The 121,861-nt window shown below is 41.4% G+C and overlaps 3 protein-coding genes and 1 long non-coding RNA gene across 8 annotated transcripts; 2 read left to right on the top strand and 2 right to left on the bottom strand.

The window, feature by feature from the left end:
• The first annotated feature begins 3,022 nt into the window (after positions 1 to 3,022).
• Positions 3,023 to 11,717, top strand: PSMD12 (proteasome 26S subunit, non-ATPase 12). 2 transcript variants are annotated; one of them, XR_005628227.1, is made up of 11 exons: positions 3,023 to 3,214; positions 5,140 to 5,199; positions 5,387 to 5,515; positions 6,600 to 6,707; positions 7,646 to 7,750; positions 8,189 to 8,338; positions 8,517 to 8,651; positions 9,175 to 9,287; positions 9,644 to 9,818; positions 10,271 to 10,403; positions 11,275 to 11,717. XR_005628227.1 is itself a non-coding variant. In XM_039715918.1 (11 exons), the coding sequence occupies exons 1-11, from the start codon at positions 3,107 to 3,109 to the stop codon at positions 11,482 to 11,484; spliced, it is 1,371 nt and encodes a 456-aa protein (XP_039571852.1). In that variant the 5' UTR covers positions 3,025 to 3,106; the 3' UTR covers positions 11,485 to 11,717. The 2 variants fall into 2 exon arrangements, 1 of the variants encoding a protein (XP_039571852.1); XM_039715918.1 differs by having other exon boundaries at positions 3,025 to 3,214; positions 10,326 to 10,403.
• Positions 11,475 to 17,844, bottom strand: LOC120505434. The gene is made up of 2 exons (XR_005628228.1): positions 17,724 to 17,844; positions 11,475 to 17,560 (listed from the first exon to the last, which is right to left on the bottom strand). It is a non-coding gene; the product is annotated as an uncharacterized LOC120505434 (long non-coding RNA).
• Positions 17,845 to 17,857: 13 nt separating this feature from the next.
• On the top strand, positions 17,858 to 103,119 carry HELZ (helicase with zinc finger). Of its 4 annotated transcripts, none has more exons than XM_039715906.1 (31): positions 17,858 to 18,213; positions 35,007 to 35,234; positions 37,009 to 37,045; positions 40,410 to 40,534; positions 42,651 to 42,707; positions 43,616 to 43,664; positions 44,074 to 44,149; positions 47,196 to 47,394; positions 48,503 to 48,610; positions 48,898 to 49,195; positions 52,373 to 52,640; positions 57,120 to 57,453; positions 61,196 to 61,326; positions 63,621 to 63,800; positions 64,310 to 64,414; positions 70,274 to 70,452; positions 72,014 to 72,132; positions 73,521 to 73,666; positions 76,105 to 76,252; positions 78,568 to 78,751; positions 79,715 to 79,943; positions 83,026 to 83,230; positions 87,188 to 87,239; positions 88,041 to 88,234; positions 90,592 to 90,799; positions 91,267 to 91,343; positions 91,548 to 92,124; positions 92,501 to 92,741; positions 93,897 to 94,410; positions 97,228 to 97,480; positions 100,518 to 103,119. In XM_039715906.1, the coding sequence occupies exons 2-31, from the start codon at positions 35,025 to 35,027 to the stop codon at positions 100,847 to 100,849; spliced, it is 5,835 nt and encodes a 1,944-aa protein (XP_039571840.1). In that variant the 5' UTR covers positions 17,858 to 18,213; positions 35,007 to 35,024; the 3' UTR covers positions 100,850 to 103,119. The 4 variants fall into 4 exon arrangements, with proteins under 4 accessions (XP_039571840.1, XP_039571842.1, XP_039571843.1 ...); XM_039715908.1 differs by having other exon boundaries at positions 64,313 to 64,414; positions 100,518 to 100,849; XM_039715907.1 differs by lacking the exon at positions 17,858 to 18,213 and adding an exon at positions 18,433 to 18,707 and having other exon boundaries at positions 100,518 to 100,849.
• Positions 103,120 to 109,359: 6,240 nt separating this feature from the next.
• CACNG1 (calcium voltage-gated channel auxiliary subunit gamma 1) lies at positions 109,360 to 118,707 on the bottom strand. The gene is made up of 4 exons (XM_039715928.1): positions 118,328 to 118,707; positions 113,257 to 113,331; positions 111,070 to 111,207; positions 109,360 to 110,344 (listed from the first exon to the last, which is right to left on the bottom strand). The coding sequence occupies exons 1-4, from the start codon at positions 118,566 to 118,568 to the stop codon at positions 110,118 to 110,120; spliced, it is 681 nt and encodes a 226-aa protein (XP_039571862.1). The 5' UTR covers positions 118,569 to 118,707; the 3' UTR covers positions 109,360 to 110,117.
• Positions 118,708 to 121,861: the final 3,154 nt, after the last annotated feature.

A 121,861-nucleotide genomic window follows, 5' to 3' on the forward strand; every position in this document is an offset into this window, starting at 1 on the left:
CCCCAGGGATATCCCTTACAACGCCCCGCTGGCAGTGCCCAGGCTCTTTCCAAAGCACACTCCCCAAATGCTTCCCAGGGGACATGCTGAGACAGAAAACTTCCAGCTCCCACGAGCCAGGCAGTGCCTGCCAAGCATTCCTGCCTCAGTTTTGGGTTTTGATTCCCATGAATTGGCAGAAATTTTTAGTCTTACCTCTGCAACATGCTCTCGATGCTCTGTTGTGAAAATGAGACATTTTTCACTCATTGTTCATTTCTGACCTGGGGGGAAAAAGCCCATATGTTAAATGATGCTGAGTATGAACTCCAGATGGACTTGTGTCAGCAAAGTGTCGCTTCAGAGTAAGAGACAGAGCCAAGCTGTTTCTTTGGGTGTTTCACTAAGGACTTTTGAATAAGAATTTAGTTTCTTTTTTAGCCACTCAGGGATTCTATACTGGAGGCTACAGCTGCTTCCTCTTTTCCCAGCGTACCCATGCAGGTAAAGGAAAACAGCAATTGCAAAGGGCATTTATTTTCTTCCTCTTTCACTTTCACAGTCTGAACCAAATTACTGTGCATGGGACTACGTTCAATTAGATTAGCATGTGATTTTAACCTCCCTGGAAGCCATCACTCCCAATCCATCACCTGTAAAAATATACTGATATTACCATGAGCTAAAAGAATGAGACTGTAAAAATAAAAGCTCTGGAATAATTTGTAAATGGCCAGAGTTAGGGAAGAACAACTGATACACTCTGTGTGATACATGCATGTATTTTCAGTACCTAAGTCAACTGAAATTAAGTAAAAATGATTAAGAATAATGGATAAATTCTGTTGGCAGACTTTTCAAATCAAGTTTGTGTTCAAACAGAAAGTGATTCAAAGCCCATGATCTGTGCTGTGCTAATTGGAAGGCATGTATCAGCCACAGTTGCAAATGTACAATATTGGAGCTCTGTATTCACTTAATTGAATTACTCTGAATTTACACCAGTGCAGCAGATGTAGGAACTCAGTTTTAATTCTGTCAGCAAAAGATTTAAACCAGTTATCTCAACTACCCCTTTGCCATGTTAACATGTTGGTCTGTGTACAGTATGATCTGAAAGTAACACAGCACAAAATGTAATTTTGTGGTGACTTCTTCTTTCTGTAAATCCTAAATACCATCCAAAGATTCCCATGGCAGGTGGTTGGAACTAGGTGATCCTAAAGTCCCTTCCAACCGAAACCATTCTGTGATTCTGATTCAGGGTGGTTCCTGAGTATTTGAGGTGTTCCCTTGCACACACGAGGGAGTTTTTCTGGATTTCCCCAGAGAATGAAACCTCTGTAGTATATGAAATTGTGTTGGGAGATGATGGCAACCTGCACGCAAGGCACTGCACCAACATCTCACAACTTTTGAAACATATTGATGGTACAACACTGTCTAGGTCAGGATCCTTGTGCCCTTAAAACCCATGGTGTGTCCTACCTTTCCTCCTAAAGCCCATGGTGTGTCCTACCTTTCCTCCTAAAACCCATGGCGTGTCCTACCTTTCCTCCTAAAACCCATGGTGTGTCCTACCTTTCCTCCTAAAGCCCATGGTGTGTCCTACCTTTCCTCCACCTCTCCAGCAAGGCTACATCATTAAAAGCCTCAAGGCTGGAATGACCCAAGGTGAAATCAGCAGCTACAGAACCGAGTGCTCCACTGCAGCCTCACCTGAGGTGTGCCCACACAGCCTGGCTGTCCCCAGGTGTGGGAGAACACAAACCCACCATCCTCCTGCCCCACCACGCCCAGCTCCGGGCAGTACCGCGGCTGAGGGAGCTGTGTCCCCCCGTGGCCCTGCTGAGGGGCACACTGGGGGCCATGGCTGCACTCCGGGAGATGTCACTGGGGGATGTCACTGGGGGATGTCACCGCCACATCTGGCACCAACTCACGGCTGCCCTTCCTGGGTGCCGGGGAGCCCCTGCAGAGGGGGGCTCAGAGGTGCGGATTGAGGGGCAGATCCATTCAGAGGGGAGGATGGCGGTCCGGGTCCCCTGAGAGGAGGATTGAGGGGGAAGCCCTCAGAGGAGCGGGTCCATGGCCCACCCTTCAGAGCAGGTCGCCTCAGAAGGCTGGATCGCGGTGTCCCCTCAGAAGGGCCGTGGGTGAGGTGGGCCCCCTCAGACAGCAGGTTGAGCGGTACATCTCAGAGGGCTGAAGGGCAGATCCCCTCAGAGGAGCGGCTGAGGGGCAGATCCCCTCAGAGGAGCGGGTTGAAGGGCAGATCCCCTCAGAGGAGCGGGTTGAAGGGCAGATCCCCTCAGACGAGCGGGTTGAAGGGCAGATCCCCCCAGAGGAGCGGCTGAGGGGCGATGCCCTCGGAAGCGCACACCGCGGTCCCGCTCCCCTCAGAGGGGCCGTGCACTGCGGGGTCCCCTCAGGGTTGAGGGGCAGATCCCCTCAGAGGAGAGGGCTGAAGGGCAGATCCCCTCAGAGGAGAGGGCTGAAGGGCAGATCCTCTCAGAGGAGAGGGCTGAAGGGCAGATCCTCTCAGAGGAGCGGCTGAGGGGCAAATCCCCCCAGAGGAGCGAGTTGAAGGGCAGATGCCCTCAGAGGAGCGGGTTGAAGGGCAGATCCCCTCAGACGAGCGGGTTGAAGGGCAGATCCCCCCAGAGGAGCGGCTGAGGGGCGATGCCCTCGGAAGCGCACACCGCGGTCCCGCTCCCCTCAGAGGGGCCGTGCACTGCACGGTCCCCTCAGGGTTGAGGGGCAGATCCCCTCAGAGGAGCGGCTGAGGGGCGATGGGCACACCGCGGTCCCGCTCCCCTCGGAGGGGCCGTGCACTGTGGGGTCCCCTCAGAGGAGAGGGCTGAAGGGCAGATCCCCTCAGAGGAGCGGCTGAGGGGCGATGCCCTCGGCAGCGCACACCGCGATCCCGCTCCCCTCAGAGGGGCCGCGCACTGCACGGTCCCCTCACAGGTGGCACCTCCCCCCTGCGGGTCCTGAGGCGGCCGGGGGTGGCCGCGGCAGTGCCTGTTTACCGTGTCGCGGGGCCCTTCGGCGGGCCTGCCCCCGGCGCGCCTGCGCGCGGGCCCGGCCGGTTCCGGTGAGCGCTGAGGCGGCGGAGCGGGCGGACATGGCGGAGGGCGGCGCGGAGCGGGCCGATGGCCGCATCGTCAAAATGGAGGTGGATTACAGCGCGACCGTGGACCAGAGGCTGCCCGAGTGCGAGCGGCTGGCGCAGGTGAGGCGGAGGAGAAGCCTGGCGGGGCGGACGGGCTGAGTCATGGCGCGCTAGGCCGCGCGTGGGGCGGCGCGGAGCGACCCGCGGCCGCATCCTGCCCCTCGATGCGGCTCCGGCCGCGGACTCTCCGTGCTAGAGAGGGGAAGGAGTGAACGGCTCCGGCGTCTCAGGGCGGTGTGGGAGGGCGAGCAGGAGGGAGGTTGGTGGCCGAGCGCTGGAGCTGCTCTCCTGGGCAGTCACGGCCCCAGCGCTGCCAGAGCCCGTGGAATGTTTGGGCAGCACTCTCAGATACTCGGATTCTTAGGGATGTCCTGTGCAGAACCAAGGCGAAGGGATGGACTCGATGATCCTTGCGGGTTCCAGCCCAGCCTGTTCTGTGATTTTGGACGGGAAGAGCTTTCGGGGCGCAGCCTCGCGGGGAGGGAACCAGAGGGCCCGGTCCCGCACAAGGGCTGCGGCTCTTCCCTGCTGGCCTGGGGACCGGGATTGCTGGCTCATCCCGGGCTCTGTGCGCCAGAGCTGCCGTCGTGTAACAGGTCCCGGCTCGGTTGGACCGGCAGCGCTGGGCGTCCCTGGGCTCGGGTACTGCGAGCCCGGGGAGCTGGGATGGAGGGACGGAGCCAGGACGGGCTCCGGGGCTGTCTCTGCCTCCCTCGGCTCAGTAAACAACGGCCGTGACCGCAGGATGTGTTCCACGGGGCTCACAGTGATGTATAAACACACAGTCAGTGTTTTACAAAAAAAGTTCTGTGGCCTGGAGATTCTTGTGCTGCTCAGATCTCAGAAAAGACAGAACCACAGAATGGTTTGGGTTGGAAGAGGCCTTAATCTCATCCTTCCACTAGTCCAGAAGGGCTTGAACCCTTCCAGGATGGGGCAGCCACAGGTTCCCTGGTGTTGCTGTCGTTTGTTGGCCCAGCAGGAGGGCATCTGACACTTCCCAGGCTGCAAATGCTCTGCTTGTCCTCTGTTTCATTGGGAGGGACACACACGTTGTACAGTTCTGAAGGCACTAGCCTTAAGACAAATAAATTACATCTTAGATTATTTGAAGATTATTCTATGGAGAGCAGGCACAGGGATTTTCTGCCACAGGCACAGCTCTGCAAGGGAATGGGCACCATGGTCGTGTTTCATTGTGCAAAACATATAAACTCTGTGGCAGTGAGAGCACATTCTTGACAAACCATTGTATGTAGGCTAAAATATTTCAGCTGGGATATTTTAGAAACAACTTTCATTTTCTTTGGTTTGTTACTAATTTTCTAACCATTTTTTCTTTCTAGTTTCTGACTTATTTGCAGCCCCACCATTGCCATGGGCTGTTACAAACTCACCCATATATATTTTTTTTAAGTAGATATTTGCTAGGATTTGTGAGTTAGGGCTGAAAGTACATTGTAGTATCTTACACTCCTTCAAACAAAGGCAAATACAGTTCTCAAAACCCCTCCAAAACCAGAACTTTTATAATTCCATGCTTAGCCTGTAAAGCTTGTAATTAATGCTTTGTGTAATACACTGTAATTAAGATATGAATATGGATGAAAGTAACAGGAGAAGAATTTTTTTGGCCAAGATATTTAATTGCATATCTGATCTCACTGAAAACTGTTTTGGCCAGAGAAGAAATGAGTTTTCCATGCAGCTTAGTGAACATGAGCTCACCAAACCTGTCTGAAACTTGCCAGGTTTCTCTCCCAAGGCAGACAACTTAGAGCATGTGTTATGTGAAAATGAAACTGGTACCTCTCCAGTTTTCTCTCTGTGTGTTTAAAGTAAGTGCTATGCATACATCTTTTTAAAGAAAAAAGTAGTGTACAGGCTGGTCTGTATTTTTATTTATGTGGAAATTTGAGCTGCTCTCAGTTTGAACTGAATTATGTTCTTAACTCACAGAGATAATTTTTTGTTTGTCTTATTAGGAAGGAAGATTGCAGGAAGTCATTGAAAACCTTCTCTCCCTGGAAAAACAAACACGGACGGTGAGTGCGGGGATGGGCTGCACACCTCACGTTCCACTGGGTTAAAGTCAGGGCACTTGGAGCATCCTTGGACCATCAGTCCTTTTCTTTACAAAGCAGATGAGTGAGGCCAGACACAGTGATTTTCCCCTCTGCTGTTAGGCTGCAGGTTGGTGATCCTGTCTAACACACTCTTGGTTTGTTGCAGGCTTCGGACATGGTCTCCACATCCCGAATCTTAGTTGCCATAGTGAAAATGTGTTACGAAGCTAAAGACTGGGATGCTCTTAATGAAAATATTATTCTTCTATCGAAGAGAAGAAGTCAGTTAAAACAGGTGAATTTAATAGTTTGAAACAAAAAATGGAACTGTATTTTGGAGCTGTATTGTGTCTCTGGTTCCCCCATGTGTGTAGGGACTTTCTGTGTAAAGATGGTGGTTCACTTTTGCACTCTGCTCAGTGTGTATTGCAGACATATTCCTTATTAGTTATTCAGATATTCCATATTCCTTATTCAGATGTATATTAAACAGAGTTACTGCATTTTATTTTGTTCATATGAAATGTGTGCTTTGCATGCTTGCTTTTGAAACTGGCATACTTTGGCATAAAGCACTTTAAGGCAGTGTGAAGTTCATTGCACTCTGTTCATTTTGAACAACAGGTGATTTTAGTGGCATCATTGCTTTAGGAGGGAAGAGGTTACCTATCATTTAGTGTGCAGGATCTTCACTAGTGTGTGTAGAAGTAGGAGTACAGTTTAGTTCTCTGAGCTGCACACACTGTAGCTGAAGGTGTGGATCATTCCAGCTGAATTTTGAGGAACTTCTTGAGGAAGACATTTCTAGAAGTTTACCTCTAGGGGTTTTTTTAGAAATAGGTATTATAATAATAATTTTACCAGATTTACCAGCATTGTTACTGGAAGTGCACATTCTCATACCTGTGCTTCCTACTGAAGGAAGAAATCCTCCCTCTTCCTTCCTTCCTGAGGAATCTACAGCTGTTCTAAGGAGAGGGTAGTGCACACAGTTAAGAGAAGGTCCAGGTCTCTTCAGCCATGCAGGTCTTAGGAAAGCAGAGAAGTTCTACCAGTCCATGTGAGTCCTGTGGATTTGGCAGGAGAGGAGTTGGTTTCAGGATAGAACTGCATGGCATGGATTATTTTCAGTACTGGAAAAACTGAGACTAAAAAAATGACAGAAGAGCATCATGTTTGCCTTGTAGCATCAGTCTGTAGCATTGTTGTACACATCTTCATGAATCAAAGAGGGAGAGGTGTCTTGAGTGCTTTTTGCTAAATGAGTCTCTGCAGTGTCATGTGAAACTATTTATTAATTACCTCTGAGTGTTACAGCTTGACTTCTTCAGGGAAATCTAAAAGCACAGTATGTTTTTCCCCTCTTGTTTTCATACTAGGCAGTTGCTAAAATGGTCCAGCAGTGCTGCACTTACGTTGAAGAAATCACAGACTTGCCAGTCAAACTGCGCTTGATCGACACGTTGCGTATGGTCACAGAAGGAAAGGTAAGGTTTTGTTTAAGACTCCGTGTCTAAAAGGTGGAATAAAAATGTTTGCCTTCTTTAAAAATGTAGTTTTTTAGTATTATTTTTTAATCGTGTACAAGTAAGATTAAAACTAATTTTTAAATTATCCTGAGAAGCCAAGTAGTTTGTTTCCTTCCAAAAGACTGCAGATATTTTCCATATTTAAATCATATGCTGATGCACTGGTTATGTTCCTATGATGTAGGTATCTGGTTGTGTTATTAATTAATATAGTTAGTAATACATTTCTGAATTCTAAAATGCCATTTCCTTTTCACTTTTTAAAATGTTATGTATTTGAATTTGTTAGGGAAAGGGGCAGGTTTAATTTAATTTCTTCTACACGTAGCAAGGAGAAACATATAGTTATGATAATCAGAAATTGATGTCAAGTGAGTTACTTGTATTGTGTTCCTTTTGCTTTAAGAAAAGAAAGAATTCTGATTTAGGCAAATTTGTGTTAATTTTATGACTTCTGTCTGTTAGTCTAAATGGTTAACGATCAAGTCTTGTTGATTAATGGCTGGTTAGGAGTAAGTGAAATAATTCAAAGGGTAGTGCTTACTATGCATTTACCATTAAAATCTTAACTTCCCAGATATTTTGATATATTCCAGCAGACAAAATATGCAATACTTTATTCACAGTGCATATCCCCTGTGTTTGCTGAAAGAATCATAGGTCAGTGTAGACATTATTTTTTAGATTAATTTGGGCCAAAAAATGTTTGTGTCACTTATCCATTGTATTTCATCAGTGTATATTGTGGACAGTGCCAGTGTAGTGGATGGATACACAACAAATAAAGTGGTTCTGTGATGACAGCATCAAGTGTATTTCCCAGGGGGGTTGCAGTCTCAGAGTTTGCTCTCCTCTTTAGAGAATTCCAATGTTTAAACTCTTCCTTCTGCCCTCAGATATACGTGGAGATCGAACGCGCTCGCCTGACAAAGACACTTGCAACAATAAAGGAGCAGAACGGGGAGGTGAAAGAGGCTGCCTCGATTCTGCAGGAGTTGCAGGTAACACCTCAGAACTCAGAATTGCATCAGCAATAGCAGTTAGTTCTGGATTAGTTCTGGCTGTTAGAAACTCAATCAGGTATGCCTGCAGAAATGCCTGGATTGAGATGAACTGTTATTAGTGAAAGTGCAGCTCAGCTTGAACTGCTTTTGTTAATCTCATGGTCGGGTTACATGGAATATCTTCCACTTGGAAAGTAGATTTCACTTCTCTACCTAGTACATTGAGTTTAGTGTTGGGGGATTCTTTGGTGTAAGTGGGGTGATAATCAAAATGGAATAACCTTTATTCCATTTTCACTTGCTCTGTAATAGCTTTTCTTCTGTTGTTTTGTTTTGGTGTGTTCCTCCTCCAGACAGCCTCCCACTCTTCTGGCGCAGTTAAGCCTTCACTTGATTTGGCTTTGACAATATTAAGTAGTTACAATTTCATTTCAGGTGGAAACCTATGGTTCAATGGAAAAGAAAGAACGTGTAGAATTTATCTTGGAGCAGATGAGACTCTGTCTAGCTGTAAAAGACTATATTCGGACTCAAATTATCAGCAAAAAAATTAATACAAAATTTTTTCAAGAAGAAAACACAGAAGTAAGTAATTGGAGGATTTCTCACTCTTTTCTCCCTCCCTCCACCCAAATTTTAACCTGACTTGCCTCTCTTCAGGTCCAAGGGTATTTATTTAAATCCCTCTGTTTGCTGGGGTTCAGCTGAATTTTATTTACCTGTCATGGAGCTGTGTTAATTTGACTTCTTGATACTGTTTCAGAAACTAAAGTTGAAATACTACAACTTAATGATCCAGCTGGATCAACATGAAGGCTCCTACCTCTCCATCTGTAAGCACTACAGAGCCATTTATGACACTCCCTGTATCCAGGCTGAAAGTGAAAAGTGGCAACAGGTAAAAAAACTTTCCCTGCAAATTGACTGTATTTCCATGTGACAAATACCTATTTCTTTCCACATCAGTGTACAGTGGTTGAAATAGCCCATCAGTCTGTTTTTATTTAAATGGCTGTATTAACAAATTGGTTAGTTGAAAACAGATGATAGAGTTGATTTCAAAAGAATGTTTGTAATCAACATCTTCATTTTATTACCTTTGAAACTGACAATGTCTGAACTGTTTCATACAAGTGTAGAGATTACAAACAGCTGTGTACTGTTGTGTGTGCAGTACAGATGTCTTTCATGTCTGAATAGTATTTTTCTTTGTGTATTTATTTGAAATACTAGAATTTTGGTTAACCTGTGTCAATTTAAACGTACCACAGTTCATTTCTGAAAGATAACATCAATTTCACTCTTAATTTCTTAATATACTGAGCTTAAATCTTCTACATTTTAAACTCTAAGCTCTATCAGTTTTGGCAATTCCTCTGTTTAATTATGGGAAAAAAACCACCCTCTTTCCTCTTAAACAGGCACTGAAGAGCGTTGTTCTTTATGTTATTCTTTCACCTTATGACAATGAACAGTCTGACTTGGTGCACAGAATTAGTAGTGACAAAAAGCTAGAAGAAATCCCCAAGTATAAGTAAGTATCCTTTCTAATAACCAATTCTTAGATTAAAAAGTGTCTCTCTCTAACAGTAAATCTCTTTATGCTAAGTCTGCTGTAAGCAACTCTGAATTTAATGCTACATTAAGAATACTGCAAAAATGTCATGGTTGTTCTATGTGAAAATGAATGTAACTAAATGTATGTAAAAAGAAATGTTCTTTCTCTTGTAAAAAAAAAGATCTTTGTTAGAAAAACAGTCTGACTTAAGCTGCCCCCATTATTTATGGTAATAAGACTAAAACATTTAAAATTATGCTTTTGATCTATTTTAAGTATGAACCAGGCCTTATTAATACAGGATTGTAATCCAAATGTACTAAACCATTTAGAGACCTCCTAAAACTATTTACCACCATGGAGCTGATGAGGTGGAGTGCCCTAGTTGAAGAATATGGGAAGGAGTTGAGAGAAGGATCCCTTGACAGTCCTGCAACAGATGTTTTTGGCTGTACAGAGGAAGGTGAAAAGAGATGGAAAGATTTAAAGAACAGAGTTGTGGAACATGTAAGTATCAGTGTCTGTAAACATCAGCTGTTTACTCAGTGCCTCAGCTAAAAATGCTTTCTGCTTGCTGTATTTTAATCACAAAGAAGACAAAAAAGTAGCTAATGAAGCAGCAGGTAATGTCTTTCGTGTTGCATTTCAAGATTTTATTTGCTTGTATATCTTTATTGTATGTTTATATTTGGCATAGTTGCCACCAAAAAGAGCATATTGCACTCAAATGAGATTTAGCACTCCTGTTTCAATAAAGCATAAATCTGAAAGTCTTTCTTTGCATTAAAGTCATAATTGGTTGATTTCTTTTCTTAATAATTTATCATGTAGAGACTTTTATACCTTCCACCAGCAAAAGAGCTGTTTGTTCAGAGCCCCTCACATCCCCCATGCTGGACTGCCATTAGAGCACTACAGTTCCTAATCTCCTTTTAACATGGACTTTTATATTTTTGCAGCCTGCTTCAATTATTTTTTGCACATAACCCTCTACTCTGAACACTTTTATTCCAGAATATTAGAATAATGGCTAAGTATTATACCAGAATTACAATGAAGAGAATGGCACAACTCCTGGATCTGTCTGTTGATGTAAGTCTTGCTTTGTTTATCCTTCTTTCCTAAGGGGGGCTGTGTTTCTGGCAGAGATGTGAGTATTCAGCAGAGTGATGTTCTTGTTTGATTTAATTTTCTGCCTTTATGGGAGTTAGAAAACTGTTCATTAAACCTTAAACTCAGTTTCATGGTGCACATGCCCATAAGGCAAAAGCTGCTCTGAGAAGTTCATTTATGTTCAAGACCTCGTGTAAATGCTGGAGCTTCTTGTCTGGTGTTTCAGTGTTAAAAGTTCTTGTCAGTGGGTGATGAAAACCAGCTGAAGAGAGGGTCCTTCACCTGTAACTGTCCTTGTTCATGGGTGGTGGCACTTTGGAACATGGGCTGGAGGGGTCTGCCTGCCATCCCCCTTTGTGTTTTCAAGAGCTTTCCAAGTAGAATGACACATCCTGGTATTTTGAATGCAAATGAAAAGCTTTACCCTTTTCATGGAATCTGCTTTTGCCACAAACTCAGTAAAAACCCTTTTTGACAGTGGTCAGTAATTCACTGGGGTTTTCCCAAGCCTTGCTTGCCACATGATTTGTTCTGGTATCTGTGTAGCCGAGTACTCCAAAGTGTAAAAGTCTGTTGGGGTTGTATATTAAACATTAATTTTAAGAACGATATTCAGATACAGGTCAACAGAAAACAAAAAGGTTTGGTTGTTTTTTTTTTTTTTTTACCTTGCATTGCCAGCATGTGTAATATTAAAGTATCCTGCATTTTTTAAAGTACAATGTTGTTACAGATGTACTCCTGTATAAAGAAAATCTTGTTCCTGGTGCTTTCATGCTGCTTGGGAGGAATTCTGGTGGTTTGTAGTAAAAATGCTATTTTCTTGACTAAGTGCTGTTTGTCTTTGCAGGAATCGGAGGAGTTCTTGTCTAACCTAGTAGTTAATAAAACCATCTTTGCTAAAGTAGACAGGCTGGCAGGAATTATCAATTTCCAGAGGCCTAAGGACCCAAACAATATACTCAATGACTGGTCTCACAAGCTCAACTCCCTCATGGCCCTAGTTAACAAAACCACACATCTCATTGCCAAAGAAGAGATGATCCATAACCTGCAGTAAGGTGCCTCAATAATCTCAGTGCTTTTAAAGAAGGCATTAAATCTTCATAATAGAGACTATTATTACAAGTGTGTATATGGTTTGTTTTCTCCCTGTCAAGCCTTCCTGGTCTAAAATTTAGAACATAATTCTGAAATTCCTGTTGACAATTAAGTTCCCTTGATTATTCATTCAGTTGTTAAATGTTTTTGCTACAATTGGTGAAAGAACAGAATAAAACTGTATTGCCTGTATAATAATAGTCTTGTGATTTCTTTTTTCCAATGTGAACCCTTTTGTGTCTAACATACAGTTCTGTGGTTATTTCATTACAGGACTATTTTTGAGGCTGTGATTGAGAGGATATGCTGTAAATAATAAAATCCTAGGGTTTTACAAAGAGGTAATAGTGTAAAGTTATGTCAAGATACTCTTTGAACAAAATTATGTTTATGCTTAAGAATAATGCTGTTTCTTATGATTTGGTACTACAGTTAGCATTTATTAATTAATTGTGAACTGCCAGATCAATCAATACATGAGTAAGTACCAAACCTTTGTCTGTTTGCTGCAAGTCACTAATTTTGCCTGTTTTGTTGGTACAGTTTGTAAGGGCTACAATGGCAATAATCAGTTAGCTAAGCTGGTACTTGGAGGCTGTTGCTTCTCATGAGTGTGTTATATTCTGAGCAGATAATGTTCTATTATTTACTTTAACCTCCTTGTAATGGAGGGAAGCTGTGGACTTTCCCCCCTGGTTTGTGTTTTTAAGGAAGTAAAGTAGTAGAACAAATAGTGTAGTAAGAGTCAATTGAACTTTTATTGATTTTGCTCTGGTTTAGAATGATTTTTAATGCTAGCCATAACCATTCAGATCATAATTAATTAAGTAGAGACTGCCATTGTAAATGATGTATTGAGACATACATAAATCCCATCTCTTTACAAGCACACTGAGCTGCATTCAGGCTAATAAATGTCAATACAGAGAAACTGGGAAGCTCCAGACAGGGATTTTGAGAGAGGGAAGTCTGAAGGGACAGGAAACTTGTAAACAGTGATTTGCATTTGAAATGCTGACTTTGGACATAGCTGATGGGAAGTTTGGGAATGTAATTTGGAAGGCTCAGAACTTTCAAAGCCTCTACCAATCCAGCTCACTGCATTTGAACAATAAAAAGGCAGCTGAACTATCAGTAAGGGAAGGAAGAGGAGCAGGTATTCAGAATGCACAGAATGTTTACCATCTAACTTCCTAAATTGTATTATAATCCCAGCTGTACAAGTTGTTTAAAATTTGTCATGACTGTTTCTGAGCATTGGGAGGTTTCAGTAGCATGAACAAAACCTGGCTGCTGTCAGAACAATGGACAAAGTAGCTTGGAAAACAATATATCATCTGGAAACTGAGGCAAGAGCTATCAGAGAGGGGAACAATGGGTCATCAGGGGAAGTGGGAACTTGCCTCTCCCTGTTCTTATCATAAACATTTTCCTTCCAGTTGAAGTCTGGTCTGGAATCTTCAACCCCAAGCATTTAAGCCTCTGATGCATCTACCAGTTATGTTGGACCCATTTTCCCAGCCAGCCCTCTTTTCCTTTTTATCCTCAAGTGGAATGTTTCAGTGGTTCCCTGGCTCTTCTTTCTGGATGTCTTGCAGATTCTTCTCCCTCTCTGTCCAGGCTCTATCTCTCCCTGCTGCCTTTGGCTCATTTACAGCATGAGTTTGTTGGAGAGGGGAAGTGGTTTCTCTCCCCTCACAACCACCTTTACTGTCAGCATTAGAAAGAACATGGAAGAACTCTTATCTTTCAACAGCTCAGGTATCTCCTTAAAAGTCAGTTCAGAAAGATTATGAAGGTTCACTTCCATTGTCTGTATTTGTGCCAAAGATCCACAGTGATCAAGCTCTCTGCCTTTGGATCTGAAAGAGATTTTTGTTTGCAGTTGGAACACCTTAGTCCTGGTTTGGAACACAGTGCCCAAGGCAGACTCCCTCCTGTCCTCAGAGTGAGACTTCTGCTGTGTTCTGAGTACTTGTTGCCAGAAGCAAGAATCCCTCAGGGTATCCCTCTCCAAACATCACAAAGTTAAAATAGAAGTTTTGAAACAAACCTCTAGAATTATTAAGCTATAGGGCAACTCCAAGTGAGTGGAAAAGAATCTGTGAAGCCTGAAGTTTGGGTTTGGGGGGTTTTTTTTTTCTTGTTTTTTTTTTTTTTTTCTTACAGACTACTATTGGTGAAAATGGAAGTGTCTCTCAAGTCTGTCTCAAAAAGGTTGTCATATCCAGGTTGCTAGGAAAAAAGCTCTAAATTTTTGGTGCAAGTTCATCTCAAGAATGCAGATATATGTCAGATTTGAGTCCTTCATGAGCAATTCAAAGGTCAGCATAAAGACATGCCAGCTTCTTAAAAAAATGAACAGAGACTGAAGATCAAAGATCTTGACAGTGTGGGATGAAACCATTGCATTTACTCTGACCTTTGTAGTTTCTGTCTCCTCAGTGTACCCTCAACATCCCCTTGTTGCTGGTTGCTTCTCAGTGCTCTCATCTTGTGCATCAAAGGAGAAATGAATTAGTTTGAATATTACTTGCTCTAGAAATTACATGTGCTTAAGGAGTCCATGTTGAAATGTTACCCATGGATAATTATGAAGTAAGATTAAAGTTGAGATCATCTGTTCATTAGAGGACTCTGGAGGAATTCCAGGGGAATTTTAATGCTGGAAAATCAAAACTTGCTACTCTTCAGCCTAATAACCAGACATTAATGGCTGCTTAGAAAGAGTTTCTTTATTGTTTACCAAGACTAAGAACTACTGTTGCTATCTAATCCCAGGTCTACCACTGCCTTGTTTGTGGCAGAGGCTAAACCACTTAACTTCTGTTACTTTCCCATGATTGCTGCTTCCGAGGGAGTTCAAAAATTTGTAAAGGTCCAGTGTGCTAAGACAATAAAAACATTGCTCCTGTTGCTGCAATCTGTCTGGCACTTCCATTGAGAAAGGCCTCCTGTTGTTTTGTTGCTCAGGGGTGAAGGAACTGTTTGAGAAGCCTGCTGGGATGTTGGGCTGCAGGGTCAGCGAGGCAATTCCCTGCTGAATGTATTCTATTATGTCCTTATTACTCTTACATGTTAATTGTAATGGCTTTTCCTGCATTCTGGTTAGACTTCATGAGTGGAGCTGACTGAAAATGGAGATTTCTGTCTTCATGAAATACCAGTTCCCAGAAAGGGGAGTGAACTTGAGCATAGAATGGAAATTGATTTTCTGAATTTCCTGTGAAAGCAGAAGAGAAAGAAAAAAGTAGCAGTATGTTTCAAATAATTAGAATAGTTTTATTTTGAAAATATAGAAACCAAGCTGCAGTTGTGATTCCAAGTGTGCAGCTCATGGGTGAGTCAAACTCCAGGGCTTTTTGGCTACCCAGTCTCCATTAGGCCTGGAGCAAGTGAGGGTTTGAGAGTTCCCAACTGTGCCAGAATCTGCCACACCTTTCAGAGCTCTGCTCAGATCTCTGCCTCATGGCAGGGAGCCTGGCAGCTCTGAGTGGCCCCAGGTTTTCAAACCCCTGGTTTTTGGCAAGGAGCCTGGATTCTCCAAGGATCAGGGCATGGCTCCTAGCTTCACAGAACAGGGGGAAGCCCTGTGAGCCAGCATCGTTTACAGAATCCTGACTGAAGAGTAGGGAGACTCGATGTGTTAGGGCTCTGTGCAGGGGTTCCTTGCACACATGGTCCCTGGCAGGGTGGGCTTTCTAAACATCCAGTAAGAAATTGCTGTTTTCAGACCTGAAAGATTTCAAAATCCTAAAAAACGTACAGGTGGAATTGAGTTTGATATTGCTGCATACATTGAAGGGTTTTTGAAAATGTTATCATTATCATGAGTCCCTAGAAATATCACTGTTAGGCTTTTGAGGATCTGAATTTGGCTGAAAATTGCAGCTTCCACTGGGGCAATGCACATCAAGGAAAGAGAAAGAGATGTCTCATATAGATAGACACCGAGTTCCTCTCACAGTAGTAGGAATATAATAATCTTACAATAATAAGATATATAATAATTTTATTTTAATTTAATTTTGTTTAATACTGTATTGAACCATGCCAGTGAAAGCTATAAGAAGTCTCTTTCTTCCCAGGTAATCTGTATCCAGTTCCTGGGCCATTCTCTGCCTCCTGGGATGTTACCACAGGAGTGGCTCTAAAGTAAAGTTTAGTTTTTTTTAGGCTGTTTGCATTTGGGATCTCATCCCTTAAGCTAGTTGCTATGATTCTCACCTTGAGCAGAATTTCCAAGGTTCATGAGCTCTTGGAGCCCCATTTGTTTTGGACCAAATTTTGAAAGTCTTCATCTTTCTATCTGGTAACAAGGACCTTGGAAGAGCTTGGAGGGGACAGCACATGGAAACAGGAGAGCTGTTCCAAGCTTGCAGGCTGTGCTTGGCAGCCACCCCCATCCCAGAGCTGCTGGCTCCCTGTGCAGCCTCTGGCCCCTCCACTGAGGGCTTGTGCAATACACTTAACCAGTCCACAAAATAGACTCAAACCTCCTTCATGTTGAGGCTAAAAGGGTTAAAGTACCAAGATCATTAAAAGCAGTGGGTGCAAAGGCATGTCTCCGTGTTGTGTTTTATCCATTGGGATTCCCCTGCTCCTTTCTGGGCTGTTCCTGCAGGGCAGAGTTGCCACCTTTTCACAGCAGCCTGTGCCTCTTGGTACACCCAGTCTGGAACTTGAAATCAGCAGAGACAGAGAGTGATAACAATGGGGTCTGTCACTGAACAGATCCTCCAGTAACTCAGGCACCACACAATTTTTTTCTTCCCACATTATAAAAAAAAATACTGCCAGAAAAAATGGACTCAAAAAAAGCTTATGTGAAAAATAAACCCAACTAAATTTCTGTCTTCTCCAAATTGAACTTCAAAGGATATGTGTTTATATCTAAAAATATGCATACATTGATAATTCTATCTTCCACTGCTCTAATTGTCATTTATTTTGAAGAAAACCTTTACATTTTCTAACAGAAAAAAATGGCCAGTAAGATAAAGCTCACTAGAAACCAAAGACAACCAGCCTCAAAATAAAAGGACTTACTCCATTTCAGCAACCTGGACTGAATGACACAAAGTTAGTTGGGTCCTAAACATGAGTTCAATGTTCTTTGATCCCTGTTCCTTGCACAGTGGCCATGGAAAACACAAGTCACAGCACTAGGGAAGGTGTCAGGCTGGCACAGAGATGGCCTGTGGCAAGTTCCACAGGAGGGTTTTATCCTGAAATGGCATCTCCTGCGTTGGGGCTGGGACCACCCACACTTGTCTCTGTGACAGCACAACTGCACTCCCAGCTAGTTATGAAGCTGAATTAAAAAGTAGACTGGGTGGCAAATGCAAAGGATTTATTTAGATTTATTTCCTCCTGTATTTACATTGTTGCAAGGAGCTCTCTCTCTTTATAAATGCATTACTGATGAATATTGAAAACCTTCTTGGGCACAAGTATTTTCTTGCAGTGGCAGTGCATCAGAGGCTTGGCTGGTGGTTATTCTTCAAAGAGTTACGAGGCATTAGACGTAAATTTAAATATAAATGTAAATAGATTTTACAGCAAGATCCAATACTAAAGTGATCTGGATCTTATTTCAATTCAAGGGGAAGGAAAAGTTTTTTAAAAACACTGGAATCCTGTTTTGGTGGTAAACTTTCCTAAGATCCAGGAGTAAACTGCTTTTCCCCAGTTTCTTGTCCACTTTGCCCTAAAGCACAACAGCCTATGCAGAGCACAGGGCACCCATCCACGGCAGCAAAGCCGGTAACGCCTTGAAAAAGCCAGTTTGCAAAACAGCGCAGGTATTAAGAACTGATTGCCAAAGAGTCCGAAAACACAGCTAACAGGGAAGATTACTGCATGAAAATAAAACTGTTATGCAAAGCAGTTTCTGGGATTCATGAGCAGCCAGCAGCGCGTTAGCAGCAGTCCTTCAGCACGGGCTCTGGAAACAGAGGCAGCCTGAGCTGCTCCCGCACCTGCGGCGGCCCCGGCACCGCAGCGGCCGCCCCGAGCTGCTTCCAGGGAAGGAACTTTGAAAGACACAGGAAAATAATTAAAAAAAAAACACAAAAAACCCCCAACAACAACAACAACAACAAAAAAAACCACAAAAAACAAAAAAACCCCAAAACAAAAAAAACTCCCCAAAAAAACCCCAAAACAAATAGAAAAAAAATAAAAAATCCAACTTACGCCGTAGAAAAACCATGAGAAAAAGTACTTTTCCAGCTTTTTTCAGGGGTGGGCTCTGGCCGGACCCCCGCCTGCCGGCCCCGGCAGCGACCCTCGGGCTCCGCAGCTGCGCTCCGGGCCCAGGGAAGAGAACGGGAGGAAAAAAAAAAAGAGAGAGAGAAAAAAAAAATAAAGAGAGCACGGAAACCCCCCGAAGCTGCCCGTTTCTAGCGCGGGCGGAGCGGAGGTGGCCCCAGACGCTGTTCCGTGATGGGACCCCGGGCTGCGCTTCAGCGGCCGCCGGGCTGAGGGGAGAGCGGATCCCGGTCCTCGTCCTCATGCCCTGTGCCGGACCGCGACCCCGTCCCCACCGCCGTTCCGTCCCGGTCCCGTCCCGTCCCCTCACACCGCCGCCCTCCGCCTTCCGGGCCGCGGGGAGGGCCGGCCTTTCCCACAATGCTTTGTGGGACGTTGACAAGTGGATCCAAGATGGCGTAGAAAGTAATGACAGGTAAGTCGGGACTTCCCCGACCGCCCCCGCGGGCACCGAGCGCGGCCCGCACCGGCCGCCCGCGGCCCCGCCGCGCCCTCGGCGGACCGCCGGGGGGGCTCCGGGGGGGATGCAGGGGGGGTGGGAGGCAGCTTTGTTTTTGTACCGGGCGGGGCGGGAGGGGATGGGAGAGACGGCCGGAAAATAACAATGGTGAAATAGAAGTGGGGAAAAATAAAATGGGGTAGGTAGGGTTGGTGGAGCGATGGAAAAATAAATTGGAAGAATTTAACAGCTGTTGTAAAATTACCCCCTCGGAGCGGTTGCAGGGTGGGCAGATGAGCTTATGTTTTTGTTTTCTGCAGGAGGCTTTGGCAGGGAGAGCCAAGTGAAGTTGGGAGGTTTAAGACAGGTCCTGAGAGCAGCTTTTGTACCCTGGATCAGCTCTGAAACTAAAACCAGGAGAGTTTCCACTGCACGTTGCAACACAGCCCTTCCAGCAGCCACTGCCATGGGTATTTTTGGGGCACGTCCCCAGGCAGGAGAAGGATCTGTGGTGCCCTTCCTGCGGTCCTTCTCTTAATTTCAAGAGCAGTGCAGTTGTTTTGGCTCCAGCGCTTTGTTAGGCAATTGTTGTTCGATTAGGGTAACACGATTAAACATCTCATTGATGGAAATGAAGAAATAACTGCGGGGAAACAGTTGCAGGGCTGCTTCCCAGTTAATGACAAAATGAGTAAGAGTTAACAAGGTAATAGAATTTTTGCATTATCAAAGGTACGGGGAGCTTGAGAGGAAGTTTTAAAATAACACATTTCAATTTTCATTGAAAAAAACAAAAGAATTCAGTTGTGAGACAGAAAAATACCCTGAAAATGGATATCCCCATTGACAGATTGAGTGTGTCACCATGGCTGGTCCTGTTGGGATGGTTTGGACTGTTGACATCGTCTAATGTTGTTGTTCTTAATAATTAGTGTAATTGAAGCAAGGCAAAGGACAAAACACACCACCTGCCATTCTTTATATAAGAAAATACATGTTCCTTTATAAAAAATAAAAAAAAATGCAAGTGATACTTGGCAGGTTTGCATTATTTTCCAAGACTGATAGGTAGATCAGGGAAGCTTTAAAATGATGTGTGTTAAATTGGGTTGTTTCAGTGCTTTTGAACCATAGCAGATTGTGAATGAAAACTCCCCTTTTCTTTTTCTTTTTTTTTCTTTTTTTTTTTTTTAATGGCAAAGCTTTTGTGATGGGGACAGTCTGGGGGTGCTGGGCAGGTCTGTAGGGAGGAGCTGATTTTGAACATTCAGTTCAAATTTAGAGGAGGGGAAAGTGTATGAGGGTCCACCACATTCCCTCCACCTCCTTGGGGTGCAAACCCAGGGAATCAGACTTTGCTAGGCTTGGCTTTTACAGTGCAGAAATTGTAAGTGGCAGAAGCTGAGTTAAGCTTTTTTTTGTTGAACTTTAATTAGCAGAGCAGTTTTTCTTTATTGGTAAGTGAAGGAACATTTTATGTGTTATTACTGATAAATTGAGTTCTCTTTGTAATTTATTCTGAAAGCAGAAATTACTTCTTTATTTTTCCTAGCTGAAATGACATTTCCTTTATCACTCTTCACCTCTATGATTTTTTTGGACTTATGAAATGTACAGTGTGTATTTTCCCTCTTTTAAATCATACAGGCACTATGCCTTTTTAGGTGAGCCAGATGAACTTTTCTGTGGTAGAGTCTTGTTAAAGTCATGGCTTAAAGACTTGAAAGGTTGTAATAGCTTATTTTTTGGGTTTTTTTAGTCTATTTTGGGATTTTTTTTGTTTGCTTGTTTGGGGGCTTGTTTTTACCTCTTCCCATCAGACTAAAACTTAAAGGGAGATGTGGAAGCAGCATCTTATTCCCTAATTTGTCCCAGTTCTGCTTCTTGATGTGCTGTGGAGGATCCTTTTCCTTTGTGAAATCTCACTGGTTTCACAGAAGTTCCTCCTGGGCTTTGGCATCAGTGTGAGTAGATGTGGTTGTAGAAGAAGGGCTGTGGTTTGCAGAGAGCTTCTGCTCAAAGCTGGATTCGAGGAGGAATTCTCATCTCCAAAGATGTAAGTCAGAGTGCCTGGAAAGCTTTAAGAGGGGATATTCCCAGGTGGGTGAGGTACAGGTCTAGTGCTTGAGAGATGTGGAGAGCCTGATGCAAATCACTTCACCTGTTTGTGCTTCCTTTTGGAGGAATTTAAAATAGGGATGGTGAATCTTACTGACTTGTAAGGAGTCCTGACGCCTGTGGATGAAAGAGCCCAGGCAGGAGCTGGGCAATAATATTGCTGATTTTGCAGAGTTTTCCAACTCTGTTAATTTAATAGTCTGATGAAATATTTTCTCCGTTGTTGGCAATTATTTTTTTTAGTAAAATCCCCTTTGCATTTATAGCTGGATATTTTTTCTGAATTTCAGGGTATTGGTTTGTTTCTCTTTTTATTTGTTATTTACTACCATCTTATATTTGCTACTGAACATTATTCTTGGTGTTTTCATTTTAGTAGTGGCAGAAACAATTGCTGGAGCAATTCAGGTTATTAAAGGCCTTGAATCTCTCACCTCAGTGGCATCCCCTCCTGAGGTCAGTGGGACCTCACAGGTCTGGGAGCAGGAGTGAAACCTAAATTAAAAAAGTCTTTGGAATGAATTTAAATGCATCCCCTGTGTACAGCCTGAGTAACTAGGGAAAGTCGTGGGAGGAGGAAGGATGGTGTGCCACTGCTCCAGCTCAGGGAGAGAGTGCTTGGACAGCTGGAATTCCCCTGCCTGGGGGATCAGCAGGCCTGGAATCCCAGCAGCCTCAGTCCTGTCCTGACGTTTCTCCTGGCATTGCTGAAGCTTTCTTCCTGGAAGGAAGCAGATCCCCAGTGTTCCTGTCTGCAACACTGCCAGTGGCTCATCATGGTGGGGAAAATTCCAAATTTTGTAATCCCAGCCCTCCCTCCTGCTCATATTGCAGCTCTTGAATCCTTTCTCACTTCTTTTGCTGAGATGCTGTGGCAAAATCTCATTTTCACTATGTGGTACATGTGTTTTTCCCGCCATAAATGGAAGGATTGTGAGTTAGATTTTCAGGACAAACAAGACCTTCCCTTTTCATTCTTGTTTGTCTTGCTATCTCTTCTGTGGCCTTTGGCAGCAAGGCAGCATTTGTGTTTCTATGTATCAATGACATATATTTAGGGACATGGTACTTTATGTGTTGGATTTCCTCCTCCCCTTAGTGCAGACTTCTGTGGTTGCCATTCTTTTTCAACACGGAAGAGAGAATGTTGTAAAAGAGACTGTTTTTTCAAAAGTTTCCACACAGCATTGATATGGAATTAAAAAGAAACCTGAAGGAATGTTTGATCTTCTTTTGGTCTTCTGGAGATTTGACTGGGAAAATAAACATTTGTTATCCCCAAATGTTTTGGGGTGGGAGAAAATAGCTAAACTTCACAGACAGGGAAATTTGGAGTCTGCAAGGTCAGAGGCTGCTCCACAGGAACAGGCCAGCTTCTGGGGATTTCATGATGGTGACACTGATATGTGACTCAGGTTCCTTATTCCAGAACAGTCGTGCTTACTGAGCTTTTCTCTTCACACGAATGTTTGCAACATGAGGCTTCCAACAGAAGCAATCCCTCGTGTCTGAGAAACACAGAAAAGTGAATATTGCTGTAGGAAAAGAAGGGATTGGGAATTTAAGCAGGGAGATTGTAATTACCCATGGGTGAGAATTTGTTTTCTGTTGCATTTCTATTGCATTGCCAGTTGAAGTTAAAGGATACTTAATGGGGCTATAATGTAATACCCACATATCCCTCCATAATTTTCTATGCAAATTCATTGTTGTAAATTAGAAATGGACTGGTTATTTATCCAGTCTTTTCTCAGAGTCCTCCATAATATCAAGTTACAGCCTTATTACAGGAAAGCCTTACAGATTAGAAATTATAGATTTCAATCTTTTTCTCCTTAAATGTAATTTTACTACACTGAGAGATTCCATTTTGTTCCTACAAAGTTTGAGTGGTGACTGTGGCCCCATCCTCTTTCCAAATACAAACGATCAGATTTTCTGAGTGGCGTGGAGTCTTTGTCAGAGGTTAGAAGGCTTGAATTTTAGCAGGAAGGTAATTTAGAGTTAGTAGCACTGACCTGCACAGGTTTTCCAAGAAGCAGTGGATACAGAGCTGCTGAGCTGGTAGCAAGAAGTTTTGTAGGTCATGTTATGTAGAGATATGTTTTGGACGTGTGACTGGGAGCTGTTTTGCCATTTCTTGCTGTTAGTCCTGGGAAATACCACTTTCATGAAGAATCATGTGTCTGGGGTGAATGTTTTGAATCTTTGGCTTATGTGTGGTTTGGGGAAATAAGTTTCATGCTCTTGTTTGTAAGCAGTAGCAAGGCTGGTGATTCTTGGAGCTGTAATGATGAAATATTGGAAGAAAAAGAACAGTAGGTTTGTGTTTGGTATGAAATTTTGAATGTTGCAGTGGCAGGAAGTGAAGGATAGAAATGTGAGCACTGTGTGGACTCGTCTGAGCTGGTTTTATGGTAGTTAGGGTAAGTGTTACTTAGAAATGATCTTTCAGTCTGTGAATTTCACGGTCTGGGATTTTTTCCCCCCCATAGTTATATATAGAAAAAATACTGTATTCATCAAAACCCTAAAAATTATGGTGCTTAAATATGCTTAAAAGGTCTTTCATAGACCTTCAGACCCCACTGGCAAGAGGGAAATCTGTAACATGAGCTGTTTTCGAGAATCTTGGTTGTTAGTAATGTGGCACGAGTGTTTAGTTTGCTGGAAAATGTTTAGTGGTTCAGCAAACCAAGAAGGTAACAAATCTTTGTGGACATCATAAATGGAGAATGCCACAAATGAAAAGAGTAGTGGTTTTGGCACCACCTAAAATAACACTTCTTGCCTATGTTTCTTTTCACTTAATGTAAGGTAATCTCTGGTTTTTTTAAGTGAAAATTTCATTTTATCCTGGGGTGATTTTGGGAGGACAGGGATGGGCAGTTGGCCTCTGTTCCCAAGTAATGTTCCTTCATGGGTCTCAACTGATTCCCCCTCGGCTGGGATTCCCAAATAATGTTGGGCCAGCCACAATAGCTGCCTTGCATCTGCTCTTCTGCTATCTTGGGAGCCAGAATTTGTTGGATTTCTCTCATTATCTGCACGGGGAGGTCATTAAAGGGGAATGTTTTTTGCATGCTTGGAAATCTGTGCTAAGGCAGATCTGTGGGTCTTTTATTCCAGTGATGTTTTTGATTACAGTTGTTTGTGCAAATGGTTTTGAGGTAACTGTGCTCTGGCCATATCTTGAGACACTCACACATTTGGAATGGTGCAGGACATTTGTTTTGTCGTTTGAACTGACTGATATTACTTGGCTGTAGCTTTGTTTATGTTTGTTTGGCTGGGCTAGACACCGCTCCTCTGCTTCCCAAGTTTTGTCAGGATTATGCCGTTAACCACAGCAGGATCGTTGCTCATTCCTGCTGATGCAGTTCTTTAAGTGGGGTTTCAGATACGTGACTGAATCACTAATGTTCATTTCAGAAGGAATGAGGAGGGCGAGTTCTGTTGGGAAATGTGTTCTGGATACACGTCGTGGTGCTGCTCGTAGGGTTTGCCGTGAGGGGAGAGCTTGGGAATCCATATTCCAGTCTTGAAAGAGTCTAAAGATTGAACCTGTTGGGGCTGCCATGGTCAGGCATTTGAGGAGAGGAAACAGGGATGTTATAAAAGCATTATCCATATGCAGAAAGGTTAATGTAATTAAAATACAGAGTAATAAGACAACTCCCCAAACTAGGCTTAGCTGTGTTATGCCAAACTATTTGAAGCACGGTCATGTAAAAATAAATTTTCAAGGATTGTTTACAACAAAGATAGGAGTTTTTAGAGGTGGAGGGTTAGTTACTGCTTTGAACTTTCAAAACTGCGCACAAAAATACCATGTACAGTTACATAATAGGCATGGTTTGGGGAAAGATGTGCTTGGAGGATCTGTGGGTGGCATGATTGTGTTATTAAATCTGTTACGGTAGGACCCTTTTGTGCTAAGCACTGTGTAAATGCGTAACAAAAAACTCAGTCACAGTATTATTCACTACTATAATAAATTAAAGTTCATTACAATGCTGCAATGAAGGTTGAGGTATATTGAAATAAATTTTTTCCTGTTTTGTGCCACAGTATTCTGGCTGATTCCTGTGCTCAGTTTGTGACCTGTGCAATGTAGCTGATATTCAGCATGAAGATTTTTACAATCTTTTTGCCTTCTGAACAGATTGAAAGAGTAATTCATATTTTGCATCTCAAACAGCAAACAAACTTGGGGCTTTTATTTTTTCCCAATTTTTCCAGCTGTAAAACTGTGATAGATAACTGAAGCATCTGCACTTGCCCTGGGGATGTAAGCTGGATTTTCAGCTAGATTTGCTCCCAGGAGGGTGTTGCCTTGCAGTATCAGGTCATGTCAGGGCTGGAGAAAGTTCTTGTGTGAAAGTGAAAATTTGAGGAAAGACTGTTTCAGCATTGCTACAATATCGTGTTAAGAAGAGAGAATGTGGATTGAGCCATTGAGCTTTGGAGCTACTGAGCTGCTGGGGGTGGGGAGGAGTTTGCATGGGGTTTTTGAAATGGGAATATGCCGTGATAAATAATTTCCTCGTTTAAAAACACTTTTATTTCTGAAATCCAAATACAGCTGTATTAGATCAAGCTGTGAATTGGACATGAGACTGAGAGTTAGGAACTGCTAATTTTGATTCTGTCTCTGATTAAATTGGTGAATTTGGCAAATGAACTATGGTCAAGTGCTCTCTGCAGACGGTGCTGCATGAGTGACAGGTTCAATGAGCACTGGAAAACTGTCATGTGTTTTTGCATTTAAATTTCTGAAATATATTTCTAAAACTAGTGATACGTGTTCTGTGTTCAAGTGATGCTTGGGAATCTTCTATGACTCCCCTTTGCATTCCTTGGGAACACAGTTTGGCACTTGCTTGGCATTTTGAAAATGAGGTGACACATGTTTAGTCACATCGACACAGATGTGACTATATCCTAGAGCAGGCATTTCTCAGAGGGGACTTCTGGCACTACCCTATGACTCACTGGAGAATAATATTAGGAATTGCAGGACTGGGTAAGTCCTTAAGATGTGCAGTGTTCATTTTTTGGTCAAAATTATTACTAAGCACCAATGCAGTGACAGGAACAAGGCTGTGTTCTGTTATTCTATTGCTGAGAAGAGAGGCTCTGACACAAGTAAGGCATAGTTTGGAAAGCTGTGGATTATGATGTTTAAACCAGCTTTGGAATATGGATATTTTTCTGTAAATTTGAGTTTGAGGTTTGAGTCCTGGAGGTTGGTGCTGCTCCATGGAGAGCTGGCTAGTTGTGCAGTGCTGATTCTTCCCTTTGTTTTTCTCTGGCAAATTTCATTAAGAGAAGCAAAGATTAAATTACTTTTCTAATGCATTTTTTTAAAGTAAGTAATTGGTGATGTTGTTATGGGGATAAAATGGTAACCATGGGACAATATTTCAATTAAAATGCCCTCATCTTGGGTAAGTGTGAGAAACTCTATTCTCAAAAAGCAGTATGGACATAGAGGTATATGGAGTACAAATTCCTGATGTTAACCAGTTATTATGAAAGATTGTTTACGTAAAGATTTTCTATGAAGGAGCCAAAAACTTTAGGTGGGGCAGAAGCACCACCTATTATTATGTTACTTGATGCTTACTATGACATATTCCTCATTTCACTTGCTTGTTGTTTGCCAAATTTTAATTATTTGGGTTGAAATTTCCCATGGTAGATGTCTTTCATGGTCTGACTTTTTGGGTGCTGTTGAGGAGAGAAAGGTTCTGCCAACATGATTCCATCTTTTCTAGAAATTCAGCAAAATATTTTCTTGTGTTCATGACCAATTAGAAAAGAAATAATCTAATGACCTATGGTGCTGCTTTGTGCAAAGTTGAGATGTGCTATTGTATAATGTTTCTGCCAAGGATGTACTTGTGATCAACCTTGTGAAAATCTTCTCAGTGCTGGTCAAATCAACATTAAGTGCAAATGTAAAAGATAATCCCTGCAGTGAATATGCTTCAGCCTCAGCTAAACAGGATTTCTCTGTAATTTGAAGGTTTGGGCTCCTGTGTTCCTCCCCGGTGTGATTTTGGATATAATATGAGAGTGCAGAAAATTCTCTTTCTGTTCTCCTGATACCAAGTTCCTCCTTCCTCCCATCTCTACCTTCCTGCAGCACAGAGGAAGCAGTGACTGGATTTAAACAGAAGGTGCAAAATGCAGATTTTTGCAGAATTACGTACAATAAATGTAGAGATGGGGGTGGTTGAATGAGGAGAAGGAGATTGAAAAATATTAATATTCGAAAGAAATAGAAGGCAGGCTGTGCAGTGTGGGTACATATGATTTATAATGATAATACATTTGTTTGTTGGAACACAGTTTTGCTATCTGCATCAATTAGAAAGTGTTTCTGAAATGGAGTAGGAAATAGCAAAAAAGGAGAAGGCAAATCCCAATTAATTAATTAAATCCCCATCCTGGCTACACTTCATTTTCTGTATTTCTAGTGAATTTTCCCACGTTGTGATGTAGAGAAATGCTGGATACTCCTAAGGCACTCTGCAGACACCAGGTGCTCTGCATTGGTCATGTGAAAGGGCTGTACAGTATAGGCAGAGCATAATGGGGAGAAATCACTTCTAGATCTCTTAATGTGAGTGTAAGAAGTTTATAGAAATGTTGGTCTTGTGTGTTCTTATCTTAATTCTCTGTAAAATGGGAATATTGTCAGAATGATAAGGATACTTTCTTAATTCTTGTAAAGTGGTTGGTCGCAATATTGTAGGCATTATTGAAAAGTTAATAAAAACAATCAAATGCTGTCTTTTGAGTAAGATTTGAGTAGCATGCAGTGAATAATGCCTCAAGTCCTGTGCTGAAGTATCTCACTGGATGTCCATTAGACAGCAGCCTCCGTTCTGCCCACTCATTCTGCCAGGTAGCCCTTGGAAAATGTGCTCTGTGACTAACACAGTTAAAGGCACTATCATGACAATGCAGGCACACAGAAGGCCAGCATAAGCTTGTCCAGATGCTTTTGTCCTCACACAACCTCAAAGTATCGAACTTCACAACCCAGTATTTGTTCTGTGGAGTTAATGAATGCAATATGTGTGTGTATATTTGCTTTGTTTGAACAGGAACCTTGTATCTGTTGGCTGTGAATGGCTCTCAGACAGCAGCAGCACATGTCACATAGATGCTGTCCTTTGCCTTGCCAAGTATTTTACTTAGTTTCATCAGGACAGGTGATGTTTTCAGGCAGCTGTGTGAAAAAGGATCTTTTTAAAGGTAGGATGGGAAGGTATTTGGGATGTGGTGAATGGATGGGGTGGTTGCAAGTGGTGAGGCCATGAATTAGTTCCAGATTTTGAGCCAAAGATAGCCAGTGTCCATGTCTGAGTGTTGCTGCTGCTGGCTGCACAGAATGTCCTTTTGCTGCTATTTCCAAAATGAAAATAAAAGAGATTAGTAAAGTGTTAATAATCACTCAGTAGTCTGTACTGAAATCATAACTGGCATGCAAAAAATGTAACTTGTTAGTATCTGTGATGTATGTAAAGTGGTTTAAAGCCTGCAGAGGATCCAGATGCAGAAGGCATTTGCTCTTAATCTCAATTGCCTGTGTCGTTATGTGAATGATAAACCACCCACAGGCTCTTGTTCCTTTCCCAAGAAACGTGGTTGTGCTTTTTCTATACTTTAAGCTTTCAAGATCAGACTCAAAGCTTCATTTCTGTGGCCAGAGATCATTTGCCCTCCTCATTTATGGTGCTGTCTCTGATTGTTCAGTGTGGAAGGATAGTCTGAGCATTTAACGGTCAGGGGCATCATGAGCATCTTCTTTGCCATTTTCCCTTCCCCAAACAGGCATATCATGTTCCTCAGGGGCCTTGGAGCAGGATTCTTGCTGCTGTTACACTATAGAATAAAACCTTGAGATGTGCTTGCCTCATTCTGTATGCTCCATTTCAGATTTAACATCATTTTTGGAATTGAAAGTAGGGTCATTTTGCCTGGAGTTGTACAACATTAGCCAAAGTAATTCGGTTACTTCAGAAAACTGATTAGATTGTCCTCTCTCAAGGGTGGAGGCTTTTGTATTTGTTCTGTAAGGTGTGCAGTGCATTTCTGAGAACTCCTTAACTGCTGTTACAGACTTCAGCCATAATTGCAATAAATGAGTTCATGAGATCTCTGCTGTTACATTTTTCTTAAAAGAAAAAAAAAAAGCCAAAAGCACCTTTCATATAATTCTTTCCTTTATAGCCTTTGTATGAAAGATTCACTGTTCTTTTCGTCTCTGTTACGTAGGTACAGTGTGCTGTCATTATCTACTCTCATTTTATTAAATGATTTTTTAGACTGGGATTATTTATGATGTGTATGTCATGACACTACGAAAGTGCATTTTTTTTCCTGTATGTCTCTGTATGTCATTTCTGTATTTTGTGCAGCTCTATTTTCTTCCATCCTGGAGGCTTGAATAAAAAGGGTTTTGGGTTTTTATTATATTATTTTTGTCTCAAGGCTAAGATCAGGTTATTTTACCATAGTGGGTAAGGAAAATAAATGGATATTTAATTTTATTTTACTGATCTAAAGGTATTTTAGTGGTATTTGGTACTAATACAAGACCAGCTGACATGTAGAGATGCAGGCATGCCTTAAGATGGGATCACAAGGGATGCCAGAGCAACTCTATAATATGATTCAACAGTGGACAGATGTACTATTCCCTATTTTAGTGTGTGAACTGACAAATGCACTTTGTTTGTAGAGTTTTGATAGTTGAATTCCAGTGGCCGATGATTTTTAACTGTAATATTGGCATGTTCACAGCAGCTTCTTTAGTGTGTCATATTCAATATATTAATTCAGATTAAGCCCCAGGTCTTTCCATACCTGTATAAACTAAAGTATCTTGTCAATTTTTTCTTGATAATTTTGAGTGAGAGGGAAACTATTAATCACAGGGATTGTAGCCACACCAACATTGTGACTTCCCAAATATTACTTGGATATATTAGGGAAATTACAAACTTTTGATGTGTGAATTGCTTACATGTTGGTAAAACTTTGAGAAAGGGATGGTATGTGCACTGCTTGTGTCTGTAGTCTAAAAAATTTGGAAACTCTGCTTAAACCTGGAGATTATTGGATGGATCCTGGAGCAGTTAAACTGATGAATGCACCCTATGGCATTGACTGTTATGGACAAGAAAAATAAATAAGACTTTTCTTTCACTGGTGAGTGACACTTTGCTGCAGCCCTTGATGGTAAGTGGCAGCACGTGGCAGTAATGGATGGGCTAGCTGATGTCTTGGTATCAATAAGAGGCTGAGTTATAACTTAACCTTTCCCTGGGTCTGTTATCTGTCTTGTTACACATTTTTCATGAAAACTGCAGCATCTTCAAGACCCTTCAGACTTCTGGGAAATTCAGTTCCAATTGACTTGAAGCTCTGAAGTTACTGAGGAAAGACAGAGCAGCCAGCCTTGTAAATAAATCTAGTAGGTCTCTTCTTGCTCGTAAAAGGAATTGCTGGGAAGTTCTGATAAACCAGCTGTCTTTTCTTGAGTATTGCCTGAATTTATTACGTGTTTAAAACTTCTCTCCAGTTTGGTGGCCAGCCTTTCCAGGCTGTGAGATGGGCTGAACAATCCCAAGGGTTTGGGAAACAGAGTGCTTGCATTTCTGTAGAGAGGGGCAGGATGAGTGGAATTCCTTCCCTGCTCGCTCTCGAGCCTGCGCCAGCCTGACCGCAATAGGCAGTGGAAGGACAAATCCATCTCCTGCTTTCCCTTCCCGCAGGACACAGGGCTGCTAGCAGGAGGACACGGCTGAATGGCCTTGGCAGGAATATTTTGTGCTTATTTCCCTCAGCAGAACTGTTTGAAGGGTTATGGATTGTAATGGGAGGCAGCTGGAGAGGCTCTTCCCCTGCACGTTCCCCATGGCAATGGGTCTCATTCATTTGCTTCACTCTGTGATTCCCAGGATGTGGCTCTTGAAGTAAATTCAATTGACAGTAAATCTCTACCAGTCTCACTGTAGGACTGCAAGTTGAACATCATTGCTTTAGCATAAATCTTTACAAGAGATGTTAATGTTTAGTTAAAATATGCAAATATTTACTGACTTGTCTACTGTTTGTCAGCTTGGCATGCGAGACCTTGGATCTGATCCTTCTGTCTTGGCAGACATTGGGAATTTTGCCAGTAACATTAATAGGAACAGCATTGTGCCCTCTAATCTGTTTGTTTATGAAGTACAGCGAGAGTTATCTGGCTAGATGCTTTACAGTGAATTGAAAAAGCATCTGTTTGAAATTTTTTTAGGAACTGTCACATGCTTTAACTTATTATTATCTTAGTGTATGGACCCTTTGATTCCATGAAGCACATCAGTAAGATGTGGAGCATGGAAGTGCACAGTCATGAGTTAAACTGCCATGAAACACTGGATTTTAGTTCACGATGTTCTCTCCTCCTACATTGATTTTAATTTGAAGTTGGACTCATCAGACTGTGGAGTAGTTCTTCAGAGCCTCCTGTGCACCAAGCAGGCGTAGTGTTTACTTGGAAATAAATGACTGTGTGGATCACGTTGTTTATCACTCTTCTTCCTCAAGCTGTCCCTTCTGCCTTTCCCAGCCCCCTCTGCAGCTCTGGAGGGGAAACATGCAGCTTTATTTGGAGATTGGATTTTAGTTCCTCATTTCATGTTTGTTGACAAACCCCCTTTGGCAAGAAGGTGGAATACTCATTAGGAATATTGAGCCTGAAAATCGTTAGTTGTATGGGGAAAAAAAAAGAATTGCCATGGTTAGTTGGAAAAACCACCAAGGTTTAAGTAACACCAGTTGGAACTACCCAGGTCTTTAAAATAATAGTTTGTGGAAGATGAGCTGAGTACAACTTGGCTTTCAATGAAATGCAAGTCCAGTAGCTTCTCTTCTGCTTAAGGGCAGGAGTTTTTTTGAGGTGCAAAGTATGATGCCAGATGATATATTTATATATATAATTTCTTAGGTATGTCCACCTATTTTAGATATGCAGCTTTAAATAATGAGAATATGCCTCTTTACTGGTTCTTCAATATTTTGAAGATGTATTAAACTTCACTAGAGGATAAATTACTTCTCAGAATTGAATTTAGAAGTCTTTTGCCATGTGGTTTTCCAGGTCTTTTTGGGAAAGTGAATAATCCTGATGTTTGTTCTGTTACATGTTAGTATTTTAATTTCAGTTTTGCAGACAGAAGTGAAGCTCATAACTAATTTGCTCAGTTTTGCAAAGAGAGTTGGGAATATAGCACAGACCTTGTGACACTTCACCTTTCAGTTCTAATCTGTAATAAATTCTACTCTTAGAAATTCCAATTTTATGCCTGAAATCTTGAAAATAAAGATCTGTAAAACTGAAAATAAATTTCTTTCAACAACTGCCTTCGCTCCTTGGCAGTTAACGATTCTGTGAATACTTTAAGGTTGGAAAAGACCTCGAACATTGAGTCCAGCCTTTGACCAAATACTGCTGTGCCAACTAAACTGTATTGTGAAGTGCACTTGTATTTCGAGCACTTCCAGGGATGGGGACTCCATCATGGGAATGGGGGGAATGGGCAGCCCCTTCCAATGCTTAATCACTCTTCTAGTGAAGAAATTTTTCTTCATATCCAACCCAGACCTCTCTTGGTGCAGCTTGAGGCCATTTTCATTTGTCCTATCACTCGTTTCCAGGGAGCAGAGCCTGACCCCCACCTGTCTCAACCTCCTTTCAGACACTTCTGAGCCTCTTTTTCTCCAGGCTGAGCCCCAGCAGCTCCCTCAGCTGCTCCTGAGCACACTGGTGCTCCAGCCCCTTCCCCAGATCTGTTCCCCTCTTTGGGCTTGATGCCCTTCTTGAAGGGAGGAGCCCAGAACTGGAAACTGGACTTGAGGTGAGGCACCAGCAGAGGGGAACAGTCACATTCCTGGTCCTGCTGGGACTTAGGAACGGCTCTGAATGATTTTAAAAAGAGATAAGTCAGGTACTTCAGCAGACTAGGTTTTAAGAAATTGTGGTTGTAATTCATGTTCACAAGTCTCAGTTGCTGATTTAGGGTACCAAAACTAGAGAAAAAGATTTCTGAAGTTGGCAGGAAAAGTCGGGTGTCTCCAAGGAACAGTGTAGAGCTCTTGGATTGGAGTCTGAAGTAGGTGGCACAAATGCATAATAAATGTGCCTAATAAATGCTTGTGTCTGCATGTATGGCTATAGATGGGATTGAAATGAAATCTGAGAGCCTGAGTACATTATTTTCCATATGTTGTCCACATACTGGTTTTGTTTATTATAATTTGATTTTTTTCCAAACAAATTACACTGCAGTGGCTCCTTGTCTATCAGGTCCCATGAACTGTGATTTTGGTGGATTTTCTTACACTCTGAAATATCATTGGTGTGACTCAGTTTAGCCAGTTATCCAGGAGCTTGGTCCTTACTGCTCTTGCTTCCACTTAATTCATAGGATTTAGTTCCGTTTAGCTCAGTTTAGCTTTAGTTATGTCCTCTGAAGTGCTCTGGAGTCTTCAAATTGACCAGAGAAATTGTGTGGGCACTGCTTGGTGTGTAAAATCCAGCTTCTCAAACAGCTGAATTCTGTATTTCTCCAACCAGTCAGGATAAGGCAATTGATAAGGAACATCTGTGGTGCCATGCTGGAGGAGAAGGGTTTCAAATCTGTCAGCTGTGCTGGCCAGGTCACTTAGGATGGGATCTGTGTTTAATCACTCTTTGGGAATAAACACACAGAAGCTCTGCTCAGCCTTTTGGTCAAAGGAATTTTGGTTATATGTCAGCCAGGAAGTGAGGAAATCAAAAGTACAGCAGAGTTCATGGAGTGCTCTATTTTCAGTCCCTTAGGAGGAAAACAGAATGTACATGAGAAAAACATCAATTAACTGTTGTGTCACTGTGGAAGCAGATTCTAGATTTGTGAAATACACAGTGGCCTAAAATGGTAGTGAAGTGGAAACCAGTGCAATTTTTAGTTGTATCTAGAAAAGATCCTTGCATACACAGCTTAAGAATACCTAATGTTTATGTAATTGAAAATCCGTGCTAAGTGATCCAGCAGAATCTTTAATAGAATTACCTCATGACTGAATTTACTCATATGTATGGAAATGCAAAACTTCCTTGCCTGTTCCTGTTGTTTGGAAGTGTGGACTTATTTTTAGCAGAAAAAGAAATATCTGGATGAATGAGGTAATATTTTGTAAGGCTGTTATTAAGGAAGAGGCACAGATCACAGCTTTGTACCAGGATAAATGCAAAATATTCATGCTTGTGTTCCTTCATTTTAGAGAAGATTTTTTTATTTGTTGTAAATAAGAAATTTTTATATTAGTGTTTTAAAACGGAAGCTGGTTTAAGTCTTGAAAAATCAATATTCCTTTATGTAATTATTTTGATACTGAATGGAAATTTAAGAATAGAAGGGAACACAGAACACTATGTTGTACAATATATGAAAAAACTTGTTTACGTTTCTTCTGAATGTTGGCTTAGGCATGTATTAATGGGAAAAGTGGGATAATGGATTATTTTTCATAAGAGGAAAATGCATTTATTTGACTTAAATTCTTGAAGTTACTTTACCTTTGGTTGAAAATCAGAAAATACCAAGTATAAAGAAAGCTTTTAACAGTGAATTTTTAAAAAGGACTAAAACTAGTTATTTGAGACAATTGTAATAGTTGATCTCTAATCACAAATATTGACAATATGCTGCTCGCTAAAAGCAAAAATGAGAACTCTTAAGATTTTTCCTCTTTCAATTATCAGAACCTATTTTTGTGAAGTCAGCTTTAATGTACAGTGTCTCTAGGGATGTGTATCATGCATTTAAATATGTCAATGAAGGGAGAATGTGGTCAGGGATTACAGAATTGCTTTGCTTTTCTGCTGGTGGTTGAGATGTGGATAACCATTTATCTTAGTTTGTTGGCAGATAATGTCTGTCTGTGGACAGAAATTTTTTATAACTGTCTCAATCCCCCCCAAACATTTACTTTAAAATTATTTAAGAAGTTCTGCACAAAGTTGTTGGTGTGGCAGGGTTATCTAGACTTCCTCAGCCATAAATGTAGCTAAACCAGCAGAAGGAAGAAGAGACAAATGGTTGATTTGTTGATCTCCTGGTTTTCCTGTCCTTCCCCGTCCATCCTTGTTGTGCTTCACCCAGAGGAAACATCTCCTCCCTTGTGGAGGTGAGAAGTGCTTGGAAGAGAAGGTGTTGTGGAGTACATGGCTGCAGGCTCAGAGACAGCACCTAGGGGATGAGTTGTGTTCCTTCCAAGGCAAAGGTCACGGTGCCACTGAAGACCCAAAAGCCTCTGCTTAAATCCATGCTGACTTTAAAATTTAAAACCCCTACTTACATTCTTAAAATCACTCATGGGCTTTAAGTACCTTCTTGAATTAGAATCAAAATTGAGAGCTGGGAGCGATGGAGAAAAGCCTGGGAAGAACTCAGTTAGTGTTGGTGTAGGAAATGTGAGTGGCACAGCACGAGGGGGATGTGATACAGCACCTTGAGACGGGAATGGAAGTTGGTTGGCAAGTTGTCAGTGCCATTCCACAGCTAACCAACGTTTTATCGTCCCCTCTGCCCCCGCTCTAGGATTTCTGTCCCTGAGTCATGGCAGACAGAAGACCAGAGAAGGCATGTGAACAAGCATGTGAATCCCTTAAGCAGCAGGATTATGAAGTGGCAGTGAAGCATTGCACAGAGGCTCTCCTTTCCCTCAGCCAGTACCCCCCAGCTCACCTCCCGGAGCCCTGCCAGGCAGAACTCGACCGCATCAAAATCGAGACTCTTCTGTATAGAATTGCTTCCTTTTTACAACTTGTGAGTGTGACTCTTTATAGTATCTAGTGAACTGGAAAGAAAAGTCAAATATCTTGTATTGTCAAGATTTAAATACCACTCAGAATTTTTGGCGTGTTGCTCTGCCCACAGAATCCCTCTTGCTATAGCATCTGTGAGGCTTCTGTCTTGTAGCTCTCCCTGATCCATTTATTTTCCAGCATTTGAACCTCTTGGTTTGGGTCTCAATCACAGTTTTCTAAACAAATAAGGAAAAATACTTTAAACATTTAAAATATATATTTTATATATATATATATATATATATATAGTCTAGGAAGGCAAAATAGCTGGTTTAAGGTCTATATGCTGAATTACATACCAGATTACCTTATCTTTTACGAGCATCAAATTAAAGTTTCTGCAAATAAAAACACTCAAAAAACAAAGTCAAGAAATGCCAGAATCTAGGTTGGTTCATACCTTCTTTAGCTCCATTTGCATAGGCCTAAAATTATTCTTTTTATGCTTAATCCCAGCTTTCCAAGGCTAGGCTAGAGCATATCTGGTGAAAGATGTAACTTTTAGTCTCTGGCAAATATTTAGTGGAAAGGTGAAAACAGCTCTTGTAAAGGTTTGTAAATGCAAAGCAAGAGGCATAACCCTGAATTACAGGTGACCCCATTGCCAAAGTTGTGTCCTTCCTTTAAAGCATCACAGTTTCTTAGAGGAAAGGACATTTCAGTGCTTAAGAATAAACCTACAACCTGCTTTTTCTTACCTTTCTGAAATGCTGTTACAGATTTACAGTGATCTTCTCCACTCCAAATCTTCATGTATTGAGTAGGAGCTGTTTCATCCCAGGTGGAAAAAGTTTGGCCAAGTCACAAGACCTTGCTGGGCAGCTTTAAGACAAATCTTGCCCATCTCATTAAGGGAGTGTTTTTAAGCATTCTTTAAATAGATAGCTGGATTGGACTGTTCAGTGTGCAAAACAAGAACTGGGAAACCTCTTAAATGAAGAAGTGACCTATCTTATGGCTCCTGAGGGGAAGAGATTCACAATAAATGTGGTTGGATTTTCTAGCAGAAGTTGTGTTACCACAGACTTGACCTCTCAAAATTATTTCTGTAAGCCAATATGCAGATTGGTGCTTGGATATTTAATACATTTCTGACATCACTCTTTGGAAATCCTCCGTGGCACCTATCTGGATGCTCATCATAGTATTGCTGTGAGTCTGTAGGGACTTTGGAAAAACACTTGAAATCAAAACCTTCCTATTAGGGACCTGAATTATATAGATATGTAAAGTCTTAAAAGAGGAAAACAATCCAAATTTTCCTTCTTGTTTTACTAAACAAAGTAATCTTTAAAATCACCACTGAAAAGACAGAATAAAATAATATCTTAAATTTGAACATTGCTATATTAATGCAAAATTAAAAACCAAACAGCATCTCAAAAGTTAAGTTTTGTATTTTTTACTAGGTGTTGTGAGCCACCCACAAACATATAACACACACACACTTTTGCCCATTCAGGCTCAACTTTTCAAATGCCCATGTGCTGAGAATTTGAGAAAAAGTCAGCATTTTAACTGAGAATTTGAGGAAAAAGTCAGAAATTAGTGTTAATTCTAAGAATTAATTATATTATAATTGACATATGACTTATGTTCTTTACATGTTCCACCCAGAAAAAGACAAGGTAACGGTTTCTAAAAAGTTTTAAAAGACTTGTAATTCAAGCATGTAGTTGTTTATGCTAACTGGAATAATGCTATTTTTAAACTTTTCATGTTTTACCTTTCAGAAAAAGTATGGGCAAGCAGATGAAGACTGTAGGCATGGTATGCTTATTTCTTTTTTTATTACATAGTGTTATGAATTGCAGTCAGTTGTCTGAATTTTTAAAACTGATGCCCAGATTTGTTAATTTGCTAACAGTGTTTTTTTCCTATTTCAAATTATTTATCTGCTTTATAATACTTTTTCTGCCTTTTTTTTCCCTTTTTTTTCCCCTTAAAGAGAGATCTCACTGTTTTTCAGCTCTTACTCAAGTACCAGGACTCAAATACATGTCTTTGGCTCAGTGGTGCTATTTGGCTAATATTTATTTTAGTGCACAAATGTCGGAAGAGTTGATAATGTTAGGATTCTCACAAAGACAAAGACACAAAGGCAGCTGATTTTTCACCTCTCTTCCCAGGGACATGTTGGATATTTTGGTTTGCATTTGGGACTTAGTTCAGAGGAAATCAAGATGATGCACATTTGTTAAAGCTTCCAAGCGTGCCTATGTCACATTGAAGTTGAGCCTTTCATGTGTCACTGCCTTTAGGTATTTTTGAAGGAATTTCAAAAATCCCTAATCCTCTGTTGTTAATTTATGATGCAAATTATTCAGAATTCACTGAGAACTCACTGAGTTTGCAGTGTGTTGGAACAGAGTTTATCAGTTAGATTTGGAAAGTAAAGGGGAGTAGATCCCACCTTCTGGTTTTAATTCTTTAACTACTCTCAAACATTAAAGGAATTTTTTTCAGGTGACAGTTTTGTTGCACAGACTGTGATCTACTCTTCTGACATTCCTATGTTAGCAGTGATAATCTTTAAATTTCTCCTTTCTGGGTTGGTGGGTTTTATGTTGTTTTGGGGTTTTTAAAATGTGCTTGTCTTCACTGATAGTCAAATCATAGTTGGGGAATTTGTGAGGCTCTGCAGCCTGCTTGTGAAGCTCCATAAAAATTGACTAAGAAAAATAAACTTGCTTTCTGTAGGTGTAAAATTAAAGTTTAACACCTTGAAAAAAGTCTGATTGTCGGTTAATCAGTATAATTCTTGAAATAGTCTGAAACTTAAAAAAGAATTCTTTGACCTTATTGATGTGTGCTATGAGGGTGTAATAGTCTAAGTTCAGAGTTGTCTTTCATGATGGCAAATAAAAGTGAGAGACATATGGAAAGCTGCTGGTTAAAGGAGGTGGGAGGGAGAATGCTGTTTTTAATGAACAGTGTTCTCATCAATGAGCTCTGATGGGTTTGTCATGGGGGACAGGGGTGACTTTCATCTGTGCAACTTTTTCTTGGTGTGTGTGTCAGTTGTCAGTATCTCAAAGGAACTGTCATGGTAACTGCTTGTCATCTCTCACTGGACAGGCATAGAAGTGGGTGGAATAGGACCATTGATGTCTATCTTCTTTTTTAAAATTAAGTAGAAAAACCAGCCTTTAAATGTATATTAGTTAACAAAGAAATAGCATCCAGATTTATGTTAATTCACTTCATTTGTGCCAGTATATTCTGCACATATTATTTCCCAGATCTAAAACTAAAGGACAGTTTTGAACTTAATAATGCCATATTTATGTATGTATATAAAAGTGTTGTGTACGTGTTTTTATATATATATATATATCTCCATATATATATATATTCATATACACACATGCCATATTTTTATGAATATATGAATGAGAAATTTGGTTGTGGCTCTCCATGATGTGTGGTTATCAATTGTAGCCCAGCACCTGACCTTTAGAGTATCTTCATTTATGATCCCAGAAGATCTTTGGTTTTATGTTTAAAGTTGTTTAAAGTTTATTGTTGGGAAGAAACTATCTTAGCATACACTCCTTGATACTCGCAGGCTTTTTATAATGGGCAAAGCTTTATTCAAGCTGCTCTTCTGCCTTTTTACAAGACATGACATGTTGCACAGCTGGGATGGTTTTATTTGAACTTGAATGATCAGTGTATTCTGGAATAGCTGGAAAAATACATGTTCTTTACATGTTCTTCTATATGCTGCTTGCAGTGTTACAGGGAATGATGATAACTTAAAATCTGTTAAATTACTCCACAAATCTTTCCCAAGAGATAGTGCTTAATGTGTTGCAACATTTTATGTACAACTGTATGTTTTAGCTTGGTGATATTATGCAGATAATGATATGAAATATAAGAATTGGAGATTTATATCTTTATATCTATGGAATATATTAATTGGAGATTTAATCTTTGAGATTAAAATAGCAAACTGTCAGACATGTTAAAGCTATTTTTGGAGCTTCTGCTTTGGGAAGTAAGTTCTATTTTTAGCAATGTGGTCTGTACTATCAGAGTGGTGAATTCAGACTAATCTTTAAGGCACTTTATGAAAAAAGATTTAGTTACCATTGCAGTTTGAAGAGATGCCTAGTTGTTTTTATTTAAATGTTTGTGGGACTGTTTATTTATTGAGTCTTTCATGCAATTTCTGTTAATGACCTGAATGTCTGTTGAGTGAGGAGTTTTGATTTGTTATTCTAAAATGTAATCCTGAAGTTGTGGTGAATGTGGAATTCCTGTTAGCACTGAGAGGGGCTGTTTGCATCTGCATGAGTAGCAGTATAAACACAGATGTTGATGTTGCTTGCAATAACAGTTATTCTATAATTCCTTAATTTTAAACAACTGTCCAGCCTTCTTTTCAATTCACACACTTCGCTTGCTAAGCTTTTTAGTCACTCTGGCATTTCGTTTTCTGGACAGGTAACATGTGTGATTAAGTGTTGTTGCAGCTTGTCTGAAGCCTGTCTGTATGCTGAAATAAATCCTGTCCCTGCTGGAAGTGTTCAGAAGTGTCTGCTTGGCACTGCTCGCTGCTGATCCCGTGCTAGGAGGCATTCAGAAAGTTTTCTGTTACAGGGAGCCTGTAAACTTCTGGGCTCAGACAATCGTTCCTATATGCCACACTTTGCAGCATAAGTGAATAAAAGGCCTTTGAGAGGAGCAGGAATTGCCCATGAGGAGGTTGACTATTTTTGGAAACGACAGGGCATGTGTTTTGTGAGCATGAATGGATCTTCCTGAGCATGTTTGTGTTACTGAGAGGTTGTTGGTTGCTATTTCTTTTTTACCCTTTCTGTGAGAGGAGGTTCTTTGTGTCTGTGTCAGAGATTTGAATTTACCCTTCCCGTATTTAATTTATGTCTATTTTAGCATGTAAACATGACAACCTTTTTTGAGCTCATGTGCAACATTTATGAGCTGGTGGGAGACAAGCTTCAAGTTAATATTAGACAACAGCACATGATATTTAATTTACATCCAACAAGCCGTGGATTTAGCCAGAGCTTCAGACTTCGTTTTCTTGTTAAGGGTGAAGGAAAACTGTATATATGACTTAAATGGATGGTGTGCTGAGGGTAACAGTGGCTGGTTTGTGTTGCAGTGCTGGGAGAGGGGCTGGCCAAGGGCGATGGATCTCTCCGGGCAGTGCTGTGCTGCATGCATCTCAAAGGGAAGCTGCAAATTGTGTCTAATGTTCTTTCCAAATCACTGATGGGGGAATCACTGGTAAGTGGGTTTGCTGCAATCTACATCGTTTAAAGAAAGAATTTTGTATTTCCTTCTTCTGAAAAATCTGTTTAATAACAAACTTCCGAACATATGTTTCACTGGCAGCTTGCAACAAAAATGGTTTGTGTGGAAAAGATAAATATATGGGCACACATATATCATCAGGATGCCAGGTTGTTGCATAACCAGGGTTTCAGAGTTGTTGTGATTTTAAAAAGTTTTTTCATTGCTGGCCCTGAATCCTCAGGGAATGTAAAATAAATTTGTGTATTTGTACGATTGACAAGAATAATATAAATCTCAAACTTTGCCTTGCTTTTTCTAAATTCTACCTGACACCATTTTGTATGGACTTCAGGAATTCTATCCATTAAAGCAGAAACAAATATTGATTGGACTTTTAAATAACTGGCCCATGATAACTTGTAAGACAGCATAAAAAACTTTTCAGGAAAAGGGAAAAAACTTTGCATTTCAAGATGAAGATTTGAGTTCAAAGCTTCTATTTTACGCTTGAACTGTTAAAACTTGTAAAGATGCTTTTAACCCCAGACATGTAAGTAACTTCAGACTTTTATGTGACTACTTATATGGGGAAATTAGGGGCATATGTAAGCCTCTAAAGAAGTGTCCTTTTGATTTCTGTAGTCTGGATTAAATAGGCAGTTCATCTGCATGCAAGCTGGAATTAATACACCCAGAAATGTGGTCATAGCTTGGCCAGACTGAGGGGGATGTGTGACATCAGAAACTTGCAGGAGAACCTCTTACCTTGAGATTGGATCTTGCTTAGCTGAATCAGTAGGTTGTTTTTGAGAGTTCTGTTTGTCTGTCTGGTCTGTATCCTGAATTCCCTCCCCCCCAGCCATTGGCTATTTTTACATGAAGAAAGAGTTTTTTTCTTTGTTTAGCTGTTTTCTCATGAAAAAACGTTTCATTGAAAAATTCCTAGTGAGGTTGAAGGAAACTTGCCTTCAGGAAAAATTAGTAAAATAGTCTTATTGCAGGGAATGTGGAGTGCCCTTGTTTTGAGCTGTTGTTGTGCAAATAAAGGCACCTTTGTATAGAATTCCAGTGTCATCCCAAAGCAGGGTTTGAGAGGTTTTTACAAGCTTTAGGTTGTTAGACATAGTTATTTTCAGTAGGAATATTAAAATCAGCAGCTGATTTACTGACTGTGCCATTGTCTGAAAGAAGAAGTGACACAAACTTTTGGAATGAATTTGTTGAAGAATTGGAATCCATCCAGTTTCCTCCCCAGTGGTTTAAGAGAATGATTCTTGGTAATGTTTTTTTACTCTATTACATTTAAGCTCAACAAGTTCAATTTTCAGCCTTCTTCTGAAAAAGTGAAAAATCATTCTGAAAAAAAGCCTGTGAGGATTGTTAAATGTGTAAGTTTTCAGCAAAGAGTGATTTCTCCTGCTCAGTAGCACAGCCCAAATGTGGAGAAGTCTAACAAATGTAGTAGCACTTAATTAAATTTGTGCAAGAGATTAGTGAAATAAACCCCACAGGTCTTGGTTCCTTTAATCAAAGTTTTGACTTAGAAGAGTGTGAAATTGTTACAAATACCTATGTATTTCACATAAATTCAGTTTTGAAAGATTTTTACTTCAGTTGTACTTGACTATGCAGTTAGTCACATGGCTAATCTTTGCTTTTGAGGGAAAACTCCAAAAATTACACAGTCTACATCAGAGCAGGAAGAGTTGTGGAGCTGCAGAAATGAGTGATCTCTAAAATGGATCCTTAAAAAGAAATGAATCCATCACTGCAACAGCAGTGAAAGATTGTTATATTAATTCTTCAGAGCTAAAGTGTTACAGTAACCTTGGTATACTTTTTCCCTCTAGTTCTTAATATGGTTCTTTCCTGAATTGTCCTGTATTGATACTTGCTATAAGTCTAGTGCTGGTTTGGCCAGTGTAGAATTCCCTTTTTCACCACAATGTTTACTCAGTTTTATTTAGTGTCATTTAAAGTTGGTGTTGTAAGTCAAATTCATTTTTATTTCTCCTGGTGTTGAGGGGGAAATGAACTTGGTTGCTGTGGTTTAATGCACATAATGAAGGTTTATGTGTTCAATAATTAATATTCTTTCTGCCCCCAGAACGGGATGGTAACTAAAGATCTCACACGACTGAAAACACTTCTTGCTGAAACAGAGGTAATGATGAGGGCATTACTGGGAAAATAATGAGCAGTACCTGAAGCAGCTGAAGGGCTGCTTTCCATGTGTCCCAGGAGAGCCAGGCTCACTGGGAACAGACTGGTTCCATTGGGAAAATAATGAGCAGTACCTGAAGTGAAACAGTGTCCATGTGTCCCAGGAGAGCCAGGCTCACTGGGAACAGACTGGTTCCAAAATTGTTGTTTCTGCTGTGTTGGTCTTTACCCACCAGCCTCTTCAGGAACGTTTCATCACAGTCTTGCAGGATGGATGAGAAAATGAAAAATGATGCTGATAGGTTGTTGATTCCTGAAGTAGCAAGTAGAAAGAATTCCAGGCATTTAGATCTGCAGTATTTATTTATTTATCTATCACATTTTTCTCTGTTGGAAATTAGTCTGAAGTAATAAACATGACTTCAGAAATTTTTAAAGATTATAAATACCTTCTCAACCCACTTTTTTCTCTTTCTTTTTTTTTTTTTTTACTGGAGGTCAAACTCATGTCTCTTGATTAAATTGTCTCCTCTCTTTTTTTCCTTATGCTTAGTTATTTATTTGAACTTTATTTTTGATGTAGATTGAAAGCTGAAAGACTTATCAATGTAGTTTAGTTTTTGGTGTTTTAGAAATTCACTGCAGTCCATGTTAAGTTGATTGCAGGGTGGAATTTGGTCATGTAAAAATCTCTAAAAGTTTTTTCTAACCAGTTGACTCAATGTTCCTGTCAGAATTCCTGTTATTATCAGAATCCCTGTTACCAGCAGGGTTTGTGACTGGGAGTAATTTCAACTTATGATTGATATTTTTGTAATAGTTGTTCTAAACCCGATTTTAACAGCAGTTCTTGTTGATGAAATTGTTTTGTGTTCCTTTATAACTGTGGGCTTTTTTATATAATTGTAGGCAGCTGGTAAAGTACCATCAGGATATCATGTAGAAGATTTAGAAGAAGGTATGTGACTCGATTTTAAAGCTACATCTTTTCCTTGTGAGAAGACTTGGATCCTGCTGAATGCTCAGCACTGCATTGCAGGCAAAAAACAAAAAAGGGACTTGACTGTTGTGATGAGCCCCAATGAGGCAGAATTATGTCAGTGTTGACTGAATTTGGAGGCAGAAGTTTCTGTTTATTGACCAGGGGGCTGTGTCAGAGCCTGCTGAGTTCTGCAGATGGTTTTACATCTGCCTTCACCACCTTTGCTCTAAATGAGCTTGTCAATTTGTAAATCAGTTTGGGGGGGGTAATTTTGCTTGTGTTCAGATACACCTTGGGCTGATGCTCAGAGATGTGGATCCCTGAGCAGCTGCTGTCTGACTGGAAAACTGAGAATTGAGGAATAACCACGGTTGTGTCCTGGCAGGGTCACGGGATGGTTGGCACTTCCGCCCCCCTCCCAGGGGCGTCACCAGCAGTGAGGAGTACACACTGTGTAAAAGGTAAGAGCAGTGAGAGGTACACACTGTGTAAAAGGTAAGAGCAGTGAGAGGTACACACTGTGTAAATGTAAGAGCAGTGAGAGGTACACACTGTGTAAAAGGTAAGAGCAGTGAGAGGTACACACTGTGTAAATGTAAGAGCAGTGAGAGATACACACTCAGTAAAAGGTAAGAGCAGTGAGGAGTATAAAGTCTGTAAAAGGTAAGAGCAGAGAGGAATACACCCTGTGTAAAAGGTAAGAGCAGTGAGAGATACACACTCTGTAAAAGACAAGAGCAGTGAGGAATACACACTTTGTAAAAGGTAAGAGCAGTGAGGAATACACACTTTGTAAAAGGTAAGCTCTTTGCTTCATGTTAACCCCCTCCAAGGGAGCAGAATGGTTCCTCTTTCATTCACCTGATGACAGAATGATTAAGAGGCCAAGAAAGTGGAGGTGCTTGTTAGAACAGGAGTTGACCTGTTCACAGGTTTTTGGAAGGCTCAGTTTATCCAGCAGCACTTCAGTTTATAGAATGGAATCACCAACTCAGTTTTCATGATGCAGTGGTTTGAAGGGCATTTTTCTAGTGGCAGGTCAGCATCTGTCTTTCTCCCCTACCTTTTCTGATTTGGGTGGTTTCAGAGGTGTGAAAAGTTCCCCAGGCAGCAGTGTAAGCAGACTGAAGCACAGTCAGGTTTCAGTGCTGCCTTCTGATAAATGAGCTTTGTTGGTAGATGGGCTTTATCTTCAGACAAAAAACCCAGAATTTCCCTCAGATCTCATTATTTTCCCTTTTGCATAAAGTCAAATACACAGAGAAGTTCCAATGGCTTGTACTGGTGTTTCTCCTTGTCTTTTCCAATCATCTGGTCAATATTGCCTGTACTTTGTGTTGTTAATTGTCATTGCTCTCCATAAAACTGTATTAATTTATAGGGGGAGGAACCATCATTATGCACTTGATTCTGCCATTTATGTAACTAATGCAAATTATTTTCAAAAGCTCTGACCTGCTTTTTAAATGGCATGACTGAACTGCTGATTTTGAGCTACTTTTGGCATGATTTTCTAGAGATGCTGAATCTTGGCAACTCTTCTTGACTCTTAAACATGTCTGGTGCTTATTCAGCAACTTAAAAAAAGCAGATATTTACAATTTTCAGCTTGTGGTGATCTTTTGTTGAGTAACATCTATCCCATGTTTCCAACCATTGCTCTGAAACATTTTTCCACTGAAGCTGTAATGAGCTTTAGGCTCACTGTTAACCCTTCCAGTAAGAAGGATTGTGCCTTGCTCAGCAAATCCCTGTGAACAGCATCATTCTGACCAGGGACTGAAAATTTTAGTTCCTTAGGAGGAGGCAGTTGCAGGTACTGAATATGAATTTTTGAAGGTCTGGTTTATTTTTCCCCTGTGCCATAAAGCAGTAGGAGTGCAGAATATTTATTCTAGATAATGAAGCTATGGAATTGCAGGAGGTATTAAATAAGAAAGTAAAATTGAGGGGAAAAAAAAAAGTTAAAAATATGAACAATGGGATCTTGGAAAACCTGTATAATGACGACAAATTTTAAAGTAATATGCTTTCCTGTTAAATAATGAAAAGGAAGCTCACTTGATTTTAAATTTGCTATGTAGGTTATAAGAACAAGTCAGCGATTTTTTATGCTTGCACTCCATTTACTTAGGAAGTGAAATTCATGATTGTACTTTAGTATTCTAATGCAGTGGTGAATTGGAAAATTGACAGAAAGAATACTGAAATTGACTGCCAAGATAAAACATTTTAATTTAAAATACATTAAGAAACATAGCTTGAGAAGGCCTTTAGTGACATGGTGTTATAGATCATGTTTATTTTGTTTGCAATTTGGGCATGCAAACTTTCAAGTACATTTCTTAATGAAAAAGTGTATGCTAAATCAAATTACAGCCACTGATGCAGGTGTGACCTAGATGTGCAGGTACTTGTGCTGCAAGGTTTTCATGTCACAGTCAGGGGTGGCTTGGTTTTGTCTCATAGCTCAAAGTTCACAGTTTAATTCACATTATATACACATGGACTATGGAAATAAAAAATGTGATGTTTGTATTAACTTTTTGTAGTCTTCTTGTGCAAAACAAAAACAAAGCAGTCTCCTGGCCAAATTTTATTCTGTATAACCAGTGCTTTCCTGGTAGCTTCAGAACTTAAATCTCTTCCCTATTTAATTTTCATTTTGTCATCTATTTTTTAAGTACTTCAGTTTTGAAGAATGATGGAGCTGCAGCTACTGCCTTGTGGTTTATAATTTTAATACAAAGTTAAATTATAAAAATAATCCCCAAGTTAAACAGGCATTTGCCCAGACTTGCAGTAAATTCTGAGAACTAGAATGCTTCAATTGTATACAGGCCTTTGGAGTAGCATTAATTCGATGCATCAGCACATGCCACTAAGTGGAAAATGTATTTCTTTAAGAAATTCTTAGTGTCTGCAAGAGTAGATCCTTTTAGACTAAAACACCCTTTCCACAGAGGGGGATTAAACCTTTTCCTGGAGGTTTCTGTGTAGGTGTATTTAGTAGAAGGGACCATGTGATGTCACTGTTGCTCCAGGAAAAACTGCTGATTGAGTATTTATCAGCTAATAATGTAATCACTGGAAGAAATTATGCTACATCTTTCCTTTGCCCTTGATTACCAGGGGGCTTTGTGCATATTAATACAGTGCCTAGTCATTTCAGGGATGCTCTGTGATCTCCTTCTGTTAATTGCTGTACAAACACTTGATTCTATTTTCTTTAAAGCTGGAAATTTCTTAAGACTTCCATCCCTCTGTATTTCTAAGAAATTTTTTATATTTTCCTGGGCTTTGCAATGAGAGAAGCTGCTGCCTCTTGTAGAAAATGCTGTATAAATAGATATATATTTCCAAAGCAGTTCACATGGACCAAACTGCCTTTAGTTCTGTGAGAGAAACTTAAAGAATATCCAAACCTCCTTCTGGCTTTACAAGTAAAATTGTGGTTTTATTTTTTTTAATTGGAGGCTGAATAATGTTTTTTCCTATTTTATGTAGATTTTTAGAGCAAGGGATCTGCAGGTATGGTGCCCAGTGTACTTCAGCACATTCCCAGGAAGAGCTGACGGAATGGCAGAAGCGTTACGCTTCCCGCTTGATCCGCTTGAAACAGCAGAAGGAGAACAAGCAGTGCTCAGGCACTTACATGGAAACCCTCATCGAGAAATGGATGAATTCCTTGTCTCCTGAGAAAGTGGTAAGGAAAATATCCTGCTCCTCTATGTGCTCACATTTAAAACTAACATGAGCCTGGTTTTGGCCCTGGCTGTCAGAGCTGGTCGAATCACTCCTCAACAGGAAATTGTCCAACCAATTTGCTCCCCTTTCCATCCTGCCCTGGGTCTTGCAAAGAGACTTAGGCTGATTTGTGGGTTAATCACAGCTCATTCTTTTTGCATATTCACTTTTTGCATATTCTCAGTGTAGGATGGGTCAGCAAGTTTCTTGGTATTGTTCGTGTTCCCTGACTAGACAGCATAACTTCTTAAACTGGAGAATAAATGGTAAAGGTTTCGCAGCTTAGTCAGGAATCCTCTTCCTCTTCCTCTTCCTCTTCCTCTTCCTCTTCCTCTTCCTCTTCCTCTTCCTCTTCCTCTTCCTCTTCCTCTTCCTCTTCCTCTTCGTGGGGAATACTCTTACTTGCATGTGGCTCCTTTCTTTGCCTGCAGCTGCAGGCCCTGGTATGAAGAAGAGCCAATCCCCCAAATATTCAGAAGTGTTTGAGTACTAGGAGTGTGGGATATGGATGTGATCAAAGTCAGCAGCTCTTTGGAATTAGAAAGAGCATTTTTTGTGGTATTTGACCAGCTCTACTTACCAGTGGCCCTAAAGAGTTTTTGGTCCATCTGTTGTTGATGAAATCTAAGAAAAGTGAATTTTAGCAAAATGCATTGATAAGTAGAAAGGCTGATTATTTTTTCCTGTTGTCTTAATAGGCTCATTGATGTCAGTGAGATCTGGGATCTTCTGGGCCTCACTGTATCTCAGATCCTTTTTTCCAAATGAAATTATGTTCTACTTTAAATATTTACAATTAAGTTGTTTGTTGCAAATCAAGTCTTGTGGTTAATTGTCCGTAAATGATTCTATTCTTCATTTGCACAGTGTGGTCTGGTAGATTTAGCTTGTCTCTCTACATTAGCTATATTTAAATTAATTCCTGTGTGAGACTTGCATCAATCCTGCACAATCTAGGAAACCATTCTTTCCTCTTTCTACTAAACAAAATGCTACCTTTTCCTGAGTGTTTGTGTTTTGATACTGCTGTAGAAGTTTAATGTTATCTTCCTTTTTTTTAAATCTAGCTTAGTGAATGTGTAGAAGGAGTGAGAGTAGAACATAATCCCGAGCTCTCAGTAACTGTCACCACCAAAAAGTCTCACCAGACATGGACATTTGCTCTCACATGTAAGGTAGGACTACTTATTTTTTGAAAGTTAGTAATAACTAGAATGCTACCCATAACCTTTTGCAATTAAGATTTCAGTTGCATCTTCCTTAAAATAGAGAAACCTCCTAGCACCATCCCTTCTCTCTCTTTTTTCCCAGCAGCTCTGGTGATTATGTATCAACTGCCCAGATTTCTGGAAATCAGGCAGGACCTGTACCTGATAGTTCCTATTAACCCTTTTTATCTGATTGCAAGTGAAGATATTCCTGGAATGGTTTCAGTATTTCAGCCTTTGCATTTCCTTTCCAGCCTGCAAGAATGCTGTATCGAGTGGCATTGCTTTATGATGCCCATCGACCACACTTTAGTATCGTTGCAATATCTGCTGGAGACAGCACTACCCAGGTATCACAAGAAGTTCCAGAAAACTGTCAGGAATGGATAGGAGGAAAGATGGTCCAGAATGGAATAGATCACTATATATACAAAGTCAGTATAGCCTTTAACACAGAAATCTTTGGGACTTTTCGCCAAACTGTGGTGTTTGACTTTGGATTAGAACCAGTCCTCATGCAACGAGTGATGATTGATGCTGCTTCAACTGAAGGTAATCTACTAAAACTTTTTTGGTTTTGTGTAGTGCAGGTCTTTCATGCCATCTCTTTCCTTTGCAGTTTTGGGCAGAGCCACATCTCTGTCAGCTGTTCATGAATGTTTCATACTGTATGTTATGTTCTTCATAGATATGAATGGAAGTAGTGGGCAAAAGCTCCAGAGGGTGCAAATCAGGGAGATAATTGAAATATGACTTACTTTGTGTCAGGATAGGGCTCCTAAGTATGACTAAAATGCTGGGAATTTCTAATTTGGTGTGTGTCTGAGTGCAGCACTGGAAGTTCTGACTTTATAAAAACATGTTTCTGTTTTTATAAACATTCTTCTATTGATGAAGACATTAAATATGTCAGGAAAGGTCATTAGAGAAATGAAGTGTTTCTGTATAAGAATACACAGGGTAATAAACCCAGTAATTAAAAGAGACAATCTGAGAAGTTGTGTTTTTTTTCTTCTCTTGTAATACCTGACTAGGTTTGTCAAAGACAAGAGGCTGACTATAGGCCTGTAACTCAATAATTTGCTGCTGACATGAATTTTGAAAATGTTAAGAAAGTGCAATTATATTTATGTTTTCAAGTAAAAAAATGAGCTACAATTTACTGTGTTTAATCTGTTTCGGAAACTGATCTGTGTCTCTCAGTTCAAACCTGAAATAACTCCAGTATGAGAAAAATGTCAGAAAATGGAAAGATGTTTGAAGAGGTGCAAAAAAAGAAGGAAGCACTTTGATTTATGGTGAAAGAGAGCTAAATATAGGTCACTATATCACTTGGAAGTAAGCCATTTGGTGGGATACAGGATTTTAATTTTTAATGAAAATTTGAGAGATAAAAACACCAATGAAACAGAATTGTAGCACTGGGATTTAAGCAGAAAGAAGAGGAAAAGGGAAAAGGAAGGAAAAAAGATGAAGCTGAGAAAACAGCAGTTTTCTATTCCTGGCCTTGATTTCCATATAACAGATTAACATTTGCAGCACTCACGGAACAAAGCTGTAAATAGAAATACCAAAGATCATGATCTTTTGAGATGCCTTGAGTGCCTGTAGCCAGGAGCAGGGGCATTGTTCATGCTCTGGGAGCAGAGGGTATGGCTCTGCAGGGAGTGGGAGCCATTCCATGATCTCCACGGAGCATGTGGGTGATCACAGATCTCCTGAGCCACTGTGGAGAGCAGTCCTTGCCTTGTAAACCTGGGCGAGATCAAGGGAACCAAGCCATGAGTTGCTTGCAGAGTCAGAGTTCCTGTCAAAGCAGTCTGTGGTCTGGGGCCTTAACCAAGTGCTAAGCCCAGGGATCCCAGGAACAGGCAGCTGAATTCACAGGAATGATGGGTGGGGTGGGGGCAGCAGCAACCAGCATCAGGTGCTGCTGTTTCCTTCACACTGTGCACAGGGACACTGAAGTCTTCTAATAGTAATACTTATTTTAAATGGAAAGAGTTAAGAGCTTTACAGATAATTCTAACTACAGAATCCTGGGCTTTTTGCTGTGTGTGTAATAGGCAAGGGAAAGGGATAACTATGTTGGATCTGTGCCAAATTCCATCATTTCTTTTACTTTTTGGTATATATGAATTGAGATCTTGTGGAAATACTTTGTCTCCTCCATCCATTTCAGAAAGATGCCTGAAGTCTCTGTGCTTGCATGTAATTCAGGCCCTGTTGAGATGTTTAGGCAGGAATGAAAGGTCAACATTAAAATATTTTAATAGAGGAGCTTATATTCTGCATTGTGAAATCTTTATTTACAGCAGAAGAAGGGAGCTGTAGGAAGTTTTCTGTGCACTGATTATGTACTAACTGCTCTTTAAGATAAAGTGTCACTGTGTGTGCAATCTGTGCCAGGAACTGTTTATGTCAGGCTTCCAGGGAAAGCCTCTCCAGTGCTGGGAATTAAATGGCTGTTGTTCCAGCAAGCAAGGAGTCAGTCCCAGCATAATTACTGAGCTTTTGGGATCTGAGGTGTGATTTGTAGCAGGGAAAGCTTCATTTGTGGTGACGTTATTTCAGACACACAAACCACACAAACTTGGACTTTTTCTTGCTGTACAACTGTAGCTGCTGATATGGTTCAGGCTTGAGGGATATATTTAAATGTGTCTTCTTAGTGAGCACATGAGATCAGTGGTAAGATAAGCCATGTTCCTGTAGTCATAGTCAAGCTGAACAGAGATTTCTTTTGCTAAAATGCTGGGTTTTTTTCTTATTTAGACTAAAGACAGTTAAGATAATGTTAAGCATTTAATTTGAATTTGAAAATGTCTTTTTTGCACATTTTCAGCGTTGGTGTGATATCCTGGATACCTATGTTAAATCTTACTCAGAGATTATACATTAAGATAGCATAGCTTGACTATAAATGCCAAATATTTTCAGCTCTGCAATTTAACTGCAATTCTGTTAACTGATTCACTGTTGTCATAGTGGTTTTGTGGTTTTAATGGATACATTCTAGGGGGCTGTAGACAAGTGCTTGCTCTTCTGTTTCTTATGTAGTCCCTATCTGGAACCACATCTAAGCTATGTGGTGCCTAAATCAGGGTATGTTAAAAAATTAATGTCCTTTGAATTCTCTAATTTTGTATCATGTTAGGTTACATTTCCCAAGTTTTGCTTGGTGAAGTAGCTTTAGCTACTTTATGTAACTGTCTGCACCACACACAGGTTAGGGGGCTCTAGAACTTTTTAAAAGGCTTTCAGTGTTGCAAATGCAATGATTACTTACCAGCTGATTTACCAACTTGTTTTTATGACATTCTATAATATACATTGTAGGGTTCCTTGCTATTTAATGATTTTGAAATGAGGGGATGTTGCAATTGGGTTTTAAAGTGTATTGCAGTGCCAAGCCCTTCAAAGCTGTTCAAGTAAAAGTGATTTTTTGTCTTTATTAATTCTAATTGCTATCTGTAGAATGTTTTATTTTCTGATACTCTTGGAGAGCCTGCTTGTTCTCTGTGCACACCTGAAAAGTAGAGATAGTAAATACCAGCAGTGAACTTCCTAAAGGTGTTGTGGCCAGAGGAGACTCTCCCTGTGTTTAGGTATCTCTGGGGGGATTGGTTTTACTAGTGGGTTTGGTTTGATTGGCTTTTTTTTGGAAATACAACCAAGCCAGCTGGGGTTTGTAAAAACAAAGCCCCCCTTCCCTCTGTGTCCCTGCAGACCTTGAATACCTGATGCATGCACGGCAGCAGCTCCTGACCACAGCCAAGCGCTGGGATTCCACGTCCAAGACTATTGTGGAGTTTGAGCCTAATGAAACTACTGAACTGGAGAAGAGCCTTCTCACCAGATACCAAATCCCTCTGTCTGCTGACCAGCTGTTCACACAATCTGTCCTGGACAAATCATTGACCAAGACCAACTATCAGTCACGGCTCCATGACCTCCTGTACATTGAGGAAATAGCACAGTATAAGGAAGTTAGCAAGTAAGTGATTCCTTTATAAAAATATTCCTATTAAAATGAGGGAGGCAGCTTTTTTCATTAAAGCTGCCTGCTTCTTTAAGATACTGAGGCTTCCTGTTTCTTTGAACTGAACCTGAATGAGTCTGGGAATAGTAATATTTGGTAAAGGTCACTAGCACTTAAATGTAAATTCCTGCTAATTCATTGAAAACAAACAGTGTGTATCAGTCTGTGCTTACAGTTGCAGGCACTAAGCAGCTGTTGGAGAGGGTTTTGTTAATTTTGTTTCCAGTTTATTGTCTGTCTATACAAAAATATATTAATAATAGTTATATTTGTGTTCCTGTGTGAAAGTAGGTTATAGCAAAGGTATATATAAAGTTTTTGTAAAAAGGGTTGAACTGTGGGTGGCTCAGACTGATCTTGTGATAAAGTGGCAGCTGACTTCATTTATTTCTTAAATAGGTTGACACCCAGTTTCCTAATAAAAGGCATATAATATACATTGTTTGGTTTGTTGTGTCTTTAGGTGTTATGAAGAAATTACCCAACTCGTGTAGATGCTTGAGAAATATAGGTTTAGGTAAAAGATGTGAAATTCACACTTGCACACCTTCATGTGGATTTTTTTTCCTGTAGCTTAATATTTGTGGTCAAAAATCTTTCCTGCATTCATGTGAGCTGCATTCTCTAATGAGCTTTAGAGTTTTGTTACTACTCAGAATGGAAAGTCTCAAAGATACAACATCATTGTACCTAATTTAGTAGCAAGTTTAGTTTTATCAATGACCTGAAGTTCCAAATCAGGAAGTCTTTTTAAGATGAAGAACCATTCCTGGAGCTACAGAGGTTCAGTTGAACCAACCCTCTAGAACTTAGAAAGAAAATACTGTGAATAGTTGTATTTCTATTGCTTTTAAAGCAGAAAAATGGTTCAATTTATTTTTAAAATCTCAGGTGAAGGGCAGTATTTGAGCTGTTTCTTATCTTATATCACTGCTGCACTCTGCTCTTGAGCTGGAGTCTAGCACATGCAGGAATCATGCTTGAACACTGCTTGCAGCTTACAGAAATATTATCCATCATACATATTTAAAAACAGGTTGGCTCTTCTAAGGCCTTTTGAAATAAAAGTGGATTTAAAGTAAATATTATGAAATACCATTAGCACATGAGCAATATTTTTACTGATAGAATTTGCACCTTGGGAGTTACATTCTCATGCCTCATAGGAAACCAAAGAGCAGCAAACCTGGAGAAATGAAAGAAAAATAAGTGTATCCTGTATGTAATGCTTCTCCTTTGGACTATTTGGTGCAGCAGTAATTTATTGCTTGATTAAGTTAAAAGTGAGTGTTAGTAATGTTCTTGAAATCTTCTGTTTTGATAGTCTTGATGACAAACATTCTTTTGATCTTGTAGCTGACCCACTTTATTGCAAGAAGGCTCAAACCAGCAGACATTTCCACTCCTCTGTGGCTAAGATCACACACTTGCTATTCTCTAGTGAAGTGTCAGGGTTGCAAGCCTGGAAGTGGCTGAGAAATCCAGATGCAAGTGGGTTGTAGCACCTCTGAAGTGGTGCCACAGTGGCAGCGTTGATGAGCTGCTGCCTTTTCAAGGGTTTGTGAATGTACATTGTAAAAGGAGTAGGATTGGCAGCTGGTCCTCTGACTGCACTGCAGTAACACCAGTGTCAGAGTGAAGTGGATCCTTGGGTTTGAAGGAGGTTGATGGTTTCTCACTTTCTAGGAAGGTGCTGGTTCAGACTTTGTGTGGAATCGCCTGAGTGGAACTGGACAGTATTGGGTGAAAGTTGCTCAAAGTGGCTCAAACATATCTTGAATTCAGTTATAAGGGAGTTCTGGACAGTCTCAGAGAACTTTACTTTTAAATAGTGTTTATTTCAAGAGACATTTATACAAGTTATTCCACATAACTATTGCAAAATAGAATAATAAGGGAGTCACTGCTGTTGAATTTCCAAGTGCACACTGTTTTTGAGGAAAACCAAAGCAATGTTCCAATCTTGATAGTAGTTGGGTTTTGGAGAGTCTAAATATCTGTTCATGGTTTTGAAACTCTTCCTTTCTCTCTTGCATATTGAAGAGAAAAGCAATATATACTTCTTAAGAGTGACTAGAACATTTTCTTCTATGAACATTAAAGGGTGTGAGGTGACAGACAGCTCCTTCCTTGCTCCCAGAATTACAGAGCAGATTTATCCTCAAGGCTGTGAACTCATCAAGTACTGGCTCTGATGGAAAACAAATTTATTTTGTCATTACTGTGTGTTGCATGGATCCCTCCCCAGGAAGGTGTCCCCTGCACACCCCGAACCCTGCAGGTGTCAGTGTCAGAGCAAATGTGCTGAATGTGCTTTTGCAAAGTGGCACCTGGGGCTTTGGCCAGGATGGGTTTGTTTGCCTTTGGGGAATTTATTGTTTGCATTGGTACTGGATGATTAATGATTTATGAAGTCATTCTTCATAATTATTCTGTGGTTTTAAATACGAACAACAGGTTTTCTTGTAGCTGCTTCATGAACACTGCAGGTAGGCTGACATTTGCAATGCTTAGGAGGAAATAAAAGTTTCTGATTTTTTTTATAAACCTGACTGAAAACCTTATTTTGTCTAACCCTGCAAAGAAAAGGTGAGAAATGGATGAAAGAAGCAACTTCTGCTTTTTACAAATCAAATCCTGAGAGAATTTTGTAGTTTTGTAGTTTGCCAGAAGGTGTCAGCTTGCTCAATGGAAATTGCTTGATAATCTAAACTTGAGATTCCCTGTAGCACAGCAGATGCAGTTCAGTCATTTATGAAAACACTAACCTGTGCCTTGTCTCAGAAATGCAATAAAACTGTTTTGCAGCACGTTTTTATGAATCTGAATTTAGCTGATACATATTCAGCAGCACAGGGATCAACTTTAGGGAAGTTTCAACAAAATAAATTCACAATAGCAAATGATTGCATCTCAGTAGGAATTCCCAGCCCTTGTTACTCAGTTAAATGTTTTACATAGTGTTTTAACAAGGAGCTGTGAGCTCTGTTTCAGATGTGGTTAACTTGTTGGAATAGTGCAGCACTTCAATAGAAGAAAACTTTTTGTTAGGGGGTTTTTATTGGTACGTGTGGAAATGGGAAGGATTGGGTGGAAGCTTTCCCTGTAGCTTGTTCAGTAACCTTTGTGGTCAGTGATAACCAGACAGATCCCTGTTAGGTAAGAAAATTTCCCTTGCTTTTGGAGAGTGGAGGACTGGGAAATTCAGATCTGACAATGCCATATTCTGTAAAGAAGGAGCTGTTACCACATGGGGGCAAACTTGCAGTTTTTGTGCAAGATTCGTGGATTGGCAGATCTGGAAAAATACATCTGATTGGTTTGGTAGATGTTTAATTACCAAGCTAAAATGTTGGATTTTATTGTTAGAGGCTTAGGATTATTGATACTGCAGGGCTTAAATGAGCAATTACCAGTTTATTAGGTTAAAATAGAAAGTATAAGAAGAACAAATCAAATAAAACCAGTATAAGTATGAAAAGTATAAGAAAAGAATGTATTTTTCCAAGAGGTTTTATTTCATTTGTGAATGGGTTTTACTTTTTTTTTTTCTGTAATGTGTTTCAAATTTAGGCAAAAGTTGCTGATGAGAAAAAAACCTGAATATTGTTACTCTACTGTCAGACTTTTTTTCCTCTTTGTTCTTTTTAAAACCAGGTTGAAGCAATCTGTTTTAAAAACCCCAACACACTAGGAAGAGATTACTTTTTATTGGTGAGAGGTCAATAAAGTGTGCTAATAAGTCACTTTAATGTGTTGTGCATGTGACTTCTGGAAAATGATAACTGCAAAGAATAAATTTGTTACATCTCTGATTACAGGAGGAAACTGCTGCTGATAGGAGTTCTGTGGATAGATGGTTTATAGGGCTGAGCCTGTGATGCCATTCCCTCATTTCAAATAAAATAAAATATCATTTTAATGCCTATAATCTGATTTGTTTGAATGCATTTTGATCAATCCCTCTGAATTATAGGTATAATACCATTTACTTTTTAAGATGGAGATTGCTGTCTTTGGTGTGCAGCCTGGAAGAGGCTCATGGGATAAATTGGAATATTGCTCTGTTCTTTGCCTGCTTGTCTCCCCTTGCATACCTACCATAAGATTAAGACTGTTTGAATAGAAATTTTACTGCTTTAGGACATGTAATTAATTCACTCTAAGTTTTTATTGATATCTAGTATTTGTTTCTCTTTTGTTAGGGTCCTTCTTAAAACTTCATAGATGTTGATTCTTTTAAATATGTACTTTATAGGCTACAGTCAGAGAAAAAGTGTGGATATTTGATAGCTGCATACTTACAAAGGGCCACTTTGACTGTATTTGTCCATGCTTAAAAATTAATTAATGAAATGAATCTTCACCCTGAACGCCTGAAATTTCAGAATCTGAGAGCATTTTTGTGCACTGACTCGATGCTTTCTCACTTAGGTTCAACATAAAAGTGCAATTGCAGATTGTAGCAAGCTTCATGCTCACTGGTGTTTCTGGAGGTGCAAAATATGCCCAAAATGGACAACTTTTTGGCCGCTTTAAGCTCACTGAGACCCTCTCTGAAGACACTTTGGCTGGAAGGCTGGTGATGACCAAAGTCAATGCTGTTTATTTATTGCCTGTCACTAAAGAAAAGTCAGCACAGACCCAAGGAACCAAAGAGAAGGTTTATGAAGCAGCTATCGAGGAGAAGACAAAGGATTATATCTTCTTGAGGGTATCCAGGGAGTGCTGTGAGGAGCTGAACCTTCGGGCAGATTGTGAAATGCAGGTAGGTCTGCCTGGAGGTGGCCGTGGTGTCAGAACTCTTTGCCTTCTGTTTGCTCTGCCTCCATGACTGATCTGCTTACCAAACAAAATAACCTCAAATTAAGGTCACTGGAATTGCCTGGAATGAATGCATTTTCACCCAAGGTTTATCTCATCCCATTTGTTTTGTTTTGGGGAAACATATGCAAGAATCTTAATGTCTTAATTTAACATGGATAATTGGTCTGGGAAGATTTATGTCGTTCTGAGCTCTTGGTTTTGTGTTTGTTTTCTTAAAACAATAATTAAACTTACTAATTGATTGTATTTGAAACTTGACTGGAATGCAAAATGAGCTGGGGCTTCAGGAACTGGCTCATTTTTCCTTGAGTATCTTAATAATCTTGGCCTGAGGCAGCAGATCTATTCTGCATTAGAAATTGGGTCCTAAAGTTGTTTGTAAAATCATTTAGTACTTTATATGAGTATCACTGAACTGGTGGTCAGATTCTTCAAGCATTGCCTATATTTGAACGAATTTTAATTATGAGGAATTTTTTATGTCTATTATTAGCTGAAATTTTGGAAAGCAATCCTCAGTTTAGAGCTGAGAAGTTGTAATTTGGATGTGCAGAGTTTTTGTTAAAGGTGCTGGAGGTTTTGCTGCTCTCTTCAGTAGAGTTGATATTCCCTATGTGATTCTTAAACACTGATAAAACTGCTTTGATTTCTGTGGATTTTGGATAAGTTGGGTAGTTTCTTTCCTTTTTCTTTTCCTTATGATTAGTCTCAGAAACTTGGTGGTGCCTTGTTTACCTGCTGTTCTGGCTTAGCTATAATAAATACACAATTCTGCTTTTATCAGGTAAACCATTCATAAAGGTGGGGTGGAGTGCACTTTAAAGCACTGTGGCTGCTGCCACTCTTTTATTTTTGGAGTGGCTCCTCTGTTCTCTGTCCTGCTCTGTGAACCTGCAATGGATTAACTTCCTTTCCCACTGTTTTCTGATTGTGGAATGTATATTAAAGGAGGTTATATGCCTCTCCTTCCCAGACAGCCTCATTCACTACTCTGCAGCAGCAAATAGAACTATTTGATTCCATCCAAGCAGCATTAAAAGCAAAACAAATCACAAGCTGTTAAGAAAGTGGTGAATGCAGGTAGATAATAGGAGGTATTTAATGCCAGGCACCTTGCTTGGACTCCCAGAAGGGGCTGTTAAAGTGTCACCCAGATGAGCATCACAGCTTTTCTGCATTTAAATCACCCTCGTTAGGTTGTGTGTTTTTTTGTCAGCCTTGGGTCTGCCTGAGCAAAGATATTTTCCTCGGCTAGATCAAAGCAGGAGTTTGGGACCAGTGCCATTTGCCAAACGTGCAGGTTGTGCTTGGGGGACAGAGCAGTGCTGGGAGGGATGGGTAGGGCAGAGGTGCCCATGGGGCAGGAGGAGCTGTGCTGTCACTGCTGAGAAGTGCCAGCCCTGCTGTGCACAATGGGGCTGGGGGGCACAAATTGCACAGATGGAAAAAGAATTCTTGAATTTTCATGTGTCCTGTTAAAAAAAAAAAAAGTTTTCTTAGCAGTTCCAAACACCTCTGTGAGCTCCGTGCTTAACGCTGTCAGATTTGTTGCTGCCCTTGTCTTCAGACTTATGGTTGTACATCTTGCTGTAAAATGTGGTAGTCAAGATGAATATTTAATGTCTCTATATCTGCCAGAGATGGAAAGTTAATGGCTATACTCTGCAGGGATACAAGCAAACATTGTTTATTTACAGCAAAGCTAGTGTTGATTTTACGTGCTACATAATGACATGAACATTGTAATACTGAAATAAGAGTAGGAAAAAGAAAATGCTAATTTACAAAGCCTTTTGAAGGAGATGATCTGCCAGTAGTGAACATTACTGTACACCAGAGTGATCCCTGTGGTGGGAAAGGGGCTTCGTGGGCAGATAAAGGAGTGTCAGGTACAACAAGGAGTTAAATGTAGAAGGATAAATTATTCCTCTGTATGGGGAATTCTCCTCCGTAGGAGAAGGTTCCTGAGAGGAGGCTTTTATATGGCTTTGAAAGAGAAGTGATCACTTTTCCTTTCCTTCCTTCTGTCCTTCCTTTTTACTTGTCAAGGACTTCTTAAGGTTTTATATAAGTTGTCAAAAAAGATAATTGTAAAATTGTATTCTAGTATTGCTTTGTGTTTGTTGAACTTTCTGCTTGGTAGCACTAATTACCACGAGATTAAAGTGTGATTAAGTAAGAATGGGCTAACATCAGATCAGTGAGTGCTAGAGGAGAAAATCATTAGCTGTGAGGGCAGGTTGTTGCTTTGGGCATGGGGGTACCTTTGGAATGACTGCCACCTCCATGGCTTTTCCCTGGGTGACACAGGGGCTGCACCTGCTGATGGAGCAGGTTCAGCTCATCTTTGCTCTGGGTCTGTTCTTCTCATCTCCTGTTTGCCAGGACAGAACCAGCTTCTGGCAGGTGGTTCTGGAATCTCGTGGTGCAGATGGCCTTAGAAATTGTTAAATAATTGATATTTCCAGGTAATTGGGGGGTGCTTTTCCAGACGGGTTGCAGTGGTGTGGCTGCTGTTCACACTCATTGTACATCTCAGAAAGAGACTTACTTACTCCTGTTTAATCAAAAATGTTTAATAGCTTTGTAGCACAGTAATTACATAAATACATAGTGACAGCAGTGCTTTGGAAATAAACCTAAAAATGTGCATTAGTCTCTTGAAGTTCTTCAGCAGCTTTTGGTGTTTTTATGTTGGTTTTTATTAGTGCAGATCTGTGTCAAATTTTGTCTAAAGGCTTCTGGTCTGTTGTGAATGTGGAGTTCTTTGGCATAATACTCTGATCAGATTAATTTGTTTCTGGGGAGATTAATTATTACAAATTTAAATCTGTGTAAGTGATAATCTGAGTGAACTGTTTTTATGAATAATTTCCCGGGGAGCTCTTTTATCCCTTGTTCAAATTTAGAATGTACTTTTCTCTTTACCCTTTCAGTGTGTGTGTATGTGTCAACTACTTTCACTCTCCATTGTTCCGTTCTGAATTGAATCAGGAATGTTAAGTGCTCTGCGTGATGTTTCTGGCTTTGTACCAGAATTTATGTTGGCAATATCTTTTATTTACTAGCATTGAAACACCTGTAATTGAGAGAACAAAACCATGAATGTATTGGTAAGCAGCTAATTGTTAGAAATTAACTTTTGGGGAGTCCTAATAATTGAACAAAAATGACAAGTTATGCTGTTCCAGAGTGTTTGACCAGAAATAATGTTTGGAGTTTATCTTTGCTGATTTATGTAATTTGTTGATATGGTAAAACTTCTGGCCTGGCATTTTCTTGAGGTTGTTCTTACAATAAGAGATGAAAGCTTACATTTGTAAAAACAATGTTTTAGGACAATAATATTTTCCAGGACTATTTTTTGTATTTAAAAAAAAATTCCAAGAATGCTTTCCCTTTAATTTTTTTTCTGAAAGTACAGTGGAATTTAATCTTAAAAGTCAAACAACAAAATTAAATTAAAGAAAAAGCTGTATTTATCTTTGATTCTAAACAACAACAACAAAAAGGCAAGTTAATTTTATCACAGATCTTTGGATTGAATGCTGTTTGCTATTTTCTTCTGAGAGCCAGTGGTGTGCAGGAAGATAAAAATGTATCATGTACAGCAAAGTCTAATGAGCATTTTCTAAATGAATCCTTTTTGTTCACCTCTGTTTATTCATTGGTTTGTTGTGCAGGTTGAGCTTCAGTTCCAGTTGAACCGGTTACCCCTCTGTGAAATGCATTATGCCTTGGACAGGATTAAGGACAACAGCATTTTGTTTCCAGATGTCAGCATGACTCCCACCATACCCTGGAGTCCCAACAGGTACACAAACACTTTAAAATCAAAGCTTGGGTGGGAATGCAGCTCTGAATTTCTCAGAGCAGATGGCTGAAATCTGTTCTCAAACAGGAAACAAGCCTGATTAGTGGTGAGGGCTTCTGAGAAGGGGGGGAAACTGCTGAATAAAACAAGAGGAATGATCCTCCCAGGGCCAGAACCCACTGAATGGTTTTCCCTGGGGCTGAGCTGAGGGTTTGGAGGCATCACAGTTTACTGTGGCTGCAGAGAACAAACCTGCTGCTAATTTCTGTGCTGCCATCCTCCTCTGAAAACGTTAGACTTCATAGGAGTGGCAGTGCCACTTCCAGCAGTGCTCTGCAGGGTCCCAAGATGCAGAGTTCTGGTTCCAAGGACTGATCCATTAGTTCTTGTTGAGCTGCAGTGAGATCTGGACATATCCCAGAGGGTGTGGTTATGGAAGGTGTGGCAATGACTCCTAAAGAAGCAGCCCAGAGATTCTTTCTATACACATCTCACAGTTTCCTTTATGAAATGATAAACCTCTGTGTTATATAAATATTCTAAAGAAATGTAAGGCTGATACAGTAAAAATAGTTTGGAAGAGGAAGCTTAGGGAGGAGAAATGTGAGGCTGTGTGGCTCAGGGGATAGATATGGTCAGTGTTCTTGCTCTTGGTAAAAGAGGCATGAGCTTTCTGTGCTTGGAGAGGAATGGGAGCTGATAGTCTGCACAGCCTGGGAGGAGTTGTGTGAGGTCTTGAAGGTGAGAATTAGGAGTGTGATTTTGATGCAGGAGAAATCAGGAGATAGCCCAGATTGAAAGGAAGGCAGTCTGTCAGAAGGCTGAGACAGTGAGTATTGTATGACAAAAAACAATGGGAAAATGATTGTTTGTGTCTGGAACTGTAAGAACAGATCCAGCACAAGGGTGGGATCAGTGTTCTGGGTGGGATTATCACTGTGTGCATCAGAGATTTGACAGCACCGAGAGGAAGAAGGGAAGAGGTTCTGTTTGGAGTTACACTACAAAGCTAATGGAGGTCACTGCCAATCTGTTCACTGACTTAATTAGGTTCTGAGTGAATCTTACAAGGACAATGAAATTGTGTTTAAAAATAGTGTTTAAGAATAAACACTTACTTGGAAGTAAGCAGTGATTTCAATAAAAAGGAGGCAAGTCAAGTAGGATAGAAGTTTTATATGCTATTTACATACCAGTTGCACGTTGGTATAGTGTTTTGTATTTTTTGTATACATAAAAAATATATGCAATGATTATAGTTCAGTTTAAATCAGTTCCATCTGATGGCTTGATTTGTCTTTCCTTAGGAATCAAGCTAACTCCAAACTGTCTTTCCTGTTTTTCTTCTATGTCTGTTTTATGTCCCTGTTCCTTTCCTGTATTTCTTAGTCTTTTGCCAGCCTGCTGTTCATAGGCATCTCAAAAGTCAAAATTCAGTCAATTCCCTCTTGATCTTGCTCCCTGTTGCTAACTACTTCTGAACAGAAACTTTCCCAGTCTGTAAGAAGTGTGGTGCTTGTACCAAAGCAGATCACATTACTAAAGTATGGCCATATGTGCAGCAGTGACAGGTGTTTTTTACTATGCATGCCTACTTTTAAATCTGTCAGTGGGAATATTAAAAACTCTGTCTAGAAATCTTTAACTTCTTATGCTCATTGGAATTTTCTGAAAGCATCTTCCTCCCAGTGCTGGCATCACTGGCTGCTTACAACAAAAATCCTTTTTATAGAGTTAATTCCCATTAGAGGTATGTGCCCTGATGATCTTAAAAAAAAAAAAAAAAGTCAAGAGAAGTTTGTAGTTAACTGGTAGTCAATAGTTTTTAAATTTGATTTTAGATAGCTTTTACCAAGCCTTGAGGTTGTGTAACTGGTTACTTTTAAAGTTAACAGCGTAAATGCTACAGGGAAAAAACATAACTAATGGAACTATTATTTGCATAATAGAAAAATCTTTGTATGTTTACCTGCTTTTGTTATCAGGGAAAGGTGCAGTATGTCCTTCTAGAATGTGTGCTGTGCAGGTTGACTGTTGTTAGTTGGGATGATGTAAATTGAGAATAGGTTGAAACCTCCCCCCCCACAACTGGATTATTGCAAATAGCAAATTTTTATGATTAAAGTGTGTGATTGTTTTGCTAGATTTGTTGATTTGTTTCACGTGCCTCAGCGACACAATCCACACAGCAGCTCTGTGGAGGCTCTTCAGTTTCTTGAACTCTTTTGAAATCATCCCTGATTGAATGTCTGCCTGGCAGTGGATGGTGAGAGCTGTTTGTAACCTTTGCACAGGCAGTGGGACGAGCAGCTGGACCCGCGGCTGAACGCGAAGCAGAAGGAGGCTGTTCTGGCCATCACCACCCCGCTCTCCATCCAGCTGCCCCCCGTTCTTATCATCGGTCCCTATGGGACAGGAAAAACCTTCACTCTGGCTCAGGCAGTCAAGCACATCCTCCAGCAGCAGGACACCAGGTGAGGGGGGCACTGAGCACAGAGCAGGGCCCCACCAGCACAGAGGATGGGATTTTTTGGCTAGAATTCAAGTCAGAGGTAGAAATACAGAATTTCCACCCAGCTTAGAAAGCAACAAACCCAAGGCATTCTTCATCAATTGGGTTGATAAAGTAATTTTACAATCTTAGCCTGTATTTGCCATTTAGAACAAAACTAATTAATGTGGAAGTTTTGTAGAATGGCTGTGATTTGCTCGGCGTGGGAAGTCTTGCAGCATGGTAGATAACAAAAGCTGGGCTTTAAAATCAAATCCAGATTAATAAATACGAAATGATTGTTGAAAACCTGTTTGATAACTGATGGGTTTGAGCTGAGGGCTGAATCATGGGAAGTGCAGTAGGCCAGTGAGTAGTTCCATGAAGAGGAATGTGCAGGAGGATGGCCACTGTTTCCTTTCTTTTATATTTACTGCTTTGAATTGTTTTCTGTTTCTTCATTGCTTTTTTATTTGCATCCATTTATTCCAGCAGGATTCTCATTTGCACCCATTCTAATAGTGCTGCTGACCTCTACATAAAGGATTATTTACATCCATATGTAGAAGCAGGCAATCCCCAGGCAAGACCTCTCAGGTATTTTTTTAAGGCTTATTATGTATCTATAAAATACTGTTCTTAAGAAAAGGTGTCTATAAAAAAAGGTTAAAGAATTTTTAAAGTATAAAAGCTTATTGGCATTACCAGCAGTGCTTTTAAAAACAGCCTAAAAGGAATGTGAAATATTGTAACATAATTTTCAGTAATTTGTTAAATAAAAATAAAGACATCCTTTTTTAAGCTTTTATTATTCTGTTGATAAATGTGTCTTTCCTAATGAGCAAGCTTTTGATACACTCCTCTAAAAGCTACTATGATAAAAGAAGATGGACTTTAGTTGTATTTTAATTTCTGAAAAGTTTAACTCACAATTACAAGGCTAATTTGGAAACTGGGGCTCCCCACCTGGCTTCTTGGAGAAACATTTTGGGTTTTGGAAACATAGGAGCTACTTAGAGAATCATATGAAAGTAGTTTGGCCTCTTCTGATAAATCTGTGTGGAGTGATTATTGATGTGTTGAAATGTACTTACTTATTGTGTATTAGGGAAATTGGCTTAGGGAAAAAAAAAAGAAGCAGAATCTTAAGAGCAAGGAGGGTAAACTTGCATGGAAATAGTTAAGGAGGATTTATTTATGGCCATAAATCTGCTCCTGGGAGCGTTTTGCTCAGTAATCACAATGTCTACTTTATGCTGCTAGCTTGGTGTATATATATATATATTTTAAATTATGGGCATCATTTTCTGAATGCCAGTGGGTGAATTTATAATATTACTAAGAAAATTACTCTGCGTTTACTTGCTAGCTGTTAAAAGCCATCCTGGACTTATATTTTATGCAATGTCAGTAAAGGCAATGAAGTTATATGAAAAGACCACATTTGTAACAGGTGTAAATTCTCTTAGGTCTGTTGGCTTTGGTTGCCATGTGACATCTTACAGACACTGAGGGGCTGGCCAGGGGAAAGGAGGCAGTGTTATTTTTTAAAAGATGTCTTTGATCTGGTTGTATTTTAACACAGATTGTCTTAAGATGATTTGTAAAGCACTTTGGGATGAAAAACTTCATGGAGTCTTAATTTTCTGAAGGGAAAAAATGTGTGTAATTGACCTTTTTGGGAATATTGAAGTGTGATGTAACAGTGCAAGGAGATAAATACAGTTTTATTGTTGCCAGGTTGTTGCTGCCTTGTTTTCAACTGTGTAGTCCAGTCTCAGAAATACAAAAAACATAAAAAGTGGTATATTATGGTTAAAATTTATTAGCATATTTGCTAAGAGAATCACAGCACGTAACTTAAAATCACTGAATGTTTGAATTTAAATTTAATTATTGTAGTATTTGTTGTAAAGCCTTCAGAAAGTGCTGCTGTAGATTGTCTGATGCTGTTCAAACAGGACACCTCTATAAAAAAATTGAAGTTTAAGAAAATGGAGGCACCTCTGGAGTTGTGTATATATGTTAATGAATCCACAAGTATGTATGGTTCAAATGAAAAATCTGACAGATAATGTTGTTTGAACACAAAGTGCATTAACCTGCTCTGGCAGGAGTTAAAGGTCAATTTTTCTGAATACAAACTGGAGTTTGTGAGACTCCCAGTCCAAAATTATTTATGGATGTACCTTCCTTATTGATGTTGTAAAGGTGTATTTTCAAATTAAAATCATTACTGTTAGATTAAACAGGGGGATCTGAGCCTCTTGCAGTATTTAAAAGGAAACATCAAGTGGAGTGGAAGCAGTTAATTATTCAAGGTAGAGGTGCTGCTTGCAGAGTTTGTTGTGTTTCTAAATAACTGAACTCTGCTGTAGATTTTATCCCTTATTTGCTCTACAAGTGATGAGTTGGCTTAGTGGGGAGCAACACAATATTTTATAATATTTATGTTGCTTTTAAAGAAGGAACGCTAAATTATTTAACGTTTTGTACTGAAAACCATGTAGATATTTCCGTGGGTAAGATGTACATTAAATAAATTATCCTGTCAACGATGTGACATAAAAGTTTGAAAAGCAGAGTTTGTGGAGCTTTTTGTTTAAATATCAAGTTATAAATTTGTATTATCTCTTAATAAAATAACTTCCTATGCCCTTTGGAAAATACAGAGTCAGAGTGAACAGTGAGAATTTATGTTAAATCTAACTTCTGCACCTAAATGAAATACCAGCGAAGCCTGAAGGCCAAATTCCCATAGTCCTGATGCCCATAAACAAATTATTACCCAGAAAAAAACCTGTGCCTCTGGCTTTGATTAGATGAGTCAACTGTATTAGGGGCACACTCCAAAATCTGCCTTTTACTGGAGAAACTTGACACTGAAACAATTTCAAATGCTTATGTAAATGAATGCAGAAATGTTTCTGAAGGATTGAAACCTAAACCCAGGCTACAGCTGGGAGGAGAGAGCCTGGATTAAGTGCTGCTGTTTGATGGTGAGCCACCTGATTTTTAGTGTGCAGGAGCAGCCAGGCACCTTCAGATGGTGAGTCAGAGCTGTAAGAGGGAGTAATTGGCTCCTGATTTGTATTTGCTTTTGCTCCCTGGATGTGCCTGTCTCCATCAGCTGCTGGAACCTTCTGGAGGTGGTTGCTGAGGTAGGAGAGCACTGGAGCAGGAGAATTCAGATTATCACCCTCTCCTAAAAACTCCAGCAAGCAGATAGCAGCAATTCCTCTGTATGTTGCTGAGCAGTGGTTGAGGTGTTATTATAATATGAATTTAGTAATATTTTACTTGCATATTTCAGATTTTGTTGTTTCCATACACTGGTTTTATTTGGAATACTAAGGGAAAAGGAAAGAGGTTGATACAGCCTTTATCTGTATATTGAGTATTTTTATTTATTCCTAAGCATGGTCCTGCTGGGGAATAAATAAAACTAATGTCTTTGGTTCAGCAGTGTCAAAAAATAAGTTGGTCCTGTTAAAAATATCTCACTGAAACCCCTTCAGTTCATTTTTGTACTACTTTGATCATAACATTCATGTGTAAATTCTGCATCTATCCTGGAACCAGGTGGCTTTGGTATGTGGCTGCTAGCTGAGAATTACCCAGCTTATGAAAAATAATCCATAGGAGCCAAAGTTGCATTTAAAAAGAAAGCAAACAACAACCCAGACCAAAAACCCCCAGCAGGTTTTGAAAGACCATTGCCCCCTTTTCCAACCAAGTTCTTGTACTGAAAATGGAATTAATTCATCTTACCAAACATTAGTTTGGAAAATAAATGACTGTTCTGCCAATGACTTTTTTGTTGAAACTCTAGCTTCCATCTTGTCCATCCTTAAAGGAAAAAGGGATTTAAAAAAGAGGACTTTCAAGTTGTAGGACAGGTTTTTCACATGTTTTCTGCATCTCAGGGAACATATTTGTTTGTGAGAATGAGCCTCTCTTTGGAGATGGATCTAGAGAAATAGAAGAGGGAAATCAGGTGCTTTTAAAGTTTCCTTTAGGCTTCTTGGGACTATTTAGATTTTTTTTTTTTTGTGATCTCATGAAATTACCCTGCTAGCTTCCTTTCCCTCTGAGTTTTGTGCTCTTTTTTTCTTGAGGGATTTCAGTGTTAAGTACCAGCCCCAAAGCTGAGGAGGTGGGATGTGTCCCAGAAAGGTTTATTGGAGGGCAGACTCCTGGCCTTTCTGTTCTGAACTGAGAGGAGTCAAGCTCAGAATAGGGAGAAGTGAAGTTTTGAAGAACTGAAGTTTTGATTGTAACTACCTGGCTCTGCTGGAGTTCAGGGACTCTGCTCATGCAGGGTTAAGACTAAACATTTTAGAAGTTTAGTCTTTTGTTTAATCAGAAGTTGAGGACATGTTGCAGGGTGAAATGTTGTGATTTGTGTTAAGCTGTTAAACCCCATTTTTGTAATTGGTTCTTCCAACTTTGATAAAAAAACACCTAATAATGAAATTATGGGTGATTTTATTAGCCCAAGTTGCACCTGAGAAAAAAAAAGGTCCTTGTTCAGTGAGGCTTAACTTCTCTCCTGACATTTTCGAAGTAGTCACATCTGTCAGGTGTTTTTATGCCAGTGGTGAATAATAGCTCTGGGATACCTATTTGATCTCACATCAAAATAAAAGAAATTAATGGGTAAGCAGCAATGCAGTTTGAAATGCTGTCAGCCAATCTGTGAGTCACCCACAGTTGAATTTTTGTAATAAAAGACAGTGCATGGTATAATAATGTCTAATAACCATAATATTTTGCATTTCAATAGCACCTTTCATCCAAGAATCTCAAAGTGCTTTACAAACATAAACTCCCAATAAACTCAGTAATGCTCACAGTACTCCTGTGAGGTGGTGGGTGAGTATAACCTCAGCTCAGGTTGGGAAAGTGAAGCACACAAAAGCTGAGGATAAAAAAGCTGGGACAAGTGGAGCAGGGGTCATCTTGCTCCCTTGTTGTAGCTGTTAGGCCATGACTTGGTGTAAAAACAGTTCATCAAATAAAGCTCATCCCTTTGATAGCTGAGAGGAAATAAATATCTGGGGGTGACATTAGAAACCTCTTGTTCTGAGAATGACTCAGGAGTGTGGGGGTTGTTCCTGCCCTGAACCCAGTTTTACCTGGAGTTACCTTTGCTCTCCAACTGTGGATTTGCCTTGGTTGTGTTGTCAAATCAAAAGTCATTCAGGGTACTGAGGTGCCTTTGAATTTCATTTTGTCCAAAATGGGCAATGTATCTTCACAAACCAGATTTATTCTAATGCTGGTACTCGTTTCTCTCGCATCACATGGAGCTCAGCTGTAATTTTCAGTCGTGGGTGGACATGTGATATCCAGAGTCCAGCCAGTGCAATCATGCTCTGCAATTAGGTGCATAATTACACATTTTCAAACACTTTATTAATGATTTGGGATTTGAACTATGGGTGCAGGAGAAATAAAATAATGAGTACATAAACGGAACAGCATTAAATCCCATATTTAGAACTGAAATTAATTTAATTAATTTCATTCTTTAGAACTAAATTTAAACTTTAATTTCTGTACAATAATTTCTTGTAGTTTAAAGGTTCTACTTCAGATTCATAGTTCTTGGTAGAGATGATGGTGGTGAGGAGCACCTGATGGAGGTGTCACAAGGCTCCTTTATCCAGCTCCTTGCTGGATGTGTTTACCCTGTGGAGTTACTTGTACCCTGTGCTCTGGGGCACAGCCTTTGTGTCCTCTGTGTTTCTGTTCCGTGTAGCCAGACTGGCTGTAACAGGTCATCCCTTCCTGAGAAAAATTCATCGCTGATCCCATGGGATGGTGCTTAAAATGACCTGATGTGTCATGGAAGGGTGTCTGAAATCCAGCCAATGTCCTTATATTTTAGACTCCAGCCCAACTTCTGGCACTATTTGCCCATTCTTTTATCCAGGATATCACAGTTATGGCCCTGTATGGTAAAAAGATGAATCCACCTCATGTTTGGTTTGTAGAATGCAGACAGCACACGGGATGGGTGGGAGGATCAGCAGGGTTTGAGTATTTTTCATGTATCAGCTGCTTTGGCTGAGATGTGCAGACCACTGTCAGTTCCATACTCTGGGCTGTAGTTACATTCCAGGTCAGCCAATATTTATTTAAAATGTGTTTACTGTGAGTTTAAAATTAAATAGGCATTGATGTGAGGATCACAGGATATAAATATTTGAAGAATTTAAAGATTTCTATATGTGAAATAAAACCTGCTAACTGTTCATGTATGTAAAACTGCACTGCAATTATAGAAGGTGCATCCAAGACATTTTAGCATGTAATTCTGCACAGTTATGCCGTTTTGCTTCTTGAAGATGATACTTACTTTTCAGAAAACAGAATATTAGTGTTTGAAATATTTGAAATATTAGGCAGTGTTCAAAGCTGATGGAAAATAAACCCCTTTTTCTTTCCTAGGGTATATTTCCGAAATCGCTGGGTAAAGACTGTTCACCCAGTTGTGCATCAGTACTGTTTGATTTCAAGCACACATTCCACCTTTCAGATGCCACAGAAAGAAGACATTCTTAAGCAACGAGTAGTAGTTGTTACTTTAAATACATCACAATACCTATGTCAGCTGGATCTTGAGCCAGGTAAGATAATTTCTAGAAAAGAAGTGTCCATGCTTAAGAAATATCTTCCTCTTGCCACTGTTGGTCCCTTACCCAATTCTTGGAACTGTTAAAAAATAAAGTAAACAATGATAATCTTAACATGCTTGTTTGGTTTTTTATGAATAAATGTTTATTACAAAGCTGTAAACTGCTGGCATTCTAATTAACCTTTTGCTTGTTCTTTTTTTTTTCCTTCTTAAAAAAAAATTAAATAAAGAAGCAATACTATGTATGATCTGGTGTTTCTGAGATCCAAGAGGGAAAATTCTGTTTGAGATTCTGACTTTGAATATTATGCTCATTAAGGTCATTACTCAGTGGAGCATGTAAGCATAAATAACAGAGAGCTTTTTTCCCTTGTTTTGTGAATTGTTTAGCTTTGCAAGCAACTCCCACACATACAAGCCCTGTCTTTGTTAACATGATACATTTAGGGTTGTTTTCTAAACTGAAAGATATTAGACTGATTTTTTGGGACAGAGGCTGCATAGGGTTTATTATTTTCCTGATCTCCAAATTACATCCATCTGCTTTTTGCAGAACATGGAATTTCTCTACATAAGTTGTTAGGATTAGTTTTTTATGGCTACATTTAAGCATTTGTTGCAACAGCGAAAACTAATATGGAATTTATGGTAAATATTTTTGGGTCTTCAGATAGAAATAGCTGCTTTGTTTGGCAGCAGGCTGTGTACAGTCATGGCATAGCAATGTCTGTGCAGCTGTAAGAAATTCATATTTTCCAAAGAAAATTGCTGCATTTTTATGTATGTAATCTGAATTGGATGGTGCACTAAGTCCTCTAATACTTTGTTTTAAACCTTAATATAACACAGACATCAATGTATGAAACCACTTCGATACCTATCCTGAATTTAGATTTAATAAAATATAAGTCTAAAGTGGCCAAGTTTCTTTTCAAGTGCATGTTCTCCAGTGCATAGATTCCCACCAAACCTTTGGTCCAATATTATCATAAGATTGAATTTAAATTTTCCTTCAACTTCTGTTCCTTTTTTCCCCCCCAACATTCCTTTAAGCCCATAACCAGCAAAGTGCTCAGGTATGTGTGCAATTTTAATGGGAACTTTAGTATATAAAATCATTACTAGGACTCAAGTACATTCAATGAGGAATTCCTTGTCATTGTCACTGTCCAAAGCTCTTCAAGTCTCATGGTGGCAAAATAACTTTCAGATTTGAGAAACCTCTTGAGGGATGGTCTGCCAAGAGATCTTGGGGTAAGGAGGGCTCAGATAAAACATATGTTTGGTTTCATGTGTATCACAAGAAAGAGGCAGACCTGGGGGCTCCTGCTAATGTCACTGGCAACCAGGTGACCAGTGTTGGTCATTTGATGGGTGTGAAAAATGTGTGGTTTTCGGTAGCTGCTAGAAATTAATTTGTGTAAGCCATACTTTTAAAAATTCTAGTTTTGGTTACTATCAGAATACAGAATGTTAAGTTCAAGTTCTTGTTTTCAATATTCATTTTATCAAATTGCAAGTTTCATTTATTTGCTGATATCTCTGTTTTACAGGGTTTTTTACACACATTCTGTTAGATGAAGCTGCTCAAGCTATGGAGTGTGAAACGATTATGCCTCTAGCATTAGCTAATAAAAACACAAGAATTGTCTTGGCTGGAGACCATATGCAGGTAAGAGCAATTTTGGAGTATGAAGTGCATATGTATAATATTTGTATTTATCTATTCAAGTTATTTAATTGCACCAAATCATATAATAGATGGGGAGGCCAAGGAGAATTCCAGGGATGTTATTTAAGATTTGATATTTATTACTGGAGTTTATGACTGCTATTCCCTGTTGGTTTTTAAAATAATTCAAGAATATGGAAAACTGGGATTGAGAGAACTTCACATTTTTATTAGAAGCATCTAGTCTGGTGAAGATTTGAACAAGTGAGAAATGGGAAGCTGAAACTAGCCAGTGCTTTTATGTTGCTGCAAAGTGCCTGGGAGCTGCTTGGTTTGGAGAGTTTAAAACACTGATTATGCCTGTCATTTTTCAGCCTGTAGGCATGAGAAAGCATGCTTGGAAAAGTCAGCTTTACTTGCTTTATTGATTTAGGCCAGATTTATTTTCTTTTATAGATTTGCCTTTAATTCTCTTTGCATCTCACAGTAGCAGTAGGGTGGATGTGTGCTTTGGTACAGTAACAAACTCAGAGTGGTGTTGCCACCAATAATTTAATATTACTGGATAATTTCAATGATATTAGTAATGCCAAGGACTGGGGTAGTGCTTTTTAAATACTACTCTCAAAATGCTTTTGGAATTCTTACTTCAGGCTTGATCTCATCAGCCCAGCTGTGTGAATGAATTCTTCCCAGGGCCTATGTGTCTCAGGCTGCTCTGTAGCTCAGGGTCTTACAGAAGGTCTTCTATCAGGTGTCCAGTGTTTAAATTTGAAAACGTAACATGTAGCTGAATCATATGAATTCAGAATGACAAAATATTGGCTTAATTTCTACGCTTGGAAATGATATTTTAAGAATCTCATTTTCATCTCCTTTGGTTCTATTTTTCCTGCTGTAGTAGATGTTGGTTTTATTGTTAAACAAGCCCAGTAGGAGTTTAGTGTAACAGTAAATAGGTCACTGGGTTTTTGTTTTTTCAACAACATTTCTATTTAGCTTTTTAAATGGTACTAAAATTTCTTTGTTTTCTGATTTGTACTATTTGTGGTAATAACTTAATTGTAGAAGTGGTTGTCAGAATAATGGTGTAAAGTCATTCTAAACACAGTTGGGAGTGTTAAACTTAAATAGAAGAATAAAAAGAATAACTTTGCATAGTTATGGAGTATTTTATTGTTCCTTTAAGACCATGATGGTCTTTTGTTACTTTTCTGGCAGACAGGAGCATTTCTTTGGAATAACCATGGTCTGTGTCTTCCAACGATGAATGTCCAGTGAAAGGGAGGTTTCATTTTTGGGTTGATGCAAATACATGTGTTGGGAGCGTGAAATTCCAAGTCCACCCATTTAGTTACATTTTCTTTGTGTGTGTGTGTCTATTACAGCTCAGTCCTTTTGTCTACAGTGAATTTGCCAGGGAGAGAAACCTTCATGTTTCCCTGCTCGACCGGCTCTACGAGCACTACCCTGCCGAGTTCCCGTGCAGGATCCTGCTCTGTGAGAACTATCGCTCCCATGAAGCAATCATCAAGTAGGTGTGAACTTTTTCACTCTATCATGTGCTTCTTCTGACTGCTGCCAGTGAACAAAAGAGCCAAGCTCAGCTGAAGTGTTTCTGGCGTGAAATCTTACTTATTTCAAAGTTAATTAGTAGTTCTCTGTGGTAATTTGGTCTCCTAGAGCAGCTGCCTGGGCTGTGGGACAGACCCCTCATTCAGGTGGGGATGCTTTGGCTGCTTGCACACTAAACCAAAGAAGAGCCAACTTTCCCTTTTTAACCACCCAGCAGTTTATTATGTAGCTTCTGTGCTTCTTTGAGCCATTTCAGAATTTTAGATTTACTGGGGTGGATTATCTTGGAATGGCAAGCTGTGGGCAGTGTAAGGAACATATGGATATGCAACTGTGAATGGAAAAAATAGGTCAAATTTTGAGCGTGTTTCTTTACTGTTGACATCTTTTATTACTTCTTTCAAGACACATTAATCAGTGGGTTTGCATTTTTATGCTATGATAAACTAATGGCTGCCAGTGTAATGAGCTCATCCATGAGCTGTGCTGGAAAGAATAAGTGCAGTCATGGGGAAAAATGCTAAAGTTTAAATCCTGGCTCAAATATGTACTGAGGAATATTATGTTGGTATCCAGTCATACTAATTAGGTTATCACTGTGTTCAAAGCAAAAGCAGAAATATTTAAGTGCTCTGGGGAATCAAAAGTGAAAATGTAAAATATTTTTTACATAGCTTGATCTGTCTTCATGTTATGGACTTTGTAGTTATAGGCTGAGTGCTACTAAATTTCTTACCCATTTTTTGAGTTTCTGAGTTTGAAATGAGAGAACATCTGTAAAGGAAGGGATCATTTTAGCTTTTCTTTAGAGATCACTTCCATGTCATTTACCTCAGAAAGGTCATGAAAATTCACTTCAGCAGCTGGAGTTCAGACAGGGAGTTCCAAGAAAGATCCACTTTGCTGAACACCGAGGTGAGGATGCAGAAACACCAGTGGGTCTGGTTGGCTCTCTGGTAAAAGCCCAGTGTGCCCAATTCCTGGGAAGTGCTGCTGTGTGAGGTGAAACCAGCTGAACACTCTCTTGGTGGTCCCTTTGGAGATGTCTCAAGTCTCTTTTTTGTATAAAATGGAATTTCCCCTGACAAATGGGACCATGACACTTAGGACAGAAGTGTTGGAAGATGAAGGGCTCGTTAATCATCTCTACCTCACTGGGGCAGAGACACCATGAGAGATAGAGGAAAGCAGGAGCCATTAGTTCAGCCTGACTTTGGAGCTGTAATTGGAAAAAACGTCCCATACAAAAAAAGTTTTGTTGTTTAATGAGATCTCATTACTGAAAGTTAATTTGCAGAAGAGATGGTTAGTTTTGCTCCCTGGCTGCTGGGGAGTGACTGCTGCAGCCTAAGCCAGAGAGGAGCCCAGTGTTCTTCAGGGTTGTCCAGGGTGAGCCAGTTCAGGTCAGGGGTGGCTGCAGTGCTTTGGTGGTGATTGGGAGCAGACAAGTTTCTGTGGCTTTTCCATGAGCAGCTGTTTCCATCTCAAGCTGCAGTAGCTGGAATCCTGGAAGAGCTTGATGGACCCACCAGCTGCAGTCTCCTGCTTTGGTTGTCTTCATGTCAGGCTCTGCTCAGGTTCCTGCAGCCCCTGAGTGCTAGCCAAAGAAAATGAAGGTTGGAGGCTGAGCATTGAAAGTGAGATGATACCAAAATTCACTCATTACTGGCAGCCAGTGCATTAATTTAACTCTACTGTGCAATAACATTAACAACACTCTGCAGTCTCTCCTTGCTGCCTTTTTGTCTCATTCCATTCAGGTTGCCTTTTTCCCTCCTACTTTCCACCATGAAGTAGTTCTTGCCTCATTTCTTTTTCAGTCAGCCAGCTGCTGGAATGGCTGCTGCCAGCAGAGGAACTCTGTTCTGGTTGTGTTTCTGGTCTCTAGCAACATAGATCAGCCTGGAGTAGAAGTCACAGAAGAAAAGCTTGGTTGACAGCTGAGTGCTTGGCCGGCGTCGTGCTCAGTGCACACGAAATCTGTAGTAAATTAATCTTGCAAGTTCAATAACTCTTAACTGACATGAGCAAGCTCATTGTCCAGCCTGGGGAATAACCAGTGCCAGACAGCAAGTGTTCTTTTTGCCCAGTTTCCAGCCATCAGAACTTCTGAGTGAAACATCAGTGAGAATGTTGATAACTTAGTCGAGCTTCAGATGAGAAAACAGCCTTTGTATAAAAAGTGTTGGAGAAGCATATTTTTAGTGCCTTCTGCTGTGTCTGTAGAAGGGAAATATCAGTTCAGAGAAATCATTTGAAGATGCTGAATAGTAATCAGTGGTTCTGTTTTCCTTATGAAGTATTTTGTGGTTGCATATTTCATCAGGGAGATTTGCATATTTTATCAGTGAGCTCATGTGTAGACTCCACATTTTACCCTGTTTTGCCTCGTTACAGTTACACATCCGAACTTTTCTATGAAGGCAAATTGATGGCAAGTGGAAAGCAGCCAGCACACAAAGATTTCTACCCTTTGACTTTCTTCACAGCACGTGGAGAAGATGTGCAAGAAAAAAATAGTACAGCTTTTTACAATAATGCAGAGGTAACTCTTCTTTGCTTTTACTGTTGATTGTTTTTTTAAAGCTCAACTCCCCCAAATGTACTGGTTTATGCTCAGTGTGGGTGGAAGACATAAATTGTCCTCTACTAGGAGAGTGGAACATGGAGTTTGCTAAACATGACGTAATGAAAATTGCAATTGTAGTAAACATTTCCACTAATTTACCTTCTTTTTTTCTTCTGCAAATTATAAGCTGCAGCTCATTCTCCCAGGCTCATTCTTCAGGAGAGAAGATTTGTCTTTCTTGATAATTTATGTGACATTCTGATAGATGTATCTTAGCAACTGAGAGTAACTGCAATTTGAAGTAAAACTTAGATTTCTTTGACTGTTGTAGAAATGTTCCCACTCAGATAAGAGTCCTCTGGAGTAACATTTCACATTTCCTTTAATATGTTTAGGATCAGTGTCTAACTGATAATGTGCAGATGAGATTCTTTTAGGTGAGAACTTATTCTCTGTTTGTTTCACATAGATTTATTGGTATTCTTCAAAAATTACTTTCATTCTCTTTCCTTCCCTTGTGTTTAGAAGAACCAAACAACCCAAGCCCACAGAAACAAACACATGCAGCAGCACCCACCTCCCACCTTCTGACTTGAGAATGCTTTTCATAGTGGAAGGTGCCTTTTTCCAGTCACCTCCAGTTAGGGAGGGAGGGAAAATCAAAGACATAACAGTGATTTTCATAAGCTTAGGAGGAATTTCTAGGTAGTGTTTGTTGTGAAGCACTGCAGAGCTGCCTGTTTCCCCTTGTTGATCATGGTGGGACTCCTCTGCTGCACAATTTGAAACCTGTTTGTTGTTGTTGTGCTGCCCTTGTTAAACATTCTTTGTTGTGTTAAAATATCTTCTGAAATAAGAAGCTCCAATGACTTCTGGACACCTGACTGCTTTCATTAATCTACTTGGATTGCTTTGCCATTTAAAAAAAGTTGTAAAAGACCTAAAAATATCTTCAGTGGCCAAGTAACTGTCTGAAAACTGTGAGTCATTAATGGCCACAGGCAGAAATGAAGGACAACGGCTCCTTAAACACCAGCAGGAAAAACTGAAATTAGATGATGAGGGAGATTTTTTTCTGTTTGACCCTTAATGGATATTTGCATTGGGGCATCTTGTGGTTCATTGATGCCTATATTAAGAATTATTCTGGGAAATGCACTTTCCCTTGTTGGTCTTCATTTAAAAATATCCCTATGTGGTATTAATTCTAAATACATACCTAGAAGCCATATACTTTCTGAGAATCTTGCCAAAATTCCTACAAAAGATCCTTATTTTCCTGCTATGGTTTTTATAGATATCAAAGTTTATTCTAATATCCTTTGTCAGCAGAGCTGGCTTTTAAATGCAAGAATTGATGTCACAAAAACATTCAGTACTTGCTTAAAAACAGTCCCATATTTTCAGTATCCTCTGAAATTGCCAAAAATAAACTATTTGTGACTTTTTAAGGATTAACAGATATTTTTCTTCTTTATGAGGCTGAGCTTGCATTTGTGATGCTGTAGGAAAACAGCACCATGAATTACCATGCTTTAAATACCTGGAGAAATAATTTATTGAATGTAAATTAAAAAAAAAAAAAGACAAGGAGTCACAAACCTTCTATAAGGTTACTCAGAAGTGCCTTGTGCAGTGCAGTACCTCTGGTGGGTTGGAATGAGCTGCTCTGGCAGGAGGTTAGTTGGAGGCTGTCTCCTCACAGAGGGAGATTTTCAGGTTTTAATACACATTATTCTTCTCAGGTAGCACATTTCATAGTATTTCACAGGGAGGAGCTAGCAGTTGATGAATTATCTGAAACTCCCAATGGTATCCTTTGGAATGGGAGGTCATTGTGCTCTGGCATACAGGTGCTGTGTCTAGAGTTATCAGACATGATAAGATGACATATATCAAATGCAGAATAAAAATTAAATTATAGCTATTTGGGCAGTACATTTACTTACAGAAATAAGTTGGAGTATGGCAAGAAAGGTCCTAGTGCACTTGACATTTTTGTAAGAACCTAAGAATGAAAATTAAGGTTATCAATGTAATTTTGAAGTTTGTAATTTTAACTGTGACTCTTGTGGGAAAACTTATTTAAAGATAAAAAAGGGTGCTGTATAATGAATACATTGTTTTACTCCAGGATACTTTTAGTGTCCCTGTAGGATGCAGTAGTATCATTGCTTGTGTAACACTGTGTCATGTAAGCCTTTCAAAGCCTTAAAGCTCGAATTCCTTTCCGTATCAAAGAGCGCAGCTCAGTGGGGCATAACTTTTAAGAATCCTGCCTTTTCCCCCAGGTGTTTGAGGTGGTGGAGCGCGTGGAGGAGCTGAGGAGGAAGTGGCCAGTGGCCTGGGGCAAGCTGGACGACGGCAGCATCGGGGTGGTGACCCCGTACGCTGACCAGGTGTTCCGCATCCGCGCCGAGCTGCGCAAGAAGCGCCTGTCCGACGTCAGCGTGGAGAGGGTGCTCAACGTGCAGGGTGAGCAGCTGGGCTGCCCATGGGGAAACGTCCCTGCTGCTGTAATAACTTCAGAAAATTGCCCTGGAGTTTGCTAAAAGCGCCCTAAAGCCGCGGGAGCAAAAGGAGAGCTGTGGTGCAGGCGTTGCTCCAATGCTGACTGTAAACTCGCCGATGTCAGACTGATCTCCTTTATCTCAGTGGATGTCAGATTTATCTTTTCTCAAAAAGATGTCTTTATCTTTTCTCAGAATTAAGTTCAGCCCTACTTAAAAATTGAGTGAAAATTGCGGAAAGCGATAGGTTTTTAACAGGATTTTAATGTTTTTAACAAACTGATAGGTTTTAGAGTTCCAAATACAAATGTAACAGAGTTTTAGCCTCAGAATGTTTTACTGATTTCTTTTCCATCTGTGGAATAAACTGCAAGGAGTCTAAAAATTTAGGTGTTTCTTCCTGAAATCACATTGATAACAAGGATTTTGTGTAGGCATAGCTGGTTGCTAGGTTGCATTTCTAGTCAGTAATAAACAAAGGCAGATGATAAAGTAACTGAGTGACAGTGAGTGGTTTGCTGTGTTTTTTCATGGCGGATATTCATGTATTTGAGAATTTTAAAAATATGAATCAAGAATGTCCAGAATTTATTTTTAAGGTAGAATAAATAAATCAAGACTTGTTATTGACTCATAGGCAATGCTGTAAAGATAATTAACATTTCAGAAGGTTCAGGAGTGATTAATATCAAGGTGAAAAAATAAGTTTTTTAAAGAGGAAATATTCTTGTAATGGAATATGCTATTTATAGTGCATCTTTTAAAATTTTTAAATCTTATTATTCTTGCATAAAGCTCTTTATGTGAAGGGTAGCTATGAGTTCAGAACATCTAGGTGTGAAATCTGGCTGGCAAGGGCAGTGGTCTGGCCCTGGTAGGAGCAGAAATAGCAACAATTATCTCAGAGATGTTTTTTGTTTCATTTTAGGAAAACAGTTCAGAGTTTTGTTCCTCAGCACAGTACGAACACGGCACACATGCAAGCATAAGCAAACTCCAATTAAAAGGAAAGAGCAGTTACTGGAGGATTCAACAGAAGACTTGGATTATGGTTTTCTGTCTAATTACAAACTTCTCAACACTGCCATTACAAGAGCACAATCCTTGGTAGCTGTGGTTGGAGATCCTATTGCTTTATGTTCCATTGGAAGATGCAGGTACTTTCACTATGTTCCTTGGTTGATCAGGGCTAAGGGTACTGGAAAATGTGTTTATCTGTGACTGGTGGATTTAGGAAAGTGATGGTTGCCATCATATATGACAGGGAAAAATGTGAGATACCTACACCTGGCTATGACAAACTGTCTTTTCCTGTATTTATTGTTGCTCACATTTCCACTTAACAACTGAACATGCTTGATTTTACTTTCTAGTAGGGTTTTTTGTATACCTGTTACAATTTTTTATACAAATCAAGGTAATGCATAATTTGGAGTTTAAAATTGTGATTTGAATGTTATGGCAGTCGTAGGATGGTAGAAGACTTGAGAAACATTATTTATGTTTTGATAGGTCTTCATGACACTTGGAAAAACTCTTTAAGATTTGAGTGGATTTATATTTTGTAGACCTAAATGAAGAAATGTGAAAAATGCTGAGATATGTAAACACTTACGTTAAAGGTTCCAAGTTCTTGTTCTTCAAAGGGTTTTTTCCGATGGAAGGGCTGAAATTTTGAGATGATCAGAGATAAACCCTGCAGCTTATTCTCAAAGAGAGGAAACAGTGCACCGACTACATTATTAAAATAAAGCTAAAAATACATGTTAGTTGTTATATCTATGTTGTGTTCTACTTTCCTGAGCAATGCTTGTGCTACTGTGTTGAAAAGGGATGTGGTTTTCAAAGATTAGAGTTGAAAAAGCCAAATGGAATTCAAACCTTTGTTTACTGTATTTATGAAATATAACCTGAATTTCACCACTTCCCTGCTGGGGCCGTGTCAGGAGTGTCTGTACATGAGTGCAGTGATCTGCTTTAAATGGCTTCTAACATCTTACTGACAGGGAAATAATTGTTGTGGGTTTAATTCACTTTTCCCTTACCTGGTTGAGTTTTTTAGGCAAGGGTGGTTTATGGAATGAGCTGATGAGAAGGAGCCCCTGTGCCTCCCAAGTGCTCCTTCAAAATATTTGAAATAGGGCGTGCAAAAACTTAATAAAATAAAAATATAGGTTGTCAGCATGGTAAATAAATTACAGTGCTGGCAGTTAAGGATTGGGTTTGCATTTTGAAGACCAGCAGCTGTTTATGGATGTAGAGCTGCTCCAAATTATGAAACTGAAAGATAATTAAGAAACAAGGAGCACTGAAACTTTATTAAGATGTATCTTGAGCTTTCCCTTTAATACACCATTGTCTTGTTTCACTGAATAATTGAACATTCACTCTTTGAAAATAGTGCTGGAGGGGCTCAGGGAGGCTGCTGGGAAGATGGTTCTTTTTTAGTACAACAGGAGTAGAGAAGTCTGAAAGAAGTGACATTTTGTTAGGAAAAACAGACCTCAAAAAAGTTTAGAGTGTACTTGAATTTTATAAATATTCTAATACCTGTCAAAATGAGTCAAGACTGTAATGATAGTTGTAGAGAGCTTTGTGAAGTATGCCCAGGGTAATCATTACATTCCTGTGTGCTCCAGCTGGACTAGGCAGAGCTGTTTTGGCAGACACCCCCTTTAAACTCCCGAGCACACTCAGAGGCAGCAGGGTTTTATTCCCTGTTCTTACACCCCAGAACAAGTGTTCCATGTGTGGAGAGACTGCTTGGGGCATTCTCAGCAAAAGTGGATGGGTCTCAGTGGATTTGGGGTACTTGGCAGTAGGTTTGGTGACTGAATTGATTAATCAGAGGGAATCCCATCATTAAAGCATCCCGGTGATGCATTTAATTTTGGTTTTTAATTCTCATTTAAAACCTTGCAAGATCTATTTGCCTTAGAGCAAAATGCAGAAAAAGGGCCAGCTTGCATCCTGAATTTTAAAAGAGCATTTCTTGCCTCTATAAAATCACAGCAGAAATGGGCTTTTAGGGAAAACAATTTTGAATTCTTAAAAACATCAGTAGCATCACAGTATTCTTTCAAGACAGACATTTGTTCTTTCTCACAAAGTCAGGTACTCAGCAAAATGTGACACTGCTGGTACAATTAATGTGCAGCAAGCTCTCATTTTGCAGGTTTTGGGGAAAGAGCAGAGCTTGCTGATAGGCCAGACCTTATTACTGAAGGGTGAGCAAGCAGGAGTTATAGTCAAGCACACCTTTACTCTTGATGCTTTTGAAAGAGACAGCTCAGTCAGTTTTGTTGGGTTTTTTTTAAAGTGACATCTTCAGACCTTATTTAAATAACTTTTAAGCTTCAGTAACTTCACCCAAAAAGTTCCTTTGAAGGTTAAAAAAAAAAATCATAAGTGCAAAATTTTGTGTAGATCCTGCTGTGAATGTTAACCAGAAAAAAAAGACTTTTTTTTTATAAAGCAGGAGAAAGACATGTCATGAGAGAGCAGAAGACAGGGAGGAATGTTCTTTTATTACATGGTTTAAAAAACCCCTCCATCCTCCAGAAAGTTGGAAACAGAATTTTCATCGACAAGTTATGCATCATCTGGTGGTTGTTTTCCTAGCTCAAAAATACTTCTGTATGTTATGGAGAAATCTGACATGCACTAAAATTCATGCTTTTGTTTGTTTTCCACTAGAGGATCTCAAAGAATCTCTAATTTTCACTTGTCTCTGAAGTGTTTCACAAGAGTGGTTTTGAGGGCATATCTCAAAACCCTTTGTATTGTTTTTTCTTGGCTTTGCTATTGTTACACTGAAGGATCTGCCTAAATGCAGAGAATGTTCTTGACAACTTCTGGGACTGAGAGTCTGTGTAATTCCTGTCGCTATTTGAGCTTCAGTAAATGCCTTAAGTCATACATTCCAGAATTTTAAGCATGGAGTTTGCTGGTTTTGGTTTTCTAGGAAAAAGTTCTGGGTTGGAGCTGTCCATGGCATTAATACCAAAGGTGGTACCAGCCAGTGCTGTGACCTGCTGCATGTGGACAGGGCTGTGTGTCCGTTTGGAGTGGCTGGGGAGCTTTGCCCTGTGCTGTGGGGCTCAGCTGCAGGGTGGATGGATTGGTGTGTAAAATGAGCACACACAAACAATAAAAATGTCCCACAGTTACATCAATCTGTTTTCTTTTTAATAACAGCCATTGAGCCTTCCTCACTCTTTGTAAAAATCATTTCCATAGGAAATTCTGGGAAAGGTTCATTGCCCTGTGCCACGAGAACGAGAGTCTTCATGGCATCACATTTGAGCAGATCAAAGCTCAGCTGGAAGCTCTGGAGTTGAAGAAAACCTACGTGTTGAACCCTCTGGCCCCCGAGTTCATCCCGCGAGCGCTGCGGCACCAGCACTCCGCCAACCCCAGCAAGCAGCAGCAGTCACCTCCGAAGGTACAGTGTTCCTGGGGATGCCTGCTGTCAGCAGAACCTAGAGAAACAGCGTGAAAGGTTTATGGAACAAGCTGTTTGCTTTAAAATTGCATCAGTGCAATGATATGAATGCAGACTGCAGAGGGATCCTCAGCGTTTGCAAGTGAAAGCTCTAGACTTGTGTTATCATAGAGTTTTTAGCAGCTTGGGGTTGTCCAAGCCTTGTTTCCTTACTGCAGCTCACCTTGGCCTGTTCACTGGCAGTTTTGCAGTGACCCTGGAGAACTTCAGCTCTGGAAAGTCAGCATTTAGATAAACCAGATTAAACCCTCTGAGGAAGAGCCAGTCCGTGTCCCAAGCTGTGCTCTGACTGTACCTCAAGAAACAACAGGTTGATAAAGACAATGACGAGGAGTAAAAGCATCCTTTTCATTAAAATAATAGCCAAAAGGGATTTGGTTTGGTCTAAAAATCACATTTAAAATTCAAGGACTTAAGTTATGTAAGATAATTTTTGATGTAATTAAAAATATGTTGTAAACTGGTTTATTGCATAGATTAGCTTAGTGATAATGTCCTTCAGAAGACCAGATTTCATTAGCATCAAGAGGACAGAAAGATAAAATTACCTCTGAGTGGTAATTTCATCAGCTCTTTTTATAAAAGCAGGTGAAGAAGTGATGAAAATATATAGCTTCCTTAGGATGATAAAGAAAAACCACTAAATTTTAGAGCTTTCTTGGGGGGTGATATATTAGTAATGAATTCTGTTTTAATAGTTCTTTGTAGTTTATATCAAAATCATTTGGGTTGTAATTTAATTAAATTGTGTTTAGAGATGGAACTGAAATGCAGGTTGTCAGCTTTGTGATGAACTCAGTGTACAGGAAGGAAGAACTGCACATATTTCCCATAGCTTTGCATTTTTGTTCCAGGCTGTATCATTGAAATGAAATTTTTACAGCAGGTTTTTTTAATACAAAGAGGAAAGCTTTCCCTTTGGCAGTCCTTCCCAAAAGGGAGCTTGTAAGGGAGAACATTTGGTTTCTTCATCAAGATGCATGAATTACTTTCTCAAACAAACACCAGATTTCTAAAGCTTCTAGTCATGTGTCAAAACACTGGGCCTACAGAAAACCAGAAATTACAAAATTGTCTTTAAAAGCTACTGCTGTACTCTCATTTTTCATGAGCTCTTCAGTTTTTTCCTTAATAATAGAATATCATTATTAATACTTTTAGTTTCCTAAATGAAAAAAAAAAGGACTTGAGAATGCAGGTACAGTACATTTAGGAAAAAAGGGGGAGTGAGTGTTGGGGAAAGTGAGAGTCTTGTAAGTAGACAGCTCTGTTTATTTTGCTTTAGTTTGTTGGTAAACTAAGCCCTTGTGCTGTTCCAACTGCCAACACTCTATTTTCATCCTAAGATCTGAAGTGTTTGAGCCACCTGTATCACAATTCTAAATAAAATCTTCCCTCTGAATGCCACTGACAGGTAGTAAGTGTGTGCAGTAAGAGCAGAGCAGTGAGCAGGTAATAATCAAATTCCCTGAGAATACAGCTGGGATCAGGGATGCATTTCCCTTTGCTCAAGTGTTAAAAGCAGATGGTTGGTTTTGCTTACTTTAGACATCCTGAGCACAGTATACTTAACATTAAAAATGAAGGATTAAAACCTAGTGCTAGTGCATTTTGTAGCACAAGAAATAAAACCAGTCTTCAATACAGTGTTGTGAGTTTATGGACATTGTGCAAGTCAGGGCTTGTCTTGCACATGTGCTGAAAAGTGGTTTTGTACAAGCAGCACTTCTTATTCAGCAGAATTGCTCCTGGATTTATGTAGGGACATCAAAAACCTACAAAAACCTCTCTGCTGTTTAGATTTTAAAGAAGGAAAACGTTTCAGTCTTGTCTGAGGGCAGCAGCCAGCATGGAGCTGTGAGGGCAGGGCCTTGTCCTGTGCTTGTGTGGCTTGGCTGGCATGGCAGTGGGAAGCAGGGCTGGAGCTGCATGGGGACAGCTTTTATTGGAGGTGATGATGTGGAAAGGGAAAGTTTCCAGAACTCAGAGCTTCCCTGGGGGGACTTCACGTACAGTAAATGAAGCTCTGAGTTTACAACTTTGCTACCTCCCACTCACTGCCTGCCAGCTTTGGTCTGGGTTCAGGCACTTAAATCAGGGTGCATCATCACCCCAGACATTTCCTGCAGTCAGGGAGGATCACAGGTCAGGATAAATCTCTGGAGAACTCTCTCTACTCCTGTTTGTTGACTAAAGGGGGATCCAAGGAATGACAGGGCTGTTAGCTGCCTGCACTCACCCAGATCTTGGTCTCAGCTTCCTGAGAACCTTTATGTAATGTGGATTTTTATATTCCAAAGGTGGAGTGAGTTTTTAGAGGAAACTGAGTGCGTTCGTGCTCCAGTGTTGTCTGTCACCATCAGTTCTAGGGTAGGTTTAGGTATTCTGGAGATGGGTGGGGACATGAACCTTGGTGTGAAAATCTTTGAGAAATAACAATTGAGTTTCATAAGAGACTGTTAGAAAATTGCTAAGCCTTCAAAACTGTGAGGAGAAAAAGAAAAAGAAAAGGGAGCAACTCCCTTTGCCGACTTCCTGTGGCCCCAGCTGACTTTTATTTACCAGTCTGATCCAGGGGCATACTGAAGCTCCCAGTGAGCAGGACAGCCCCTCTTACAAACTTAGGTCATTATTTTCTTACAAGTTTATGTAAGTATGTAGTATATCAGTTTGAAAAATATGGCACCTATAAAATACAGGTCTGACAGCTTAGATCAGAGGTTTGTGCACATGCTGCTTGCCTCTGACATTGTAACAGGTACAGAAATGCTGTGTGCTGGCCATCAGTGATTAAGGCTATAGCTCCTCCACGTTTTTAGATTGAATCTTTCTCTGCTGAATAAACAGGCTTCCTTTGTTTAAGTGCTGCAATGAAAAGCAATTACTATTTTATTTTTCCATAATTCATTTTTCAAATGAGAGGAAAATTTGGAGACCAGTTCTTTAATCTGGTTTATGCATGAGTCAACATTGTCAAACAACCTGTCTTTGTACCCTGACTAATTTGCTCAGAGTGCTGGAAAACTGCCTAGACTTATCTCCTGGGCAAGAAAAGTTTTGCAGCATCAAAGCGTTTCTAGATTTATTTTAAATTTGTGAACGTACTTAGGTCCAGATTAAGTAAAGTATTTCTGTGCTGTAAAGGACTTGAGAGCATGCTGGCAGTGGAATAAGTGCTCACAGTTTATGAATATTAACTAATTAGTTGATGCTGCAAACTCATGAGAAAGTAGGAGGGATAACTCAGGTCTGTTAAAATCCTTTTGTAATGTTTCACCAAGGAAGAGCAGTTTCCCCCAGCACTGGGGTTCTCTTCTGTCCTGTATTGCACTTTTGGGGAGCAGTCACAGAGGAGCCACAGCCCAGAAGCTGATAAATGAGATGGGCAGGGAGACAGTGCCTCATGGGCTGGGTGAGCACCTGAGTAAAGCTGGGGGCAGCTCCTTTGTCTCCAGCATTCCTGAGCTGGAGCCTGGAGCAGAAAATGGATCATGCTTCCACTGAAGCTGCCATGGCAGAGGGGTGCTGAGGGTTACATTGGTGCTGGGTGCTGCTCCTGCAAGATGTGGGACAGTGGGAAATAAAATGGTGAGAAAAGAAACTCAAAATATCTGCTGGAACTCTCTTTGCATCTGAAAACAGGCCTTGGGAGAGGGTTTTCCCAGGGGGAGTTGTAATGACCCACTGGTTAATTGAATTAGTGGTGTTTTATGTCCAGCTTTGCGAATTCATAGGCAGGTGGTGGAACTGAATGGTTGAATGTGTAAGAATAAACTGTTGGGCTGACTCCTTTCAAACTCTGTTTTATGTTTAATTATCATGTCCACCTGAAATAAAAAGCTTTGGTTTGTGTAAGAATGCAAAGATCACTATTGTTGGGTTTTTTTTCCTTTAAAGGGCAAGGTCCATCATCATAACCAGAATGACCATTTCCCACCTGATGGAATTGGTGAGTGCCTCTGCAGTTCCTGGGGAATCCCTGAGCCCAGTGAAGTGACAGTAGTGTGACATACATTGAGTATCTGGTCTCTTCTCTGTTTGAAAGCCATTTACTTGTTGTTTGCATGTGGGAATCGGATCACAGACTGTTAAGTGGACGTTTGGTATTTCAGGGCTCACCCTTTATAGGTGTTGTGTGCACTTATTTTAAAGTTTTAACACAAACACAGTTGTTAGCCTTTAAAAAAAATAGCTGTGTTTGAAATTCATGTACAGCCCTGTACCCAGGGTATTTGCACTAGAAGGGTTTGGACATTATTTTGCATGCACTGCTTTCTGAGGTACTTTGAAGTTGAATTGTGCTGTCATACATCCAGATATTACTGATCATACCTTTGCAAGCTGAATAATTTTGTTATTAATTTGGAAAAGCATTAGATAGAGCTTGTCTTCCCTACTAAAGAAAGGAGGGTTATTTTAGTTTTTGTTCAGTGCTTACAGCCACCCTGACTGTCAGCATATTTAATTGGTTTGGGACATTCTTTCATTAATGCACTTACCAGCTACCTGTTTCTCTGGATCTCAACTTGTATTTTCTGCCTCTTCAAATTCTTGAAATGGAATACAGGATTTGATTAATGCTTTCTCTTGGTGCATCAGACCTGTGCTGTTAGAGAGTTGCACACTTACTTTATCAAGATAGATACTGTTAGGTTGAAAAAACAAAGAAATGATCATCTTCATGTTCTTTTTGTGTATTTATCTTCTTTTTTGGTATGTATATATCTTTTATTTTTATCTTTATTTTCAGTTCAGCCCAATCCTTCTGTTCTAATTGGAAATCCTATCCGAGCATATACTCCTCCCCCTCCTCCTCTGGGACCTCACCCCAATCTGGGGAAATCTCCAAGTCCTGTTCAAAGGATAGATCCACACACTGGGACAAGTATTCTATATGTACCTGCTGTCTATGGAGGAAATATGGTCATGTCTGTGCCTTTGCCTGTAAGAATTCATTTTCTGTTTCTCCCCCCTCCCCGCCTCAGTTGTTGTGTGCACATAAATGTATGGCAAAATCACGTAGTGAATTTCTTGCAGGTTTTTTTCAGCACTCCAAATCTCTGGGCTTTGCTGGCTTTAGGAGTGGCAGGGCAGAGGACAACCAGGAAATAAGGACCTGAAAGCTTTGCTCCCCCAAATAACTCCAGGCAGGCTAAAAGCAATTTCATGTTCGTGTAATTTGGTGTGTTTTAGGCACACCAGTGGAATCTGTCTCATCTGACTTGAGACACCTGCCTCTGAATTATTTGCCTGGTTCAGTTCTTAATCATTGGAGAGACCTCAGTGATTCACACCAAGTTTGTTTCTCTTTATTGGCGTCACACAGCAAATTACAAGTTTTGGATGTCTGCAGTGCAAGGTGTCTGAAGTGAAGTGATAAGAAAAATAAGCATAATGGGATGTTTTTCCCTTCCAGAGCCTCATAGTGAACCAGTTTCCTCTCCAATCCCTTCCCTTAATGACATTTGGGAACAGAATGAAGATCTCTAAGCAGGTCTTTTAGGCTACATTTATGCATGGAATTTTGGATTACAAATCAAACTGTCCCACCAAAATTTGCACACGTTAAAGAAGCAGTCTCTGCTTTATTTTTCCCCTTCCCAGCAACATATTCCAGGAGGAAAATGCAAGGAAAGAACAAAGGCTGCAGAAGCTTGTGGACTAGCATGTCTGTGTTGTACACAGCTCCTGAAGACTGTGGCAAGGATGTGGAACCCACAGATGCAGATGTGTTTAATTCCATTCATAATGCTAAATGTTGGAATACGGCTAATTTGTTTTTTTCCAATAATTATGAGTCCTCTGTTGTAATTTGGGTTATGGATGCTGAACAGGGGACTTGCTGTAGTTTCAGTTTTGTGTCTTAGATCAGCTGGCAGCTGTAAATTGGTTTTCTTTGTAGGCCAAGGAATTTTCCTTTTTCCAAGCTTACTAGAAATCTGCATTTGATGGATAAATTTAAATGCAATGAGAAGGCCAGCAGCTGTATCTTTGTCATGCTTGCTCACATTATATTAATATCACACCAAGGTAATTTAAAAGGCTCTGTCGTATTGTTCCAAGGTTAATATACTTTTTATGTGTTTCCAATCAAAAGAAATGTATTAAAAACAAGTATTTTGAACTCACCTTCCCTGAGGATGGATTTTTAAATAATTAAGCGGGAAGACTGAAGTACTAATGAGACTGCTACTTTTGAAAAGAAGCTTGGAGGTGATTTGGGGTTGTACAGATGCAGTAGTAGCCTAAAGCTGAAGTTCAAAGTGCACATTTCAGGGGCAAACAGTAATTTAAAAAAAAGAATTGGATGAAAGTTGTTACACTTGAAACAAGCAGGAACTGAAGTAAAATGTGTTTATGTTCACGGAACATAAAATGATGTCTTTGTTTAATGCAGTTTCCATACTCAAGGTAAAAGCTAGAGGAGGTTGTCTGCTGCCATCCCTAAAGGATGCTGTGGCAGCCTCAGTGTTGGGGATGACTTTCCCTGCACTCTCCTCTTGTTCATAGATTTCCCTTCTTTTAATAAATTCCCTACAGGACGAGTTTGAACTCATTTGATGCAGAGCTGTCTTCCTTAGCATTCTTTTTAGCAATAAACTTGAAGGCATTGTAAAAAATCCTGACTTTGTACCTCCTTTCAGGAGGTGGATTTTGCTTTGACTGCAGTACATATGTCATTGTACTTTGGAGGTGATTCCTGTCACTGCTCACCTGTGGGCACTCTCTGGGTTCCACCAGGAGTCCTGGGAGCTTCACTGAGTGTCCTGGGGTGCAGAGGTGGGCACAGCCCCTCCTGCTGTGGCTCAGATCCCAGCACTGGCTGCTGCAAGGTCTGGTCCTCACCTTTGAGGCTTCTCTCTCTGTCCCCTCAGAGCCACAGCCCAATGTCTCGTGGCTGCCAAGAGAAAGGGCTTTGGATTTGTTTGAACTTCACCATTTCTATTTAATAGAGAAGGGTTTAATCTGAAGTTTATTACACTACAATTTGTCCATCAGTCTTTTCTCTCTGAACTTCGAAACCACTGAAACAAGAATGGGTTTTGATAGAAAAATTTTTGCCCAGGGTTCTCCTCGAAAATCTGTGCCCTTGTTTTGCCTGTCCTTAGAGCTCTCCCCTCCCAGCACCAGCTGTAGTTGTGTCTAAGTGTGTCAGGTCATCTGGTGCTTGAAAAGCTCTTGTCACTGACCTAATATCAGCATGCTTGTTACCACTGCCTTTAATTTAATGTACCAGTAACAGACTGCATATCTTTTTTTTTTTAATTTTAATTTTTATTTTAATTTTTGTTTACACATAGGTACCATGGACGGGGTATCAGGGTAGGTTTGCAGTCGACCCTCGCCTCATTACTCACCAAGCAGCCATGGCATATAACATGAACCTGTTACAGGCACACGGGCGAGGGTCTCCGATCCCCTATGGCCTGGGCCACCACTCCCCTGTTAGCCTGGGACAGCAGCAGCTCCCACACCAGGACAAGGAGCAGCACGAACAAACTCGAAATGGTCAGTGCTTGGAATGCCTCTGCAAGCTGCTCTGCTTTGGGGGGAGCTTCTGCTTGAAATGGAGCTGGAGAAAGGACTTTCCTTCCTCCATCCTTTCTGTCCTTCACCCTTCCTCCCTAATCGAGGGACCCACAGATGGGGGAAATAACCTGCAAATAGAATAGCTGGGATATTGTGAAATTCAGAAGGAATGGGAGGTGGGAAGGGGTGTTGAGGGTGTAATCGTTCCATCTCCCTTCCACAGTACTGCTGATGTTATTTGCAATTAACTTGGAAGAACTACTTAGTGGTTATTAATGAACAAAGTGTACAGATTAGAGGGAAAGCGTTATTTAGGTAGATGATACTAAATGTCTGTGGTGCTGTAAATGGCATACTAATAAGTCAATTTTCCTGTGTCTGGGGGGGGGAAATCTCAAAATACTAATTTTTCTATTGAAACTAAATAATTTTGTAAATGTTTTTAGGTAAAAGTGAAAACACTGCTGGACCTGAAATCAGTAAAATTCGAACACCTGAGAAGAAACCTCTGGAATCCAAGCAGGTGGGTTTCTGTTGTCTGGGTAGCTGGTTTGGCTCATTTGTTTATTTTTTGGGGATTTGGGTATTTTTGTTTGTTTGTTATTTCACACTCTCTTAATGAATTTAATCATTCTGTTTAGTCATTCATTCATTTAGTCAAACCGAAATGTTTTTATTTCAATTTTTTAAACGCTTATTCCCAACACCTTGTACTCTCCTTTTGCAGGTTGATTTAGAAGCAAACCCTCAGCAGAGAAGCCCCGAGTCCCGTTCCAGTGTTGCTTACCCCAATGCTAAATTCCACCGCAAAGACAACCCCAACCCCAGGCAGCTGAACCTGCACCTGACCCCGCCCCACTCCCAGTTCGCAGTTCCCAGCCGCCACTTCCAGCACCTCTCCCAGATCCCGAGGCAGCCGTACCCTCTGCAGCAGCAGCAGCAGCAGCAAAACCTCTTAAGCCAACAGCAAAATCACTTGCCTGAACAGCCCAACCAAATGCCACCCCAGCAGAGCCAGGTAGTTCAGCAGCATAATCACTTGAACCAGCAGCCTCCACCACCTTCGCAGCTTTCCCCTGCTTTCCAGGCAGGCCCCAGCCAGTCCTTTTTTAATAATCCCATTCCCCACCGACCACATTCTCCTGCTGTAGATGCTGTGATTTCAGAACAACACCCCCCACCTCTGTTACAAGAAGTCAATAATCCTTTGAGGCCTATTGCACAGCACAACCCAGTTCTGCCAACCCACTTGAACAACTTCATTGAAGAGAATCCATCAGGAATGCCCTTAGGGGACACTTTAGGTAGGTGACTTTTCTTTATTTAAATTCAGAGTGTGCAATTATAACTGCATTGAAGTGAGAATGAAGGAGGTATTTACCTTTTTCAGGCATATTGCTCTGAATTGGGTCATTGTTGGGTTAGTTTCCATAAGTAATGTCATTGAGCATAATTTGCTGCTTGAGGCATGTTTGAATATTCAGCACTTTATTAGAAGATTCATGTTTATATGATTTTCCATATGATTTAAATAACCAGGTTATGCACTGCAATGCAGTTAGTATATAATAGACCCTGGAATAAACTGTATAAAAAGTATTCTTTCTTTTTTTTATTCTGACATAAAGATCTTTAAAAAGGGGCATTAGATAAAATTTTTTTTTAAAACTATTTTTGTAGATCGTATGCATGGAAATGTAGCTTTGGAAACAATAAGGCAGCAACAACAAGCCAGGTTACAGCAATGGAATGAACATAATGCCTATCTCAGTCAAGGCACTATTCCATATCAACACCATCACCATCCTCATCTACCACATCTTCCTCAGCAACCAATTGGATTACATCAACAGCAGCAAGTTAGGGCAAACTGGAAACTTGCCAGTAATACAGAAGATGAAACAGAGGCAACATATTCAAGGTATTTGTTTACTGAGTCATCAGAGCTTGTGTAAAATTGAGCAGTGGGCACCTATCTGTAACACTGTGATCAAGTGCAAGGCACTTAAAGGTATTGCTTTTTGCTGCTGTTATTATGAAGGTTAAAATAGTTGGCAGGCTGACTTACAACTATGCTTTTATTATGTGTTATGCTTTATTCTGTTAGTATATTGGGTAGTAAAGCTGTAGTGGAAAAATATTTTTATGGAGCTTTTCAGTGCTGTATTTATGGAATGAGGAATGGATAGAGAGTAACAACCTTGTGTTTTATGAAAGAGGTGTCTGAGTGTAGTTAAGGCCTATTTAAGTTGTAAATTCTTCAATTTGAAGTAGCAGTCTGAGATTTGTGTGCTTGAAAAGAAACAAAACGGCCCCTCCCTAAACACTGCTCCCCAGTGAAACCTAAACTTTCCTTCCTTTTCAAAAAGCCTTTGCTTTAAAAGCAGATTTTTTAAAAAAATGCTTGTATTTGAGATGGAGCTTTAGGGGGCAAGAAAGGAAGCTGTTGAACATCAACAGAAAAATGGTTCCAGTGGTCATCAACTTTAATCATGTATATTGTAAAGGCTGGATTTTTAAATTGCCTCTGTTTACTGTCATCTCCCACTATGCTTTCTTTTCCATCTGGTTTGTTATAGCCATGGTAAAGCATCTAAATGACCTCTTAGCTGACTCTTTGAAGTGCTGAATTGAATTGACCTTTTGAAGAAGTTTAGAAGTATATTGTGCAAGTGAGGGGAGTCCCTGATTGTTCTGGCTTTCGCCTTGAATGGGGTTAAAATTGTCTTTAACTGTGTGAACTTTTTACTTTGTGTAGTAAAGCAGGAAATCCTTACCTTTAGTTGTCTCTTAAGAGATAACAAAAAATTGATTCTTCTGACTGGAAAGGAAATCTCAAGAGTTATTAAAACTTTGAGATGATTCAGGTGGGTATTTCATCCAATTAATCCTCTTGTGCCTAATTTCTGATTGCTCAGTCACATCCTTTGAAGTTAGGGTCAGCAAGTGCAAAGATGAGAATATTTAAATTCAGTGTTCTGTTCTCTGAGTGTTCTACACCTCAAAAAGAGCGAGATTTCAGCAAAACTTCTTTTTTTTTCCCTCTTTCCCTGCTGCATTTCTTGCGTGGGTGCAGATTCCAGGAGCTGCTCCGGGAGCTGTCGCAGCGCGATCCCAGCGAGAGCCGGGACGGCGCCGAAATGCCGCCGCCCCAGTCGAGACTGTTGCAATACAGACAAGTCCAGCCCCGGAGCCCACCAGCACTCCCTTCTCCTTCCTGCAACTCCAACCACAGCGCCCACTTCCCCAACTTCACCGAGAACAGCAGAGACATTGAACTGCCCACTAACCCAGCATTTCAGCAGCATTTACCCCAAATGTACAACCCCCCTTTCTCAATGCCATCCGAACACATAACCCCGTCTCCCTTGAAATACCTGCAACCTGATGGGTCCTGGACTTACGCTAACCTGCAGCAGAATCACCTCCTGGGGCAGGGCTTTCACTATGGAATACCTCCACTGCCCCACAGGTCGCAGCAAAGCCCTTTTATACAAATCCAGAATCATCAGCACGCAGTCGGTCAGGAGCCATTTCATCCACTCGCATCTCGAGCAGTTTCTGCTTCTTCGCTCCACAGCTTAGAAGAGGTGGGTGTTCTGTCTGCTCTGCACTTGTCCTCTCGTTGTAATATCAAAGAATGTTGTGAAGTGGTCGTGAATGCAAAACACCTCACTCATTAGAAGCTCACAGTGGGAATTTCTGTGAGGTGGAATCTCTGCGTCTCTGCTGTTCTCCCTGAGCAGATCCGTGGTTCTTGTTGCTGTAGGTGTAACATTTTCTCTGCTCGATGGGAAGCCTTGGCTTTTGGAACATTACTCTGAGGTTTCATGCAGTCATTGCTCTGTGTCTGTGTGTGATTTATCTGCAGTGAAAATCAACCAGAGCCCAGGTGGCAGCTCTGGTCAGCCAGCTGGGATCACCCAGCTCAGTGTTGAGCTGTGCATATGCTTGAGTTCCATCTCATAAGAGACCAGAGCTGTAGAGTTGTTCCAACATGGTCCAAATCCTGATTTCATAATCCCACCCTGCCTGCATTAATTTGATACAAAGCCTGATTTCATAATCCCACCCTGCCTGCATTAATTTGATACAAAGCCATCCTGTGTGCTGGAAACCAGAGACATCCAGCTGTGCTGCCTGAGGCTGGCTCCAGCACCCCCTGCCACGCACAGCTGGCTCTGTCCCTCTCCCTCTTCCCTTGTCCTGGGCTCTGAGGAGGTGTGCCAGCACACACAGCTAGGACAGGTCATGTTTTGAACAGGAGGTTTTAATCCCTGTTGGAATCTGAGGTGCTGAGGAGTGTTTGATGTGCAAACACGGAGTATCCTGGAGCCAGGTTGCATTCCAGGAATGTGAGAATTAATATTCTCACTGAGTGCATGTAATCCAATATTTGTACATAAGTGGCTTGTTCTGTGATGCATTTCTGTTAAGGTTTTTACAGAAGCTGGGGAGGGAGCCTTGCTCATTGCTGTCTCACACAATACATACTTAATTTGTTTATCAACTTCTGAAAACAGAAAATATTTAGTTTATGAGCCTGAGAAAAATAACTAAAATTGAATTTCAGTGCATTTTACAAATTCCTATCTTAGACAGATCCAGAGAGGTTAATGGAGTCCTCAGGCCCAGCCAGAGCTGTAGTAAGGTTTGAGTTTATAGACATTTAGAAATTTGCTGTCTCACTCCATTAAGTCATACCACCCTGTATAAAATCTAATACTTTGTGACAACAGTTAATGCTGTCAGTACAGCGGGACATAGGAACAATGGCTTTTCAGCAGTAATAAACCAATAAATATTCCTATAGAGCTTGTGACAGTTCCTGCTATCTGAAGACAAATAGAGTGAGCCTTTATGTAATTAGTGCAAATTCAGTTTAGTTCTTATTTCTTCTTCCTTTCAAAATATGTGACAGAAATGCCAAATGCAGTAAAAGTGTTGCAAGACAGAGACTTGCTTATAAACTTTCCAAAACTGCTGCTCCAGCTGGTAGGTGGGACTGAATGCACAAAGAAATCAAAATGGGGTTTTAGGTGTGTTTTTGACAGACGTCCCTCAGACAAGGCACTTGCCAGGGCAGATTTCTTGACTTTTGGTACCCTTACTAAACTGTTTCCTCAATCACTACTTATAAAGCTGTTAATTGACTTGATACTTGAAAGCTTTTGCATGTGTTCAGTCAAACCAGATCTGAACTGCACATCAAAGGGAATACTGGAGTTATTCTGTATGGTCCTGTACTTGCAAGTGTCCAGAACTTGACAAATTCCTGATTGCTTACCAAAATAGCCCTTTTAAACTCAGTGAATGTATGCTTTTTGGGTTGATTTGGGCAATAATTTCTTTTTGTCTGTTTATTTGTTGTTGAAGAATTTCCTTAGGGGAGTGGATTGTCAGGATATCCAAGTGTTGATCCCTTGATTGTGGCGACAGAAATAAGATATAACAATTTCCTTTCATGCACCTTTTTCTCCTGTCTAATTTTTGTAGGTGATATAGTAACAATAGTTGGACTCTGCAAGCAAGTTATTGATGTTTGTTTAGCTAATTTCTTGTGACATTTCATTAGGATTTTTTCCCCCCTTTACCAAGTCTAGATTTACCTGTATGACTTTTCTGTTATTGGTGCTCTTGTTAGTCCTTGCAATTGGGTATAAATACTGTATTTATTGTTAGAAAGAAACTGTAATACAACAGACTTGCTTTGAATCTTGAGAAAGCTTAGAGGGCCCTTAAATGTGAACTCTTGAAGCCCACAGGTTAATTGATGGAGCTCCTGCCGTTTTCATCTACATGATCTACAGGGTTTATGGAAGCAAGTAATTTCTGTGGTTTCAGATAAAATTCTCTACATTATTTCTCCTGAGGGCACTTGCTTCTCCAGAGCATTTGTTTTGTGTGTACAGAACTCAGTATACAAATGTATCCTGCTTACCCAGATCCTGGTGTACGAGTCACTAATTTATCCTTTGGAAAAGGAAAAGCCATTTTTTTCCTGACTGCATTGTAAGAATATTTTTTTCTTCTGTGTTTCTGTGCTTCCTTTGCTTCATCTGTAAATGCTGGGTATCTTCCTCCTCTCTGTGTGATCCAACACCCATGTAGGAGTGTGAGATATAAAGGTTGATAAGAATTAAGAAATCCCAGCTGATGTTCTTTGCACTTCCTTTAAAATTCTCTATTTTGTGTGATCAAAATATGTTATCAGTGACTGCAGTATGCATCATATATACTTGAAATGTGTTAGTATTTTGGAAATACAAAGAACTGGGGGTTTTTTGGTAAGACATTTCAGGGAAAATATTGAATGGCAAAATGGTATTTGATACATGCAGTTGAATCTAAAAGCTCAAAAAGCTATTTTATGGTTTGTTTGTTTGTTTTTTAAATGTTGTTCACAGTATGAACCAAGAGGACCAGGCAGGCCGTTGTACCAAAGAAGAATTTCCTCTAGTTCAGTCCAGGCTTGTTCTGAAGAATTAAGCACTCCTCAAGACAGTCTTGGTCAGTGTAAAGAGCTTCAGGACCACAGTAACCAGTCATCCTTCAACTACTCCTCCCCTGAGCTGTGGGTGAACTCCTCCTCCTCTGCCCCGTACCCAAACATTCCATGCAACGGAGCCAGCAGAGCCGTTCCCCCCCGGGAGCTGCTAGGTGGGTACAGCTGCTGCTTCCCAAAGCCAATCTAAGCAATTATTTCTTGTTTCAGTTGGTATAGGTTTGCTTGGAATAATCCCATTTCTTGGTAACATCCTGCTCCTCGGCTGAAAAAGCATTGCTGCTGTTTAGTCTTCTCCAAAAGCTCCACTAAACCCAGAAGGTCTCTCACAGTGGCTTCAAGTGCAGCTGAATTTGTGCTGCAGGCAGCCGAGGTGACTGGTGGGATTTATTTGCAAGATAGATTGATTGTTTCCAGAATCTGTGATATTTTGTGTTGGTATTACAGTCTGAGGGAGCAACACATAAACTGAATTAGTGCTCTCAGCGTTTCTCTAGTAAATTCTGGTACTTCATCAAAGGAGTGACGAGTTTAAATTCTCCCTCACCGTGGAGGAGTCTCAGTGGAATGTGGCTTCCCTGGTGGTAGCAGCAGTGCTGATTGATTGAGCAGACAGAAACTAAATTAACTTTTCAGAGATGAAAAAAAGCTGCAAGGAGAGAGCTGGAGCAGTTCTTCTGTTTTCTGTATTTCTTGTGTTTATGAAAAACAGTATTACCAGGGTAGTACAGGTTCTTCCTGTGATTTTGCTTTAAGAATCTCCATTAGTAATTTAAAAACAAAATTAATAAAAATGTAAACAGTATTCCAGTGTGGATATTAAAACCACTTAATAATGTGGAAAAAATATTTATAAGCTGGTTTTATTGGCCTTAAAAGATTTAATTGCTTTTCACCAAACTTTATAAACGTAAAACGTCTTGTAATTTCATAGTAATTCTGAAGTAGGAGCATGCAGAGTAGAATGAATGAGAAAAGCTCTTTATATCAGCGACAGCACTCAAGAATTAAATTCCTAATGTGCCTTTTAATTTCCAAAATGTGAAAATGTAATTTTGCAAACCCATATTTATGGCAGCATCTTTCATGCTAAGTTCAAAGCTTCAAGCTCAGGGCACCTCCTTCAATCTGTTTCTATTTTTACTGCAAATCAAGGAGCTGAATGCACAGTATTATGTGGCATTCATCACTGAATTGCTCACACAGAGTTGCTCTCCATTCTCCCTGGTTATCTAAGAGGAGCTCAGGAACTCTGGCACGTTTGGCTTGGGGTCAGCCAGTCCCACATTTGTTTGCTTTAATGAAAAGCTTGAGAACCTATTTGTGAGTAAAGTCCTCAGAGGACAGATATGTGTGTAAAAAGTACCATTTGCACACATTTGCTGTCAAATACTAAATTCTAAGTGAAAATATCAAATTCTCACTGGTAACTGCATTGGCAATGAAATGTTTTTTATTGTAGTTAAGCATGGTTTCTGTTTTGTCAATAAATGTGTATGAAACAAAGCCCTGTATCTAATGGTTCATGCAAACACATCTCCATTTTATGGCTGCTGTGGCTTTCCACGTTTACAGCTCACTGCCTGTGATCATATTTACAGCCCAAATGTGTTTTATAGAGCTAAGGGTTAATGACCAGTGACTGCACTGTTCTCGTTAGTGTTGGTTTTCATCCCTAAATAAAACCCCGTGAGGATGTGATGCTCTGAAAGTCCTGTCCCTGCTTGAGAGGGAGTGACCCTGACTGCAGACTGCTCAAAGCTGATCTCTCCTGGTCACCAGGAGTGGCACCAGTGTTGGGTTGGGTCAGGAGGGATTCATGGAGCACTGCTGTCAATTCCTCTGGGTAGTTCTGTGCAGGCACTTCCCAAAATTGCAATCTGAGAGTTTGATATGCATTGCTTTTTCTGTTCATGGAAAGAAAATTATTTAAGTTTTCATTCAAGATGTGTATTTCATATTTTTCCTTCTGTTAGACACCTCTACCAAACACAGCTTTCACCTCTGGCCCTGCTTGTCATTACTTGTCTTCTCTTGAGTGCTGTGGTTATTTTGGGAGGTTTTTTGCTCGTGTTCTGGGTTGTCTGGTTTTGTTGAATCATAGCAACCCTAGCAAAATTGCTTTGCTTGTGTTCTTTCCGTATCCATTCTTCTATGGGTTGGTTTTGGGGTTGGTTTTTTTTCATTTTATTTTTTGGTGGGTTTTTTTTGAGTGCTCTATAAAAAGCAGAAGCCTGTGTGTGACCCTTCCAGTGAGAAACTTCATGTTTTTCTACTTTTGCACTCATTTGGTGGTAGGTTCTTGTAGATGCACTTTAAAAAGAACATTATATGATTAAAGACTGAAACAATTACAGAATATATCTGTTGCCCAGTTCCTAGACTGTTGCAGATGGAACATGGAGCTGTGTTTCCGTGTCGTGTCTCTCTGGCTGTGCAAGACAGCAGAATTCTCCAGACAAAAGTAAAGGACCTCATTAGGATTCAGGAAATTCATTTGAAAGCAGTTTTATACCTATGGTTTAAAGCACCATTTTTTCTGATAGTTACAGGAGTTGTTAAATGTGGAGCAAGAACATATCAATTAGCAAGAATACATTCAGCCTGAAATACCAATAATTAGTTGGTTGGCATTCAGGGCTCTGAATTGCTGTTGGAGAATGAATTATATATGGTGCTGTAAATTTTAATTTTAGCCTATTAAGCTGTAAAGCAAGAAGAATGAAATACTCTTTGTGCTGTCTCAGTGGATAAAGTGCTTAAATTAGAGTAGATCCCATTCGGAAGCAGCTTCCCTTCGGTGCCCCGGAGAAGGCGCTGTGCGGAATTGCAGCTTTGGGGTTGCAGCTGTAGGGTACAGACACACGGAGGAGGTGCTTGCTAATGTCAGTCTTGTGCTGCTGCTGCATGCCCCAAGAGCTGGGAGTGAAGTTTGGTACTTCTAGGCCAGGCTGGATGGGGCTCGGAGCAAGCTGCTCTGGCGGAAGGGGATGGAGCAGGATGAGCTTTAAGATCCCTTCCAAGCCAGCCCGTCCTGGGATTGTGTCATTGCAGAGTGACTGAACACGGCAGATGGGTGGTGTGGGAGGGGGTCACCAGAGGGGTGGTGGCAGCTCTGCCTTTGGGCTTGCTGCAGGTGGATTGGCTGAGTCAGAGCCGTTCTTTGCTCCAACTCCGGTTTCTCCTTCGCAGCTCCCCCGAAGGCGGCCAAGCCCCCGGAGGAACACCTGAAGGCTGAGAACATCCAGCTCTCCAACTCCTTCAACTACAACGTGCTCCAGCATCTGGGCCAGTTCCCCCCTCTGATGCCCAACAAGCAGCTGGTGGAGTCCAACAGCAGCAGCCCCCAGCCCGCGGGCGGCACCAAACCCGTCATGTCCTACGCCAGCGCTCTGCGGGCTCCCCCCAAGCCCAAACCTCCTCCTGAGCAGACAAAAAAGAACAGCGACCCCCTGTCCTTGTTTCAGGAACTTAGCCTAGGTAGTTCATCAGGTAGCAATGGCTTTTATTCCTATTTTAAATAATCAGATTATTTTTTTTAGAGAGAATTTAATTTTTATTTGTGTCGGTAGATCTAAGATAGTTGGGGCTTCACCTGTAGTTGCAAATATTCCCTTTGTTTATATTGGTAAATATATCCTCACTTAATTGCTTTGCTGCTAGACTTGCAACTAATTTTTTTTTAATTATATTCCATTATTTTGCATTTTTTGATGTGGGTCGGGTTTTTGGAAGCTTTTCTGTAGGAAGACACACACGTGTTATTTTTTAATTTGTGTAATGTTAATTATATGTTGCATTAAACTAGCAGCTGAGAGATTACCTGTACAACTTGAAAAAAGGAAAAAAAAAGGAAAAAGAAAAAAAAAGGAAAAAAAAAGTTTGTCTAAATTGTATTTAAGAAGATTGTAAGTAGCATTTACATTTATTCAATAACATTAGCATACTATGCTGGGTTTCTGTACCAGAAATGGCCAGTTAATGTAAAAATGTATGTTATTTCTGCTTAAATTCATTTAATTTTTTTTTTTTTAATAAAGGTGCAGCATCTTCTAAATAATTTCAGTTTTATCAGCTTTTTTGTGAAGGGATGCTGCATTCTCAGACTTTTATAGTTTTAGATTCTGTATGATGTGGTATTGTATTTTCCATCCACTGTAGGGTAGAGTAAAGGCATTCTTTGCAGACACCTATGCCATTGTTTGGAAACATTCAGATAAAAGTATTGGTATACTTTAAAAAATAATAAAAAAATAGAAAAAGAAGAAAAAAATTAACAAAAAACCCAAAAAACTCTACATTTTATTTTTGGACAAGCTAATAATATAAGCTTGTTTGAAAAGTTAATTTGATAGGTTTTTTAAATGAATCATGAAGCTGAAAATAAATTTTTAGGTATGTTGGTGCTTAGTAGATTTAATAACTATTTTAAAAAAAATGCGTGAATTTAGTAAAATACTTTTTTGTTTGTTTGTTTAATTTTTTTCCACTATGCATGTGTAAATGTTTGTAATCTGGCTTTTTCCTCCCCTCTTCTCCAGTGGTATAAAGAATTGTGCCGCTTTAATTTTTTTTTTTTTTCCGGTAAAACTTTTGGTACATTATTTGATGTTTACATTAAAATGTGACATTATACAAGGAAATTCAGATATTTTGCTAACTGTTTTGTTTGAGGAACATCATTAAAGAAGAGATTTAATGTTTGTCAAAGCTGTATCCAAATTAATCTAAATCTTCTGGGGATCAGAGTGGTTACCAGGTTATTTATCTCCGTGAACCTGGCCCTTAAGGAATCCAGTCTGAGAAATTAATTATGGGATATTAAAAAAAAAAATTAAAGAAACAAATGTGAATGAAAATTCAGAAGATAAAAACTCTGTGGATAAAGATTTTTGGTCTTGCACACTGTCCCTGCTTTGTGGCCGGGGAGCTCCAGAGGGGGGTTGTAGAGTTTCTCCTTTATTTCTTTTTAACCCTCCTTTTACACTTGAAATAACTTTAAATCTGGGAACTGGTTTACAGGGATGAGCTGGGTGTAGTTCAGAATTCCTCCACTTATTACCTGTGAGAATTGAAATTTTAGAGCTGTGAGGGGGTGATTTCAGATTTTTACAGCTGTCCATGGGACACTTTACTGTGGAGCAATGACTCTGCTCTATTCAATCAGATTTTTGCTCTAATTACAATCAATCAGGTTCATTTTTTTTGCATTTGACTTCATGTGTTAAGACAAGGGTCATTATGTAATGGTGTTGATTTAAACTCAGTACACTGCAGAGGTTTGCATATAAATTTTTTATTATAAATCTTTGCTGGGTTATGATTCAGAAACTTATCTGAAAACTTTTTTTCCTTCTTTTTGCTGTAAAGCAAAGCTCGTGTAACTCCTTAATTTATTTCCTAATGTTATACCAAACAAACAATGCTGGGGAGGGGACAGCCCCTGCCAAGTTCTGCTCAGCACTTCAGCACAGGGCATGGAACCCAGACGACCCAAAAACGAGGAGAGGCCAAATTCTGCAACCTTGAATCAAGCAAAGCTGCTGTTAAATGGGTTTTTGCCAAGCTGCTGGCTGCAGGAATGGGAAATTCACTGGCAGAGCTGAGGTGGGATCCAGTGGAGGGAGGAACAGGACTGGCAGAGCAGAGATGGATCCAAAGCACTTCACGTCCCCAAGTCAGCATTTTGTAATTTCAGGGGTTTCAAAGTCACTCAGTTCTATGGAGCAGCCTTTTGATTCTGTTCACCATTTAATATTGAATATTAAACTAATAAACATCACTTGTTAATTTACTGTTATCTGTCGATCAGTTAAGGGGGAGATGGTTGCATCTCACCACATTTTATTCTGTTTTACACTGGCATTTTATCTACACTGGAAATACTACAGATAAAATCCCATTTTCTCTCTGATTTAGAATTTCAGTTCTTTGACTTTATGAAGACCCCAGCTGGTTTTGGTGCTAAATTTTCATAAGTGCTCTCACCCAGGAATTTGAGGAGGATATGATGGAGATGATCTGACTTAACAGCTTTGGCATGAATCATTTGGATTTCTTAGAGCTAGTTTTTTTCCAAAAGATTTTTTTAAAAAATGTCTTGTCTGGCCATTGTTTGTCACATATACAGCCCTGAGTAAGATCTTTGGTTTTTGGAGCAAATTATCCAATGAGTATTGAAGTCATGTTTAGAAAACCCCAAAACTGTATTTTCAACTCTCCTAGGGCTTCAGTCAGACTCCTATTGAAATGAAATTAAGCCTCACAGATGGCTCCAGTGGGCACTGCTCAGGCTGCACTGTAAATATGGACCTGTTGCAATTGCAGGGAATATTCAAAATTGAGATAGTGTAAATTATCTCAATTTGGGGGAAATGAGTGGAGACTGGGGCATATGCACCCACTGGGTATTTGGCTCCTTGACTTTTTTTAATGCTTCTGTTAGTGCCAAATCCCATGCTCCTTGTCCAGGAATAAACCCCCCATTGTTTTCTGTGGAAAATTGAAATGACAGATCTAAATTTAGTAAGCTTGTATTTGATCTCAAGAATAATTCCTTGGTTTATTTTCTATAATTCCAGGTTTTGATGAGAAAAATCTGGATGCCTCACGGGAGGTTGTCAGTGTAGTAATAAGAACTAATGAAAAATGAAGGGAAAGATTAAAAAAAAAATTCGGATTCTAAGAAAAATAATTTTTGTTACAATTCAGTTAGCGCCTCCACCCTTTAAAAAGCCACTTGGTGAATGCAGCTGGCATGTTTTTCAGTGTGAATTCTTATGAAGCTGTGAGCTTTCCCCTTGGCCAGCCTAGGTGAGGAGCAGCCAGAGGTGATGCTGCTCTGCAGCGAGCTCAGCCTGACCTGGAGCTGCATTCTGAGGTAACATTCCCACCTCCTGATGCTGCAGGTGATGTCCTGGCTCCTCTGGCTCATGCTGTGGGACGTGGCCGTGCTTGTCCTCAGCCTGGGCTGTCCTGGCCCTGGTCCTGCAGCTGCCAGCCTGTCCTGAAGGACGTGGCAGGCTCAGGCAGAGCTTTAGGGGCACGTCCCTGTCTCTCTTCATCAGGGCTGCTCCACGGTGTGCTGGTGTCCTCTGGAGCACCCTGCAGGGCCGTGGGTGTCCCCAGGATGGCTGCAGTGTCTCAGGTGTGCCAGCAGTGCCAGGCTCCCAGAGCCCAGCGTGGTCACAGGGACAATTCCCCTCCTTCCCCCTCTGTGCTCACATGGCAGCTTTCAGTGTTGCCACAAGACAGCTCATAAATTGCTGTTCTGCATAAAGCTGGCTGCTTAGAACCAAGGCCCCAGCATCCATCTTTTCTCCTGGAGGTTGTCATCTAATCCAGTTTGTCCTGGGTTTTTAATTGTGTGGGCTGTGCTGTTGCTGACCCTCTCGTCCTGCCACTGACTGCGAACCCTGCGAGTGCCATTCCCTGCTTTGATTAATTAATGTTTTGTTCCCAGATTTGTCAAGTTCAGCTGGTTTTTTTTGCAGAGATCGTGCTCCATAAGCAATTCTTTTGCTATGTGTGTAGTACCTCAGTGCTATAAGTAGCACCAAGAGCAGTGTTTGACCACTCCAGATTTTCTTTTTAGCCTGAACTCAAGCATATCAGAACCTGCACATTTCCAGGGCAGTGAGCCCATGATGCTTCACACTCTGCCCATATCATCCTTCAACTCATTTGTTTTGTTAGTTTTTAAAGGTTCTAGTTTTCCTAGAAAAACTGCAGACAATTAACTTGTCAAGACAGATGGTGATGATCTATGGTGCCTATGAAAATTTGCACATTGTATTCCTTGACATGAAATATGGGCTATTTCTGTTGGTGTAGCAATACTTGTGCCAGTCTCTCTTTGCTGGCTGTGTCAGGTAGAAAGGGCTGAATCCTTCTAAATTTGTTTTTTTTCTTTCATTCAAGAGAAGTAAAAGGATTTGCAGCAGCAGCAATGGAAATGTCAGTTCGGTGTGGGGGTTTTTTGGCAACTTTAGCTGAGAAATGTTGAGGAGTTTTTACCTCATTAAGGATTAATAGATGCTTCTGACAAATTACAGAGTGCTCAGTGATATGAATTATCCAAGACTGGTTAAAAGATGTTGTCAGTCCCTTTTCCAGAAGACTTGGCTTCCTGCTGGAGGGTAAATACCTCAACGAGACCAGCTGTAAAGCCACTGAGGTGCTCCCAGTGAGACTGGTGATACTGGGCATGAAGCTGAGCCACAGCCTGGGGTGCAGCCTTGCCAAACAGAATTGTGCTGCTGCTTCTGTTAGGTAGAAAATAGTCCAGAAATCCGAGTTTATTCCCTTCTCTGCATTTCTTTGAAGAACACAGCAGAGCAGCTCAGTGTCTGATACAGAGTGGGTATGTGTGATGTCTGCATGCCTTGAATTTATGTGCAATAGCTTCAGTGGAGCCCCAGCATCGATCAAGTGTGACAAAGCAACGACAATCCCATCCTCTACTTCAGTCAAAACAAAGTTGTGACGCTCTTTTCTTGTCCCTTGGTGACAATGGAAAGGAGAAATAATTGGAATGGATGCTTTTAGAGCAGGTCCCACTGCTGTGTGTGTTTTATGGTACAGAGCAGCCTAAAGCTCCTGCAGTTAAGTTAGAAAGTAATGCAGTGTTCCAAGGGGCACTGTCCCACTGTGGAGAGAGGAAGCTCCTTTTGAATTAAGTTTAGGCTGAGGTTTATTCTCTAACAGTTTCTGACTGTGGTCAGGTTCCTGGCATGTGACTGCCCAGCTGCAGCTCTGCACAGAGCCCAGGGGCTCCCTGTGAATCCCCAGGGCTGACAGTGCTGCCAACTTCTCCTGACTCCTGTGTCAGGTGTGCTCCTCAAGAGCTGGTGAGAAAGTGGCCCTCTGCAGCAGGGCCAGGGATCTCATTGCAGGGGGAACAATTCCCAGATCTTTGGAGCTTCCTGGAAATCATTCCCACAGCCGTCAGAGTGAGGAGAAAAAGGTGATGGCCACAAGGAAGTCACAGAGTGGGAAGGCATCAGTGAAAAAAACAAAATAAATTAGTAAATACCTGTGCCTTTGTAAACTAAGTCAGAGTGATCAAACACCTGAGCATCCTGCACGTGCTGGTTCTTTCTGGGTTTGGACTAAAGGAGAAAGAGGGGTGTGTGCCAGGATTTCTGGGTGAAATCCTTTCTCATGCACCCACCTGTGCTGCCGTGTGTGCTGAGCTCTTCTCCCCCCACCCGCTGGTGCTGGGCTGTGCCTGCAGATCCTCGTTGCAGATGAAGGGTGTTCAGGAGCTCAGCTCACTGCTAAACAGGCAGTTTTCTTCTTCAGGGTTGCTTGTCTGACACCTTTTCTGCACATTAAATTCACACAGCACAGCATTTAAAAACAAGGGGAGCAGATTCTCTCCACGCCTCGCAGCAAATCTTACATAAACAAAAACCTTCACGTCTTCTGTTGCGTTGACTGTGATTTAACACTCAGGCTTTGGCAGACTGGAGCAGCCCAAATCTCAGCACTGTGGCTTGGGCAGTGCCCTGGGGCACGTCTGTGGCTGGCTGGGGAGGGGACAGGCACTGGTGTTGGATTAGGGAGTGGCAACTGCCCTGAAGGTGTCCCTGGGTCTGGTGGTGGCAGGGCCAACGCTCAGGATTTCATGGTGGCTGCTGGTTGTTCCTTGTTGTGCAAATTGATTTGCCTCTCTCTCTCTGGTGCCTGTTTCCCACTCTGTTCTTTGGCTGTGTCCCAAAGCCAGGAGTGCTCCTGTTGGATGTGTAGCAGCTGGGTTCCCATCCCTGTTTGTCTCTGGGACTCCCTGCTTTTCATGGTACATTCTTGAAGTTCTGGTGGCTCTTCCCTGCTGTTTGCTCAGCTGAGAGAATGAAAACTGAAACTGGTTACAGCTCCCCCCTCCAACATTATATTCCTTTTCCTTTATGAAGGCCAATTACTTTTATTAACTCTCTTAAAACACATTATCAGCTCTGGCAGAACAAACCTGCTGCAGGAGCAGAGCCCTTCCCACCGTGAATACCAATGACTGATTTAATGGATGGGTCCCTCTTCAGCAGTTCTTAATATCTGGAAGAAGAAAATGAAGTTATCCATGTGCTTCTCAGTCTAGCAGGGACCGTACAGAGCAGGGAACGATCACAAAGCCTTAGCCTGGAGCAGAAAGAGAAAAAAACTCAGTGAGTCTTAAGGGCTTTAGGAGGCATCTGCCTGAGCTGCCTGAGCTCTGGCTGTGGGTGTAGGATCTCGATGCCGAGAGCTGTGTGTTTTCTCTGCCTCATGAGTAAAGTGATCCCAGAGAGGCTGTAAAACCTTGGATCCAGGCCAAAGCCCAGCACTTACCAGGAATCTTTCCACTGCCCTCACTGGGGCTTGGATGAGGCAGGTCAGGAGTGTGCAGGAGATGGGTGAGACTTTCCAGGGTGTGTTTATCTGAAACATGCATGTCTTGCTCTTGAGTATCAGGAAGGGGACTGAGTGGCATCTTGGCTGGGTAAAAAGTTGGCCCATCAGGATGAGAACCCACCTAGAAATTGCTTTCTCCCAGCAGAGGCATTGAAGGAGAGGGATGGCACTTCAGAAAAGGTGTGGATGGGTGAAGGGCTTCCCAGGGACTACAGGACCTGCCACTGCTCTGTGTGGGGTGAGGAACTCAGACCCTCTCCCCAAACCTTGCTTATCTCAGCCCATGGCGTGTCTGAGGTGATGATGAGGGTGATGATGATGGCTGAGCTGGGAATGCTGTTGTTCCTGCCAGCTGCTTGGCTTGGATTAATCTTTGCTGTGTAGGTTTGGAGGTCCCAACCCAATGTCAGCCACCGTGGTGGTCACACTGACTGCTTTCCTTTCTGTTGTTGCATGTAGAGGTTCTCCCTAGAAACTAGCCTCTGTTTTCCTGAACAATGAAAATGCAAATTCAGGATGTCAGCTCTGTACCCAAAAATAAGATTTCAAAACCATTTAGCATTTCAGAGTGGTTCTGTGACAACGTGAAGACTTGCAGTTGTCTCTCATGATGAGAGACAGGCAGAGCTCCTCAGCTCACACTCAGATCTGAGCACCAATGAGTGCTTCATCCCAAAACTTTATAATATATGTGTTATTTGTAGTGCTTTTCAACTTCAAAGAGCTTGGAAAACATTAATGCAATTTCACAAAAGGCTTCTGTTCTCGCTGCCACTCTGCTGATGGGGAAAATGGAGATGAGCCTGAGTCTGGCTGGGCTGCTGGGGCTGAGCCCACCCCGACGGCGGGGCTGAGGGCAGCCCCTCCAGCCAGCATGGAATTGCTGGGGAATTTCTCCCCATGTCTGAACATGCCGTGGTTTCACACCTCTTCAAATGGACCAGAGATTTTTCTGTTAGGAATTCTGCTTTTCTTTAGGATTGTGGTCAGCTAAGCACAGAGGGAAGAGCACTTGAGTTCCCCTTTCTCCTGGTTTTTAAATTACTAGGTGAACAAAGTACACTGTAAGCCACGTACTTTTTACTGCTTGGGGGGAAAATGCTGAGCAGATTCTGAAAATTGAACTGTAAAAAAAAAAAAAAAGAAGAAGAAAGGAAGAAGCCTCTTGGTGCTGGGGGACCATGGGGGTGAAAAGGGCTTGGCTGGAGGGGCTGGGTGAGGGTGTGGGGCTGGGGGCCCCCCAGTGCTGCTGATGGTTGGACTGGGGGCCCCCCAGCCCCCAGAGTGCTTCGGGCAGCTGTGCAGAGCCCTGCAGGCTCTCAGCAGCAAAGCAGCGCCCGCAGCATCCCCAGCAGTGCCGGGCTCTGTTCTGCAGCTGCAGCGAGGCACCGGCGGGCGCTCCCAGGGCTGCTGCTCCCGGCTCCTTCAGGCAGAGCCCTTTCCCTCTCGGCAGCCGTTCTGAAGGATTTTTCCTGAGATGTAGCTTTGTGTACACAGTGAGCAGAGCAGGGTGCTCTAGAAAAGCTCATTCACGGGGAAGAAGCGAGAGCTCCGTGCAGCAAACAGCGCCCAGCGCTGCTCTGCCGTCCTGGAGCAGAATCTGATGGGCCAAGGGATTCACCCAGCAAAACAACTTCCCAGAAAATCATGCTACCAGAAGATTATGCTTTTTATTAAAGGAAAATATCACTCTTCATGTTCAGTACTTCTTGGCTTTGCCAGTGAAGTTCAAGGAAAACACAAGACTTTTCTGGGGTTTTACGGTTGATTTAAAAGAATGGAACTGCAGAGTGTAAATTTGGAGGGGGGGGTTTATCCCAATGCTATGCAAAGTTCTGTTTTGTTTTTTATCAAAAGTTAACTTTTTAATAGAAAGCACAAGGATCTCCAACTTACCCTGGGCGAACAAGCTAACCCTTCTGAGGGAAGGAGCATGGCATAAATGGGGATATTGACTCCCCACAGAGTCTCTACCAAGTAAGGTATAAAAGCCTGATATCCCCCATGGATCTATGCCCAACTGCACCAAAAATCTTCTCCATAACAAAGCTGAATCCTCTGTGGCCCAAGCTGTCTCAGACACACATTTCCCCTCAACTGCATTGGCACAGGGCAGCCCCAAATTGGCACAGAGCAGTGCCATCCACACACAACCATGGGGGTGTTAAGTCGTCTTTCTGCTTTCTTAAAAAAAGAAAAAGAAAAAAAGAATCAAAAAAGAGAGAAAAAAGGGAAAAGAAAGAGAGGAAAAGAAAAAGAAAGCAACAATTGCAATCGAACATGCCTTGGTTCAGTAATGACTCACTTGACGGGGAGCACATTGTGTAGTGACACCCAGACGTTTAAAAAAATACAAATATTTTCAGAACACTTTCTGGATATTTTTCATGGGTGCAGGGAGCATCAGTGCTCGGGTTCGGCATCCATGCAGGTCTCCCAGGGGTTCTGGGGGAAGCGGGGCAGCGCGATGAGGAGGAGGGCGATGCCGCAGACGAAGAGCAGCACGAAGGAGGCGCAGGCACAGGCGAAGGACCAGGAGTAACTGTACTTGATCCAGGCTGTCTCCTTGCTGTCAATCATCCTCTTCACGGATTGTCTCATGACTTCTACAGAGATGATGATGCAGAGACCTGAAGGAAGATAGGAGCAGTGGGTTGAATAACCAGCTGTCAATTTTTCATCCTTAATTAACCGCCTCATCTGTTGTTTTGCATACAGGAGCTGCAGTGAGATTCACAGGTGAGTCACTGACTTCAGTGTTTGAAGGAGCACCCGGTGCTCAGAGCTGCCAGGAGCTCTGCCACAACTGAGGTCAGCCACTGACTTGTTGAGTGTGATCTTTTAGGCAGGCTTGGATGGGAAATTCAAAGTGGGGGAGGAATAATTGCATTCCGTGGGGAGCTTTTTCAGAGGCTGAGGAAGATTTTATATTGAGGTGACAATTTGCACCTCTGTCTTTCACTCACTGTAGCATGTCAGAGTATTCCTGGCTCATGTGCAAGTGCAGTCTTCGTGTGTTTGGGAGACAGTTGTGTATTTTGGGCCTGGATCAGTCGTTTTGTGGGTTTGAATCTTAATAAATGAGATAGAATTTTGCGTGTCCCTGGTTCAGACTGGGACTGACAGTGAATATACTAGAAGGGAGTGAATATACTTTTAAAGGGGGTTGGAGAAAACACAGACCAGCTGCTGAACAGGACGTTCTCACACCACACAGGGACCTGAAGTCTGTGGCCAGGAAGAAAATGCCTTCAGGGAATTTTTAGAAGTGTCTCTCTCCTCTTTTGATCCATCTTAAGTTTCTCTGTGTTTTCCTATGAACCAAGCACAGAAATGTGAGCTGCCCTGCCCGTACCTGCAAAGGTGTAGAACATGGATGCTGGCTTCAGCAGGTAATCCCTCTTCTTCCTGAAGGACAGGAGCACACAGATCGTCCCGATGATGGCAAAGCCAACGCTGAAGATGGCAATGGCTGCAGCTGAGATGCTGTATTCTGCCAAAGGGAAAAAAAACACCAAAAATGACATTTTGAGCCTGCTGCCATCAGCTGTGGGGACATTGCAGTAGCTCACTCTCAGAAATACGTGCACCCCTGATGCCTGGCTTTGGTGAATTATTTCCCTCAAGTGAAAATGGGGGCAAGTATTGGCCATTTGTATTTTGAATTTGAAGGGTATAAAAGCAGAGCAGGAAGGGGAAAAGACTTTCTGGGCACCCCCTGAGATAGCCCAGGGCACCTTTGCTCACCAGCCCACCTGTATGGGGCTGCTGGAGCCGCTTTGGTTCTGCTGTGGAAATGTCCTTGTCAAAGCCTTGCTGGGCTCCATGCCCTCATCCCTTCCATCACCCCACACTCTGCTCCCAGCGTAAACAGGCAGCTCTTCCTGCTCTTATTCTGTGCTTTCTGCAGAGCCCTGGCCCGTGCAGGGTGCTGGTGCTGTCCCAGTGCATGGAGAGCTGAGCGGGCACAGCAGGCTGGGGGTGAAGGGTTTGCACAGCTCATTTTTATTCCTTTGCCTTTACAACAGAGATTTCCTGCTCTGTAAAAACCCAGCTTCTTCAGGACATGGATTAAACCCTCCCCAAAAGTCCTGTTTTTTGTAAGCCGTGTGCTGGACACTTCCCCCAGCCCAGCACTGCTCAGTGCCTGGGTGGAGGGGGAGAGCTGCTAATTGAGCAATTCAGGCCTTCATTTGCATATTGTGCTCGTTTTCAGATTAGTTTAATGTTTAACACATGTAGCCATGCATGAACATCACAGTGCCTGATGATATTTGCCTTTCAAGCCATTTTAAAAAAAATATCTCCCAGGCAAAATCATGAAGAATTTTTTTGCTCGTTACTAATTAGCTCCCATCCAAATGAGCTATTTCTGCAAAGGGGAACAGCAGATTACTCTTTGTTCTCACTGCTTTCATATCACTGTTTTATTATCATTTTCTAAATGTTTCTCTTTTCTCTGTGCTGGAACTGCCTGAAAGTGTTCGTTTCATTGTAAAATCTTTTGCTGGGCTTAAGATTTTCTTTTTGCCCCAAAGAAAAGAAGTTCTTCTTGACTTTTTTTTTTCCCTGAAGAAGAAATTCTCCCTGATTTTTTCTGCATTGGCCTGAAGGCATTGGGTGTATTTTGAAGATCAGGTGGCTGGATCAGATAGCAGATAACTGAGCAAAAGCAGGTGACTCAGATATAAGCTTTTCTAGCTAGTTAAAATTCCTGTCTTTCCTGTCTTAGGAAGCTACTTTTTAGGGAACCTATCTTCAGGGTTTTCCACCATTACAATTTCCAATAGAAGCAAAGCAGATTAAGACATGGAATGTATTCAATGGCTCACATTTTCCACAGTAAATATGTTGTGTTGCAAACTGTGAAGGAGTTTGTCCCCGAAGAGAGGATGAGAAATAGAGGATGTTAGGGGAACCCTCAAAACATTTGGAGTTATTAAATATGTGAAATTTGTCCATGGAAGACAATTTTGCTGTAAACTCTGACAGTTCATGTCTTTGCAGGATCCCTGTTCCTTCCATCCATCGATTGCTCTATTTTTTTACATGACTTTCATATAAAATCAATATGAACCATAAAATTCCTAATGGTCTTCAGAGAGCCTCTGCACTTCTTTTCAGGGTCAAGACTCTCTTTGGGGTATGATTTATTCATTTAAGTTTTATTAATATCTTCCCCTTCAATGGCAAAGGCTGAGTGTCACGGATAGTGCCAATGTTGTAAAGTCATTTTTATGCTGGAAGGACTTTTTGCAGTTTTCCTGGGTATTGACATTGTTATATATTTGTGGGACAACTTATGTAAAATCATGTTTATGGGTGTGACCATATATAAAAATAATTGTCCCAGGAAGCTGGGATTTGACCTTGTCCAGGGCATTTTCCACATTTTTTCCCAGCTGATGGTTCCTGTTAGAAATTCTGCTGCTTTCAATGGAACCAGGGCTGAACCCCCATTTTGGGGAACCCTTTCCATTAGATCTTGTGTGCCCATCACTTCATACAACATGAGGAAAATATTCTTTTGGAACATTCTTACCTTTCTGGGTGGTTACTTCAAATATCTCTGAGGTCTCTCCTGGAGTGAAGTGCTTGAAGTAGGAGCAGTTGTGGTCTGAAAGAAGAAAGAAAATTCAATTTTGTGCTCTTGGAAGCCTGTGATAAAATGCAGTAAGACTGAATTAGCTTTTTATTGATATACCAAACTTGCAGTGGTTTGAGGCTCCCTACCCTTGGTGATATCAAGGAACTGGGGTTGGATCTGATTTTCTCGGAGCAGATGAGGACACCAGACTCCAGCACGGACCAGGCTGAAGCCCCTCTGATACCTTTTGTATCCCTCTCAGAGCGGATCGCTCTCCTGCTTAAAATATGAATTACAGATGGTTTTTCTCATTCTGTCTTTGGCCATCGTTTGTGCCTCTCAGTGCTGCAGCTTTTCCTGGGGATGGGATCTGCTGTGCCCACAGCTGAGCTGGCAGCTCCCTTCCCTCACCAACCCACTCCATCAGGCGTGGTGACCTTGGAGTGCAGACAGGGGGATGGAGTGTCCTCACCCACCTTCCCCTTCTGGCTCTTCCCTCCTGCAGCTCCCAGAGCCCTGTGTGGTTTGCTGATCTGGGGGTCCCAGAGATGAGGCTGCTGCAATGCAGCAAAGCACATGGTGTTTTACTAAAATAGGGATGCTAAGAGCTTTTTTTTTTATGCCTGTCAGTAAAAAAAGAACAAAGCAAAAACCACCAAGCTCTGCTGGGCTGGGGGGGACACGCTCAGCACCTGCCCCAGCACCCCTGTAGCGCCCGGGGGGCTCCCAGTGGCCCAGGAAACAGAGCCAAGGCTGCCTGAAACACAAAAACTGGGGCTCTTCCCTTAGGGGCATCTCTTCTGTTAAATATCCGAGTTAGATACTTCTCTTCTATCTCCTTCCAGAAGATGCTGGGGAAACCTGGGAGAAGTTGTGGCCCTGTCCACATCCAGGCTGGGACAGCACAGGGTGAGCCTGAGCCAGGCTGGGTGCAGGACACGCAGGGACTGCTCTGGGTTTCTGCCTGGGAGCCTTTCAGTGGCTCCTTACAGCATTTGTTTCTCTGGCAGAAGATCCCTGTGCTCTACCTGTTGGTTCTTGTGGGTTTTTTCTGTCATGCAAATGGTGGCTGCTGGAGTTAGTGACTCAGGGAGGATTTATTTTCCCTCTCCCAGGAGGTGGGTAATTGCAAAGCAGTGTTTTTGGGCCTGTTAGGGGAAGATTCCTTGGAGACACTCTTATCTACTTAAGTTTATAAGCTGACTCTTATTTCATCTTCAGATTCTCCTTGCTGGAGACAAGGTTAATGTTTAGGTCTGGAATCTCCTGACCTGTTCTTTATTATCCTTGCAAATGACTGGAAGAAATACATTTGAACTCAGCCCTCTGTGACTCTAATTGTGAATTTTGAGCCTCAAAGCAGTGGTTGTGTGCCTGCACCAGCAGCTCAGTGGTGGCAGAGGCTGAGCACTGTGTCTGGGACACTTTATTTTGGGATTGTTTGGTTTAGCTTTTCATTAATTCTCTAAAAAGCCTGAAGTCAAAGGAGCCCCCAGGCATGCAGTGCAAAGGTGGAGGCATCCAGACTTAGTGTGGAGGGAGCACAGCACAGCTCTGAGCCCACTGCAGGGAAACCAAACCAGCCCAGCCCACCCTCCATCCTCATAAACCTTACAGAGGTGGACTTGTCTGCAGGAGATGGAGCCACCTCTGTCCCTTAGGGCCCTCAGCAAAGCTCTGCCAGTGTATGACAAAAGAGGTCATCACACAAGTGGGTTGGTGTTTTTGGAAAATACACTTGTGGGAAAACACAAGTTTTGGTGAAATGCTGGATTGTTTTCAGCTTGAAGATGCTCCCATGCTCTGTTGAGTTGGGGATATCTGTTTCAACAAGTCTGTTATCAGCAGAGCTGAGGCACTGCAGTGACTCTGGTGCCACCATGAATAAGAGAAAAGCCCATTTATGTCACAGCACATTTACATATCAGAGAGGATTTCCACTGGGGTTGATAATGGATGGACACTGTGTGGCAATCTTCCTTTCTCTCCACCCCAACTGCATTATCTCTGCCACGAGGTCACCCCAGTGTGCTGGTGGGGACAGTCCAGGGCTCTGTGGCTGCTTGAACTTCATGGCTGTAACGTGGTTTATCACAGAGTGTCCTCACCCCTCCAAGACACCCCCTCACAGCCTTCCTGCTCCCTGCCCCGCAGATCCATCACTCCTGGGTGAATCCATGGGGTGCAGGAGAAGTGCAATCCCACTGAACTTGGGGAGCTGCAACGTGGAGACTTTGTGAGGGAAGGAAAGGCTGGAAAGACCATGAGGTGTTGAGGCCACGCAGAGTTTTGGGTGGCAGCTGTCCCCTGGAAACACTGGAGTGACAGGCTGGGAAAGGGCTGGAGCCCACCTTGCTCTGGAACCCGAGACAGGCAGAGCATGGGGAGTCTGTGGCAGGGTGGATGGTTGGAAAATCCTGGGTTTTGGTGTGGGGTTTCCACTTGTGATGAATTTGGGGACAGGCCCTTAGAAGAGGTGCTAAGGTGAGGGCTGAGCCATGGAGGGAGCCAGGCCTTGGGCTCTGACCTGGCCAACGAGGCTTTGACACACACAGATCTTTGGAGATGGTCTCTCGAGCAGTTTCATTTCACACCTGTCTCGCAGGGTGAGGCTCCTGTAACAGGGAGCAGAGCCCTGCTGACAGCCCATTTGCTCGAGCACTGCTCCTCTCCAGTTGCCTGTGCTCAGGAACATTCACAAGGAGCTGTTTAAGCTGTTGAGCTCCTGCATTCACAAGGAGCTGTTTAAGCTGGAGCACTGCTCCTCTCCAGCTGCCTGTGCTCAGGTTCCTGCATTCACAAGGAGCTGTTTAAGCTGTTGAGCACCCCTGCTGCTGCCCAGACCACAGGAGCCACTGTTCAGGTCAGCACCAGCACCGGAGTTACGGGCAGTGGCACTGAACTGCATTTACAGCTGGTAGTAAAATGCCTCAGTGCCCACTGACCTGTCTCAGTATTAATCTGAATTTGCCTGGTTTTAACAACCATCTCCCTGATCTTTTTATTCGTTACAGAAGGATGCTGAACCCTTTTCAATTTGTCAACATCCTCGGATGGGCGCTGTAAAATTTTAAACCTCTGCCTAAATCACAGCCCTGCTCTGTGGACTGCGAGCCAAGTCATCCTCCCCACTCTGCTCTGTGCTGAGCTCAAAACCTAATAAATAACGTTAATCATGCCATCCATTTCCTCCACAGGGAGCGGCTGGTAAATGGTTATTAATTCAGTGATAAATTCTGATGCCTCTTTCCCAGTCCTGGCAGTTATGTCTGGTTATATCTCATGATTTTCAGGAAAAGCAGCGCCTGCATCTGCTCTTTTATTGCGCGTTTGTTCATTCACATTTTCTTGGCTGCTGCAGGTTTCACAGCCCTGGTGTTTCCCTGCCGACATCCCTTCCCAGAAGTGTGAAATCAATCGAGCAGGAGCCGTGCGGCCACAGCCTCACTCAGCAGCCCCAGCCCCAGGGCTCCTCTCCCCTCCCCTTGCTCTGATCCTTCCCCGGCTAAAACAGGGATGAAGGTATTTATGTTATAAATGAGGTGCGAATTTCACCCTCTGGAACGTGATTACGACGCAGGCTGTCATCCGAATTCCCAAATATCTTTAAAAACGGGATGAAGCAGCTCTGGTGTGGGGGCCAGCCCAGCCCCTCCACAATTCCCAGCTCCTCCGTGCCTGGCGGAATGCGGCGCTGGGATGTGATTCAACGTCTGTGCGAGCACATGCTGATGTCTGTCAAAGATAGCGGCTGCTTTCCTGTGCCCTGCCTGCGAATCTGCTTTGTGCAGACAGCTGGATATTTATGAGTTTTATATTTACCCCACGGTCGTGCAGTTTTGCTGTTTATCCACCAATTTCTATTGTTTTTCCTTTTGTGGGAGTTCTCTGTGCGTGGGGGAAGGCGTGCAGCGAGGAATACGTCTCTAGGCACGTAAGTACCTTCCTGAGAGACATTAAGCATATGGATGACACACTCCCAAGTTTGGTTAGAGGCAGATCCACATGCTGAGCCTCAGCTCCTCTCTTCACAATATGTAATTTGGCCAAAGAGATAAAGAATTGCAGTAATACAGGCAATATACAGTCAGCCCAAGCAGGAAGATTTTTCACAGGAAATTTCCAAATATGTGTTAACATATATTTCATTTCAAGCAGCGAGTCTAACACGAAGGCAATCCTGTTATTTCTGTTCTGGAAAGCATCCAGTACCCTATAAGCCTTCTAAAAAAGCAGCGTGGCTCAGTCACAGAGGGAGTGTATTAGTGCAAACGGCGCGGATGTTGCTGACTTGGCAATCAGCAAAAACATAATGAGCTCCTTTAACCATGGGAATGGAGCAGCCTTCCCGGAAAGCTGCCGTGCCCACTGCCCTCCCCATCGACTGAGCTGCAGGTGGAGACGTGTGTGGGAGCAGATGTCTCTGCTGAGAGGTGAGGAGGCTCCCTAAGTCCTTGAGAAATTGATTCAAACTCCGTTTATGACTCTTTTTTTCCTGGAAGTTGATAAACCATCCTGCAGGTCCCTCTCCCTCCCTGCCCTGAGGAATGGCTGTTATTGAACAGCTCAGAGACAACCCAGTGCCCACCGTGGATGGGCTGTTCCTCTGGGATTATATGGATCTGGAAATCCTAAAGATCCAGCTGTGTTTGGTGGACCTGTAAATCCTCTCTCTGCTTGCTGCTGTCAACATGCCTGTAGGACCCTTGGCTGAGGTTCAGCAAGATTCCCTCCATCCCAATCTGCCTTTGTGATTCCCACTGTGCCCAATCCTCCTCCCCTGCTCCCCACCACTGTCGCTGCTGCACGGGACACTCAAATATGGTCACAAACAGACCAAGGCAACACAGCAAAGCAACCCCAGCAGGAGCTGGCAGCGAGGTGTGTTTGCAGCCCCACGCTCCCCATCCCAAACTCAGTTACCATTTATCCTTCTGCCATGGGGGACATGGAGCCTATTTTCCTTTGCCATGTCCTCCAGCCTCCTAAGCAAAGCCTGCTGTGAGTCCTGTGCGTGCTCACGTACCTCCTGGCAGGCTGATGGGCCCACAGCTCCTCTCCTTGGGACCTTGCTCCTGCATGAAAATGCGCTTGGTGCAGAGCCTCCAGAGCCCGAAATGCGCCGCCTCGCAGGTGGTGGTGTTCTCCTCCAGCCTGGGGCTGAGCACGGCCCAGTGGTCAGTGACCACGGCCGCGAAGAGCAGCGAGATCCCCACCAGGATCACGGAGAACGTCAGCCGCACCTTCAGGGGCTTGCTCTCGTCCATGGCGCTCCCGGCGCGGCGCGGCCGGGGATTCGCGAGGGCTCCCGGGATCCTGGCGCATCTGAGCGCCTGCAAATGTCAGCCCCGGGCCGCAGGCAGCTGCTGGGCTGTGTCAGGAGCTCCCAGGGCACAGCTCAGCTTTCGGCCCCGTCCCACCCGGGCTGTTTTGGATTCCCACGCCCGGCCGGAGCGGCTGCGGCCGCCGCGCAGGGGCTGAGGTCTCTTCACTTGCAGCATGCCCAGAAATAGGCATTAATAGGATGATTAACTTTTCAGCGAGGTTATAAAAACATCTGTGTTTATAATAGTGCTGGGCCTGAGTGCAGAATGATCCTAAACAGCATAATAGCCCTGCAGCCCTGTCACCCTGTGCCTGTGGCTCGCAGGAGCTCAGGGGTGGACCTGCCTCCAGAGCCCAGAACTGTGGCGGAGAAGGATAAAATGAGCCAACTAGTCTATTTTATTTTTTTGTATTATAGTTATTTTTATTCTAAGCTTTTATTATAATAATTTTTAATTAACCTGAACTGTTCTGAGTTGGTAGGGGTTTTTTGTGGGTTCTGGTTTTTGTTGTTGTTGTTGTTTTGCTTTTTTGTTGTTAGGTTTTTTATGTCTTTATTTTTTCCTTTTTCTCTTTCTAATGCAATATCTCTCAAATGCTCCTTTTCTTTCCTATCAACCAGGTTCCCCTCGATACCTGCAGTAGGTCCAGCAGTCACCCAACACATCCATTCCTTTCTCCAGCACTGCCTTCACTTGCCTTAAGCCCAGATTGCTGGAGCTGGGCCAGCCTCTCTCCTTCCCTTTGATATTTCAGCTGATTGTAAAGCCAATTTGATGGTAATGTCAATGCAGAGGCCACTGTGGAGGTGACATTACAATTGTGATGTCAAACTGAGGAGGGTGACAGTACCTGAATGTTAAAAGAATGGTTAAAAAAATGCCAGTGGAAAGCTGCAAATATCATTGTGTCAAGATAATGTCAGAGCTACTCCAGTCCTGCTTTATTAACACCCCAGTTTGATGTCCAAATAAAGGTGCAGAGGTGTCAGCTCAGGTTGATGAGGACAATGTGGAGCAAGAAATTAAAGTGTAGTGAGAGCATGGGAAAGGGAGAGAAAATAAAGTGTAAGTTAAAAAATATTGGTCCAAAATAAGAAATTGAAGTATGACCTGGGTTAGCATTGCTCTGCTTGATGTGTGACAGGCTTAGACACCCCTGTGGGGCAGAGGGACATGTGGGCGCCCAGGATGGCACCTGGAGCCCCATTCTTGTGGGATGTGGGAACTGTGGGCAGAGTGAAGGTACCTGGTGTGAAACTGGGGGAGAAGGGGACCAGGGAGGGCAGTGGGGACAGGAGAAAGGCAGGGACCAGGGACCACAGGCACATCCATGCTGGGGCTGGCAGAGATATTAGAGGCTTCCATTTAAACCAGAACCAAGAGTGAAAGCAAAAAGGCCTAAAGGGAGCAGACTTTAAGCCAGAAAAGAAATGCATTAAAGATGTAATGCCTTTTCCTTTGAAGTAGATTCTTGTTAAATTTCACTAGACATCAGTTGATCTCAGGAGCTGCATCTCAACTTCAATTCCTTGATGCTACAAACTCCACAGGTGGAGCAGAGGGAAGTGAATGTGTGTTTGCAAATGTGGGCACAAAGTGAGGCTCTGGTTGCTGAGACATCAAGTGCTAATGATCCTGCTTTAGACTAATTACAACCTACAAGGACTGCAGGGGTGGGAACTCATTAATTTTTTTCACCGGTGTTGGTCTTTGTGCCTCTTCCAGTGCTGGCAAGAATCACACTTTCTGTTCTCATTTAGATCCTTCATTCTGGAGAAGTTCTATGGGTTTGGTTTGGCTTTGAGTTTCCTAATTTCCAGGAAACAACTGATGTGAAATCAGAAGTGAATAATTGATCCTTGCCTACTGCTGAGTGGAGCTGGGAGTGTGATAAGGCTTCAGTGAGCCCCAGCATGGGCAGCAGTGGCTTCCCAAGCTCACACTCCCTCCAGCCCCCCCCAAATGACCTAGAGCTGCCAGCCCATGGGAAAAAAATGGGTTTTGTGGATTATTTGTGGGCATTTGGCAAATGCAGAAACAAAACAGATTTCTGGAGGAGCACAGGACTAAAGCAAACCCTGGAAGTTTTCTGCACATCCAGAAGACCATGATACCTATTCCTCTGGGAATGGTTCCTGCAGCCTTCCTGTGTCAGCTGGTAAATATTCACATTTAAAAATCAATATCACATGAAATACAGACAGATTATTAATGAGGACCTGTTGGAAAGCAGGGAGGGCTGCAATTAGTTTCACTGTAGCACCAGCAAGTGAGGGACACAATTCCGTTTCTCTTCTGCAGAAAATGCCAGAGGAGGTGTCTGAAGCCAAACTACTGTGTTGGTTTTTTTCCCTGGCAGAGGTGGTGACTTGGCTCTGGTCCCCAGCACTTGCACTCTTCTGTATTTCTTCCAGACCAGCCTCAGCTTTTGCCACAAGCAGATTAACCTCACTCTGTGGCTCCCTGCTTGCAGAGCAATGCTCTGCAGAAAACCCATCCCAGCCAGAAGAACCCAGAGAGGGGGAGGCAGCACCTGCTCTGCTCTCAGCTCAAATGGGAGCTCAGCAAAGAGCTTTCTTCAAACAGATCTCTTCAGTACTGTTTGTGCTCCCCAACCTGCATTGCCCCAGTGTGGTGAGAGCACTGGGGTCAGGGTGGGGCTGCACAGCCAACCCCTGGGAATGCCATCAGAGGCACACTCCGGAAGCTCCCCCATTCTGGGGTGGCAATCATGGAACACAAGAGTTAGTGTGTGAGTTTTGGATGGCTGTTTTATTTCTCAGTGGACTCCCACCCCTGTGTGTAGCTGGCCATCCCTGCTGCCCCTGTGAGTGACCCACAGCTCCGAGCTCCCGAAATACCGCGGGCCGAGCCGGCTGTGCGCTGGGGAAAGTGATCCTGGCTGAAAGCTGAGCTGGGCTGCACACAGATGCACAGCCTCTCCTTTCCCTTTGAGCTTTTAGACACAGGCACTGCCCCGTCTGTTGGTTCTCTCATTCCAAGGAAATGCCATATCCTCCTTTTTCCACTTTCCAAAGCCTGTCTCTGCTTCCCCCCTCCTCAAACACCACTTCTCCCAACACCCCTGTTCACATCGGGGCAGCCACAGCTCCTGGGGTCACCATTTACCCATGGACTTGCTCATAAATGTGGGAAAAACCTTTATTTATTTCAGTCAAAGGGAAGCAGCTTTGGGCCTGAGCTTTAAATGGCTTCACTGCCTCGTGTCAGAG

Source organism: Passer montanus, unplaced genomic scaffold (assembly GCF_014805655.1).
Source record: "Passer montanus isolate IOZ18808 unplaced genomic scaffold, ASM1480565v1 scaffold35, whole genome shotgun sequence".
Classification (NCBI taxonomy): Eukaryota; Metazoa; Chordata; class Aves; order Passeriformes; family Passeridae; genus Passer; species Passer montanus.

Bases quoted from the DNA above. Each gene is read 5' to 3' on its own strand.
- PSMD12 (XM_039715918.1), top strand. From the start codon at position 3,107: ATGGCGGAGGGCGGCGCGGAGCGGGCCGATGGCCGCATCGTCAAAATG. The intron at 8,339-8,516 runs GTAAGTAATTGG...ATACTGTTTCAG, and splicing joins TTCAAGAAGAAAACACAGAA to AAACTAAAGTTGAAATACTA. The intron at 9,819-10,325 runs GTAAGTATCAGT...CTTTTATTCCAG, and splicing joins AGAACAGAGTTGTGGAACAT to AATATTAGAATAATGGCTAA.
- HELZ (XM_039715906.1), top strand. From the start codon at position 35,025: ATGGCAGACAGAAGACCAGAGAAGGCATGTGAACAAGCATGTGAATCC. The intron at 48,611-48,897 runs GTAGGACTACTT...TTTCCTTTCCAG, and splicing joins CATTTGCTCTCACATGTAAG to CCTGCAAGAATGCTGTATCG. The intron at 88,235-90,591 runs GTAAGAATTCAT...GTTTACACATAG, and splicing joins TCATGTCTGTGCCTTTGCCT to GTACCATGGACGGGGTATCA.
- CACNG1 (XM_039715928.1), bottom strand. From the start codon at position 118,568: ATGGACGAGAGCAAGCCCCTGAAGGTGCGGCTGACGTTCTCCGTGATC. The intron at 111,208-113,256 runs GTAAGAATGTTC...TCCCTTTGGCAG, and splicing joins TGAAGTAACCACCCAGAAAG to AATACAGCATCTCAGCTGCA. The intron at 110,345-111,069 runs GTACGGGCAGGG...ATCTTCCTTCAG, and splicing joins CATGTTCTACACCTTTGCAG to GTCTCTGCATCATCATCTCT.